This window comes from Muscardinus avellanarius (assembly GCF_963383645.1).
Source record: "Muscardinus avellanarius genome assembly, chromosome: 17".
NCBI lineage: Eukaryota > Metazoa > Chordata > Mammalia > Rodentia > Gliridae > Muscardinus > Muscardinus avellanarius.
This window is the reverse complement of record NC_137803.1, coordinates 5,955,215-6,099,393: the sequence shown is the minus strand read 5'-3', so window position 1 is coordinate 6,099,393 and position 144,179 is coordinate 5,955,215.

Sequence of the window (144,179 nt, the reverse complement as noted above, 5' to 3'; positions counted from 1 at the left end):
TCCAAATGCTATATCTGAAGGTGTATTAATATTCCAACTAGGAATCCTAAAAATTAACAACAATAAAGGCAAACAATACCCTTTAGAGATAGGTAAAAGACTAACATAAATAATGAATCTCCACAAATAACCAATCTTAGTTGTTTGTTGGATGGAAAATCTTCTTTCTCTAGTTCTGGAGTGTGTTACCTATTTCTTCTTTGTAGTTAATCTCTTTGAGTATTTTCTCTAGTGCTGGTTTTGAAGACATAAATTCCTTCAGTTTCTGTTTGTCATGGAAGCTTCTTATTTCTCCTTCTAATTTGATAGAAAGTTTTGCTGGGTAGGAAATTTTTGGCTGGAAGTTGTTTTCTTTCAGAGTTTGGAATATGTTACTCCAAGCCCTTCTGGCTCTCATAACTTGGTTTGGGAAGTCTGGAGTGATTCTAATTGGTTTGTCTCTGAATGTCACTTGGCCCTTTGCTTTTGTTGCCTTTAAGATTCTCTGCTTGGCTTCCACAGTGGTCATTTTGACAATTATGTGGCGTGGGGATCCTCTTCTCCGATCCTGTCTAAAGGGAGTTCTATACGTTTCCTGGACCTGCATATCGACCTCTTGCTCTATGTCTGGAAAATTTTCTGCTATTACTTCCTTGAAGAGATTGTTGATCCCTTTGGTTTCACTTTCTTTTCCCTCCTCTATTCCAATTATTCTTAGGTTAGCTCTCTTAAAATGGGCCCATATTTCTTCAATATCAGATTCCTGCTGTCGGATATTTTTTTCTAGATTAGAAACTATGCGTTCATTTTTGGATTGCTCATCTTCTAAGAGCAAGATTCTGTTCTCCATGTGTTCTAATCGGTTGTTTGTGCTTTGAATTGAGGCCTTTACTTCATTAATTGCATCCTTTATCTCTTTTTGGCTCTCTCTGAGTTCTTTTCGAAGCACCTCTATTATTTCTACAGTTATTTTCCTGATTTGATCTTCTAGAAATCTCTGATTTTCAGTTTTATCGGGTTCTGATGTTGTGGGGTTGTGGGCATTTATTGCTCCAGTATTATTCCTCTTTCCCATGATTTCGGATGTTTGTGCCTTCTCTGGGTTCTTCCCTTGGGTCACTATGACTTCACTTAAGGTGCTCTGGATCTCAAGTCAGTAGTATCTCAGACCCCACTACACCTTTACTGGGTTGTATCACAGATTCTCCGACCCAGAGAGTCGATAGAGGCTGCTTTAGACTGTGGGGGGTGCCAGGTTGCACGTTCTCCTATGGTGTGATATCTCTGCCACCGCCCCTCCCCCACTGGGTCAAGTCCCAGGGAGTACAGTACTGGGATTTCTCCTCTGTGGCCCGCAATTTGACTCACTGTTCTTGAGTACGCAGATGTAGCTGTACTGAACTCGTTGAATTCTCTGCTGCTGCTGCCGTTGGCAATATGGCGCCGCTGCTACGCCCTCGGCTGTGGGGCTGGTGTTTTTCTTCTTGGTTTTGGTTTCCACTCTGAATCTCTGCAGCGTGTGCTGAGCTCGGCCACTGGGAACTTTAGATGCTCTCTGCGCGGAGAAATCCCGCCTGGCTGTTCCGCAGTGGCTCACCTCGGCTTGCTGTAGCCGTCCTGTGAATTCGCCGGCAGTATGGCGCTGCTGCCGCCGCGTCTGCCGCGTCCTCGGGCGATAGGCCAGTTATCTCCTCTGTGGCTCTGTTCTCAGTCCGCTTTCTCTCTGGAGCCTGGTGATTTTTTGTTTCACTGGTGATGGTGTTTTCTGGCTATGAAAGGCGCTGATTTTGTGGTAATGGAGGTTTGTTGTTAGCGGGGCTCTTAAGCCCCACTTTTCTCGGTCGCCATCTTCCCGGAAGTCAAGGAACAATTAACATTTATCCTTTCCAAGTGGTTTCTTCACATATGATATTTGGGAAGAAAAATATTGAACAAATAAGCATATGTTATACAATTGAGAGCATTGTTAGGTATAAACTGTTATGTCAGTCTACATTTTAGGAATTCAGTGATATTGCATTTAACAGTACACCACAATTTGATTTTCCATTCATCTCTTAACAGGCATAAAATCTCTGCCCTAAACACTAATGACCAAGGTAACCTTGGCCTACAACTAGGTTAGCTTTCTATGTTATAAATGAGGGGTCACAAGGAAATGGGCTGTTATTTGCCCATCACCAGAATGGAGCTTTTCTACCAGGGAATGGGAGATGAGCAGTGCTCATGGCCTGGCCTTCTCTCCACTGGGTAAGCAAGAGCCCTGTGACATGCTGAGCCAGGGGAGGAAGCGAGGGACCCTCAACTCCTACAGACTTTCCTTTTCCTCTTGCCAGGACTATTATCATTTTATGTGGTACTGAGGATGGAACCCAGAAGGGGCATTCTACTTCTGAACTGCAACCCCAGCCCTATGTTTTTTGAAAAAGGGTCTCGCTGTGTTGCAGAGGACCTCACTAAGTAGATGAGGCTGTTTGCAAACCAGGATCACCCTTGCTCAGCCTCCCAAGAACTGGGATTACAAGCGTGCACCACCAAGTCTGGGAGATTTATTGTTTTAAATTAATGTTGGTACATTTCTGCATGCCTTGGAACAAGTTCTAGACTCTTAAGGTTATTATTATAGCTAACATTTATTTTAGTGAAACTATTGTTCAGGAGATAGTCTGTCATTCCTCCATACTCTTTTTTAAAAGTCATCTCAAATTCTAAGTCAGTTTGAGTTTTGAATCAGTATTTGCTGATAGTATATTAATATTCTTCAATTTAAATATATCCAACTCCTTTGAATGGGTAAAGATTTGATTAATTAGCTGACTGCTGGATTCATATTCAAATCATAACCCTGAATTATTGTGATAATTAACTTGTGATACAAAGCAAAATTTAATCACATATTATTGAAGTAGAACTGGTCACTGCCATTTATTTTTCCAACACAACTGTTAATACTAGTTCATCTCCAAATTTCCAAAATAACACATATGTGTATTAAAAAACAACTGTGAGCCGGGCATGGTGGCGCACACTTGTCATACCAACACTCAGGAGGCTGAAACTAGAGGATCGCAGTGTGCGGACAGCCTCAGCTACTTAGTAAGGCCCTCCACAACTTAGTGAGACCCTGTTTCAAAATAAAGAATAAAAAATAGGGCAGGGGGTATATCTCGCAGGTCAAATGCCCCTGGGTTCCATCCCCAGACCCGCAAAAAAAAAAAAAAAAATCAACAAAAAACAACTGTAACTAGATAAATGAAAAGAAGACTTATTGTTGCCTTTTGATGAAAAGTGAAATGCAAAGAGTGCCTCAAAAGTCTCTCCATGCCCCCATGTGGGCTGGAGAACCCTCTCTATGCCAGAGCATAGCACTGAGTACACACTACGCAAGCTAAAACCACTTGCTGAATTTAATTATCAAGGCACATTTTAGACATTTGCTGCTGGAAGCACACTGACTAAAATTTGGCCCTGGAGGGTGGGCAGCTGAAATGAATAGCTAATAGAAAATTTCTGCTGACGTTTCAGCCCTATGATTAAAATTCATCCCATGACCACTATCAACACTGCTGTTTTGGTTAATAAAGGAAACAAGGCAATGAGATATGAATTAATCTCGGGGTACTTGACTACCCTGCTAGCAATACCAATGTGTGTTGAGAACTAACCTAGTGCCATACTTAATTTTCACAACGTCCTTATGAGTTTAGTCATATTGCCCTTGACACTTTGTAGAAGCGGAAATTAAGCCAGTGTTCACCATCTTCAGCTTGCAAACATTAGACCCAAGAGCTGAAGACGGAGTATCTGACATGCATTTCATGATAAATCATGCACTCACTCAGTCCCAAGACAGTGTTTCTAACCAGGTAAATGCACAACTTTCCATTCTTCTGGAACAAGAATCCCAGTTGTTTCTTAGACTTTTATTAGAACTAATGTAAATTATACAGGGCATGGTGGAACATCCCCATAATCCTAGGACTTGGGAGGCTGAGCAAGATCAGACTACGGTATAGCTCAAAGGTAGAGTGCTCATGGGTTCAATTCCCAGTAGCAAAAAATCAAGAACAAAAACAAAAGCAAAACAGAAATTATATAAATTGTATTAGATTATTTAAATATTTTGATGTGAGTAAATATGCATTGAAGTAAAGGAGTTACTAAAATATGATTAAGGAGTTACGAAAATATTATTGACCCACTTAAAATGAAGGTCAGTGTTTATATTGTAAAGAAAATCTATTACATTAAGCATTATATTAAATTTCACATAAGAAGTTTGTGTGTTTTGACATATCTGTGGGTATGGAGTTTTGTGTGGTCACCTATAACTTTTATGGAGGCCTATTTTATTTGCTTTACCAAGAGTAATCTAACTTTCACACCGAGGATACCATGACAAATGTTTACTAATACATGGAAACATGTAACAGTGAAAGCATATTAGCCTTCTTTATAATTATACTTTATAACGAATATCATAAACTGAAGAATCAACTTCTAGTTTTTTACCTTCAAATGATTATATGATATGCCTAATTTTTCTTCTAGTAAGACCATTTGTGAGACCATTTGTGGCTAAATTATTCTTGAGTTCCCTGTGGGCATATCAATTTTGTGTTCCTGTCATCTATAATTTGAAATTAATGGAGTTGTTGAAATGTTTGTTGACTGGATTGTATGTCCCTACTCATAACAGGAGTACCTTATTACCTTCTACTAAGATATTAGACCATGAAGAACATTTGCATCTGTAGCGTAAGACCTGAGTGAATCAAATACTGATTGTGTTTAAGAATTCTAACCTTCTTCATTCAACTTACCAACTACCTTTCTTATCTTTGTCCATAATTTCTTCGAAGTAGTTATCAAACAGCTAGACTCAATTCGTTATTGATATTTCTCTGCATCAGCTTATTCCAATTTCATGTTTTCCTTTCTGGTGCTCTTTGTTTGGTTGTTTGCTTTACTTTCTAGAAAGTTCCACTGATGTTGAGATAGTTAACATTCAGAACTATTTGGGCATTCACTGAAATCAAAATATTTGGAGAACTTCAAGAGTCATTAATCAACCAGAAACAAAAAACTGTCTAGAAATGTTGAATATGAAATAGAAGAGTAGCGGTCCTTAAAAAGAAGATTTAGAGCATCCAGAGTCAGGCAACTTCGCCTCTTTATACATCTGTGACCTTCAGGCTGAGATGTTTTAGAATGGTGCTGAGCCACATTTTTCAACTGGTCCTTACTCTCATATAGAATAATACAGTGATTAATGGCATCCTTTAACCTCTATGATGGGGAAGCCATAAGTCTTATCAGATCAAGGCAAAGATATGCAGACAAAAGAATTCACAGAAAGATCAGATGATGCCCTTATCATTCAGTTAAATATGAACACACGATAATACAGAAGGACAAAGATTCTCATCAGATGGGTCGCAGACAGGGAAATTCTCAACGGAACACTGTTTTGGAGAATTATATGTCATCTGTATCAAAACTTATACTTAACACAACTAAAAAAAAGTTACTATGTGAGAAAGAAAAGTTAAATTGCTCAGCAGTAGTTGGTCTGCCAAAAATTAGATTAAAACAGCGTTTTAGTATAGATCTGTCCAAAAATAAGATAGAAGAAACAAAAAATGTTTCACTAAATTCTATAAAAACTTCAGTTAAACTGTAAATTTAATCAGTATTGATTAAATGAGCATTTAGAATTTATATGTGTTCTAAAATATCTATTTTCTATTTTAAAATAGGTATTATGGCTTTGTGAGAGTAAAAAAGATAAAATCAACATTGATTATTTTACATGAGAAAACTCAGTCCCTTAAATGTATTTGCTAAAATATGACTTTTTTCTTCTTTATACTCCAATAATTCTTATAAAAAATCTATGTAATTTTTAGTAGACACTACGTCTTTATCTTTTAAGTTTCTCAGCACTTTTGTAATTAAAAGGCATTTTAGAACATAAAATATATTCTAATTTCTCTCTCTCTCTCTCTCTCTATATATATATATATATATATTTGACATGCAGTTTTCAAATATCAAAAATAAATATTAATAAGCTTTAGACAAAAGGTTACTTAAGATTAATAAAATTGTTTTGCTATCATGTATTACTTTAGCCATATAATTTAAAATTTATTACTAGAGATATATCTAAAGCACATCTTTTTTACTTTTATTGGTGTATTATAGTCACATCATAATATAATTCATAATGATAATGGCATCCATTCACACAGCACATAGTGAGTTAAACTTAATAAAGTATCAGAGGTGATAAGATTTTCTATTAGAGTTGAGAAAACCATTTCTATAGATGAATTATGTGTAGATTCAACAATGGAATTATTTTATCCAAACATTTTAATTGCAATCTACATGACATATATATATATATATATATATATATATATATATATATATGGTTTAAGGGACAAGAAACAAATATACTAGTAAATACTTTTTTGGACCTATTAAATTAGTTAATGTTTTTAATAGAATTCATGATGCATGTGAGGGCATCTTAATATACTTTTGTATTAAGTGACAGAAATAGAAAGCTATTTTAGAAGATATTTTTATGTGTGCAACTTATGTTCAGGTTTGAGGAACACATCAACAGGATGTGCAAGCAGTAGAGAATATCCTTCTGCTTTCCAGGTATTCAGTTGCTTTCCTCTGAGTGTTTTGGCTGAAACACACTTACTATTATTATTATTGTTAATAATAATATTATTGTTATAATAATATTATATAATATTATTATAATATTATATATTATAATATTATTATATTATAATAATGATATAATAATGACATATAATAATATATTATAATATATTGACATATAATAATATTATATTTACATCGTGACATATAATAATATTATTATAACCATATTATTATAATATTATTATAATATTATAATAATCATAATATAATAATATTATTAAATATAATAATAATATTATATATTATTGTTAATATTATTAACAATAATAGTATTGTTAATATTCTTATTTTTGTGTAAAATTAATGTAAATATAGAGGCAAATTAGATTCAAATCTAATTTTTAAAACTTTGAAAATTAAACTTTTTTAAACTTTGGAAATTTTCACTTACGAAGAACTCATTCAAAGAGAATTTAAATGATATCTGAACTGAGTCAAACACTTTCATAAATTTGAATTTTATAGAAAAGGGTAAGTTTAGGTACAATGAAATAAAAGTGTTATCTATTACATATATATGTTATATATGACATATAATATATCATATATTAGATATGTTATATATACTATAATGTTTTATATATATGTGTGTGTTTGTGTGTTTGGAGTGTTTAGCGTGGCTACTAGCATATTAAAAGTTGTCTAGAAAAGCTAAGTTGAGGTGGATTTAGTTTGAGTTTATTAGAATATCTCTCGGTAGGTTTTCAGTAATGTCAGAGCTTAGTGTCATTGTTGCTACTGGTCCTGCTGTCATAGCGTTTGCTAGGAACATTGCTGACAAGCACTAGTTGGAAGTATATTCTGACATATTTCACATCTTGCAGCTCCATGCATGAGCAGTATAGAGTTAGAAGAGGAGAAAATAATATTTGAAACATATAGCCAAAAGCTAGTGTGAAATATTTGACTTAATTTTAATATATATTCATGTATAAAATTTGATAGTGTCTGACAAAAGTTCAGAAATTTTTATAAGGCATTGACAACAAAATTGTCAAGAAGAAACTGCTACTTTATTTTCTAAACCATCAATTATAGTAATATTTTAATAATAACTAATAAAAATGTTAGAAAATAGAACTGAGCATTGTCATATTCCTATTAAGAGTATATTATAAAACTAATTTCTATCATATGAAGAAGAAATAAATAATTCAGTCAAAAAAGAAGTAAACAAACCATCTCAAGAACTGTATAAATAGTTAAGTAATGCAGCATACAACTATTTCTTGATTTTTCATATATCTTAAATGTGATTTTCATAAATTTCTTCCAGATGCCAGGATACTGTTTTATAAAGTTTAGACTTTTTTCTTTGCCTCAGAATATGTAGGTTCATGTATACATCAATTTTTTTTTATACACTTCACTTGTTGGAAGATTGTTAAAATAGTTGAAGACAAAAAAACATTTTAAAATATAAAAAAATAAATGAACAAACAACCAAAGTATTTAATTTTATTCTCACTGTAAAAAAAAAACTGATATTTTAGAGTTTGTTTCCCCCCAACAGGAATTTTTTTTTCAAAGTGAAAATATCGTTAGTCTTTATTCTGTGATGATAACAAACATGGTTAATATAAACATTTTACAAATATAGGCACATACCAAGAAGGGAGTAAAAATCACTTCAAATTTCATTACACAGAGACAGTCACCTCAATTAAGACTTTTTATTGTATTGGTGCTTTTGTATCCATACAGCATTTAGAAGTTCGGGGTGGTAGAGACACTCATTTAGCCCTCCCCCAGTTCCTGCCTCATTCCCTTCTTTCTCCTCCTTCTAGTGCTCAGCACTGTGATTTACTTTGGTAAGGTTGTATATGTGCACCGTGTCCATTGAGAAGTTTGCCTCTTCCCCTCTTCCATATTCCCCAGTTAGGCTGCCTTCTTCATTTGTTCAAAGTTTCTCCACTTTTCTCTGGAGTTCTTCCTCTGCACCATTTTCTTCCTAGCTTCCACCATATTAGGGAGATCATCTGGTGTGCTACGTTTTATAACTGGCTAATTGCACTTAGCATAATGTTGTCCAGTTCCATCCATAATGACATAGATTTTTTTGGCTGAGTAAAATTCCATTGTGTACCTATCCCATATAGTTTTCGAATCCATTTATCTGTTGATGGACATTTCAGCTGGTTCCATCGTTAGGCAACTGTGAATTGTGGGGCTGTAAACAGATATGCATGCGTTATTCTGATAGTTTGGTTTCCATTCTTTTGGCTAGATACCCAGGAGTAGTATTGCTGGGTCAAATAGTAGATCCATTCCCACTGAGGATTCTTCACACTATTTATCAAATTGGTTGTATTAACTTGCATTCCCATTAACAATATTAGAATTTCTACTTAACCACAACCTCACCGGCATTTGTTGTTGTTTGTGCGTGCGTGCATGCATGTGTGTGTTTTGTGTTACTGGGAATTGAACCCAGAGTCATTATACGTCTGAGCTACATCCCCAAACTGACTTTATTTCTTATTTGGAAACAGGGTCTGACTGGGTTGCTGAGAATCTGATTACTTGCTGAGGCTGTGCTTGAACCTCTCATCTTCCTATCTCAGTCTCCAAAGCACTAGGATTACAGGTATGTTGCGCCATACTCAGCTTGTTGTTTGCTTTTTTAATGGTTACCATTCTAATTAGAATTTGGTAAAATTTCAAGGTAGTTTTGGTTTGCATCTCTCATTGCTAATGGTGCTGAACATTTTTCATACATGTATCTGCCATTTGTATTTCTTCTCTTGTGAAGTGCCTATTTAGTTCACTTGCCCATCTTTTACTGGTTTGTCTTTTTGTCAGTGAGTTTCTTGTATATTAAAAATGAAGTTGGAGAAGATCTTAGAAGATGAGAGGACCCCCCCCCATGCTTTTTGACAGGCAGAATAAATAATATAGAAATGACCATTCTTCCAAACATGATCTACAGATTCAATGTAATACCCATTAAATTACCAAGGTCATTCTTAATAGACACAGAAAAATCAGTTTTTAAATTCTTTTGGAACAACAAAAAGCCCACAATAGATAAAGTAGTTCTAAGCAATAAGAACTATGGGGGATGTATCACAAAATCTAACTTCAAAATATACACCAGAGCTATGATACTAAAAACATCATTGCACTGGCACAAAAACACACACATTGATGAGTTGGGCAGAATAAAAGATTCAGAAACAAATTTGCATGCTTACAGCCAATTGATTTTTGACAAAGGGCCAAAAACATTCACTGAAAAAACGATAGCCTCTTCAACAAATGGTGTTGGCAAACTGGTTAACCATATGATAAAAATGGAAAAAAGCCCCACTTATTTCACACTGTACAAAAGTCAATTCAAGATGGACTACAAACCTGGAAATTAGGCCAGAGGCCTTGCATCTCCCTGAAGAGGGCACAGGACCAACACTCTACCACATAGGCAACAAGACCCCAAATGCACAAAAAATTAAAATGTGCGTCAATATTTGAGATTGAATTAAACTGCAGAACTCCTGCACAGCAAAGGAAGCGATCAGGAACCTATACAAATAGTTGACAAAATGGGAAAAGATTTTACCTACTTACATCTCTGATAACAAACTGAGAACAAGGCTGGTTTTGAGAGAAAAAAAATGGTTTTAGGGAAAGATGTAAGCTTTATATAAACAGTATGATTCAAACTTAAGATTTTTAGATTTCTATTTGTAAATATTAGGCCTTTTACATAAGAAGGCATAAATTTGATTCAATACAGTTAATTGTGAAAGGCTGAGGCAGTGTTTATTTTCCAACCTTAGCATTCTCAGAACAAGGACATATGTGAATCATATATGCGCAACACTGCTTGACAATGATCTCTGATAGTTAAGAGTCAAAGATTATCACAGGGAATGTAAAATTTTACTCTGGATATAATCATTTCATCATATATAAGGTTCTCAAATCCCATTGTACATCATGGATATATACAAATTTTTTTTTTTTTGGTGGTACTGGGGTTCCTGGAAGCCCTTCTACCTCTGGGCTACACTCCCAGACCTATTTTATATACTTTTTATTTGGAAACAGGGTCTCTTAAGCCAGTGAGGCTGACTTCGAACCTGCGCGATCCTCCTGTCTCCGCCTCCCAAGTGCGGGGATTACAAGCATGCGCCACCATGCCCGGTTCAAATTTTATTTTATTTTTTATTTTTATTTTTTTGCGGGTCTGGAGATGGAACCCAAGGGCATTCGACCTCCCAGCTACAGCCCCTGCCCTATTTTTATTCTTTATTTTGAAACCGGGTCTCACTGAGTCACAGAGGGCCTCACTAAATAGCTGAGGCTGTCCATGAACCGGTCTCAGCCTCTCGAATGCTGGGATTACAAGCATGCGCCACCACGCCCGGCTCAAATTTTACTTTTATACCTGAATAAAGCTGGAATTTTTTTTAAAGAACAAAAAGACAAACGTAAGTATAAGGAGCATAATTATGGAATTTGTGTAGGAAGGCTCAAGATCCTTATCTGAACAGGTGTTTTCTCCAGCTAGAATACAAGTGCTGAGTGTCCAGGGAGGCAGAGGAGAAACACGAGGTAAAAGTTGGATTCACCTTGCAGTTGGCCGTGAAGGTGGAAGAAGGGCATTCCAGGACAAGGGAGACAGTTGGAATTGAGGATACTTCCTCACTGAAATTCATCAAGAAATGCAGATTTCAGGACTGAAGTAGAATACTACCACTAATTTAGCACATCGTACTGAATTATATATGAAAGATAGACTTAGGAGTGTGGCTATTTACTCCTGCTGACGGTATGGAGTTTTCTATCCTAAGTATTATTAAAGTTTGGGTTTCAAAGGTCCCCAGCTTTCATACACTGACAATAGCCATGTTGGAGGTGTGCTTGGATGCTAGGAAGGGGGCCCTCGAGTTATAACTGGGAGTTGTGACCATCTCCCCAGGGTCATGCTCAGGGACACGCTATGTGTGTCATAGCCTTTCTGCAACGTTTCTCTCTGGCCCTTTTGCTTTGTGCTCCCTGCCATGATGCCTTGAGCGTCTCCTGCTTGGTGGACACCATAACTTGGACTATATACTGGGACTGAAATGTCCCAAACTGTGAACAGATAACCCTCTTCTTACTCTACATTTTAGGTATCAAGGGTTTGCGTCACAGTGATGCCAATTCTGAAAATAATCTTAATTTTCACCCATTGTCATTTTAAGTCAACAGCAAAGATTTCCATTTATAATCTTTATTTTTATATTTCCATTGGTACATTAGAGTCTCGCACCATAATGTAGTTCACACTAATAGTGGATCAAAGGAAACATTTGAAAGCAAAAGAAGCAAGCATTTCAAATGCTGAATTAAAAGTAATGATGCCTGAATATTTTAGAGAGTTTTTTTTTTAAATCTGTATATCACATGCTGCTGAATTGGGTTATTTGGATAAAATCAGCTTCTTTAGCTGGCATGGTGGCGCACGCTTGTAATCCCCACACTTGGGAGGCAGAGACAGGAGGATTACGCAGGTTCGAAGTCAGCCGCGTTGGCTTAAGAGATCCTGTTTCCAAATAAAAATATAAAATAGGTCTAGGAGTATAACCCAGAGAAGGGGTCCATCCCCAGAGCCACCAAAAATAAAAATAAAAATCACCTTCTTTGTGATCAGTATGGAACTTGAAAAATACATCAGTCAGAGGTAGTTTCAGCTAACTTGTATTTTGAGTTTGGAACACCCTGAACACTTATTCTAAAAGTGTGTTCAACCTGGAGATCATAAATCAAAATTGACCCAGGCTTTTTTTTTATTTTCAGCTTTCCAATATACCCAAAATACATGATAATTGCTTTATAAGTCCTTTTCAGTTATAGTCTTATCAGAAATAAAATAAATTTCATCTAGTTGTCTTTTAAATATAATTTGAATGGCTTCATTATCTTATATGTACAACTTTTCCAATCTGTCTTGCAAATCAATGTACACTCATCAACACCAGTAAAGCTTACATAAACAAGAGCCTTATGAGTCTTAAATGATAATTACCACAAACTAATGAATTACATAAATCACTTATAATGAAAGGAAATAAACAAGTACTGAGATGAGCATATTAATAACTTTTTAAAGCAATGAGTAATTTAATTTATGTAGTATGTCCACAGACAGTAACAATTTGAATTTTACTTCTGAAATAATTAGCAGTTAATCTAAAGGGATATAACTTATTTAGTAGCAATAGGTTAAACTGAAAAATGAAGATAAATTTTATATTTGATGGAAATTATTATAATATCCCATAATTTTAAAGTCACTAAAAACAAGAAAAATTAAGATTGATTTAAGTTCAGTCTGACAAACTGAGAATTTATTCCAAATATTAATTGCATGCTTTACAATTCCAAGTAATTTTGTGATGTGCTATATTTTCCAGTGATATGCTCAGTCAAATACTAATTGAACTTATATGTGAAAAGCTAGTGAGTTCATAAAATTCTTCCTTTAACATTATAAATTAGATCATGAAAATACATTATTTTGTCTCATGGTTCACTTGCATTACTTAAAAGACATTCAACCAGGTAACAAAATCTCATATATATAATTGGGCAAACTGCCTTTTCCCCCAAGTAGCAAGCATGAACTAAGCTGATATATTTTATATAAACATATTTGTTCTCTTGACTGTACCTGTCATTCATCTTCTTGTCCACAATTAAGTTTGCAAGCACTATTTTCCGTAATCACTAAGTTTCCAATTCATCCTTCCACTGAAGGAAAAATAATACATCATAATAGTACAATTCCAATTAGAAAGCTGGCTCACATGTGAAATCTATATGTGAATTTCCTTGTAGGTTCATTCAAAAACCATGCAGCTATTCAGTGCTAAAATGGCAGATTCAAAATGACAAATGTAGGAGTTTGGTAGGGTATCCCTATAATCCCAGTACTTAGGAGGCTAAGACGGGAGGATCACAGATTCATAGCCAGCCTCAGCAACTTAGCAAGGCTTTCAGGAACTTAGCAAGATACTGCTCCAAAAAATAATAATAATAAAAATAAAATAAAAATGGCTAGGGGTGTACCTCAAAGGCATAATGGTCTTTGATTCTATCCACAGTACCTGAAAACAAGCAAACAAAAATGATAAAGTTATAAATCTAATTTTAAGAAGCTAATTATTGATAATGAGAAAATAGTATAGTAATAAAAAGTATGATCCATTGAAATTGTTCTTTGTACAATTTATACCTAAAAGCTAGTATCAAAGCTCATTCCCTTACCAGGCCATTGGAAGTTTATTCACTGTGTATTGTTCCAAGAAAATGAACTGGAAAGGCAGGCGTGGTGGTTTATGCTTATAATCCCGGCATTTGGGAGGCGAAGACAGGAGGATCCAAGTTCGCAAATAGCCTCAGCTACTTAGCGAGGCCCTTTGCAACTCAATGAGACCCTTTTTCAAAATAAAGAATACAAAATAGGGCTGGGTGTAGCTTGGAAGTAGAATGCCCCTGGGTTCCACCCCAAGTACCGCAAAAAAAAAAAAAAATAAAAAAGAATAAAAAGAAAATGAATTGGAAATTGGCCAAACCAAAGCTGTGCATGGAACCAATAATGAATTTTAAAATGGGAAATATCATATCTCATCACTGCAAATTCTCATAGACAAAAACCCAGAAGCAGAACAACAAAATTAAGAATTATACAGCTTTCAGAAAGGAGGCCCAATAGAACTTCAGTGCAATAGGAAGGTGATGCCCAAGGAGGAGCAGCTCATGTACCCCTGGCCTCAGTGCCAAGCAATGGCCAGAAATCTCCATTCGAACTTTCTGCTGTTCATGAATTGCTGTGAGAATCCAACCTACTTAGAGAGATAAACCAGGAAATCTAAGCACCTAGGGCAGTGTAGGCATTTTTTAATGTTTGGAATTCTGTGAAGACACTTCTTGTTACAGTTCTGATTCCAAGAAGTCCTTGCAGCAATGGCACCATTATTGACTTTCATTTTACTCAAACTGAAAGGTAGAAAAAAAAACACATTCATTTTACTTAATATTTTTTATGTTTTCCCATAAAGTCATTTCTCAATTTAATGGTATGATTGTTTCTGTGGATGAGTTTTAGGTGAGCAGGATTGTTTTATTTTAATCTTTTCATGGGGAAAGCTGTATCGCCACTCTTCTATGACCACTTTTTCCCCAGATGTGTCAATATCAATGTACATTGCAGTAAGTTTATGAAAGTATATTTCAATAAGTAGATAGAAAAATCCTCTAAAGAATTTTGGAATGTGTCCATATATGATTTTTGTCACCAATTTCTGATACAGAGCTCCTAAAATCTTTTAAATTTCCAAACAGGCATGTTATTTTTTATTCACAGTGGACCCATTTGACCATATCTTAGTTTATACTGATGAGTTGACTCCTGATTTCTTATATATTTTCAGAATAGTATCTGAAGGCCAGAGAAACCCACTTTATTAGAGGGTAGAAATTGTCAACTTCAACTTGACATCTCCAACTTTCCAAAACTCTCCCTCTAGGGAGGACAGAGAGGATGGAGATTGTTTTTTTTTATCCCCAATGGCCAATGCTCTCATTAATCATGCCCACATGAAGAAATGTCAATGAAAACATGTCAGTGATTTGTTAAGGAAAGTTTGAAGTTGATAGCCATATCAGTAAGCTGGGATGTGGTCACATCCAAAATGCACAGGACCAGAAGGACCCTCCCCTCCCAGACTATGTTCCTCTTCATCTGTTTGATCTTCGCCTCCTTTCTAATAGACTGCAATAGTAACCACCACATTTTCCTGAGTTCTGTAAGCCATTGTGGATCAAGTTACAATGTGGAAAGAGTTATTTTCCCAGAATCAGAAATATTGACTTTGTATAGGTTTTTGTGGAGTTTAACTGACCTCAATTTGAAAGGGTATGAGAGAAATAAAATGAAAATAAATGAAAGCAAATATGACAGTTATATCCCTCTATGTGGCAGAGAGAAAAAAAAAAGGTAAATCATCTAGTGAGCAGTTCAAGGTTTACAGAATTCAGAAGCATCCACTTTAAGGGATCTTGGAATGGAAATAGTATCGTAAAAAATAAAAAAAAGCAGATTCAGGATCGACTGAATTGGAATGCAGATGGGAAAGGATTTCTCCTGCAATTGAAGTGCTATTGAAACTCCAAACAGGAAAAGTTTCAGGAAACACAGAACTCTAGACATGGAAGCTTTTAAGGTCATATGATTTGTTGGAAGTTTTAGCAACAGCCATCAATTTAAAAAAAAAAAAACATATCTTAATGTGACTTTCAGCTGAGATAAATGTGGAATGAAGGAAAAATTCCACCTTTAGAGAAAAAAAACTTACAGATCCTTGAAATTTTTTCATATCTAAAGAGATGTTTAAGTCATTATATTGAAATGTTAAATACTCTTTGGTAATATGGGACCAATCTAGATCAGCATCAACAGATGAATGGATTGCAAAATTATGAAAAATACACACACTGGAATTCTATTCAGCCATAAAGAAGAACAAAATCATGGTATTCTCAAAAAGATAGAAAGATATGGAGAACATTATGTTAAGTGAGATTAGCTAAGCACAGAAAGAGAAGGGACATATGTTTTTGCTAATATGTCCGAACTAGGGAGCATTGGGGTTACCAGAGGGACTCCAGATAATGGAGGGGAACCTCAGAAAAGCTAGAATAGAAGGATAGGATAGGAAGAAGGCCGAGGTTGATTAATAGAGAAGCTATATCCAAATATGTGTAAAAGTATGAATATTACATGGTTAACCTGGACACTCATTATTGGGACCGGGTGAAAGGGAAGCAGAAGGGGGGAGAGGGCACCAAGCACACTCTAAATGTATAGCATTTTCAATATGCTCCACATATAAATAAAATAAAAGATTTACTGTAGAAATCACTGTTGTTAAACTGACAGCATAATTGTAAATGAGATGATAAACAAATAGAGGTAATGCTATATAAATATTGAATGAAAAAGTTTAATTAAACAAGCAACAAATTTAAAAATAATACTCTTTGGTTTCTTTATGAGGTTGGATCATTACAGAGTTAAAATTACATTCTCAGCATTAGAATAATTCCAGAACCAAACATAAAGTTCTGATATTGAGAGACATAGAGACTCTTGTTTTATGGTGCAAGAAATGATGAAGCCTTTAGTAACTGACTTAGAAATTAATTTAATACTTACATGAGTATGGGAATAAAATAACAAGTGAAGGAATGAAGTTGATAGAAGAAAGGAAACTAATATGAAAGGATTGCAAGATAAATCTTTAGCCCCTATACCTACTTTTGATACTGTGATTAGCTTTGTACTTACGCAAAAGTAGAAATACATCATCAAAGGGTTCATGCCAAATTATGTTGATATTAGAGAAGGAGAAACAGGGTTTTTTTAAATCAAATATTTGAAAATTAGTATTTTGCCTCTTTATTATGTGAGTGTTATAACAGAGACGAGTATAATTTTTTTCTAAAGTATTGATAAATTATTTGCAAAACTACCTAACATGGCCATAATGGATCTATTACTAATTTTTCTTTGTATGTTTTTATTGGTGCATTATAATCACATATTATAATGCTGCTCCTACTGATAGTAACATACATGCCCACCACACTGGTGGGCTTTCACCAGAATCCTTCCTCATCATCCCCTTCCCCATAGAAGAAAGTTAGATAGACATTGATATTCTTACATCTGTACATGATGATGTTAATTTCTTGATGTAAATTTCCATTCTACTAGTAAGATTTTGTTTGGCTTTTTTCCTTCTCATATTTCTATTCTTCTCTAGGAATAAAATAGATAAAATAGACTGGAAGCAAAGAGAAAAACTGTAGAAAAAGTGAAAGTCTCTCTCTCCTCTCTCTCTCTCTCTCTCTCTCTCTCTCTCTCTCTCTCTCTCTCTATCTCTCTCTCTGTCTGTCTCTCTCTCTCTCTCTCTCACACACACACACACAAACACACACACACACACACACACACACACGGTGAGGTCCTTTCATTTTTAAAATCTCATTATAAAACTAAAATAAAATGAAACTTCTCTTCTGGGTGGGCTATATGATAGAAGTTTTACAAAGAAAATTTCCATGAGATATTTTTTTTTACAATTGGTCTATTGGAAATTGTTATCAAAATGTTTTTATAGCAAAATAAAATGTAATCTTGAGTTAAATTAATTGTGGAAAGCTTTAACATGTAGGACAGTCTTATAGAATTCTTTAACTAAATTCAAGCTAACCTAATACAATTTAATAGAAGAAAATACAATTTTATTAGAATTTTGAGAGAAATAACAATCTTTTTATGTTATGTGTAGCTTTCCATCACCATCAATTATCCTACTAACTGGTGTACTTTTACATGGTAGGGTTTCAAACATATCCTATTAGAAGAATATTGTTTGTGTTTCTCTTCTCATGCATGACTAGCAAGAGAAAAAGTTCTCTCTGCATTCAACAAAGATGAGCATATGGCACCCTGTCAGTTTCAGATCTCTTCCCCTTGAATTTTTCACAAAAAAACAATTAGGAAAAAAAATCAACCATATTCATGAACTTTTTTTTTTCTTTCATAACCTCTTTCAAATACTCAATGGATGTTCTTAGGGAATTCATTCAGTCAAATTTTATACACATTTCATTTACATATTCAAGATTAAAAAGAATTTTTCAGCAGAAAATAAGTTAGAAACATTATACAGAATATTTATGAACCATGAAAAAGTGAAGTGCCACATTTACCTAGGAAGAAAGTACTTTATACAGCCAGATTAATTGGTTCATTAAACCAAATATTTAATGCCTATTATGTGACCAAACTATAAATATGACTAGTACATACCATATTCTACAGAAGTATACAATATAAACAAATTGGATACAATGGATTTTCAAGTATTCATTAAAAATTAAAGAGTGGAATCTACAATATCTATTATGTATTTTTATTACTTATTACTTATTTCTAAAATACTTTATTATGGTAAAAATGTAAGTATTAAATTAATTTCTAAGTCAGTTACTAAAAACTACTAAGTAAATAATATGCAAAGATTACAAAATATAGAAGACAACCAACAGTGTGGAAAAATAAAAAAAAATTGTTACATTTAACAAATTAAAAATAATCTAATTTTTGGATATAAGATAATAAGATGAATCAACTAGTAGCATTTAGGAATGATTAAAACAATAATGGCCTTGTAAGACAGAATTACACATTTTTATTTTGCTTCTAGTATCATTAGAGATGTGGGTTGGCGTATATCCTGCACTATATATTATAGTAAGTTCAATTTGGATGGATTGTATAATGGTGTTATATCCATGTGTTAAAAGACCCTGAAGTAAGAAACTGAAATTTCAGCTTCACATTGTTGATGTTGTAGAGATTGGCCTGAGCAGCACTCCAACTCTGAGCCGCACTTCTACCTCCACTTTATTTATTTTGAAACAAGATCTTACTAAGTTGTGGAGGGACTCATTTAGTTGTTGATGCTGGTCTCAAACCCGCACTCCTCTTATCTCAGCTTCTCAAGTACTGGGGTTATAGGTGTTTGCCACCATGCCTGGCATCCAAATTATTACCGATAATCTAAAACAAACAAACAAACAAAAATAGGTGCAAATTAGAAATAAAAACAAGCGAGCAATTGTTATCGAAGTCAAACAGAGATTTTAATAAAGCATGACAGTTATTTCATAACAAGTAACCAACAGGAGTTTAAGCTGAATTGCCTTTCTGCTTACTATCAGGTTTACTAGAGAGACATGTGGCTATGTCCATCCCTGACTCCATGTGTATTCATGTGTTCACGCTAAGATGCTATAATTGCCTTCAGCTGATAGCACATCAGGCTATCGAATATTAAAACAGAAGGACTGTATTGCTCCTCATGCTTTGCAATGTGGAACACTATTTATTTATTTATTTATTTATTTTTATTGGTGCATTGTAGTCATGCATCTTAATGGGGGTACAAGATGGTAGAGTCATACGTGCACACATCACATATTTAGCCCTTCCCCAATTCCTTCCCCCTCCTCCTCATGTTTGGCTTAGTTACCGATTGATATGTCTATGAATGCACATCATGTACGTCAGGGAATTTTTCTCTCCCCTCTCCCATTCCCCTCAGTTAGGCCGCCATATTTGCTCATCTATGGTTTTCCTTTTCTTTCCTAGAATTCCTCCTATGACTCTTTTCCTCCCTTGCTTCCTCTTATTGAGGAGAGCATCCAGTTTCTTATTTTTTGTGACTGGCTAATCTCACTTAGTATAATGTTCTCCAATTCCATCCATTTTTCTGCAAATTATATAATTTTGTTCTTTTTTTTACAGCTGAGTAAAATTTCATTGCATACCTATCTCATAGTTTTGTAATCCATTCATCTGTTGGTGACATCTTGGCTGGTTCCATGGTTTGCCAGTTGTGAATTGTGCAAACTTTAAAGTGCAGCTCATCTTCAGATTCTTTCTGTAGGATCGGCACACTGCTCTTCTGGAGGTGAGGGCACATTCTGTCTCAGCTTTATTTTCTGTGCACTATCTTATTTAAATGCTGCACACATTTCTGATCAATCCTCAAGCAAACAAACAAACAAAAAAAAAACAAAAAAATACCTAACAAGCACTTTTATCTCAATATCCTCTTTCTGTGATCTCAAAAAAGGCGGATGATTTTAGAACTTCTCAGGCCATTTCAAGCATCCTTTTGATAACTTATTAATAATAATAAGGTTTTCTGATTGTCTTCACTTGCAGAAGTTGTTTTCATTGCTTCAACAAAGAAGCGTGCAATGATTGCTGATTAAAAGCAACATGTGATTTTTAAAATCCACTTTTAGAATGATGGAGGTATACATACAAATGTACCCCAGAAGGAAATGCATGCCTGTGGCCAGTTTCCTGGAGAGCCAAAGCACAGCTCCTGCTCACTCATGTCAAGTGTCAGGTCCTGGGCCATGATTGTCATCTTCTCAAGTTTTACCACAGCTTCCAACTTAGGACCAAATGGATGAGGACAAAGATTTTCCTCAAGTCACTCATTTAAGATCCCTTACTTCTAGTGATTCTCTTATAACTTCCTCATGACAACAATCTTCAATAAGAGCAAATATTAAAAGGATTGTTAAGAGAAGGTGGATTGATATTATAAAAGAGAAAGACAATGGAAATCTCCAGTGATTGTCTTCCCACACACACTGACTTGGTCAACTACCTATACATGCAAATGCCTTTATAAAAGCTACAAAAACCAGGTGAGATGTTACTGTACTTGATTTCATCACAAAACTAAGAAAATCTACCCTGAGAAGGGTAGGAAAAACAATTAAACATTAACACTTCCTCAGCCCAAGAGTCAGAGCATCAGGAGAGCTACAGCATACTTGGTAGAAATAAAGGAACGAGAGGATAGGTGTTTTCCTTAGCCTCCAAGAGCAAATTTGCTTTTGGTAAAATCCAGGCTGAGGAAGACTCCCACATTCACCTGTGTGTTGAGCCTCCAGAGTTTCCTGGTGTCAAAAGGGAATCCATAGCCCCTGTAGACAAATCAGTCTCTAGTCCACATCACTGCCAGCCAATTGCAATAGCGGTGAGTTCTTGGCAGCTGTCAGTGGCTGAGCTTTGCGTACACCCTAGCTTCTAACCCATACATCTTTCAGAAGACTTCATCTCTGCAATGATCTTATATTTATGGAAACTCAGAGCTATAGTAGACACAAATGATCAGACACAGGAACTATATCAGACAGACTGCCCACAACCTTTGGACAGGATGATTACTTAAGTCTTTAATAGATAAAGCCAGTCTTAAAAGACTGAGGTAACTTCCAATTCTGTTTCTTTTTTTCCTCCTCCTCCTTATTTTTAAATGTTTTTTGAAGCAAATTCTCACTGAATTGCTGAGAGTCTCACTACATTGCTAAGGTTTATCTCAAACCTGTGGTCCTCCAGTTTCAGCCTCCTAAGTGCTGGGATTATAGGTGTGTGTCACAACTCCAGGCAGACAACTACTTCTTTAAATGGGCAGGCATAAACACACAGTAATACAGATCAAATAATCTAGGAAATATGATGTCAATCAGAAAAGGTAAGGTGCCAGTGATTGATCCTCAAAACACAAATATGTAACGTAAGAACAGCCTGAAAGAGAGTTCAAAACATTTTTATGGCGGCTCATCATGCATCAAAAAATTAAGGAAATAATGCAACAAAAATAACAAGAATTAAAAAATTAATAGAGCAGGGTAAATATGGTGGTGCACACTTGTAATCTCAGTACTTGAGAAGCTGAGACTGAAGGATTGCAGGTTCAAGTCCAGCCTCAGCAACTAAGGGTCAGACTCTTTTAAAATTAAAAAAGAGCTAAGGATATAGCTTAAAGTTATAATAATTCTAGGTTCAATTCCCAGTTCTATGTTTGGGGGAAAAATAAAAAGGAAAATAAAAGAAATTTAAGAGAGTTACTGAACAAATTTTAAAATCAAATAAAAATTATGGAACTTAAAATGTAAAAATAAATTCAAAATACAATAGAAGCATTAACCACAAAATTTGTTTAGCAGAAGAAACAACTTGTGAATTTAAAGGTGGATTATTTGAAAACACATAGAGAAAAGAAAAAAATATAAAAAAGAAAAAAGCTTACAAAAGTTATAGGATCAAAAGAGTGAATATTTAATTCATAAAGGTCAATAAGGAGGAGAGCAAATAAGGGAATAGAAAACATATTGACAAAATTTTTTCAAACTACAGAAAGACATAAACATCCAGGTATATGGAGGTTAAAGATCTCTAGTCAGAGTCAATTTAAATAAATATATTTTCAGACATATTATAAAACTGTCAAAATTATAATCAAATAAATAATTTTAAAATTAGCTAGAGAACAAATCAAATGCAAGGTAAGGGATTTTTAATACATGAAGCAGCAGACATATCAGCAGAAACTCTACAGGTCATGGTAGAATGGGATCATATGTTTAAAAAGATGGACAAGAAAAAAGAAATGAAACCACTGAATATAATAATGTTCTCTGCAAAGCTGTCCTTCAAAAATAAAGGAGAGATGAAGACCTTTCCAGGAAAATAAGAGCTGAGGGACTTCAACACCATCAGACCTACTTATATGAAATGCAAAAAGAAATTCTTCAGGCTGGAAGCAGAAGATGCTAATGAGGAGCATGAACCTATCTAAAAAAATAAATGTCACTAGTAATAATAAATACACAGTCAAATGCAGGATACTAGCATGTTATAATGGTGATAAGCAAATCACTTGTATATGAAACTGGAAAATTAAAAGATAAAACTATTTTTAAACAATAACAATAAATTTGATAAGGTACATACAATATAAAAGGATGCCAATTTTTATCTCAGAAATTAAAAATGTATGGGGAGAAAAAGAGTAAAAGTTCAAAGGCTTAAAAATAATGTGTGTGTAAGCCAGGCATGGTGGCACACGTTTGTAATCCCAGCATTCGGGAGGCTGAGACTGGAGGATCCGCAACTCAGTGAGACCCGGTTTCAAAATAAAGAATAAAAAATTGGGCAGAGGGTCTAGCTCGGAGGTCGAATGCCCCTGGGTTCCATCTGCAGACCCCCCCCCCCAAAAAAAAAGTGTGTGTGATCAAAGTTATAGCATGAAATAGCATGCTTTTTTTTTTTTTTTTTTTTTTTGGCGGTGGTGGTACTGGGGTTCCTGGAATTCCTTCTATGTCCGGGCTACACTCCCAGACCTATTTTTATATTTTTATTTGGAAACAGTGTCTCTTAAACCAGCGAGGCTGGCTCTGAACCAGCGTGATCCTCCTGTCTCCACCTCCCAAGTGCTGGGATTATAAGCGTGCCCCACCACACCCGGCTAAAATTTTTTTTTTTTTTTTTTTAATTTGGAAACAGGGTCTCTTAAGCCAGTGTGGCTGGCTTCAAACCTGCGCAATCCTCCTATCTCCACCTCCCAAGCATGGGGATTACAAGTGTGCACCACCACGCCCGGCTACATAGCATGCTTTAAATAAATATTTTTTATGACTTTAATGGTATAATGACAAGGTTAAAAACTTTATCAGAAACAATCCTTCACACACACACACACACACACACACACACACACACACACACGATCACTGCAGAAAAATCACTTAACAAAGAAAAACTAATAGAGAAAGAAAAAGGGATTTACACAACAATACAAAAACAATAATAAAATAGCATAAAATAGCAGTGGTAAGTCTGTATCTGTCATGTACCTTAAATATATATAGATTAAATTTTCCAACTGAAAGGCACAAAGTGGCTGAATGGATAAAAGCACAATATCCATCCATATGCTGCCTACAAAATTCACTTAGCCTATAAGGACACACAGAAACTGAAAGCAAAAGAAATGATAGAAAAAGATATTCCATATAAATGGAAACCAAAAGAGAGTAGGCATAGCTGTCCTGAGATAAAGCAAGTTTAAGTAAAATAAAAAAAAAAAAAACTGTAGAAAGAAACAGAGTAGATCACTGCATCAGGATAAAGGTGTCAGTCTGGAACAAGCCTTCCCTTTCTCTCTCTGTGGAACTTCTCCACTACCTTTTCTGCCTACGATTTTCTGTCAAGCACAGTAATGGTTGTGAATCTCACCTTAGCAAGCTCAAGATAAAGAATTTCTGCTTCTACTCATTGGAGTGTTTTTTTTGTTTCCACAACAGAAGTGGATAAATAAAGTGCTTGAAAGGACTATGTCAAATCCTACATGAAGGATGTAGCACTTATTTATATGACAGTTCTGGGGAAAAAAAGGGTGGAAATGAGCATAATACATGAATAATTGGATGGTATTCTTACCAGCTTTGGACATGGAGTTTTCCTCTAGGTATTTTTAATATATGTATAGTCCCGCATGATAGAGTTCAGAATGATGTGAACATACATGCACAGGGGACTTGGTGAACTGCGTTCCGTCCCCACTCCCTCCCCATATGCCATATTAAGATTGGCATTAGTGATTTTACTTATATATTAATATTTGCTGCACAAAGTTTTAATGGTTCAAATATAACTATTGGAATGTGTGGTTGTTATTTTTCCTAATTCATATACCTTAATATTTATTTTAAAATGTAGTCAACATACAACATGTACTTTGTTTTTAATTTTTATTTTTTATTGTGCAATGTAGTCATACATCTTAATGGGGTATAAAATGGTAATCAACAAACACATTATATACTTTGGTCTTTTCTAATTGTCCGAATTCGGAAAGATTTTAGTGAAAACTGCTAAGGATGAAACCTCTCTCACTCTATTATACCTTTCTCCTAAGGAGTCATTATATATAAAAAGCATATTGGCTGACACCTCACTATCGCTTTGTTTCAATATAGGCACCATCATTTTATACCAGTATTTACTGTAGTGAGCATCAATTTAAATATTAGGATTTTTATTTGTACCCTTTTAACAAAACTGTTTTAAAAATGAGTCATTGGCAAAAATTTTTTTTGCGTTTCAGAAAAAGTTAATGATGATGATACAAAGCAGCTGGTACCACACGTGGAGACAGACTTGGTCAGCACGTTCATGCTACTGAAGCTCTCTAAGGCTGCACTAACATGACCAGTTTAGGGAAGAGATGCTCAGAACGTCCAGCTGTGATGCTGATCAAGTTCTCTTTTGAGCCCTCACATCCCATCTCCCTGACCATGGGGAGGGACCGCATGGGGGTGTCCTGCTTGCTCTCCTCAGCTCGTCTTGCTGCTTCATGTGACTATTTTTCTCTTTAATCAGGCACCTGACTTACACTCTAATGCACAGATAAAGTATCCACAGTGTAACTCTATCCTCATTTAGGACCCTTTATGGGCAATCTGGTAAAAATTCAAAAGCACTGGGGCATCTTTTAGGAAATATTTCCTCACAGTTGGGTCATCTTTTGGGTATTTATGAAGGCTAAGAAATACTAAATGACATGATAGAGTTAGCATAAATTTAAGGGCAATTTATATTACATTCTCTCCCTGAGTATTTCCACCTAATATACATATATTCATCTATATATATATATACATATATACATATATACATGTATATATACATATATACATATATACATACACACACTTTTCTTTAAAAAATAACAATGTGTTGTTGTTGTTGTTGTTGTTGTTGTTATTTTGCACCATTAGGGACAGAACCCAGGGGCATTCTACCTCTGAGTCACCCCCAGCCCTATTTTTAAGTCTTTTTATTTTTGAAATAGGGTGTCACTGAGTTGCAAAGGGCATCACTAAGTAGCTGAGGCTGTGGGTGAACTGCAATACTCTGGTCTCTGCCTCCTGAATTCTGGGATTACAAGCTGCGCCACCATGCCTGGATTAGAACAACATATTTTTTGAAAATAATTTTCACGTTAAAAATTTTTCCTAAATATACATTTTTCTTTATAAGCAAATTTACTTATTTGTTTATTTATTTTATTGGTGCATTGTAATTATACATTGGAGTGAGGTTCAGAGTGACCGATACAGACATACGAGCAGTAGTACTTGTGTGTTTCTCTCCCGTCCCACCCACTCCCCTTCCTCAGAGATAGTTTTACATCCATATAAAATTTATTCCAAGAGTTTCTTAATATTCCAATGGTCTCTAAAATTATAATTATATGGAGATAAACCATAACTAATGTAAATACTATTGAGCAATCCATGTGTATTGCTTTGTAAAATAAGTGTTTGAGTTTGATATTTGTGGCAAACAACAACAAAAAAAATGTGTAATCTAGTCACTGTTATCAATCCTCACATATTACTTAGGAAAATTTACCAGAGATTTGGAGAAGTGTACGTCTCAGGATGATTTTCTTGTCACTTAAAAACTATTAAAATTACAGTTATTCAAATGTCATTCTGAATCTCATTCATTTAAATGGTTCTTTGTACCACAAATAAATTGTTTTGTGCAGTGAACCAACACCCTCAATGGTAATTTGCCTGTGCTCTGTTGACTCAGAATCAAGTTGGTAACTAAATTGTGCTGGCAAAACACTGACTAAAAATATTGCAATAAATAAGTCCTATTTTCATTTTCAAAAAGCCTTAGAAATGAGTTCATTGAATAGTAAACCTATGAGTATTTATTGGGAAACAACTCTCACCTAGTAAATTTTATCCGGAAATAAATATACAAACAATTTGGGCCAAGTATCTGTTTGAAATAAAATTCAGATTCCCTGAGTCTGTGTACTCCACAGTCGATGATTATTTGGTGGCAATTTTGCAGCCTTTAAATTTGCTCAATCGCATGGCCTGAGAATGTATGATATTCAAGATGGCAATGACAAAGCCCAGCATAGAGGCCACATTACCTATGTCAAACATTAACCTGATTTTATCCCAATACATACTGTGGTTTCCACTGAAAAGGAAATAGAATTACAACTTTCATATTTATTGCTTACTAGCTGCATTATTTAATACAGTCTTGATACTACCAATACTTTTGGTGAAGACATTTTAGGTTGAGAAAAACAATTTGTTTTCAGTGTGTGTTTCATGTAATATATCGACCATATATATAGTATATGTATCATTTTCCCAGCAGTTCTCATTTAAATGGTCTTTTTACATTTTATATGTAGATTATTCACCTGATGACCCTATGGTAGGAATTAGTAACAAAAGCAAGGTTGGAGAAAGACAATAAACTATGTACTTAATCATAATTACCATAATTTAATTTTGTGGACAGGCTTATTGCTGTGGCAAGAGTCTCAAGGACTATATTGAACAGGAGTGGTGACAATGGGCATCCTTGTCTTGTTTCTGATTTTAGAGGAAATGCTTGCAGTTTTTATATATCGCCTTAATGATGTTGAAATACATTCCTTCTATTCCAGTTTTCTGCAGTGTTTTTAACATGAATGGGTGTTAGATTTTTTCAAATACTTTTTAGCATCTATTGATATGATCATGTGGGTTTTGTTTTCAGTTCTATTTATGTGGTGAATAACATGTATTGAGTTGCTTATGTTTGAATCAGCCTTGCTTTTCTGGGATGAAACCAAGTTGGTCATGGTATATAATTCTCTTGATATGGTTTTGAATTCATATAGCTAGTATTTTGTCTAGAATTTTTGCATCTATGTTCATCAAGAATATTGGCCTCTAATTTTCTTTTATTGGGGAATCTTCATTTGGTTTTGATATTAATGTGATACCGGCCTCATAGAAGGAGTTTGGGAGAATCCCATCTCATTCCATTTCCCGGAAAATGTTGTAAGGTACTGAGATTAGTTCTTCTCTGAAGGATTTGTAGATTTCAGCTAAAAAATCATTTAGGCCTGGGCTTTTTTTTTGATGGCAGAATTTTTATTGCTGTTTCTATTTATTTGCTTGCCATTGGTTGGTTTAGGCTTGCTATGTCTGTTTGGTTCAATTTAGGTAAGCTATATGTGCTAGAAATGTATTGATTTATTTTATGTTTTCCAGCCTATTGAAGTATAAATTTTCAATATAGTTTCTGACAATCATTTGAATTTCCATACTGTCTGTGCTGTGGTAATGTCTCCTTTTTCATATTTAATTTTAATGATTTGAGTTGAATCTCTCATTTTTTTTGGTTATTTTGGCCAGGCATTTGTCAAGCTTATTAAACTCTTCAAAGAACCAGATTTTTGTTTTGTTGAATCTTTGAATTGTTTTTTATTTGCGGGTCTGGGGATGGAACCCAGGGGCATTTGACTTCTGAGCTACAACTCCTGCCCTGTTGTTAATTCTTTATTTTTGAAACAGGGTCTCACTAAGTTGCAGAGGGCTTAAGTAGCTGAGGCTTTCCTGAAACCGCGATCCTCCCAAATGCTGGGATTACAAATGTGCGCCACCACGCCCAGCTTTTTTTTTTTTTATTCTCTATTTAATTTATTTCTGGTTTTATTTCAATTATTTTTTACCTTCTGCTAGCTTTGAGATTAGACTGTCATTAGGTTGTTCACTTGGCGAATATCTGTTATTCTTATGTGGGCACTCAATGCTATAAACTGTTCTATTAACATAACCTTCAAAGTATCTCATAGATTTTAGTATGTTTTGTCTCTATTTTCATTTAATTCCAGGAATTTATTTCTCCTCTTATTTCTGATTGTACCCACTCATCATTCAATAGTGTATCATTCAATCCCCATGTATTTAAATATTTTCTTTGGTCTTCTTGTTGTTTATTTCTACTTTCCTTCCATTGTTGTCTGAAAAGATACAGGGAATTATATTGTATCTTTTGAATTTGCTGGTGCATGCTTTGTGGCCCAGGATGTGATCTGTTTTGGAGAAGCCTCCATGGGCAGCTGAGAAGAATGTGTATTCTGCTGTTCCTGGTTGAAATATTATGTATATGTCAATTAAGTCTACTTGGATTACATCATACTAGTCTCTCTTGGCATTCATTACTTGGATTATAAAGTCTGGGGTGATTTTTTTGTTTTGCCTTTGTATGTCACCTGTTCTTTTGTTCTCACTGCTTTTAAGATTCTTTCCTTAGCCTCTAGGTTGGTCATTTTGATTATGACCTGACAAGTGGAGGTCCTTCTTTGATCATGTCTTAAGGGTGTTCTTCTGTATATCTCCTGAACATGTATGTGCAAGTCTTTCCATATTTCTCTCAAGAGATTATGAATACCCTTGGCCTGCACTTCTGTTCCATCTTCAATGCCTTTTATCTGTAAGTTAGGATGTTTCATATTTTCCCATAGTTTCAGATGTTTATGTTCTGTTGTTGTAATGTCTTCTGTATACTGTTGACTGTGCTTTCAGTTTTGAATGAACCATCTTCTAACAGTGATATTTTGTTTTCCAATGATCTCATCTTCCAGAATTTATTTCTATTTCTGTCTCCATTTCATTTATTGACTCTTTCACTTCATTCCAGGCCTTTTTCTGATTCTTTCTTAATGTCTCCATTTTCTGTTTCATTTTCTGTATACTTACTATGAAGCCTTTCATCATACTAAAGATCAGGATTTGAAATTCTCCTTCTTGCATTTCCAGTAGGTCAGCATTCATGATTTTCCTTATTTCCTCACTATGCCTAGTTCTCATATTTTTTGGGTTCCTGGGTTTGCTTTTCTTTTTTTTTTTTTTTTTTTTTTTTGGTGGTACTGGGGTTCCTGGAAGCCCTTCTTCCTCCGGGCTACACTCCCAGACCTATTTTATATTTTTGAAACAGGGTCTCTTACGCCAGCGCCGCTGGCTTCGAACCTGCGCGATCCTCCTGTCTCCGCCTCCCAAGCGTGGGGATTACAAGCGTGTGCCACCACGCCCGGCTGCTTTTCTGATACCTTGGCATCTTCTTGGTTTTTTGTGTAACTCTATGGGAAATTTGCCTGATCCAGTCTTAGCAGTAGGAACTTAGAGGTATCAGCAGGTTTGTGCTTAGGTAAGCAGTGCTCTGTTCAATGGTGAGCATTGGGTAAGATGAAGGAAGCTGGGGTGATGGGTACAGGAGTCAGGTAAATTAGAAGATATGATTAAGTTGAGTAAGAATTTAAGTATAATAGGTAGTATCTGGTTGAGAATGAGAGAAGGTTAGATAGTAGGATTCTTGTAGTTAGTAGAGTATTTAGGTATGGAGATATAAAATAGCCTGAATATAAACCATGGAGATACAGTGAGGGGAAAAAAAGTTTTGAAAGAAGAGAGTTGATAGACTAGAGGGAGGAAGTTTGTAAAAGGAATAGGGGATGGAGCAAACAAAAACACATAAAGTAACAAAACAAGAAACAAAAACTAACAATTATAAATCAAAGACAAAAAACAAAATGAAAAGAGAAATAACAAAAAGAAAGAAAATGAACAAAAAGAACTAGCGACAGTGTGGAAAAAAAACACAGTAGTCCTGCTAATTTACATATATAGGGCTCCTGCTCTTAAAATATCTGTATGTCTGTTCACTGTGGTAGATTCTGGAGTATATTCCAGTGTCTCTAATTTGCTCAGTAACTTATTGTCAGCTTTTGGGCCTATGTTATAAGTGTTTGTGCCCCTCTCTCACCTCTGACAGCTTTGTGCTCAGGTGTCAGGGCATCAGGTATCACTGTGAGTGAGTCCCATGTAAGCTCAGGGTCCTGAGTTTTACCACCCTGGTCTTTGTGCTTTTCAGCCTTGGTTCTGCACTCTTCTGTAGGCTCTATGTCTCTGGCCCTGCTTTCTGCACCCTCTGTCCTTTGGCTCTGCACCCTTTGTTCTTTGCTGTGTGCTCTCCTCCTTGGGCTCTGAGATCTCAGAACCTGTGCTTTGAGCTTTCAGGCGCTCAACCTTGTGCTTTCTGGGCATGGGCTCTGTGCCTTCTATGCCTATGTTTGAACTTTGGCCTCTGCTTTCCCACCCTGGGCTCTTCATATTCCTCCTCTGGGCCCACACCTCCCTACTCACGCTAGTGGAGGGCATCCAATGTTGTCTTAGATCACCCCCCCCCCCCGCCATGATCTTCAGCAGGAATCAAGCCCTGATCACTATGGGTCTTTCCTGTGTCTCTGGAGGTTCCAACTGAACTACCTCCAGGGTGGGCTGCCAGGTTTTTGTCCACCTGTGTCCCCATGGCTGCTCAGGTTGGTAGTAATGCAATGTCGTTACCTGTGGGCCAGGTCTCCAGAGTGCACAGCACACTGCTGTGGGTGCCTGCCTCTAGTGAGGGCACAGGCTTTGGGATCTTTTTCTGTGTCCCTAAATTGTGGTGCTGGTTACTTAAGATGTTGGAGCTCTACCATCGCTTTCTGCACTTCAATTTTGTATATTAGTTGTCAGAACTTCCTTGGGCTATGGAACCAAAGTGGGCAATCACAGCATGGGCTCATGGACTGAGATGTCACCAGTCATCACACCAGCTCAGCTGCATACTCAGACTCTTTGCAGTGGATTTTGCGCTCAGATTATTGGATTTCCTTCTGCTGCTATTTCCTTCTGTGTCTTTGTTCCTTGAGGCTGCTGTTGCTGTGCATAGATCTGGATCTCTGGAGGGTGTGGTGAGCTTGGTGCCACTTCTACAAGTTGTAGCCAGTGTTTGCACAGGAAGAACAGACTTTTCTTTTTACTCTCATTATCTCTTTCCTTTGGATTCACACTTTTCTCAAATCACAATTCCAATAATTTGCAGTTGCTTACTACAAGTACTTGGTTGTTTTACTGATCATCTCTGGAGTCCTGTATACTATGGCTCCACCTTCATGTTCACCTTCCCAAGGTTAGTGCTTACTGGGCCCTGTCTTTGGAATGCAGTGCTGCCAGGTGGACCTTCATTTATTTTTAATAAAGCTTATTTCAGAAGAATTTTACATGGACAAGAAAAATTTTAGAAATTGGGTATTACATTCCTATTGACTTCATAACCATCTTCTCCTATGCTTAAATGCTATATTTGTATATGTTTTGTAAAATCAATTAAATGATACTAATAAATTATTATAAACTAAAAAGCATACTTAATTAAGATTTTCTTACTTTTTCTAAATGTTCTTTCTTTGAGAACCCCTCTGAAGATACTGATTTATATTTAGTTAATAGGGATTTTTTGGTTGTGACAATTTCTCAAATATTACTTTTATCTTTTTCTTTTTTTATAACCTTGAGTACTGATTAAGTACTCTTTATAACATTTATAAGTTTGTATTATTCTGATAGTTCTCTCCTATTAGATTTGGGGTTTTGATAGAAAGTTCACTGAGGTAAAGTGTCATGTTTCCGATGTTAAATCAAGGGTAAAGAGTATTCATATTGTATGTCACTGTTGAACTTGATGTTGATTGCCAGGCTGCAATAGCTCCACAGCAAATTTATTCTAGTTTTTATTTTTATACTTTATGGAAAGGGTTTACTGTGTATTCCTCATCCTTGTTTAAGTTATTGTATACAGTATTTTGTATTTGGCCATTGGGATTACTGATTTGGTGCCTATTCCCCTTTGGCACACTCCCATCAGTGTGTGTGTGTGTGTGTGTGTGTGTGTGTGTGTATGTGTGTGTGTGTGTTATTTTCTTTCTGCAACTACAAAGTTCCCAGGCTCATGTTGGATATAAACTACTCAAGTTGTATAATCTTCATATTTTTATATTGTCATTTATCCAATACCTAATGACATCAGTTCCATGACTAATTTTCCTGAGATATCCCGAGAAAGTCTCCCCCACTTGATAAAACCATTTGTATTTCTGGTGTGTGGCCTTCTTTATATTTTTAAGCCAAACCATACATGTGTTGCTTCTATAATAATAGAAAAGTTATCCATAAGTAGAGAAATGTAGCTTCTTCAGGAGCTCCATGTTGTGACTGGTGAACAGACTTTTATTTTTATTCTCATTATCCCTTTCCTTTGGATTTACACTTTTTTCAAATCACTTTCAAGTTAAAATGATCAATAGTGGCGCTATATTGTGTCTTTACATATATTTACATATTTCCCTGAGAGAATATTTGAGATTTATATTTGTCCTCTCAAGAGTTTTGAATTTATTTAATTGAGTAATATGTTGAAAGCAATATTTTCTTTTGTGTTTTTTCTTATTGACTAATTATATATAGATTCCAGTCACATACTATTCATTATTATGCCTACTGTATTAGCACCGATAATATGGATAACAGACTCAAGAGTATCCATTCATTTTATGCTTCATTTAGTAGGTAATAGATGTGTTGGTAGATTTGTACTGATTAAAATTATTCTCATGTTTTGTAAGCTTGTATCATACAAGAGGGTACCATGAGAAATGTCTGGTTGAAAGAATAGTAATCGAGTTTTTATATAATAACCTTTCTTGGGAAATGGGTAAGTTGAAAAGAAAATATTCACAACTATATGAATGTTGAAGACACAATTTTAAACACATTTTTGAATGCTAAAAAGCAATTAAAGGAAATAAAATTGTGTATTATGCATGGAGAAAAATAACTATCACGTGTGTGGTTTGATTAAATTGCAGATGCTTCTTAGTATAGTATTCTGATTGGGGGAAAACATTTTAAATAGAATTCCTCCATTTGATATAGATGCAGGATTCAAAATGGTTCTTAATGGTATCCTCATAAATATGACCCTGGCTTATACTTCCCTGATCAAAATAATCTATAGTCTCATCTAAATTCAGGAATGAAGGGCAATGGAATGTTTTTAGGTATCTAAACAATGAACGCTGAAGTATTTGTGGAAAGCTTAATAATAACTACACATGGGTAAATTAAAAAAAAAACTAACACAGGCTACTTATTTTCTTAATTTTTATCACTTCCCCAATAAACACAACTCAAAAGAAAGAATTGTGCTTCTTCCGCAGATACCACCCCTACCCTAAAATACCCCTGGAGCCATCTCAAGACTTCAGGGCAGAGCTGTGTGTGTTTACTGAACTTGTGAGCATTGGGGAAATGGCCCAGAAACTGATGAGACACATTTAACATACATGTTCTGTAGCCCAGCATGAACAACAGACATCAACTCTCCACACCCTCACTGACAGGTGCAGGGCTACCCCATAACAGTGTCACCTGAGGAAGGACCTTTTCTTATACTGCAATTTTTACTCCATGTGTGCCCAAAATCTGAGCCATGGCTTCCGATGATCTGAGTTCATTTACAACCACTCTGATGTTTTGTCCCATAGAGTCTGTTGGTACAATTACCTTTCAAAATTTGGTCATAATTAAGATTTTTTTGAATTATATTATGACATACCCTTTGTATGTTTTTCCTTATTTGTGGTAGCTGACTACTTTATCCAGTAACTAAACACCAAAATAATATTAAATATTTCAACTTATCTATTATGATGATCTAAAATTTTGAATTCCCTTGTATTTATTGAGTAACTCATTTCTAAAACAAAGTATTCAAATTTCTGGTTCTAGTTATCTTATGATTGAAATAAATTAAATCCTCTATTAAATTTATTATTTTATTTAGTTTTGTGCTAATTTAAAGTTTATGATACCATTTAATTTTACTCAGTAAAGATGACCAGAAGCAGGATGTGCATTTCACTAGAAATAATGTTTTATTATTTTAAAAACACAACATGTATTTATACTTCCTATGGCAAATACTTACTGTCATTAATGAATTAACTCTCTGTGACCCTAAGGAAATTGTATAACCTTTCTGAATTTCTATTTTCTTATATGAAGTTAAAGCCATGAAGGCAAAGAGTCTATGAAGATACTCAAAGAAATGCTACATGGAAATAAAAAAACTAATTTCTGAAACATACCTAGATGGTCAATAAACCTTAATCTTATTCCCAGTACTATATTTCTTTTTTAACTTTTTATTGGTACATTATATTCATACATCATATTGGGGTCAAAAACTTGTGTGGACATACATGTACACATCACCTATTTAGCCCTACCCAATTCTCACCCCATTCCCTCCCCATCCCTCCTTCCCATGCTTGGCCTAGTAATTGATTTCAACATGTTTAAGTACATTGTGTGTTTTAGAGAATTTCCTTCTGGAAATTTGATTTAAAAATATCTTGTTTTGCATTGATTGTTTTGAGGGAAGTCCTTGAGATTAAACTCAGAAATGCTCTACTTCTGACCTATACTTTCAGCCTTTCTTATATATTTTTTTGAAACAGGCATCACTAAGTTACTTTGTACTAGCCTCAAGCCTGCAACTCTCTTGTCTTAACCTCCCATATCATGGAATTACAGCCTTCTGTCACTAGTGCCTGGTTAATAGCTTGCTATTAATTGCAAAGATGATTTTTGGTTACTCATTAAGGGGTGTAAAGCAGGGCACTTTTTTTAAATTTTGCAGTAGTAGGGATGGAACCTAGAGGCATTCTACCTCCACCTCCAGCCACCCTCCTCCTCCTCCTCCTCCTCCTCCCCCTCCTCCTCCTCCTCCTCCTCCCCCTCCTCCTCCTTCTTCTGTGTGTGTGTGTGTGTGTGTGTGTGTGTGTGTGTGTGTGTGTATGTGTAGATGGAAGCCAGGGGCATTCTACCTCCGAGCTGCACCTACAGCCCTATTTTTATTCTTTATTTTGAAACAGGGTTTCACTGGGTTGCTAAGGGCCTAAGTCACTGAGGCTGACTGCAAACTGTGATCCTTTTGTCTCAGCTTCCCAAATGCTGGGCCAACTAATTCCTTTTAATATACAAAAAATAAAATTACAAACTAAAAGAATAAAACATAAAATATCTAAATTTAAGTGGTGTCTTGTTCCATTCTGGTTGGGAGAAGGATTTAGAAGCCTGAGAGATGGTTTTTATTTTTCTATAATTACATGTTTTAGTTTACTTTAGGTTCCAAAAAAGGCAGAACAAACCAAAATTAATTTCTCTGATTTATCCCCGCATGATTTTTGTTGAATTCTGAAGGCAAGAAACACCAGCTGCAGTTTTCCTTAATGCTTGAGACAGAGTTGGAATTATGTGAAGTCAGATCAACAGTGGGAGAAAATAAATCCAGTTGTTCCACCGCGTCTTAGGGTAACTCGATCAAATTGAAATTAACTCTATTGCAGACAGGGCGTCCAAATGAATCTGAGCTCTCAGTTTACACTGATCGCAAGTCACTGTTCTGTAGAGAGCATTGTGAGGAAAGTTTTGTGTTCTTGTTAGAACTTCTGTCTATGCACGACAGTCATGGGTCAAGAAGCAGATATTTCTATTGTGAAGTGAATTACTTGGCATAGTTTTCCCTATTTTGTAATCAGACATTTATCCTACATCTTCTGATGATTTTGTTCAATCCCTGAATTCACTTTAGCTTACAAACTGTCCACTTCCAAGGTGCCTAGCACATATTTATGTAATATTTAAAAGTTTCAAGATTTCTAATAGAAATTCCTTTAAAAACCTCTAAAATATTAGCAGAAATACTATGCACACAATAATATGAGAAACGTTAGAAATTTACCATTTAAGTAACTTGTCCAAGGATTCACATCTACCAGTGGATTAAACTAAGTTGTGTTGTTGTTGTTGTTGTTGTTGTTGTTGTTGTTGTTGTTGTTTTGGTGGTACTGGGGTTCCTGGAAGCCCTTCTACTTCTGGGCTACACTCCCAGACCTATTTTATACTTTTTATTTTAAAACAGGGCCTCTTAAACCAGCACGGCTGGCTTCGAAGCTGGGCAATCCTCCTGTCTCCGCCTCCCAAGTGCGGGGATTACAATCGTGTGACACCATGCCCAGCTTAAACTAAATTTTAATGATTTCTTTGTAGCCTGCTGTTCTATATACCAGCAATTTTATTTGAAGGAACTTTATTTGAAGGAATTTAGGAATAATAGTGGAAAAGCATCATCCATTATTTGTGTAACACAATGGGTCTTTAATGTTACAAGTTAATTTAAATCTAATGACTATAAAATATACTTTGGAAAAAAGGTCAGGAAACAAATAGGTTAGATTTTTTTTCTTGTTTTCTAACTACTCATTTATAATTATGTGGACAATATTGGAATTGATAAAAAATGAATATTGAGAATTTGAAAAATACAGGGCTAGAAATATATTGAGCACCTATTACATATTGGGCACTCTGCAAAGCACTCACGAATAAAGAAAAAGACAAGACAATTGCAACTCAAATTCTATATAATATATATTCTAAGATAAAATATAAGTTATGTTATTTATTTAATTAAGACAAAAATTTAAAATAGAATTTTACCTGAGAATTTAGCTTGACTGACACCATATGCCACAGTCTATACATGTTTTCTAACAGTGAACAGTTAGTTACCTGTGTTTGGGCAACATTGGTTTAAACAAACATATGCTGTTGCCCCAAATGTCTAACAATTTATTCCACTAATATTAATTATGAATAGCCCTCAAGAGTGAGGGTTTGCTCAGGCTTAGTTTTCTACTTAATTCATAATTTTCCATTCCTAAAAATGGTTTTCTAATAAATAAATTTGGAGAAAGTCTTCTCTATATCAGTTGTTTTACCAAAATTGTTTGCTGTGAGATTATTCAGTCTGGATCCTTTGTTCTTGTACCCGTCCTACTGGAATCTTACAACTATAATCTTACAACTGTCAAATATTTATGTTACCTGAGGCTCATGTAATGTTCTAGGTACCTGGCTAGAAATCATTCTTTCAGATTGCAAACAATGGTCACTTTGCTTATAAATTCCTTATAAGTAGATGTATATTTATAATAGTATGCCAATATTTGTGTCAATTTCATTGAATTTTGCAGTTGTGTTTCAAATCTAGAAATTTTCTTCTAAATGATAAAATATAAATTTCTTATCTTTGATGGTTAAATATATAGAAAATAAAATATGTAACCGATTTTGAAGGCATCAAAAATGTTTAGAATTTAAAAAATCGTATTTCTTCAAATAATTGAAACACACCATTGCTCAATCCCTGAATTTACTTGAGCATTCAACATTGGGTATATAAATGATTGTGATAGTTAACAAGGATATTATAATACCTCATTTAATACCGCATCTGTATAACAATATATTGACTTGCATTCAACAGATACAACTGGTATTTTGTCAAAACTTAAGGGTTGTTTATATTTTCATTTTAAAACATGACCATAATTTATTTTTATTAAGCATCTAACCAACCTGTGCAGGTTTTTAGATTGTGCGTATATATACAAATATATATTTGTATGTATGCATACCTCTCACCTCTCATGCACAAGAGACCCTCACACATCACTTTCAACTCTGGTAACCTGAAAATAATGTCTTATTTTCTCCTGGTCAGGGACAACAGAGTAGACAGAAAACACTATAGGTACTGTAATTAGTGAGATACTTCAGTTAGGGGTCTCAGATCTTACAGAATCACCATCATACTGAAAACATGAAACAGTAGGGCAGCTACTTTGCCTGTGAGGAGTATCTCTGCATTATCCATGTTAAACAGCTGAGGACAGGAACAGGAACCTGAAGCCTGGGGATTGTGGTGGCATAGAAAGAGGTCACAGAGGACAAAGATTTATTTCTCCTCCTCTTCTCTTTTTTTCTCTTCTCTTCCCTCTTCTCTTCCTTTTATCTATCTCTATTGTCTTTGCTCTTCTTTTATTTTCTCTTATTTTCTTTTCTTCACCAGAAGTTGGAAGACATCATATGGAATGGTGGTACTGGGGTTCCTGGAAGCCCTTCTACCTCTGGGATACACTCCCAGACCTATTTTATACTTTTTTATTTTTGGAAACAGGGTCTCTTAAGCCAGCATGGCTAGCTTTGAACCTGTGCCATCCTCGTCTCCACCTCCCAAGTGTGGGGATTACAAGCATGCCCACCACGCCCAGCGTTGTTTTATTTTTCATATGCCCTGTCTAAAAGGGTATCTGACATCTGCTCAGTATTCCTGCTAAAGACAGAAAAACATGTTTCAGACATCAAGAAGTCTATATATTTTTTTTCACTGAAAGATCCATGGAGAGTTAACAGTTATCTTTAATTCAGTTAATTCCTTTGGAGCCAATGGAACCAGGCTTTTGATTGGCGCCACCTTTAAATTGACGTTGTTGAGTTCTCTTAGAATGGTGAAGTGCGCATCTTTAGTCATCAGCCCACCAGATGTCTCAGCGGGACTGAACATTGTCAGTTTTTCTTCTCACAGATAAAAGCAAAGAACAAACTCCCTTTTTTATTATTAACTTAACCTCAGGAACACCTCTCTTACAAAGTTTGCCTTTTAGTCTTTACTTACATAGTAGCTTTTTCTCTGTTCTCTTTCTTCAATTATCCCTACAATGTTTGACTCTTAGATGGTGAAATTCTTCAAGGCATAGCACTTTGTCTTCTCCTTTTTACACACACACACACACACACACACACACACACACACACACACACACACACACACTGAGTGAACATCCTGTCTCACAATTTTAATAGCCTTCTTCCAAATTTAAACTTGTCAACAGTTATTCTCCCTTGGTTTCTAGGCCTGTGCATTCTAATTACCTGCAGGACATCCTCAATAAGATGTCTAATACTCACCACAGGCTTGATGATATTGTCTCCATCAACTCCAGATCAAAAGAGAATGTAAAGAACTGTCCTCGCATCCACAAACAACCCTCTAGAAATTTTCATAAATCAAAATTTCTCATCATTTTTCTTTGCCTCCCTGGTTTTCAGAACCTTCATCTTTTGTCTGAATTTGGCTGATAACTGGTTAATCAGTGCTGCAGGCATAAAATAACACTTCTCTAGTCACATTTTCTGAGTAAGAATCTTTCATTATGCTCCTAATTTGGCTGAGGAAATTATCTAGAACCATTTGAAATAAATTGTTAACAAGGTGGCTAGAATGAGGCAGAGGGATGGGGATAGATTCCCCCAAAGGTTTCTGCAATTGCTCCTCTCCCCTCTGCTCTCCACTCAACCATCTTGTCCCCTTCTATCATTCTAATGGTGTCATGTTTTCAAAGACCAAAAACCTGTCCACAAAATAGTAATTTTTTTGAATCCTTGTTTTGGATAATATGGGGTTAAAAGCAACAGCAACAACAACAATAATGGTTCATAGGTTACAAAAGTGAGAGAAAAGGTGAAGAGAAATCCAAGATGATACTTTAAAGCACTAATCATCACTTGTGGATTACACCAGTCACCTTTAACTACCATCATTTCTTCTAGTCTTGATCCTATTCAGTAGAATTTTACACAGCAAAAAGTTCAAGGTAAAGTCACTCCCATTCCATCACTTTTCTTCCTCAAAGCTTTTTGGTGGCCTCCCTTCTGAGTCAGCTGAACTAAATTGTGTGTCAAGTTTGCTTATGACATGATCTCATCTCTACAGCTCTGATATCGTCTATTGCCATTTCCCTCATCTCTCTACAACCTCTTTGTGGTTTAAACAAACACACTGCTAGTTACAGAATTTGAATCTGTTATTCCCTTTATGTAAAAAATGTATCTTTATATAGACATATGGCTTTTCTTTTCATCATCTCTGGTCTATATAAAAATGCCAATATTGCATAAGACTCCTACAATAATACCCCGATAACATCATAAAATTATTATTTAATTTAATATAAATTTATACTTTTTGGTGGTATTGTGTGTGGAACCCAGGGGCATTCTACATCTGAACTACACCCCTAGTCCTATTTTTTTTTCTTTAATTTGAAACAGGGTCTCACTGAGTTGTAAAGAACTTCACTAAGTAGCTGAGGCTGTCCCACTAACTGTGATACCCCTGTCTCAGCCTCCTGAATGCTGGGATTACAAGTGTGCATCACCACGCCTGGCACAAATTTATATTTTTCCTCATAGTGTTTGCTACTTTGTTTCTTTCAAATTTTTGTTTTTATAGTTTGTGTAATGGAAATTATTAAGCCTTTGACTTAAAGGAGTTATTATAAAAACTAAATAAATTCATTCATCTGTGGATGGAGACCTAGGTTGGTTCCATGTTTTGGCTATTGCAAATTGTGCTAATATGAACATGGGTATGCATATGATACTGTAGTTCTCTGATTTCAACCACTTTTGAAAGATACCCAGGAGGGGTAGAGCTGGATCATATGGTGGATCCATTTCTAGTTTTCTAAGGAATCTCCACACTGATCTCCATAGTGGGTGAACTAGTTTACACTCCCACCAACAATGTAAAAGAGTTTCTATTTCCCCACATTCTTGTCAGTATTTGTTATTTGACTTCCTTATGCTTGCCACTCTGGTTGGGATTAGATGGAATCTCGGTGTAGTTTTGATAGTCTGGTAGATAATAATGTTGAACATGTTTTAATATAACTTTTGGCCATTTGTATATTATTTTGTGTGTGAAGTGTCTATTCAATTCAGTTGCTCATTTCTTAATTGGGTTGAATGTTTTGCTAGTGAAGTGTCTTTTGACCTCTTTGTATATTCTCAATATTATCCCTCTATCATTAATGGTAGCTGGTAAAGATCTTTTACCATTCTGTAGCCTTTTTTTTAGGTTCTTGTTGGTTTTCTTTTATGAGCAGAAACTTTTTAGTTTCATGACATCCCACTCGTTAATTCTTCTTTTAATTTTCTGCACTTTGGAAGTCTTGTTGAAGAAATTACTACCTTTGCCTATAGGTTGGAGTGTTAAACTTATGCCCTCCTCTAAAAGCTTCAGAGTTTTTGGTCTGATTTTCAGGTCTTTGATCCATCTCGAGTTGATTCCTATGCATGGTGGGACATAAGGATTTATTTTCCTCTTTCTACAAATGGATAGCCAGTTCTCCCAGCACCATTTGTTGTAAAGGTGTCTTCTTGTTCCAGTGTATAAATTTGGCCCTTTTATCAAAGATCAATTGACTAAAGTGTGTGGGTTTGTTTCTGCATCTTCTATTCTTATACATTAGTCTGTGTTCCTATTATTGTGCCAGTACCATGCTGCTTTAACTACTATTGCTCTGCAGTAAAATTTGAAGTCAGGGATTGTGATGTCAACAGAAGAATGGGTTGAAAAATTGTGGGAAATACAATGGAATTCTACTCATCAATAAAGAAGAACAAAATCATGTCATTCACAGGAAGATGGAAAGACCTGGAGAACATCATGTTAATTGAGATTACCCAAGTAGAGAAAGAGAAAGGACATATGTTTTCCCTAATATTCTCAAGCTAGGGAGTATTAGGGATACCAGAGGGATGCAAGATAATGAAGGGGAAACCTCAGCAAAGCCAAAAAGGAGGGTTATGGAAGGAAGAAGGCTGAGGTTATTTAATGGAAAATCTACATTCAAATATGTGTACACATGTAAATATAACATAGCTAACCTGTACACTCAGTATTTGGAAAAAGGGAAAAGGAAGAAGTGAGGGGAAGGGCACCATGTAAGATGTGAATATATGCCATTGTCAACATGATCCACATTATTATGTGAGATGATAGGGCACCAACAAAATAAAATTTAAAAATAAAAATAAAAATAAAAACTTAATAAATATTAGTGTAAACAAAGTCAGTACAGTGTCTTACCCATTGCACATACTCAATGCATGTCAGTTTACATTACATGTACCTATGTCTCTGCTCTGTGTCCCATTAGAATCTAAGCTCCTGCAGGCAGGGACTTCCTATGGTTTCTGCATTGCTGCTTACATGACTCATGTGAAATGATGGCTGTTGTACAGCAAGCATTCAGCAAATATTTAATAATTGAACTGAATAAATGAAAACAACCAGTAATTGAATCCTATTGCAAGAGTGGGACCACATCTTAAAGCCAAATGCAAATTTATCTATCTGTAAATGGAAGGGCCTTTTAACTATTCAACAAAATTAAATAACCTCCAATTCATGAACTTCTGTCACTTTTCCCAAAGATATTGTCAAAAAGGCAGGGCCATTTTTCCATTAATAGTGGGGTAATAGGAATTGACCATTATTGGGAGGGAAACTGTAGACCATGCAGCTAGACATCCTGTTTCAATAAAAGATAAGTATACTGATGTGGGCAAGCTGCCTAGTTGAACAATAATCTCACTTGCTGATGTGTTTCTTCTCTTTGATCCCAAAGTCAAGGACAAAATTGAAAACCACACAGCACAAACGAATATATGAGCTAAATAAAATATATATATATGAAGCCTCCTGTGTTATTTTATTTGGACCCTGAGAAAGTTCTGTCTATGAGAGTTAGTAATGAATAGGCCAATGCTTACTAAAAATGAAACTCAGAACATCCCAATACAAACCAACATCGTAGTCAGCATGCTGCCTATGAAATATCACTTTGATTGTCGGCAAACACTGGCATCTGCAGAAATCAAACCACACTGAAAGAATTTTGTCAGGTGAAGATCAAAACCACCAGTTTTGACCCAAGAAATTCACATGTTTTGTAGATGGTTTGGGTTTTAGAAATTCAGTGGTGATGATATCATTTGAATCTAATTCCAAATAATATTATAAAAATTACCATGAATGTCAACTTTAGGGAGGACATATTTGACTTTTGGTTCTTTTGTAAAGTTTTGCTTATGAGAATGAAATTTCATAATGAAAGAAATGTCTGTGATTTATTCTATAATGAGTCTGATAACGTTCTTCAGACTTTGTGCTAAAGTAAACAAGAAAGGTGAGCTTTGATAATAAAGCTTTTGTTATAATCTAGTTTATTCCATTTTTTCCTCACTAGAAGACCCTTTTCCACTGAATTTGGGTGAGGAATGCCCTTCAGCACATGCTTAAAACCATAATTACTTTTGAAATTAAACGTTTTTATTTATTGACTTTTAATTTCATTTATTAATTTTCAATAAGATATATATATATATATATATATATATATATATATATATATATACACTCAGGCTATGAATATATACATACAGCTATAATAGCCTTTGATTATCATTATCAATACTAATTCTTTTTTACAGATATTTTTATTGAAAATAATTGGTATACATTTAAACTGTACTTGGTGCCCCCCCCAGTGTCTTCCCTTCCCCCCACCAATGATTGTCCAGGTTAACCATGCTATATTCATAATTTTACACATATTTGGATGTAGACCCTCATTAATCAAGTACAGCCTTCTTCCTCTCCTAGCTTTCCATTCAGAATTTGCTGAGATTTCCCTTCCATTATCTTGAGTCCCTCTGGTATCCCCTATGCTCCCTAGTTTGGGCATATTAGTGGAAAGATATGTCCATTCTCTTTCTGTGCTTGGCTGATCTCAATTAATGCTCTCCAGGGATTTCCATCTTCTTGCAAATGACATGATTTTGTTCTTCTTTATAGCTGAATAGAATTCCATTGTGTGTATTTCCCATAATTTTGCAATCCATTCATGTGATGATGGGGACCTGGCTTGGTTCCATATTTTGGCTATTACAAATTGTGCTGCTATGAACATAGGTATGCATATGTTGCTGTAGTTCTCTGATTTCAACCCCTTTGGAAAAATACCCAGGAGTGGTAGAGCTGGATCGTATGGTGGATCTATTCCCAGTTTTCTAAGGAATCTCCATACAGATCTCCATAGTGGCTGAACTAGTTTGTACTTGCACCAACAGTGGAAAAGAGTTCCTCTTTCCCCACATCCTTGCCAGTATTGTTGTTATTTGATTTCTTTATGGTTGCCACTGTGACTGGGGTTAGATGGAATCTCAGTGTAATTTTGATTTGCATCTCCCTGATGGATAATGATGTAGAACATCTTTTCATGTATCTCTTGGCCCTTTGTATCTCTTCTTTTTTGAAGTGTCTATTCAGTTCAATTGTCCCTTTCTTGATTGGATTGTTTGTTTTGCTAGTGTAGAGTCTTTTGAGCTCTTTGTATATTCTGGATATTAGCCCCCTATCAGAGTGGTGTCTGGTGAAGATCTTCTCCCATTCTGTAGGCTTCCTCTTTAGGTTATTGATGGTTTCCTTTGATGAGAAGAAAATTTTAGTTTGATGCTGTCCCACTTGTTAATTCTTGCTTTAATTTTCTTTGGAGGTCTTGTTAAGAAAGTTACTTCCTATCCTTATATGTTGGAGTGTTGAGCCTATGCTTTCAAATAATAACTTCACAGTCTCTGGTCTAATTTCTAAGTCTTTGATCCATCTAGAGTTGATTCCTGTGCATGGTGAGAGGTAAGGATTTAATTCCATCTTTCTACAAATGGTTAGCCAGTTCTCCCAGCACCATTTGTTGAAAAGGCTGTCTTTTCTCCAGTGTAGTAGTTTGGCCCCTTTGTCAAAGATTAAATGACTATAGGTGTGTGGATTTTTTCTATATCTTCTATTATGTTCCACTGGTCAGTATACATGTTATTATGCCAGTACCATGCTGTTTTTACTATTATTGCTCTATAGTATAATTTGACGTCTGGAATTGTGATGCCTCCTGCATGATTCTTATTGCTGAGAATTGCCTTGACTATTTTGGGTCTTTTCTTTCTCCATATAAAGTTCATGATTGATTTTTCTAGGTCTATGAAGAATGTTGCTTTTATTTTAATGGGAATTGCATTGAATCTCTAGATCACTTTTGGCAGAATGGTCATTTTGATGATATTTATTCTGCCTATCCAAGAGCACAGGATATCTTTCCATATTCCAAGGTCATCTTCAATTTCTTTCTTTAATGTTTTATAGTTTTTGTTGTAGGGTATTTTACGTCTTTGATTAGGTTTATTCCTAGGTATTTTATTGGTTTTAAACTTATAGTGAATGGAATTATTTTCTTTATTTCTTTCATTGTGGATTCATTGTTGGTGGAAAGAAAAGCCACTGATTTCTTTAGGTTGATTTTGTATACTGCAACTTTGCTGAATTTATTAATCAGCTCCAGAAGTCTTTTGGTGAGTTTTTTGGGTCTTCCAGATAAAGGATCATGTCATCTGCAAATAAGGATAATTTTAATTCCCCTCTTCCTATGTGAATTCCTTTGATTTTCTTCTCTTGTCTTATTGCTGTGGCAAGAGTCTCAAGGACTATATTTAAAAGGAGTGGTGAAAGTGGGCATCCTTGTCTTGTTCCCGATTTTAGAGAAAATCCTTGCAGTTTTTCCCCATTCAATATAATGTTGGCTTTGGGTTTACAGTATATTGCCTTAATGATATTGAAGTATGTTCCACCTATTCCAATTTTCTTCAGTGTTTTTAACATGAATGGGTGTTGGATTTTGTCAAATGCTTTTTCAGCATCTACTGTTATGATGATGTGGTTTTTCTTCTTGGTTCTATTTATGTGGTGAATAACATGTATTGATTTGCATATGTTGAACCAGCCTTGTTTTTCTGGGATGAAACCAAATTGGTCATGGTGTATTATTCTCTTGATATGGTTTTGAATGCGTATAGCTAGTGTTTTGTTTATAATTTTTGCATCTCTGTTCATTAAGAATATTGGTCTGTAGTTTTCCTTTCTTGAGGTATCTTTATTTGGTTTGGGGATTAATGTGATACTGGTTTCATAGAAGGAATTTGGAAGAGTTCCATCTCTTTCAATTTCCCGGAACAAGTTATGAAATATTGGTATTAGTTCTTCACTGAAGGTTTTGTAGAACTCAGCTGAAAACCCATCTAGGCCTGGGATTTTCTGTGATGGAGGAATTTTTATTTCTATTTCTATTCCTTTGTTTGCTATTAGTTGGTTTAGGCTTGCTAAGTCCTTTTGGTTCAGTTTAGGTAGGTTAACTGTGCTTAGAAATCTTTCAATTTTTTTCATGTTTTCTAGTCTATTGGAGTATAAATTTTTTAAGTACTTTCTGATAATCCTTTGAATTTCTCCACTATCTGTGGGGATGTCTCCTTTTTCATTTCTAATTTTAATAGTTTGAATTTATTTTCTTTTTATTTTGGTTAGGTTGGCCAGGGGTTTATAAATATTATTAATCTTTTCAAAGAACCAGCTTTATGTTCTGTTGATTCTTTAAATTGTTTTTTTTTTGTTTGTTTGTTTGTTTCTGCTCTAATTTTAATGATTTCTTGCCTTCTGCTGGCTTTGGGAATAGACTATTGCAGTCTTTCTAGGTCCTTGAGTTGTGTCATTAGGTTCTTGGTGATTCTCTGTCCTTCTTATGTGGGCACTCAGTGCAATAAACTTTCCTCTTAATACTGCCTTCATGGTGTCCCATAGATTATGGTAGGTTGTGTCTCTGTTTTCATTTGTTTCCATAAATTTCTTTATTTCTCCCCTAATTTCTGCTCTTACCCATTCATCATTCAATAGTGTATCATTCAATCTCCATGTCCTACAATTTTACTAATATACAGTACATATGGCAATGTCTTGTATTTGCTTGGAGCGACCCCATGTGGCCCTGTGCAGATATCATGCCATAAGTGCCCTTTCTGTGTCAATTGGATTGAATGTGCCCCCCTGGCACCCCTGGCACCCTCAGTTATCCCGTGTCTGGTGGCACTCACTGTGTGTCCACTGGCTCCCGTGGCTCATCTGAGCTCACGCTGTTACCTGGCAGCCCAGTCTGGGACTCTGAAGGGCTGGCAGCTCTTCCATATCACGCTGATTCTCTGGAGGCATGGCAGGTGCGGGTCCAGGTCCCTGGAGGTCTCCAATGCGTTTGCGGGTGCCTCTTCTGGCGCGCAAACGGTGCCGTCAATCGCTGGGTGAACTCGAACCTTAAGATGTTAGAGCTCTATGGCCACTTTCAGACTCTGACAGTTCTCGGATTGCCAGGACTGCAAACTTTTTGGGCTGGCAGCTGGATATGGCACTGGCAGCCTCTGCGTCTGCAGCTCGCTTGTGCTTCTTTTGTGTGTGTTGCGGTGAATCTTGCAGTTTACAGTTACTGCATTTCTTCAGCTGTAGTCCTGAAGTCTGTTTTGGGTCATAAGCTGGGCCGTGGCGCTCTCTCTTGGCCGGGCCTCGGGCTGCCTGGGTGGGACTGCACGGGCTCGGGCTCGGGCTCGGGATCAGGCCGGAGTTGTCATTAAACTTTTACATAAAGATATGAAAAGATTTGGAATTCAAAGTATGTTTACCATTTTCCTACAAATAAAAATTATAAACTCATCAGCCTTGTCAGGGTTTGCCATTCAAAATTATGATCATTGCAAAAGAATTGTCCGGAGGCTGGGGAAAATGAGGCCAGGTTTGGTGTTCTGTCTGCTTCTGATAGTGAAGGGTAAACAAAAACAAAGTCATGCATAGCCACAACATCTGAAACCCCAAGTAGTAATGAAGAGAAACAAGAACTTCCTTCACTCCCTCAGAAAAGTTGGGAGCTGAATTGCTATTTTGGAAGGTGTATATTATAAAAATATTCACTCTTAATACAAAACAGTGAAGACAAGAATAACAGAACTTGCCACCAGGGATAGGTAAAGTCTCCCCATCCACAGTACCACTCAAATCAAAGAAATACGATCCACCTATGAAGACCTATAGTACAGTGTGTGCATTCTTGCAAATTCTTAAGTAGAAGCATCAGGATGCAGAGAGTTTTTTTTTTTTTTAAGACATGGACAACTGTGAAATCTGTCTACATGGACCAAGTGTGATATACATGTTGGATCCAACTGTATTGGAGATGAGACTAGATGTTAGAACCTTAAGCACCATCCATCTATGATACAGGACGATACAGTTGTATAGATTAACCAGTAAAGTAATTTTAAAAGTACAAATAAAGGCTTATAATTAAGCATATCATGTGAAGGAATGGATAGAGTAAATAGGGAAGAGAAATAACATATTCAATGTCTTGTAAAAGCATGAACAATAACAATTCCTTTTTGGGTATGGGTGAAACTCATGTAAAAGAAACAAATTCTGGACATATTTTGCAAATATATTGTCTCTCTCTCTTCCTGTCTCCTAATTGTTTTTATCAGTTTCATGTATAAAGGCTTCTGGTTATGTGCCTTGGCATTTAAATAATTTTCCAGAAAAAGGACAATGAAACAATGGCCTATTCTGCATAATCCATTAGCTAAAATGAGATAAATTTAATTGCCATACTCCTTACTGTACCTCATAACAAACAAGTAAAAAATTCAAATCCCCACTTCAAAGGCAAATTTGCACAAGTAACAATGCCATTGGTTGGAATAAAATAAAATGAGATTTAGTAAGGGATTTGGGGGAGTACTGGGAATTAAACTGAGGGGCATTCTATCTCTGAGCTCCACCCCAGCCCTATTTTATTTTTCTTTTGAAACAAGGTTTCCCTGTTTCTGAGAGTCTCACTATATTGCTGAGGCTATCACTGCACTTGAACCATTAATCCTTCTATATCAGCTCCCCAAGTATGGGGACTGTAGGCATGTGCCACCACCCCCAACTAGAGATTTATTTTACTGTAGGAAAATATCTTTAGTGAATAAATTCTAAATATCTCATCTATTCCATGACCAAAATGTTACAAAATATATATTTAAAGAACCTGTTTTTCATTTACTGATTTAAATTTCATTTAAAATACCAGTTTTTGTTTCACTTCTTTCCAAAATATGATTTGTTTATATCAGTAATTCTCTAATTTTTGTAAACAAAATAGTTTTTATTCATTGAGACAAAGTTGATATTATGAAAAAACAGCTTGTAAGAAGATAAAAGAATGACTCTTTTTTGTACATTTTTATTCTGGAAATTGATATATCAGAAAGAGGAAATACAGTGTGAGAAACTAGAATTTATGAACTCTTTTTGAGCGTAGGGTCCAGGAGTATGTGTGAGTCACTCACTCATTATTTGTCCACAGTTCTAAAGCAAGAATCAAACACACCAGATACTCTCTCCATCTGTACTCCTAGTAAAGATAATTCAACTTGACATGCAGGAAAATTCTTAAGTAGATTAAAACAATGGGCATCTTCTCTGGAGAATCCCCTATTTGCTTCATGTTCTAACTCATATAGAGATAAGTCAATTTTTTTCTTATTTTGAGAGAACAACTGCACCTGTTTCACATTTTGTTGTGAAAAAAAATGATGAGCAAAAAATAAAATAACACATGGATTTTTGAAATCGGAATTCTGAAGTCAGCATTGAAGATCATTACTCTTACTCATAGATCAAACTAAGGTAAAATAAGATATTCATTACTTATTGAATTCTTAAGAAATCTTGAGAGAAAAAAAGGCCAGTTTTCCCTATGAAAGTCAAAATAATAAGTATTCAATATCTGAGGAAAGGCCGCATGTGGAAAAAATAGACAAAGTAGAACAAAATGTAAATGACATGATGTTGAGCTTTTTCTTGTTATCTAAGACTCCCCTGCCTCATCCATAGAATGGAACAAATAATATTAGTTTTGATAAATTAATTTAAACCTTAAAATGTGAAATTAAATTATGCTTATGCATACACAGTATTGGTTTCTTTTATACTTTTGTGGTACTGGGAACTGAAACTAGGTAGCTCTGAGCGATACTCCAGCCCTATTTTATTTTTTATTCTGCAAAACAGGGACTCACTAATTTGCTGGAGGCCTTGATAAGTAAGATGCTGAGGCTAGCCCTGAACTCGTAACCCTCCCATCTCAGCCCAAATACTGGGATTACAGATGTGCATCATGATGCTCAATTTGCGGTATTGATTAAATAATCTGCTCTAAATTTTAGTCACAGAGTAGACTCTCGTGGGAAGGTTTCTGAGGACACTAGCAATCAGTAATTAGTGGCATATCAAATGTGTATTCCAAGTACCATATATAGGTGTGTTATTTGAGAACCAATGATTCAAGACAACAGTTTACCTAGGTAACAATTTTTGTCTCAGAATGATTCAAAGGATGAAACGGGTAATCATGACAAAAATATAAATTAGCATATTTATTTATTTTTATTGGGACATTAAAATAATGCACATCAATGGGGTAAGATTTAGCCCTTTCCCGATTCCCACCCCATTCCCTCTTCCTTCCTTCTCATGTTTGGCTTAGTGATCGAATTTGAAATGTTTGTGAATGTACATCATGTACATTAGGAAGTTTCTTTCTGCTCCTTCCCATCCCCCTCAGTATATCTTAATTTCAAATATTTTCTTTATCTTACATTCTTCTGCAGACCGCACTACTTGCTGTATAGGTATCTAGTTAAACAGAGAGCAACAAGTTCAAGGTATTTTCTAGTATTCATCTTTAAGTTCAATCATTTAGATTACAAATTAATACAGGTTATATTCCCCAAACAATAGCTATTTAGAATGTCAGGTAAACACAGATGCACACAACACACACACTTATCTGCTTATTATATTCTGTGGAATGTGAAATGCAGTCTACTTCAGGTGATCAGATCTCAATGTGGATGCCCCCTGTTTCTCTTCTCAGATTTCTTCCCTCATTAGTATTTGAAATTGTGTGTGGTATCGACTTGCTTAGGAACAATAGACTAAACATGTTAAGGAGAGAGCCTGAAGAGGGTACACTTTCTCTTCCTTGAAAGACAATCAAATTATATACAGAAGAGGGATAATTATTTTTAAGTATGAGGACTCTATTTTCAAAGAGATTCCATCGTTAGAAATAATTATGCTAGCCATGCTTTTTTTTTTTTTTTTTTTTTTTTGCGGGTTTGGGGATGGAATCAGGGGCATTTGAGCTCTGAGCTACACCCCCTGCCCCATTTTTTTTATTGTTTTCTTATTATTTTGAAACAGGGTCTCACTAAGTTGCAGAGGGCCTCCCTCACTAAGTAGGTGAGGCTGTCCGCAAACCGGGATCCTCAGGTCTCAGCCTCCCAAATGCTGGGATTACATGCGTGCACCACCACGCCCGGTTTAGCCATGCATTTTAAAAAAATACTAAAAGTAAGCCAGGTGTGGTGGCGCACACTTGTAATCCCAGCATTCTGGAGGCTGAGACCTGGAGGACTGAGTTTCCTGGACAGCCTCAGCTACTTAGTGAGGCCCTCTGCAACTCAGTGAGACCCGGTTTCAAAATAAAGAATAAAAAATAGGGCAGGGGGTGTAGCTTGGAGATCAAATGCCCCTGGATTCCATCCCCAGACCTGAAAAAAAAATAATAAATACTAAAAGTAAATTTTAAAAATTACTGAAAGTAATTTTTAAAAATGCATCTTTTGGGTGCAATATATTTCATGTTGAAGTAAAAATAAGTAAGAAGACATTTTTACGATCGTGTGAGTTCCCTCAGCTCAGCAAACACATGTGAACATAGGCTATGTCACCATATCTGTCATCCTATGATTGCTCTGTTATAATTTAGCATTTTTGACTTTTGCAGTTATTCTATAACGGTGTTCCCTGCCTCTGCAATCCATGCAACTCATTCTGAACCTCCATCAGGCCTGGTTCTTACCTCTGGTGAATTCACTGCTGAAATTTTCTTTCCAAGTTACATGCTAAATAATTTGAAGGAAGGGGTTCTGTCTTGATTATGACCTTATTTTCAGAATTCAGTATAAAGCCAAAAGTAATTTATACTCAGAATTCACCTTTGTCAGACATAAATTTGGGGGGTTAGTGGTGGAAGGGAATGCTGTGGGTTCAACTTAGGGGCAGTCTACCTCCTAGCTACACCCCAACCCTTTTAATTTAATTTAATTTATTTTGAAATAGAGTATTGCTAGGTTCAGCCTCACTGAATTGCTAAGGCTGGCTTCAAACCTGCAACCCTCCTGTTTCAGTCACTTAAGTACTGGGATAAAGGCATGTGCCACCACACCCGGTTTATACATCAATTTTAAATCTGGTCTAAAAGAAAATATGTCATAGAAGTCAGACTATATGAAATTAAAGTTGCCATATGATGTATACAATGTACCAGTTAAATTCACAGTTGACTTTCAGTAATATCACACAACCAATAATCAGAGAGTTTTGTTATATAAAAATGCAACTCCACATAAAGCCTTAATACAAATATCAAACAAAGGGAATTGCTATTCTCCTGAATAAGTTGATTCCTAGAAACTGTTAGAGAATGTCTCATACCTTTGAATTTTTCCTATCTAATGTATCATAAACCGTATTCATTCCAGTCTCTGTTGTTTATTTAATTGGCAGATTTCATAGAAAAGTTGCCCTAGTCTCCATAAACTTTCAATTCTACCTCGTAAATGAAGACAGGAGGATTTTGCAAAATGTCAAACCAAGAAAATGCAACAGAGCTGAGATTCTTAGATAACAATGTTACAGAATATCCAATTATTCACAGTATTCTCTTTCTGGAAAGTGTCAATCAAAGTCTCCATTGTGACTGGGGCAGGAGATAGACTCACAGAATTGATGATAAAAAGTAGCATTTTAGAATGTGTATGTGAATGATGTTTTATAACACTAATTTATAATCATTTAATAAAAAGTAAAAATATCAAAACCTTTATATGGTCATCATATATTAGATATTTGAAGCTAAAATTTAGGTTAACCATATCTAAGTTTTCACCCACAAATCAGATTGTGTGAATCCATGGGAAGCCCTAAGGAAATGACTGTCACTTTTCCAAAATCTATTTTTATTTAATCATTTGCATAAAATAACACAAAAAATAGTTAAAGAATGATTAGTGTTGGAGATTTAGCTCAGTGGTAGACACTTTCTAGCAGTACAACACTCTGAGTTCAACCCCAAGCATAAAAAATTAATAATAATAATAATAATAATAATAATAATTGCATACAAGTATTAAATTATTTATCTTGGCTCTATAACACCAATTTGTCTAAAAATAAAAATTGAGTGATAGCTATGATATCCTATACTTAAGATCTAACATGGATGTAGTAAAGTGCTTTTGGAGTCCAATATAATTCTCTGATAAAGATACTCTAATTGAATGAGATTGAATTCTATTTTCAATAACCAATAACTTTCATGTGACAGAACAAGTCTTTTTAAATATTTTAATTATCATCAGGATCCATACCTTAGGTTTTACATGCTTGTCTTAGATTACTATACTATCTATAATCCTATAGATAGTATAGTGTGACTGCTCAGTATGTGGCCAATAAATAAATAAATTAAAATTTTTAGAAAATTAAAAGTCATTTTTATGAGGAAGACATCTTGGGAAGTTCTGACATATACTGCATATGATCAGGAACCCAGAAATTATGTACAGTGAATGTAGTTCTCAGGACATAAAAATATTTTTACCAAAATAATTTAGCTAAAAACATACTATACTTTCAACTAATGTTTACAAATCACATTTTAGTGATAATACAATTTTTAATACCTTAAACTAAAAGTCTTATTAAAATTGTACTTTTTATCCACTTATAAAAACCCCTTTGTTCACACATTTTTTATTTATGTAAAGCCCAAAGGCAAAATGCCAAAGATTATTTTAAGCATGTCTATTGACAAGTACATTAATAATTACATGATTTCTTACTGGTAAATAGGTCACAGATCAAGATTTTTATTTGGGAATTGAAAACTACAGCTTCAGGGATCCTTGGACAGATAACCTTACCTCTGGCTAAATATTAAAACCAAGTTATAACTTCTCTGTAGAGGAGCTAATGGGCAACAGTGTAACGAATATGTCAAAATTAATTTTCAAATTCATAACTCTCAAATAACAAATTCAAGTTAAAAAGAACAAAAACAAATACTGTTTTTCAAACTCTTTCCCAAGAATTGAGTTCTTGCTTTCAAAACTAGGTATTTAAAAAATACATTTCCTCAAAATCATGAAGGCAAACAGATCAAGAGCAGCCCTATGCACATTAAAATTATTTTCTTCCATTAAAAATTATTAGAATTAATTTAATTAACCTGAATTCCAAATTCTAACCATAGCATTTAATCATTAAAACTATTCAGTAATATTTACAATGTTTTAAAATTAAAACTAAAGCAGTCAAGCATGGTGGTGCACGCTTGAAATCCCAGCATTTGGGAGAAAAAACTAGAGGAGTGCAGTTTGCGGACAGCCTCAGCTAATTAGAGAGGCCCCTTGCAACTCATTGAGACCCTGTTTCAAAAATAAAGAATAAAATATTAGGGCTGGGGTGTTGCTCAGAGGTAGAATGACCCTGCATTCCATCTTCAGTACTGCAAACAAAACAAAACAAAACAAAACAACAACAACAGCAAAAAAAGAAAACTAGAGTGTTTAATATTTAAAATAGTTACAAGTTTATAATGTCTTTTAATGGAAGGAATCACATAAATTAATATGAATCGTAATTAATATACATAATTATAAAATTGTCTCCTTGCTATAAAATAAATAAGCAATAATATCTCAATATTTTAAAAAATTTTGGTGCATTGTAGTCATACATCTTAATGAGATAAAAGACTTGTGTAGACATCCATGCACACATCACCCAGTTAGCCCTTACCCGATCCCCACCCCATTCCCTCCCCGTCCCTCCTTCCCATTTTTGGCTTTGTGATTGACTTTGATATGTTTGTTTAAGTACATCATGTGCTTTAGAGAGTTTCCCTCTTCCCCCTCCCATCCCCTCAGTTAGGTCATCTTATTTGCTCCTCAGTAGGTTCTCCTTCTTCATCTAGAGTTCCTCCTGTTACCCATTCCTCCCCAGCTTTCGCAAATTAGGGAAAGCATCAATTTCTTATTTTTTGTGACCAACTAATCTCACTTAGCATAATATCCTTCACTACTTCAATATTTTGAAAAGTTGTTCTTCGGGTTTTTGATCATAACTTATAATTTTAAAAGGATTTTTTAATTCTTTACTTTTGTATCCCAAGCTAATATTATGTTTTAATCATCATATATAAGAATGAAGACTTCACCTTTCAATATCAGTGTGGCTATAAAAGATTTCTTCACTCTAATTTCTAGGCAGGTTTCACAAGAATTTAGGAAGCAAAGAGAATCGCATGTTCTTAAACTATTTTAAGCTCAGATTTATTCCTATTGAACTTGCACATTTCCTGGACAGAATTCACTACAGAAAAGGTGATGCAGTTTTTCCTTATTTTTCTCAATGCCATTTTAATTTACTCTGAATCGCAATATATACTAATCTCCTAATTAGAATGAAAATGCCTCTAGCTCTTTTACTTTTATTAGGGCACTGTAATTTTACATCATAATGAGGTTCAGAAGCATGCTTGCACGCAGCTGGAATCCTAGCGCTTGGGGATCTGAGACAGGAGCATCACAGGTTTTAGACTAACACGGACCATTGAACTCAATACATACTTCTCAAAAGAAAATAAAACACAAATGACCAATAAGTATAGGAAAAATGTTCAAAATCAATAGCAGTCAGGGAAATGCAAATTAAAATGACACTGAGATTGTATCCAACTCTGTCTGCAAGCAGCCTCCGACAGGGCGATGCTCCTGTAGAGCAGTGAGAAGAAAGGCAGCTTGAAAACCCAGGCAGATCGAGGTGGAAGCCTTATAATGCCCACAGAGAGAAGGTGCAGGCAAGCAAGGTGTAAAACCAGCCCCAAGGAGCTACCAGAAGGCAGGTATAAGGGAGTGTTCCTCCAAAGTTCATGGAATCGCATGTCTGCGGTATGTTACAGATACCAGATGTGGAGATTTAGGATTTAGTAACTTCCCTGATGGCTTTTGATCTTTCTTTGGGCCAATACCCACTTACTTATTTCCTAGTCTCCAATTCAGGACAAGGAATTCTTCTGTCTCGTGACTGTCCTATCATTATTTCTTGGAAGTTTGTAACTTGTTTTGAATGTCTTAAACAGGCACACTGTTGAGTTACGGTTCTTGAAATTGGACTTTCCAGCAATGCTGACACAGTTAAGTCTTTTGGGAATCTTATGGGTATAATAACTGCGTTTTGCATTGTGAGAAGGACCAGAACCTTTTGAGGCAAGAGATGATTGGTAGAGGTTGGATGGTGAATACATCCTAAAAGACCTTGTGTTAAGGGCTTGGTCCTCAGAGCATGCACTGAGACATGTCTTACAGGATTTGAGACATAATGCTTATTGAGAGGTCCTTAGGTCAGTGGGACATGCTTGTGAGGGGACTGTCGGGCCCCAGTCTCTTTTCCCTCCTTTTTGTCTTGTCTTATTATCTGAGAAACTTTGTTCTCCCATGTTCTCCTTCCATGATGTATGCTCTCACTAACAATTCAAAGCCAAGGTTAAATGATCATGCTGTGGTATTTTCAAAAGTGTCAGCCAAAATAAAACTTAACTATTATCAGTTCACCACCACAGCCATTTCGTTATAATAATGAAAAGCTAATATGTTGAATTCTGTCTGCCCCCATTTTTTAAAGTCCAACTAAATCCTCAAGGCATGATTTTATTTGGGAAGAAAATCTTGAAATATATAATTTTTAAAGGTAAAGTCATTCTGGTTAGAATGAACCTAACCCTGCAATTGCTGTCCTCTAAGAAGTGAAGAGAGAGACAGAGAGTGAAAGAATCAAGGGAAGACAGAGGGAGAAACCGAAATTATGTTTCTCCAAGCCAAAGAATAACAACCACTGATAGTAACCATCAGAAGTTGGGAGGGGCCACCAAGGAAGCATCATCTAGTAGAGAGCATGGCCCTGATGACTCCTTGGTGTTTTCCTCCTTTACTCCTCCCTCCATAACTGTGAAGGAGTACATGTTTGCTGGCATAATTTACCCAGTTTTTGGTACATCATTATCATCATCATCATCATCACCATCATCATCATCATCATCATTGTTGTTATTATTATTATTATTATTATTATTATTATTATTATTATTGTGGTACTGGGGATGTAACCCAGGGGCATTCTACCTCTGAGCTACACCTCCAGCCCTATTTTTTTATTCTTTATTTTGAAACAGGGTCTCACTGAGTTGCAAAGGGCCTCATTAAGTAGCTGAGGCTGTCTGTGAACCACAATCCTCCTGTCTCAGCCTCCCGAATGCTGGGATTGCTAGTATGAGCCACTAAGCCTGACACATTCTTAAGAGAGTCCTAGGGAATTAGTATATGGCCCTACTCTGTTTTTATATCAGTTTTATCATTTATACCTATAGTTTAAGTTTTCTTTCTAAAATCATACAGTCTTTCCAGGATGAAATGACTGGGTTTTGTTTTCTTAATTTTATAAACTATTATTCATAGTTTATTAACTAAATATAGATTGGACTAGGTAATGCAAATCTTAAAAAGTTAGAAAATTAAGAGCAATACCATTAAGGTATGGCTTAGAAAAATTTATCTTTTCCTTCTGTAAGAAGCTAAACATTACAGAGAATACATATACAAACATTTATATATGATATAATCGTTTTTCCACATATTTGTAATTACAACAATAATTGTATCTCAAGTAGTTAATCTCTTGCATATTTTAGGTGAGAAGTTAGAACTATTAAAATAATTATTAAGACATTAGTTGACTCCAAGTTTTACATTTTGGTTTTAATTTCTTAAGAAGTTTATTTTAAAACTTACTTTTTCATGAGGAAAAATTAGAAAAGGCCTTTTTAAACTAATAAGACTAATATTCATTTGTACACTTTAAACATTGAGTTTTTGGAACTTTAAAACATTTAATATTTTGATCATGAAAGTAGAAAATGAAGCATTTTACAGCTTAGAAGTTTATTAAAAATACAGTTACGGTAATATCTATAAGTAGAATGCAGTAGCTGTTGTTTAGCAAAGCGTGTGCCCTTCTAACTAACATTCATGACCACAAAGATTTAGAAATAGGAATAAATACTTTTATTACCCAATAAAAAATGTCTGTCTATGGTAAAAATCTGACAAACTTTTTAAAGGGCTTTTGTCTTTGACTTAATATCATAATATTTCTACATGCACTAATTTGCTTAATAAGAAAAAAATTATGTTATTATTCAATAAATCATTTGACCTTCTCATAGTCTATTATGATATTTCAAAACCTGTGCTAGGAATCAACTGTGTATAAACTAATGTGATATGAGATGAGGCATGTTAACACCTAGTACAATGAGCAGAGTCAATAAGGAGGTGAGGTCAACACTAATAATGGGTGATAGGTTAATTAATTCTTCTGGTATGTTAGATTAACAATAGACATCAGCAGTACCCTCCCCATAGCCAAGCCTCATTTCACAATAAATTTTCAGTTATTTGTACCAAAGTTTGGAGTCTTTCCAACCTGAACTGAGACTTCTTTAGACTGATAGAATGTAGATTTGATGCTGAGCCAGGTCTGCACCTGCACCTTCAGCACATCAGTACTACAGAAGCAAGGTTAGGTACCTAAGTAGCTGTCAAAAGAAATATTAATGGAAATAATGTATATAAAATCCATGGATTGGGGATTGTTCTAAAAAGTGAAATACGATATAATAAAAGAAAAGTTGAAGTCAGAAATTTAAATTTCAGCCGGGCGTGGTGGTACACACTTATAATCTCGCGCTTGGGAGGCGGAGACAGGAGGATCATGCAGGTTCAAAGCCAGCCTTGCTGGCTTAAGAGACCCTGTTTCCAAGTAAAACATAATATAAAATAGTAAAATAGGTCTGGGAGAGTAGCCCAGAGGCAGAGGTAGAAGTGTTTCCAGGAACCCCAGTACCACCAAAAAAAAAAAAAAAAAGACAGAAATTTAAATTTCAAAAGGAACATTTGAATAAGATACTATAAAATTTCTACAGGCCAAAGAGAAACAATATAATTACACCGTCATTCTTAAGAACAAACTCAGGTCTCGTTATGTGGCCTAATGAGTTATATTCAAATTTAACACATAATATTTGAGCATTTCTTAAGCTAAATTTCTGATATTGAATACTACAGAAATGTAGTATTGAAGATGGCAGTGAGGTCATATAGACTTATCCTGATGATGCTAAGAGCCTTAACTCCTCTGTCACACCTCTTTGCCAGAAGCAGCAGCTATTTCTTCTTTAGTAGGGTAGATTGGTCTTTCCTTAACAAACCTGTGATGATTTCTCCTGGGTGGATACTTTGCAGAACCTCAATGAACTCTCAATGTTTATTAACCTACCACTCTACTCAGGGTACAGACACATGGGGTATAGGGTACAGAAGATGACTTAGAGGGAAAGGAACAACTTATCACAACACTTTAAGTTTTGCCAATTTACAGAAATCTGGAGATATATATATATATGGAATTGGATCTTATGGGGGTTTGATCAGGATGGACCAGGTATAGGATTGTACTCAACTGCAACAATTAAGAAAGCCTCAGATATGCTTGCTGAGATGAAAATTGGTTAAAAAAATGTCCTCAACTGGTTTCTGTAAGCCTGTGCTCAAAAGTGTTCTACTCACAGTCTGGTGTGATGATTCATGCCTTAATCCCAGTACTTGGGAGGCTTAAACAGGAGGATTGTAGGCTAAAGACCTGCTTTCACAATTTAGCAAGACTACCAGTATCCTAGTGAAAGCCTGTTTAAGAGGTCTCAGGAAGATAACTCAGAGGTAGAATGTGTTTGGGTTCAATCCCCAATATTACACATACACACACAGAAATCTTCTATTTAGAAAAACATTGAGATGATAATCAGGATGCTTGGGTATACTTACTATAAAGATACTTAAAAGTATAAGAACATTGAATGTTAAGGTGAATTCATTACTTAATTTTTGTCTGCTTTCTCACCATCTTTCTAAACATATCCAGAAGACTCTTTACTACAGCTTTGAGAAAACTATTGGGGAGGGGAATGCTGGTGTTCTTAAAGCAATCTTTCTAGATAATTCTCTGTTAGGTCAGAGGTCAGTAGCAGTGTGAAATACTGTGGCAAAAAAAAAGGTGTGCTGAATTCAATGGGGGAAGTTGAGAACTGACATACAAGAGACAGATGATACAGCTGATCTACAAAAGTCACAGCCCTCATTATGAATATTAGTGCCAAGAAAGCAATCAGCATGGCCTGACACACATATGTCTTTAATGTTAACTGCCGGGGTCCAGCCCTAGCAAGAGTCGGGGGTCCGCGAGTGGTGGAGTGAGGAGTCGGCGAAGTTCGGCGGAGAAACAGCACACAGACGCAATGGAGAGTGAAGCTGCTCTATTTATTTTCGGTTTTGGCAAGCGTTTTATACTTTCTTTTTTGGCTACATTCTACTCTTACAATTTTTTCTAGAAATAATCCATCAGTAAGTATACAAAGAACTAATACATCAAGGCAAGGTGACAGACAGCCAGGTTTCTTTTTAAGGGAATATTTCGTCTTACAAGCAACCATGAAAAAGATCAGAAGTTTATAATTAACTATTAATATAATATCAAAATAATATCCTATGCTAAGCATTATACTTTTTGATTAATATAGATCATTGTTTTTTAATCAATAGGCACTACTAAGGAGAGGAACATTTCATACTTTCCCATGTCCCAAGGCTGTGCTGTCCACGTACCCATTGTACAACCAAAAGGGGTAGGGTTACTGGGGTGTCGGTACCCACTCTACCATAGCCTACCTCTGATTAAATATGCTGGCTTTTTAGAGTTCATGACGGTGGGAACAACTTGTCTTGGCTTTCTTTTAGGTGTATTATTAATATTGTCTGGGAAAAGCCTGGGGAGGATCGGTTGCCTTTAAGGCTTGTTCTGCTTGTTATTGTCTGAGTCTTTATAGAATTTTTGTTAGATCGGTTATTTGGAAATTTAGGTGGAACTCATACATAAATGTTACAGTTTCAGGGAGTAAATCTTGAATTATTTAAAACAATTTGAAGCCATTAATAACATGAGTCTTAGGTATCTTTTGGTAACAAAGCCAATTTCAGAAAATCCCCAAATCCTCATGCCTAATACTATTCCTCAGAAGGAGATGCCGCACCCCTGTTCCAGGGAATGTCTGCCATGCAGCATTCCTGCTAAAAGGAGCCTTGCTCAGTTTTAGACTGGGGAAGAAGGCGCAGCAGTTAACTAATTGAGCATGGCAGTCAAGCTTCCAGTTAAGTCGTTTTAAATGGTTAGACATTCACTGTAAGATTGAATGTTCCAAGCAGCACTTTATTATTAAGTAAAACAGTATGACAACATTGGATTAACCATGAAAGTAGTTAAAATCACAAATATTGCTCCAGTTGTGTTGTCTATTTTTTCTATTATAACACATTTGTCTAGCCTCAAAGGAAAGTCCCTATAACCAGTTCATTAAAGAAGAAATTATTTAGATCTGTTTTTACAATATATCTGCATGCTCCCTCTCTGCCTCGTACCTGGCCAGGTTGTCACCTCTCCCCACGGCTTTGCCCAGCACACTGTGATACCATCTACTTTATGTTCTCGTGACACTTCAAACAGGGATGCCCTTGCTGTCTTGGACTTGGATTCTCCAGAACACTGAGACAAAAAAACTGGTTTTATCTATAAGAAATTCTGCCTTAGGTTTTTTGTTGTGGCAATTAAAGGCTTACCAGTACAGAGGTGTTTATGGGAAATCTTTGTCCAACTGACTTATTGTCTATAAACATAATATAAACACAAATAGCATATCTATAAAGATAATAATATACCTATCTGTAAAATAATAGTAATAATTTAAAATAAAGCCAGGCATGGTGGCACGCATTTGTAATCCCAGTAGACTGAGACAGGAGGATCATAGGTTCATGGCCAGCCTCAGCTAGTTAATGAAGCCTTCTGTGACCTAGTGACACCATGTTTAAAAATGAAGAATAAAAAAAAAATAGGTCTGGGGTATAGCACAGAGGTAGAATGCTCCTGGGTTCAATCCCTAGTACCATTAAAAACTGTAAAATTAAGTTAAATAATTTAGTAAATATACTAAATATAGTACATATAGATGAATTCACTGAGGTAAATTAGACCTTATTTATAGTTACTTACAACCTTATAATTCTCTAATTTTATGACTGGACTTGATGACATGGGATAAAATGTCATATTTCAACGCATTAACATCCTCAAAAACCGTCTGGTTCAACTTGGCATTTTTTTGTATTCATGTTTCTATAACAAGCTGGTTTCTCATTTCTTCACTCAGCAAGATCCTGCTTGTTGTGTTGAGGAGCAAAAATGATAGAATAAATGACAACAGAATAAGTGGATTTCGGGTATTTTCATCTGTGTTAAATACTTTTCATTGCTGTGACAAAGGACTCAAGAAGAATAACTACAAGGAAGAAATATTGATCTTGGCTCAGGGTTTCAGAGAGTCCCATCCATGGTCACATGGCTTCATTGCTTTGATAAGGCAGGACATCGTGGTGGGGAGGCAGTGGTGGAGCAGAGAGAAAAAGTGGTGGTCAGGAGGTAGAGAGGGGAGAGCAGATAGAGCCAGGGACAAGATAGGCCATTGCGGGGCATGACCCTTATTACCTACTTCCTCCTACTAGCCACATCTTATACAATTTCTACCTCCTCCCACTCAATTATAAACCTATCAATGGGAAATCTATTCATAAAATTAAAGTCCTTATGATCTAATGACTTTCCAACATGCCATCTTTGAGCATTGTTGTATTGGGGGAATAAGCCTTCAACACTGATAATTTGGGGGACATTCCAGAGCTAAACCATAAAGTCTATTGGGCTGCTATAACACAATATAAAAGACTATGTTGATTATTGCAGAACAGAATTTGTTCTTCACAGTTAAAGTGGTGAAATGTCCAAGATCGAGGCACTAGCAGATTCAAGTGTGAGGTGAGAGCTGCTTTCTGATTCAAGATGGCTCCTTCTTTTCTGTCTTTCTACAAGATGGAAGGAGAGAAAGAGATTTCTTGGGGCTCTTTTATAAGTAGCTAATCTAATTCGTGGATTATATTCTTATGATCTCACAAAACTCTCTCCTACTGATACCAACTCATTGGTGATTATGTTTCAACCCATGAGTTTTTAGAAGACACAGACATTGGGATAAAAGTATCAGGGAGAGATGATGTAGGGCTGTAATATTTACTCCTATTACAAAAAAAATGTTATTGAGGGGCTTTAGACAGGGCAGTAATGTAATCAGATTCATGTTGCTGAAGATTTATATTATAGCATGCTATGGGGCAAAGAGCAGAGGTAGAAAGTCAATTCCAATAGTCTATGAAAGATGGTGATAACTGAGTGGGGTGGTAGCAGTGGAGGACATAAAAGAGATAGATATGGGAAGGGAAAGTTGCTGAAAGATGGAGTGCATAGTAAAGGTAAGATTTTAAAGATTCAGAGGCTTAAAAATGGTGCCCTTTATGTGCAATAGTGCATCAGAACAAAGATAAGGTTTAAATGAAGAATAGGCCAAAGACAGATGATATATGTTGATACATGAATCTAATGTGGAAATATTCTTGAATAGTATAAATAAGCAAATAGAAAAAGAAGAAAAAGGGGACTAAAGATTCATCATTTCTGCTTTATAATTTCCCTAAGGCTATCAGTGCTTTCATTAAGTGGAATAAAAAAAATCAAAGCCAAAACCATAAACTATACTCAACATGTTATTTTTCTCTCTAAATATATGTGTAAATAAGAAATGTGTTTTACTTCCAGCAATAGAAAAGATTAATAGAAATCAAGTAAGGAAATAAGGTATTCTTGTTTTCCTATATCATTACCTCAGGTCCAGGTGGTCCTCATGTTGTTTCAGATGCTCAGTGTGACCATGAACACACTCGGCTCTTTCTTTAATTTTACTCTCTCTCACTGTGCTGGCTTCCTCCCTTATGTTTATTTTCATAGGGCTTCTCCCAGGTTGCTGCATCTCAGGCTCATCCGCACATTATTGAAAGGAAAAAGAGGAAAGACAGTAATACATATCTCTTTGCATCAGAAGAACAAAGTTTCTTAGAAATCTTTATAGAACATATTACATGCCATTGACAAAAATTAGGTGTGAAATTGCCTACTTTAATGATAATGGCATTTGTAATTCTAAAAGTTAAATTTGTGTATTCATTTGGTAATGGATAAAATCAGGGAGAAAAATATTACCTATCATTTAAGGAAACCAATCTACTATGCTTGGGTATCTGTGCCTCTATCTCACTCTCTCTCTACCACTTTCACACACACATACACACATACATTTTATTTGTACATTTTATTAAATTCTTAATTTGTTTTATTTTTGTTTTTATGGGTGCATTGTAGCTGTACATTTCAATGGGGTACAAGATGGTAGAGGCATACGTGTACACATCACTCATTAAACCCTTCCCCAAGTTCCAACCCATTCTCTCCCCCACCTTCCTTATTCTCTTGTTTGGGCAACTAATTGATATGTTTGTGAATGTACATCATGTACTTTAGAGAATTTCCGTTTTCCCCTCCCATCCCCTTCATTTAATTCTTTTATTTGCTCATCTATGGTTTCTCCTTCCTTGTATATAATTCTTTCTAAGATTCTTGTTCTTCTTAGTTTCCAAATGTTAGGGAAAGCATCCAATTTTTTGCTTTTTGTGACTGACCAATCTCACTTAGCATAATGTTCTCCAGTTCCATCCATTTCCCAGAAACTGATATAATATTGTTCCTCTTTATGGCTGAGTAAAATTTTATTGTATACATATCCCAATTTTAATTTTTGTATATATTTCTTGTTCTTTTAGTCACAGGAATAGCTATAAAACATTTTCTAAATCTTTTAATGTAACCATGAAAAATGATCTATATAAATTACACAAAATAATAAATGAAGTAAGATACTTATAATCTCATAAATATGTATGCTTCTTCCTAAACTACTGATGTTGTACTTTCTCTATCCAATTAATAAAAAAAAAGTAGTGTTCACCAGTATTTCTAGGATCTGCCTAGCTGTTCTTCATCTTAGAGATGTCTAAGACATGGAAGAGAGTCCTATTGTTACAAAGAGATATGAAACAAAAATTCAATTTATATTCCCCCCAAATACCCAAGACAGGGCTGTCTCAGTTGTACAGGGGCAGAAAATACTCCTTTTCAAAAAGTAGGCATTCCTTTCCAATAGGACATAGTGGAGACCCTTACCAGTCACTGGACCATAACAATTTTTAAATATAACTTGACACCTTGTTTCAAGAACTCTGTATTCAGCAGGCAAGTGATGGTTCTTATTAAGTGCTTGCTTTTCCTCCCAGGAGTAGTTTTAGTGTAGTGTTGCTGGATACTTTCTGGGAGTGGTGAGGTTAACAAACCTTTTCCATAAATGTCTAGATAGTAAGTGTTTTAGGTTTTGTAGAATATTTTTTGTTGCATATTTTTAGAACTTGTACAAATTTGGCTCCTGTCCTCTAATGATATTAGACCTGCTCTCTGAGATGTTGTTATAAACCTGTAAATGTCCTCTTTTTAAAAAATTCACAGTCCTATCCATGCTAGCTCTTGGCTACATCATTCATTTTGCTTGTAACAATAAAAATAATAGAAACACACTGAGTTTTTTAATGTCTTTGTTGTTGTTTTGTTGTTGTTGTAAAATATTTCAGCCTCTTTTATTTAAGTTGATGGTATGCAACAAACCTAAGACCTTTTTAAGCTTTGTATGAACCTGGAATGGAATATCACCAAACTTCAGACCTTCAAAACACATCCACAATTCTTTTCCAGGTGGGCAGACTTATAGCTCCAGCAGACATGGCCCCAGCAATTCTGAGCAACCCTTTTGCCCAGATGAGAAGGTCATTCAGACAATGCTTAAATCTTGCAGGAATCTTAAGAAAGAATTTTTGAGCTCCCTACTAAACTTTTTATTTGATCTATATACCAAGTTTATATTATACTTCGCTTTGAGGATCTTTTTATAGTAGAAAGATTGAAGATGAGAAAGAAGGTTTTTCTTTTTTTGATTTACCAACTGAAAAAAATCATAACCTTTACATTCTGTATTTGGCTGACAAATAGAGCAGTTCTTCCTCAAAGCACCTCTCTCCCCCCCCTCTATCTATCTATCTATCTATCTATCTATCTATCTATCTCTATCTTATTATGCAGATCTACACTACAAGAAGCACTTTCAAAACTTCCCCAGAAGATAACCATAGAGAAATGGAAATGTTTGTTAATTTTTCCAAGTCACTGGAGGAGACAATTGGCCCAATTACATTGCTATTAGATAATAGAGATTGGCTTCATATTCTCACCTTTGAAAACAATTTTCTTACTATTTTTCAGTCATAGAAAGCAGTTTAGTGACTGCTTTTCCAGCCTCCATTGGGAACTGCCTGGCTGATCAATAATGTCACATTTTTGTTTTCTCAGATCAGCACATACATGTGGTCATGAATAAAGAAGAGTATTTATCAGGTCACTTTGGATTGGCTGTGGCAGGCTGAGCTAGGTTCTGTATCTTCAGAGAGCTTGAGTATGGCTTTGGGCCTTCTGGTTCATGAAGCCTCTAGTTGAATCACCCAGAACATCTGGACGCTCTTTCCACCTGTTCCCCCAACCTTCAGTGGGTCATCCCCATCCCCAGCTTGTTTTTATAGCAGTTTCAGAAATCACAAAAAGAGAGCAGTAATGTGTCTGTACTTTTCAGAATAAAGCATTAAGTGTACAAGGTAAAGTTACATACAATCCGATCATCAAAGGAAGTTCAATGACCAGTTTTCATCAATAGATAAAAAAAAATTCCACATTTATTATGTGATTTTGCAACATAAAGAAAACACTTTAATTTTTCTGCCCAGAACTTTCTTGGTATAATTTATTACTATGTTAAAAACATTTTCTATATCTTAGAGTTTCCTCAGTTACTAAATTTTTTGTCTTTATATATTATAGCTAGCCTTTTTTCCTAGATCACTAGAAAAATTTTCTTTATTGCATGTTCAGGCTTCAACTACTTTTCCTAAAATATATAACTATTTTATTCTTTTCCTAAATAATATAACTATTTTATTATATTTTTAAAAATAGCTTTGTTCTCTGTACAAGATTTTGAGTCAGTTTGTTGTTTGCTTTGTTTTGTTTTATATTGGAATTGAGCCCAGGGGAATGCTACCTCCAAGTTTTGTACTGGGATTGAACTCAAGAAAATTCTATCTGCAATCTAAGTATCTCAGCTTCACAAGTACTGAAATTACATCTCCAGCATCTTTCTTCTGAATATACAACAAAATTTTGTAAAATTATGTGTCCTTAAAGAACAAAAATGCATTTAGACAAAGCTCAACAAACCTTAAATAAACTTTGCCTTTTCTCAGGAAAGTTTTAGTTTTCAACTGGACTCCATAGGTATCTATGGTCAGCCAGAGGTCAGGAATAGGTGTTTGATTTTGGACAATTACTAACTGTGTATTGGGGTGAAAGTGTGCTTGGAACAGCTGTCTTACATTGTTCATTGGATAATCAAGTCACATATCTTTTGACTGAGAAAGCACTAACAAAGATTTGAAGTAGAATGCAAAGAAAATTGTGGCCTCACTGTTGTAATCAACAGTAATAATAAAGAGAAGAACATCACAAATTTATAATAACAAATGTAATAATTTATTAATTTTTATTATTAAAACAATTGGCTATAAATGTGAGGAGAAAACATATTTCTATGGAGCCAGGTGCTCATTTGGACATAATTATAATAAAAATAAAAAGGGAGACTATAAAGTGTTCATAACAAAATACTAAGGTCTGAGATACCCAAGATTAGAAACTCTCACACATATTTTGGTGTAGGATGCAATTCAATCCACAGTAATGCACATAATAAGATTAAAGAATATTAGAGATAAACTGAGGAAACCACAAGTGTAAAGATTTTAACACTTGCCTTTTAGTAATTGATGAGATCAGAAGGAAAATCAGTAAAAAGCTTTAATACTAACAGATGAATGAACATAGCTGCCTTAGGACCCTCTTGTGGAGCAAGTAGGCATCCGCTCCACTAATCTGAGGAGCTCAATTCCTGCACTGTGGTTCTATCAGCAGGCTTGCATAAAGACTCCTGTTTCCTGTTTAATATTTAGTACTTAAGTGGACATTGGTTGTTGTGTCTTCACTCTGTGTGTGTTTGCTTGTCTCACATTTGCAAAGACCCTTTTTCTTGGAACATGGCACTTTCATTATCATGTGTTGGAGACTGGCTTTCTTTTTTTATCTTCTTTTGTGAGTCATCTCGTATCTGTCAGTTGGATGTTATCTCAGCTCCTAATGGATATCCCTTCAATACCCAAAGTCATGCACCAGTAATGGCTTTGTACTTAGCTCCTGAAAATTCTCTGCTTTAGGATATATACATATATGTATATTTATAAATATATCTATATATAAATATATGAAACATTATATATATTATAGTAAGTAGTGGACAGGGTATAAATAACTGCACTATTAACAGCCTTGAGTATAATCCTTAGCTAGAGAGGAGCAGAAGGCGAAAGAAATTGCTCAAGTTTAATACCAAGTCTTAAGTCATTAAGGTGTCTTTTACTTAGAAAGCAAGTAAATTCAGCCTACTACCTGTTTTACTTTTTTAAGTAATATTCTACTAGAAAACAGCCGTGCTTATTCATTTATGATGGCTTATGACTTTTTTGCATTACTACTATAGACAAGTGGTTCTCATGAAGATAACATGGCTCTCAAAACAATGTATTTAATTTTTAATTTCTTTTACAAAATAGTTCCTGACCCTGCCCTATACAACTTTCAAAAGGTATCCAGCAAAATGGAACTCAGGTATCAACAAGGAAAACTTGCTCCTGGAGACAGTTTATCAGGTCTCTTTGTTTTCTTTCTTGATTCCCCACTCATTTAAGAATTTCTTAGGATAAACTCAAAGCCACAAATCAAAGCAAAAGAAAGTTAATTCATGTACTTGTACTTTTCATCTAGAGACCCAACCTGAGATTTTAAAACTCAGTTCTGAAAATATTCTTAGCACTGACTTCTCATTTTCTCTCTCTGCTCTTTTATTCAAGGACTCTCAATTCATCTACATCCATCTTAACATTCCACTGTGTGAATGTGAATGTATGCTATTTTCAATATGATCCACATAAAAATAAAAAAATAAAGAATAAAATTCCACTTTTATTGAAAATATATTTTGAGCCGGACGTGGTGGCGCATGCTTGTAATCCCAGCGCTTGGGAGGCTGAGACAGGAAGATCACATGGGTTCGAAGCCAGCCTCCCCTACTTAATCTGGCTCTCGGCAACTCAGTGAGACCTTGTTTCCAAATAAAATATAAAATGGGTCTGGGAGTATAGCCTGGAGGTAGAAAGCCTCTGGGTTCCACCCCCAGTACCACCAAAAAAAAAAAAAAAAAAAAGAAAATATATTTTGTATTCCTTTTCATCTCAGGATAACACTATTTTTACTACTAATATTATAATTATTTAGGTTAATTTTCAAAAAACAATTATGTTGTCAGATGTGTAAATTCCCAAACCTGCCTCTTGATATTTTAAGTTTCAAAATATATTCATAGCTTTAAGATCTTAATTTTAAACATCTCATTATTTTTGTGTATTTATTCATTTGCTTCAGTTATTAAGATATATTAACTATATTTTTCTTCTCCTGTTCAATAATTGTGATCTACAGAAGCTTTCCATATGATTCTGAATTCTCTTGTTTCTATTTGTGCTTACATATGGTGGTTTCTTTCCTTGTATGTTCCATTTTTCAATAACAAGTCTCACATTTCTTGAAAGGGTGAAAATATTTTAATTAAAACAGATTTCACTAGAGAGAATCTATAATGGATTTTCTCAGGGATCTGAACTCAGTATGAAGTCAGAATTATCTTAAATTAAATTTCTGATGTGAGTTTAAAATTTTACTTAATAGAATTTAACTCATTCATAAAACATGTAAGAGAGTTGAATGTTCCTCAAGTGCGGTTAGTGTTAGTAATTTGTTGACTCCATCTTCATTATTACTTTTATTATCTTTCCACTCATCATCACAATGTGATGAGGGCAATTACTCGGCTCTCAGGCTGAGTGTTTAACCTCTATTAACTCTTACATGGAGGTCGTGTACATTCAGTAGGATTCTACTATTAAACCAACCATTTGGGTGTGCCTACACTTTAGAGTTTAGAAGCCCTAATATTTTGCAAGTGTCCTCCAGAAAAAAAAAAGCATACTTCAGAGCTCCACATATGTATTTGAAACCCATGGTCTTTTTGTTTTAGGCAGAGAATTTCTTTTTTAAAAAATGTTATGCCCTTGCTCCATCAAGAAAACTTGAAATTGTTATCTAGGCAGATATGTGCTGGGGTAGAGATTAGGGCTCCCTCTACTGAGGGTGACAAAAGATCACTCCTTTTTAGTTGATGGAGAAACCTGCCACCAACTGCCTTCTTCAAGCCAGATCTAATCTTTTTAAATCTGAAAGGACCCAGGTGTAAGTGGCCTAAAGGGCAGTCCAACTTTGGAGCAGGTGTAGCACACTAAGCCTATGGAATTTTCTTAGGTACCAGTGGACACGTTTCCAACATGGCAAAGACTGTGCAAATACTGTGTTTAGGCACAAAAAAAGGACAAGTGCCCTCTTCCAATGCATATTAAGAAGGTTCTAGAATGAATAAAATCGCCACATGGAGTCCTCCACTGCTTTTCCCACTTTTAAAATGCACCACTCCATAATTATCTCTCAGAGCATATTCCAACCCTTTTACCATGGCTTCCTCTTAAAACTGTATAATCACTGCACAAAATAAATATTTTATTCTGATCTGTGTCTATGAATTGATATCTTTTTTTATGGAACTGCAATCCTATAACCAAACTTTTTAGTCCGTATGCTTTATAGTCGGTATGGGAGGAATTAGACCTATACACAGCTTGTGTGTGTGTGTGTGTGTGTGTGTGTGTGTGTGTGTGTGTGTGTGTGTGAAGTTGAATCCAAGTGCATTCTTCCTTCAAACTATACCCACTGTCTTATTTTTATTGTTTATTTTGAAATAGAGTTCACGAAGTTGCTGAGGGCCTCACTTAGTAGCTGAGGCTGGCTGCAAACCCAGGACCCTGGATCCTCCTGTCTTAGCCTCCCAAGTACTGGGATTACAAGCATGTGCCACCATCCCTGGCTCTCACAATGTTTTCAATAACCTAAGATAGAGATTAAACATTAGCAACTCTGGTATTACATGAGTATCTATCATAATCAGTATGCAATATTAAAAATGACATGTTATTCTTTATAGACAAAATTGGACCATTTGTAGATATTGAATATTTTAGAAATCTTACCAATGTTAATCATTATAATTATTTGTGAAAGGGTGGTATTAGAAATCATTTGTTAACCAAATATTATTTATTAGCATGGCAATATTATTCCTTATTGGTGTGTGTGTGTGTGTGTGTGTGTGTGTGTGTGTGTGTGTGGTACTGGGGATTGTACTAAAAGGCATTGTATTTCAGAGCTACAACTTTAGCTCTTTTTATTTTTTTGGAGCAGGGTCTCATTTAGTTGATGGGGATCTCAGTAAGTTGCTGAGGTTGTCTTTGAACCTGTGATCCTTCTTTCTCAGCCTCCCAAATATTAGGATTAGAAGCATATGTCACCATGCCCAGTTTCTTATTAGTTTCTAATTTTAATACATTGTTAGACAAGATTGTATTAATTTCCCAAATTCGATGATCTGATTATCTTTAAGCAATCAAAATATATTCCCCTTCAGTCTGAGGCTAAAAGTATGAAATCAGTTTTTCAATCTGAGCATCCTGCCTCAGCAGCCTTAAGGGGAGAACCTGTCCTACACTTTTCTGATAGCTTCTTGCATCACTGAAAATCTGTGGAAGGTCTTGGCTTGGAAAACAGTACTTTGAATTTGCCTCCCAGGGCATAATGTTCTTCTCAAACGTGTTCTCCATTCGTTGTTTTTATTTTTTATTTTATTTATTTATTTATTTATTTATTTATTTATTTATTTAATTTTTGGTGGTACTGGGGTTCCTGGAAACCCTTCTCTGGGCTATACTCCCAGACCTATTTTGTGTTTTTATTTTGGAAACAGAGTCTCTTAAGCCAGAAAAGCTGGCTTCGAACCTGTGTGATCCTCCTGTCTCCACCTCCCAAGTGCAGGGATTACAAGCTTGCAGCCACCACGCCCAGCTCATTGTCTTTAAGTACACCAGTAACTGTGAAGCAGTTTATACTCCAATATAAACTCATCACAACTAATCATACCTGTAAAAACCCTAGTTCAAATAAAGTCATTTTCTCTGGTTTAGGGGTTAAGATTGCTATGTATTTTTGGTATAGATCAGGAGTCATAATTTAACCTAAAACAAATACATATTTAGAGATCTAGCATATCTAAACTTTGTAAGTTTTGTTGATATATAATTGCAAATAAGAAAATTATATATATTAAAACTATACAATAAATTGATAATATACAGTGAAATATTACACTATTACACTATCAAATTAATTAGTATACCCATTACCACATATAGTTATCATTCTAGTTGTAGTAAGGAGACCAAAGAGCTATCCTTTAAGAAAATGTCAAGTAAACAATGTAGTGTTAGGACAGAGATTTTGCATTTACTAGAAAAGGGAAAAGGACCAACTCTTCAACTTTGAGGCACTGGTAGCGAATCCCTTGGTAAAATCTCCAAAGTTCAGAAAATAAAAATCAATAATTAATAAATGGGATGACTTTAAATTAAAGATGCTTCTGTATGCAAAAATAAAAAATCAAGAACCTGAAGACAGAGCCTACAAAATGGAAGAAAAGCTTTTCTATCTATTCCTCTAATAGAGGACTAATATAAAAATAAAAATAACACTAAAAACAAATAATCCCAATTAAAAATGAAAAATTGAACTAGACACTTCTTAAAAGGATAAATACAACTGACCAATAAATATATTAAAATGTTCATTATCATTAGCAATTAGAAAGATGCAAAGCAAAACTACACTAAATTGTATCTAATTCCAGATAGAATGGCAGTCATCAACAACATGAACAAGCTGGGTGTGGTGGTGCATGCTTGTAATCCCAGCATTCCGGAGGCTGAGACCTGAGGATCATGGTTCACAGAAAGCCTCAGCTGGCTAGTAAGGCCCTCTGTAACTTAGTGAGACCCTGTTTCAAAATAAAGAATAAAAAAATAGGTCAGGTGGTGTAGCTCAAAGGTTGAATGCGCCTCGGTTCCACAAAAAAAATAATAATCTGAACAATAATAAATGCTGTGAGAAAATGACAAATCATCATAAATAATCAATATAAATAATAAAAATAAATGTGGAATAATAAAAATGCTGTGGGAAATAGAAACCATTATACACTGTTGTTGGAATTGCACATTAGCACAGCCACTATGAAAATTATCATGGAGGCTCCTCAGAAAATTGGGAATGAAACTACCATATGACTCAGCTATACCATTTCTGGGTATCTTTTAAAGTAAATTGAAGTCAGAATATTATATTTACGCCTGCACAACCATGTGTATGGTAATGCAATTCACAATAGACAAATTAAGGAATCTGTATATATGTCAACAGATGAATAGATTATGAAATTATAGTATAAACACAAAATGGAATTTTACTTGTACATAAAAAAGATAAACATTATGTTATTTGCGGTAAAAGAAATGGAACTAGAGAATTTACTGTACTAAGTGATATTAGCCGGTCACTGGAGCTGAGGTGTACTATTTGTTCTTTCATACATGAAAGACACAGAAAAATCAGGAAGCAAAAGAAAGTTTAGTCAAATGAGGAGAGATTATCAGTGGAATAGGTAGGGGGAGGAAAAAAAGACTTTGTAAAGGAAACAGTTGAAATAATGCTTTGCACACACATAAAGTTATCAATTCCAAAGTCAAAGCTATGTATGAGGAGCGGGAGGGAGAGGGATGTGATTTGAATAGAAGCACAGTAACTGCTGCCGTGCACACGTGTGTTTCTTTTGCTCTGAACCTCTTTATGTTGTATGATTTCAATATGCCAATTAAAGTATATAACAACCGACAATACAGAAGTATTATTTAATATAATTTAATTACTTAATTATGCAGAACATTAGACTTCAGAACCTCTTATATAATATTAAAGCTCATACCATCTTATAACTGAATGTTTGTACCCTATGACCAAGGTCTCCACCCTCCAGCCCAGGGAAAACAAGTTCTACTCCCTCTTTTGAGATCATTGGGCAGGGTTTGCTATGTTTTAGTCATGTGACTTTAAGGACATAACTCCCCTAAGTGTGTGTTCATATACATAATATGATAGAATAGGAGCAGTGTCTCCCTAAGAAATCTGCTGAAATGATCAAATAAGTTAATTTGAGTGAAATACTCAGGACTGTGGAATCACGGGAAGTTTTCTACAATTATTAATGATGATGATTAGTCAAGATCACGACCATGGAGCCAACTTCTTATAGTGTCCTTTAAAAGCACCTTTCCATACAGATTGAACTTCAAAAGGTTTTAAACAGATGCTTGTTCCTTCCTAAAGAATATAATTTATTAAGCTTTACTTATATTTGTAGGTAGAAACCTTTACTTTTAGAATTACTCTAGTTGCACCATCATGATTTTAGAAAATAATTAGTACCTCCTAATTTTGTACTTCTCTTAAAGTAAGACGTTTTAAAATCAATCATAATTTGATTACAATATTGACAAGGAAAGAAGATAAAAATGTTGATATAATAGATTCAAATACAGTCAAATAATTTTTAGTAAATTAAATGTGTTACTTCTGACATTATTAAAGACATTTTAACAGCTACTTTGTTATTTTGATAATTAATGAAAGCAAATACAGTATTTAAAATCACAGATTTATGGAAAATATATTAGAACATGATATGGCACAGTGTTCTATTTGGATCATCAATGAAATTTTTGAGAGCACTTTTGTATTTTAATCAAGTAAACATATTTAGATATAAAAAGGGCTTACAGAAATTATGGAAAATTAATGTGTATTTTTCTATTGTTTAACATTTAAAAACAAATGTAAAAGGAAATGGAGTGAGGTTGCTTTATGAGGAAAAAGTATATACATGACTCTAAAGTGTTTAAAATTCTGCTGGGTACCTTAATAAATGATAAACTTAATATAGAGATGTCTAGTCATCAGTCATATATAAGTCAATGTCTATATCTCAAACCCTAACTAATAAATTATAATACATAAGTACACAATAAAAACAATAATACTTTTGAACAATTTCTTATTCCACCAAATTATTATATATTGCATTCCTGACAAAAGGAATACAATTTCAAGGCACCTTGATTAGTTCACAAATGCTTTTAAAATAATGTACCAGCATTCAAGCTGGTGCTTTCATCTCATTCATAAACTGAAACCTCCATGTATAGAAGGTAAAAAGTATTTCATAATTTTGTCCTCTTCACCCATTCTGTTTTTGAATTTGTCTTTGTTGTTGTTTTTCAATTTCTCTTGAAAGGGAAATATACTTTCCTGTTTCTTCCTATGTTGAGGGGTTTGAGTTGTGTATCTTGTATGACGTGAATGCTCTCTTCAGGAGCTAGGGATAATGCAGACATGAGTGGAAATTGGATTTTTTCCTGAGAAGGAAGTTTCCCAACATACTATCAATAATCAAGATTGATTTTTGTTTTAATTTATTTTATCAGTACATTGTAATCATACATCTTGATAAAGCTCAGAGTGGTACAGGCAAACATGCCCACAGCACTTGTTGAACCATCTTCCCATCCCCCCCCTGATTCCCTGCCTCTCCCCACATCCCATGCACAACATTGTGATTGGCACTGATAAATTAGTGTACGTAAGTTATGCACACTCAAGTGTTTACCTCTTTGAGTCTTCCTCCTGTAATATTCCCACCCTCATTTTACTAAGGTTTCTCCTCTTTTATCTGGAGTCCTTCCTGTAATCCAATTTTCTTCTATCTTTCACATAAGAGGTAAACATAAAACATTTCTCTTTTTTTGTGATTGACTAGTCTCACTTAGCATAATATTCTCGTTTAACTTTCATTTTTCACTTCCCTACCAATGACATGGTTTTGTTCTTTTTGGGTGGGTAGAATTGTGAGTATATCTCATAATTCTGTTCACTTAATGTAAATGTATTCACTAAAAGCACAGGGAAACAAATAATCAAATCAGCTAAGATGAAGCAGTGATTATCTCTCCATATAACCATTCTTGATTAATTCATTTTAAAATAACACATACATCTTTTTTATGATAAATAGTCTTTCTCATTGTTATGTTTATATTTTTCTCCAGAGCTATACTTAAGTTTTAAAAAGGGTCAGAATGTGTGATAATGCAGTTGCATTAGCCATAGAGGTGAATAAAATCATAAAAGGTCTGATGAATCTCTCTAGTACCTTTACAAAGTGGAAGATTTGGTAAACTGCCTGTGATGAAGGCTAAAGAAGGGAATGTTTTTGGAGGAAGGTATACAGTCCTGTTGTGGTCAATGTAGAGCCTGAATTTTCTGTGGACTCTCTCAGAATATTGTACAGGCATGATAATTCAAATTTGAGTAGTGTATGACTAAAAACAAAAGTCATTCCTTGGAGAAGATAAGACTAACATGTTAACAGAAGGATAAATATGGATTTTGGAGTAAAGAAAAGAAAGACATGCAATGCAGGGGGAGGGGGTATGTCACATGATTCTATAAAACAGGATGAGATAAATATAAGGAATTCTTGAGAAAGATGGCAGAAAGGCAGAAGAGGATATTTTTTAAAGGCTGTATTATTTTTGACGATCAAACATGTATTACTGGAATACAATGCTCGTGGGTAAACAAATTTGGAGTTGAAGTCAAATTAAAAATTTTTTTTAGTTGAAGCCAACTTTATGTTCAAAGCACTTTTATGTAGGGAATATAAGATAAAAAGAACTTGTTTACCTCATTACTAAACTTATATATTTAGATGTTGATTGGAATTTCAAGTAAGTACTTAGCTTTTTCTAGAGTAATATATAATGTTCTCTGTGTCTCTCTGGGAGCGTTATTAAAAGTTGCTTCTCCCTTCTATTTTACTTTGTTCTGGAGGGAAGCCACAACAGTGAGTAAACTATCAGCAAAAGGATCAAATGAGGCATCTGAGAACTTTCTTCCGAGATGCCATTCCCAGAATGTTTCCCTGTATAGTGAAAGCCCGTCCTGACCCTGTGTTTTTCTGTTGTTACTGCTCCATTTGTTCTACATTTTTTTTGTTGTTGTTTGTTTTTATTTTTTTTAATGTTTTCAGATTAATGCATTGTAGTCATACAGCTTAATGGAATAAAAGACTTATGTAGACATACATCATCCTATTCACCCTTACCCAATCCCCTCTCCATTCCCTCCCCACCCCTCCTTCTCATGCTTGGCTTAGTGATTAACTTTGATATATTTGTTTAAGTACAATATGTGCTTTAAAGCATTTCCTCTTCCTCCCTTCAATCCCCTCAGTTAGGTCTCCTTATCTGCTCCTCTATAGCATCTCCGATGTCCACCATGAATACCCTGTGCGGACGTACACCCACGTCTGCCCACTTTATCAATTGTGAGTTCACAAACAACTTTGTGCATGCTATACCCCTTATAAAAGCTTCATTATTTCTTCATATCCATCCATAATTCATGTTTACCACCTTTAGCCTATTATTTGCAAAAAGGGATGCTGAACAGAAGGAAATACTAGGTGAGTTATTCACTGGGTGTTCAAAAGATTTGAAGCAATACAAAATACATAGGCATGTGTATATTTATTTATGATAGTTAAATGATGTAATTCTTTATTTTAGTTGCCCAAATTAACATAAAATCCATTTGAAAATACTGCTATATTTACTGAAGAATTAGAAAAATTCGAATTGAAGAATATTTTTCTGTTGTATAAAATATATAGTCCTTCAAAATTATGGCATATTTTCATATAGCTCAAAACACTCCCTAGTACTTATTTAAAATATTGAAAATAACATTACTTAATTTATGATTTCAACATTAAGAAATAAATAAATTATTATAAAAACATCAACAAGGGGAATAATAGATTAACTATGCCTTTATTTTTTAACTCAACAGAATATATTCAATGCTTTCTCAAAGTAAACAAAATTTTCCTGGAAGAAAAACTATCACCAAACCGTATTAGAGTTTATTTAGTAGATTATATGCTTGGGTTTATGCACACATTATTCACATCTGAAAGTTAGCAACACCAGTTGCAAGTTTTTGAAATATCATTAAGTCTCTCACCAATGGACAATGATATTGTGATTTTTTTTATGCTCCAGAATAATGTATGAGTAGGCAAAATCAAATGATGACTTTGCTAAATGGGGATTTCTGTGAATAATGTCAAAGATAAAGGAATTCAGAAATGCATTCTGGCTCACTGAAATTCACAGTGAAGATAAAGCAACAGAGAATGTATACAAAATGACACTTTAATAACTCAAAGAAGCAAACGGGTTGATGTCAGTAAAAGTGGCAGGGCAAGCACCCCTGAAAAGTTACCCCTGTTTTAAAGCAACTCAATATGGCCAACGTTGTTAGAATCTATTTCTTCAGACCTCTGGAAATTCACTAATGGTGAATTTCAACCTGGAAACACTTATTCAAGAAAATAGCTTGATTTTTAATTAAAAATAGTGGACTTTATGCCATTTTAACTTGTCTTAGTCCCATCCCCAATTTACCAAGATCTTTGAAGTAATAACATTTCATCTCCTGATTCCTGGTTCCTGGGGTACAAAAAGGAGCCAGAGCTCTTTAAAAGAGTATTTTAAAACAATTGTTATAATCTGGTGTGTGGTTCACAAGAGGACCCCACTTTAATAGCTTGTGTCTATTTGACCTAACTCAGAGATTCTCTCCTTGATATACTTTTGCTAAAAATATGTAAAATACATGTTTAATATTTTAATATAAATACATGTTTAATATTTTGGCAGCTGAACTAGTTTGCACTCCCACCAACAGTGTAAAAGAGTTCCTCTTTCCCTGCATCCTTACCAGCACTTTTTGTTGTTTGATTTCTTTATGTTTGCCGCTCTGATTAGTGTTAGATGGAATCTCAGTGTAGTTTTAATTTGTATTTCCCTGATGGCTAGTGATGTTGAACATCTTTTCATGTGTCTATTGACCATTTGTATCTCTTCTATTGTGAAGTGTCTATTTAGTTCAGTTGCCCGTTTCAGATTCAGAAGTCTTTTGGTTGAGTTAATTGGATCTTCTACATAAAGAGTCATATCGTCTGCAAAAAACGGTAGTTTTAAATCCTCTCTTCCTATTTGAATTCATTTGATTTTCTCTCTTGTATTATTGCTGTGGCAAGAGTCTCAAGGACCATATTGAAAAGGAGTGGTGAAAGTAGGAATCCTTGTCTTGTTCCTGACTTTAAAGGGAATTCTTGCAGTTTTCCCCATTCAATATTATGTTGGCTTTGGGTTTATTGTATATTACCTTAATGATGTTGAAACATGTTCCTTCTATTCCAATTTTCTGCATTGTCTTCAACAGAAATGGGTGCTGGATTTTGTCGAATGCTTTTTCAGCATCTATTTATATGATCATGTGGTTTTTGTTCTTAATTCAACTTATGTGGTGAATAACATGCATGGAATTGCTTATATTAACCCAGTCTTACTTTTCTGGGATGAAACCAACTTGGTCATGGTGTATAATTCTCTTGATATGGTTTTGAATGTGTATAGCTAGTATTTTGTTTAGAATTTTGGTATCTATGTTCATTAAGGATATTGGTCTGTAATTATCCTTTCTTGAGGTATCTTTATTTGGTTTGGGGATTAATGTGATACTGGCCTCATAGAAGGAATTAGGGAGAATTCCATCTCTTTCAATCTCCTGGAACAAGTTGTGAAGTATTGGTATTAGATCTTTACTGTAAAGTTTTGTAGAATTCAGCTGGAAACCCATCAGGGCCTGGGCTTTTCTTTGATGGAAGAATTTTGATTGCTGTTTCTATTTCTGTTTGCTATTGGTTGGTTTAGGCTTCCTATGTCTTCTTGGTTCAGTTTATGTAGGTTATTTGTGCTTAGAAATCTCCCAATTTCTTCCATGTTTTCCAGTCTGTTGGAATATAAAATTTCCAAAAAGTTTCTGATAATCCTTTGAATCAACATCTGTGTTGATGTCTCCTTTTTCATTTCTGATTTTAATAATTTGAGGTGATTCTCTGTTTCTTTTGGTTTGGTTGGCCAGGGGTTTGTGAATCCTATTAATCTCAAAGAACCAGCTTTTTCTTTTGTTGATTCTTTGAACTGTTTTTTGTTCTCTATTTCATTTATTTCGGCTCTGATTTTAATGGTTTTCTGCCTTCTGCTGGCTTTGGAATTAATTGCAGTCATTCTAGGTCCTTGAGTTGTGTCATTAGGTTGTTTGCTTGGAGACACCTTTTTTATTTTTATTTGGGCACTAAATACTAGGAACTTTCCTCTCAACACTGCCTTCAAAGTGTCCCATAGATTTTGGTGAGTTGTTTCTCTATTTTCATTTAATTCCATAAATTTCTTTATTTCTCCCCTAATTTCCAATTTTACCTGCTCATCATTCAATAGTGTATCATTCAATCTAAATGTATTTAAATAGTTTCTTTTGGGTTTCCTGTTGTTGATTTCTACTTTCATTCTTTTATGGTCTGAAAAGATGCAGAGAATTATATTACATCTTTTGAATTTGCTGGTGCTTGCTTTGTGTCCCAGGATGTGATCTATTTTGGAGAAGGTGCCATGGGCTGCTGAGAAGAATGTGTGTTCTGTTGTTCTTGGTTGAAATATTCTGGATATGTCTATAAAGTCCATTTGGTTTATATTTTTCATCAGTTCTACAGGGTCTTTACTTGTGTTTTGCCTTGAAGGTCTATCCAATGGGGTGAGAGGTATATTGCTGTCTCCCACTATTATTGTATTTGAGTCTATTTGAGGTCTGATGTCCTGGAGGGTTTTGTTTTACAAATGTGGCTACACCCACATTTGTAGCATAAACATTTACTATCATTATATCTTCTTGGTGTATTGTTCCTTTTAATAAAAGGAAGTGCTCTTCTTTGTCTCTTCTGATGTGTTTTAGCTTAAAGTCTCTTTTGTTGGATATAAGTGTTGCTACTCCTGCCTGGTTTCATCTCTATTGGCTTGATATATCTTTTTCCATCCTTTCACTTTCAGTCTGTGAATGTCTTTAGCTGTAAGGTGAGTTTCTTGCAAACAACATATATATAGATTATGTTTTTAATCCACATTGCCAGTTTGTGTCTTTTGATTGGAGAGTTAAGTCCTTTAAAGTTCAGCATTATTATTATTGAAATATGGTGGGTTTTTTCCTGTCATTTTGTGTTCTATCTTCTATTCAATACAATATTATTTCTTCTTTACTTAGATGCCCTGCTGATCAACTTCATCTCTTCTTTGGTTCTAAAGTCTGATTCTTTTTTTTTTTTCTTTATGGTTTTATTCTTTAAGTATTTTCTCTAGTGTTGGCTTAAAATTCATGGATTTTTTGAAGTTCTACTTATCTTGAAACACTTTTGTTTCTCTATCAATTTTGAATAATATTTTTGCTGAATATAGCAGTTTTGTTTGAAAGTTGTTTTCTTCCAGTGTCTGGATCACATCATGCCAGTCTCTCCTGGCATCTCTTGGAATGTATAGTCTGGGGTGAATTTTATTGTTCTGCCTCTATATGCCATTCATCCTTTTGTTCTTACTGCTTTTAAGATTCTTTCCTTGACATCTATGTTGATCATTTTGATTTTTATATGGTGTGGGGATGTTCTTCTTTGATCTTGTCTTAATGGTGTTCTGTATGTTTCCTGAACATGAAGACCCAAGTCTCTTTCCATGTTTGGAAAATTCTCCTATGTTTAGGTTAAGTAAGAATTTAAGTATAAGGTAATATCTTGTTGAGAATGAGAGAGAGTTAGATAGTAGGACTCTTGTAGTTAGTAGAGTATTTAAGTACGGAGATATGAAATGCTTTGAATATTAAACAAGAAGATACAATCTGGGAAAATGTTTTTAGGGAAGAGAGTTGATAGGATAGAGTGGGGAAGTTTGTAAGAGGAATGGTGGAAGGAGCAAACAAACACAAATAAAGTATTAACACAAGATACAAAAAGCTAACAATTATATAATCAAAGATCAAAAGAAAAAACCAAAAGAGGAAAAAGAAAAAAAGAAAAAAGTATAAGAAAGTAAGAAATAGGAAAAAAGGACAAAAATAAAATAAAAAGAACTAAAGACTGTGTGAGATTAGAAAACAAAGCAAACTATCAACATTAAAAAAAACAAATAAAAGGAAAAGAAAGAAGAAAAAAAACTATAAACAAAAAAAACTAGTCCTAATAATTTATGAATATGGGGTCAGGTTCATATAATATCTGAATGTATAATTGCTGTGGTAGCTTCCAGAGTATAATCCAATGTCTCTTAATTTGCTCTGTGCCCTGTTGTCTAATTCTTAACCCACTCTCTGGGTGTTTGGACCCCTCTCTTGCCTTTGACAGCTTTGGGTTTCAGTGTCAGGGTGTCTGGTGTCACCGTTAATAAATTCTGTACAAGTCCTGGGTTCTGTGTATTTCCACCCTGTAGTCCATGCCTCTACTCTCTGTACCCTGGACTCAGGCCTTCACTTCTCTACCACAGGATTGGAGGGTGTCCAAAGTAGTCTTGGAACCTCCCCCTGAGGACCTGAACAGGTATTGTGCATTGAGGATTTTTCCTGTGTCTCTGGAAATTCTAACTGGGCTAGCCTGTGAGGTCCAAAGGTGCACACTGGGCACAAAGGGTTGCTGTAGGGTCCTGGGGTGCACACAATTACCACCAAAGCACTGCTGGTCCCAGGTCATAGACTGGGTGCACACCCAGGGTGTGGGTGGGCGCAGATACCTAGTGCCTGGTCCTGGACTCATGCAGGGTGCTGTGTATGCCCCACCCACACCCTGAGAGTGGGCCCTAACTTTGGGCGCCCAGCCCATGCCCCGGGTGCAGCACTAGCTGTGTATATCTTGTAATGTTTATAAAAGTTACTGTTTACTCTATTTCCCCAGCTATGGAATAGATCTCACAATTTAGTCAATTAGTTTCTATGAATATCTATTAGCTTTAAAATAATTCTTAAAACTGCAAATCAATTTTAGAAACGAAGTCAACAATTTCTAATTTATTTTCCTTCACTTATACTTTGAATTCTGAAGATTGATAAAATTTATAATATTTTTTACATAAAGAGAACCTCCATTTCTCATCCTTGTATATTTTCCCAGATTTCAAGTATTATTTTGTCCACTTAATATTTGCTGATGAGATGTGAAAATATACTAGAAGAATAGCATGCAGCTTGTTCTAGATTTCATCTGCAAATTAGGAAAATAAATACTGAATTATTCATCAGTCATTATTATAATGAAGCCAATAATGAGGCAACTACTTTTGGAGAAAAGAGTCTTCTTTAGCTCGCAGTTCTGCTGAAGGTTCAGGAGGTCTCTGCTGGTGACAGGCTTGCTGCTGGCAATGCCAGGAAGCTGCACATGTATGTCACATAGCAAGGGACAGAGCAGAGTGTGTATGAGTATCTCTGGTCACTCCACGTTTAAAGAAGGAGTATCAATCAGCATTCTTATTAATCTAACCCAAAATACCTGCCCACCACAACTTAGAGTAAGGTAGATTTACTCACAGTTCTGGTAATTTCAGTGGTTTAGACCATGCCAGGCCAGGTAAAGTCAAGGGAGCTCTGGGCACAGAACTTGGAGCAGAGAGAGAAAGCACAAGTACTCTGCTCTCACATAGTGGAAACTGGAAGAAGAGATATAAAGAACATAAAGAAGGAAGGACTATATATGTAGTCCCCAAGATCACACTCCCAGCAGGAACCCTCCTCAGTAACTTCTGCCTTGTTTTCTTGATGGCTAGGGGGACATGCTAAATTCAGTTGTGAGCCTTCAGTCTAATGCACTTATCTAATTACAATCACATTCCAAAGCCCCATCCTGAAACATCATATATGCATTGAATTTTCACACTCTTAATATCTTACTTAAGAAATTAAATTTCAAAATATTGAGTCCTGAGATGCACTAAAACTATGTCCTGACCATGGCAAATACTTTAATCATTTTTGGGTCACTAGAAGTTCAAAGTTTTTTGTGATCTCTCCCCAAAATAAATAAATAAATAAATAGTAAAGAATTGGGGGAGAGAAAGAAAAGTAAAAATGTATTGAAAAAATTGTTGAAGGAAGGGGGAAGAGAGAAGAGAAAATAAAGAATAGGAAAGAATTAAAAATAATCATAATCTAATTTTATGAAGCTAAATTAGCTGTTTTGGTTAACTGTTTTTCAAAAATGAAATGATAATTCTACTACTCAATGGTTATTGCATACTACTGGGCTTGCTAAAAATAACAAATATTGGTTACCAAAATCAACCTAACAGCTATTACCTTATGGAAAGCTTTGGTATACACATTAATGTGCATACACACACACACACACACACACACACACACACACACAGATTGTAAGTGCAGTGTTTTAATTATTAATACTATCTTGTATTTAGTAACTAATATCCTTGGAAAACAAGATGCTTTATATCTCTGTTGGAAACCAATAATTTTGCTGAAAATAAAACAAGTATTTTTCTCCAATATTTTGTAAAGATTTTTATACTCTCAGGTTAGCATTGAAACTCTGAGATTCTTTATATTTTTAAACCAATATTTATTTCAACCAAATAATGTGCACTTGGTATTAAAAATAGAACTTATGGATTAATCTAATTGTTTAGTAATCAAACATACTGGAAATGTTTGAAAATAGTTACAATTTGACATTGATATAACATTTGTGGATTTTTGCTAGAAATAGCTCTTCTTCCAAGAAAATTATTAATTTTTTCATTGTATGATTGCACATCTAAAAAAATATGCAAATCAAAATTTGTATGTATTTATGTGGAATTCACCTAAAAATAAGTCATAATTAGACCAAATAACGTATAAATTTCTAACTACATACTCTTTTATTTTTTATTTTGAAACAGCGTCTCACTAGGTAGCTGAGGCCAGTTGAAAACCTTAGATCCTCCTATGTCAGCCTTTGAAGTACGCGGATTACAAGCATGTAACAACACACTAAGTTTACACATCCTTTTGATAAAAGATAATAATTAACATAAGATAAAAAACAAGATTTGGAACTTATATTTTATAACAAAATGATTAAATGAAATGTTACATTGTAAATTTAATGTAGTCTCTTTATTATTTATAATTAAAATAATGTAAACTGGAGTAGCCAATTTTCTTCTCAATACTATTTCATTTCATGTCCAAATAACAAAGTTCAAACCATGCCTTTATAAATTTTATTTCATATCAAATTTTTCAGGATTTGAGAATTTCTGAAGATACCAAAGAATACTTCATAAATGTATCTTTATTGTCATTTGTCACCTTGAATTTGTAGTAATGTTTCAGTGATTTCTGCCTAGACTTTCTGTATGTCTCCTTGAGGATGATATAGTTTTGCCTCCAGATACTTTTTCTAAGTGTGGATGAAAGCTGTCATCATTGATTCTCTAAAGCAGAGCCAACATAAGGCTGAGTTAAGAAAATTTGAAGGTGAGAGAATAATAACACAGGATCAGTGTAGAGATATAATTTTATTTATTGATTTTTAACTATTACTTTTTTATTGGTGCATTGCATTTATACATCATAATGGGATTAAAAAAAAAAACTTGTGTATACATACATGCACACATCACCCAGTTAGCCCCTACCCAATCCCCATCCTGTTCCCTCCCCAACCATCCTTCTCATGCTTGGCTTACTTTTCGACTTCAATATGTTTGTTTAAGTACATTCTGTGATTTAGTTTCCTTCTTCCCCCCTCCCATCCCCTCAGTTAGATTGTCTTATTTGCTTTTCTATAGGATCTCCTTTTCCACCTAGAGTTCCTCCTATGACCCATTTCTGCTTAGCTTTTACATATTAGGGAAAGCATCCGATTTCTTATTTTTTGTGACTGACTAATCTTTCTTAACATAATGTCTTCCAGTTCCATCCATTTCCCTGAGATGATGTAATTGTGTTTTTTTTTTTAATGGCTGAGTAAAATTCCATTGTGTACATATCCCACAGTTTTGTAATCCATTCATCTGTTGATGGACATGTTGACTGGTTCCATAGTTTGGCTGTTGTGAATTGTGCAGCTATGAACATAGATATGCATGTATTCATTTGGTAGTTTGGTTTCCTTTCTTTTGAGTAGATACCCAGAAGTGGTATTGCTGGATCAAATGGAAGATTTGTTCTCATTCTTCTGAGGATCCTCCATACTGTTTTCCAAAGTGGTTGCACTAATTTGCGATCCCACCAACAATGTTTTAGAGTTCCCACTTCTCCACATCCTCACCAGCATATGTTGTTGTTTGCATTTTGAATGATTGCCATTCTAGTTGGAGTTAGGTGAAATCTCAGGGTAGTTTTGATTTGCATCTTTCTGATTGCCAGTGATGTTGAACATTTTTAATGCATTTATTGGTCAATAGCTCCAGTGGCACAATCAGAGCATGCTACTTATAAGACAGTGCAGGCAGAGATATAATTTTTAAATGCACATTATTTGCTTTTGTATATAGATTGAGAAAACAAATGTATTGATTTGCCTTAAGAAAATAGAAACCTGACAAAAATAAAAAAATGACCATATCCAGATGTTGGGCCACATAATACTCAGGATTATAATTTCTAGTAAAAGATAACAAGATAAATAAATAGAATTATATGATAGTTCAAGGTCATAATTTTGAGAGAATATCCACAATCAGTTACTATGAGAGTCCACTCTTAGAGTATCACTGTGACGACTCAGAGACAGAGTGAGAGTTGATAGTGGCCACAGAATTTGTGGAAAATAATGAGAAAGAGAAAGATATATCTTAATTTTTTGAATGCTAATGATTTTGAACATGAGTTTATTTAAAGTAAAAAATCTGAATCGAAACAAACAAAACTAATAAATATTTTTAGAAATAAAATTCCAGAACCAAATATAAATGTTGGCATTAATTTTGTAAAGGAAAATATACTAACACTAAACAAAATATTTAAAAAATATTTTAAATATTAAACTATGCAGGGTCCTGTCAATTTTTTCTACTGCAATTGAAAAATTTTAAATATATTTGTAAGAAAGATCTTAGCAAGCCACACATGGTGGCCCACACTTATAATTCTGGTGTTTGAGAAGCTGAATGAGGAGGATTGCAGGTTCACAGCTAGCCTCAGAAACTTAGTGAAGGCCAGGTGTGGTGGTGCCACAAGCTTGTAATCCCAGCATTTGGGAGGCTGAGACCGGAGGATCACAGTTCGGGGACAGCCTCAGCTACTTAGTGAGGCCCTCTGCAACTCAATGAGACCCGGTTTCAAAATAAAGAATAGAAATAGGGCAAGGGGTGTAGCTGGGAGGTAGAATGCCCCTGGGTTCCATCCTCAGTCCCTAAAAAAAAAAAAAAAAAAGTTAGTGAAGCTTTCAGCAACTTTGTGAGAACCCTTTTCAAAACAAAATAAGGCTGATGATATAGCTAAGAAGTAGAATTTTCAGTATTTAATTCCCAGTATCAAAAAAAAAAAAGAAACAAAGATAGATGTTACAGTTTGGGGGAACTTATCACTCCAGGAAAGTACATACCTTTTGGGTGCAGTGGTACTAAGACCACTAATGGCTTGAACCGCCTTTGGTTCCTAAGATTTCCCCATGTTGGGTTTCAAACTATACAGTTTTGGGGAAATGTTCCCAGGAACCTTTGTTAGGCTCCCAGAAACTTCCTGTAGCTGCGGGTCCTTGTCCAGAAGTAGGATACATATACACTAGTCCAAAGTCTTGCTAAAAATTAAACAAGTTTATTATTACAAAGATAGAAATACAGAAGATAATTACAGCCCTATACTATCTCAGGATAGGATAGGAGTATGGCCCAAAATGAAGCCACTAACAATTCTGTTATGGTTGTAACTGTTACAGTGCCATTAGAAAGAGGGAAATTAGAGCTTAGAGTAAAGCACTACTCCAGAAAATAACAGAGTGGGATGATCTGAAACGAAGTCACTGATGATTCCAGAACAAAGAGTATTTTTATTTTCTTATTTTTTATTTAATTAATTTTTTGTGGCACTTGGGGTGGAACTCAGAGGCTTTCTACCTGTGGGCTATACTCCCAGACCTATTTTATACTTTATTTGGAAAGAGGGTCTCACTAAGTTTCTGAGAGCTTCACTAAGTAGTTGAGGCTGGCTTTGAACCTGTGCAATCTTCCTGTCTTAACCTCCCAAGCGTGAGGATTACAAGTGTGTGCCACCATGCCAACGCAGAGTATTTTTATAACCAGTCTTCTGGCTAGATCTGCCATTTCTTTGGGGCAAAGGGTAGGTCTTTTGATAGAACAGCTGTCTCTGGCACAGATCCCCACACTTTTTGTTATATTCCAAAATGTGTTAATTTGCTTATCAGGAGGGAGTCTGGGATTTCCCCACATCCTGGAGGAAGTTCACTTCCTGGAGAAATGTCAAAAGACCCCAGGCTTTTGGGCTCTTTCTATTCTCTTGCTAATCACTCTTGGCACCTAGAAATCTACAGCCCTTTTCTAGAAACTCCTGTTTTTTTTTTTATTTTTTTCTTTTTTACTACCAAAGATATATTTTGAAAATTGAAAATCTTTCCCAATACGGGTACATTAATACACTTTGAAGCCTCTTCCCAATACTGGTACAGAAGAAAAGAAAGAAAAATTAGCAAAAGTGGAGAAATATATTTTGTTAACATGACATAGTAGATCTACGCAAATATATTGCCAATACTGCACTTGATGAATTAATACTTTACCATACCATTAGTTACAAAGCAATAATGTACATTGCTTTTATCTATATTACATTACTTTTATCTATATTACACCACAATACAGTAATGGGTTTGGAATAAACCAAAAAGGAATGTAAATTGTGACATAGGAAGTTAAAAAAAAAGGGATTTTTGATATCTGTCTCAGTCAACATTCTCACTGCTAAAACCCCAACCTAGAAGATGGAGAATTGGCTCGCAGATTTCTGGATATTCTGGCTTCTGTAAATGTGAGGCCACGCTAGGCAGCTCAGGGCATGGTGACAGAAGAAGAGAGAGACCCTGCAAAGCTCTGCTCTCACTTTGTGCAGGCTGAAAGCAGAGAAAGGGAGTGAGCACATGGTCTCTCCTCCTCACATCACTGAAGCTGAAAATCAAAGAGTGGGGCACCATGGATTTTGCTCTCATATCATGGGATCCAAAAGCAAGAGGCAAACAAGCAAGAAAGGGAATTCAAAGTCACAAGGACAATTGCTAAGGCCACACTCCAGGGACCCACCTTCTCTAGCAACTCCCCACCAGCCTAGGTTTCCACCCAGAAAAATGTATCACAACAAAACTATCTACAGATGAGATTGCACCCCTCATGACTTAACTATATCAACACGGAGCCCTTCAATACACATTCAATATCTGACCATTGTAGAATGCAATACACATTCAATACACATTCAATACACATTCAATATCTGACCATTGTAGAATGCAATACACATTCAATACACATTCAATATTTGACCATAACAATTACATTATCACCATTGTAGAATATCACAAGAAATCTCTACCAGAAACAATAAAGGTATTTACTAACCAAGCTGGCCCTGATGTTTTTCTCAGCTTGCTTGAAGTTTAGACAGATGTCTTGCTGGCTACAGAGGACTCTTTAGAGCATTTACTTAAGAAAGCTTTCAATTGTAGATTCCTTCTCTTCACCTTTGAAATGCAGATCTTTTCCCAGCCTCTTGCCTGTTTTATAATCAAGGAGTATCTTTCCCAGAAAACCTTGAGGCCATTGCTTTGAAATGGAATCACCAAAACAGATCAAGCTCCTGTCTACCAGTTTGAGGGAAAGATAGGTGCTTCGCTGTGCTGAGTAAAGTTAGCAGGCACAGATGGACTGATCACACCGATCAAACTCTCTTCTAGGGTCTTTAGCATTTCACACCAGCTAATGCGTGGCTGAAAAATTCTCAGGCCTTGTGTTTCAGTCTGGTCCAGTCTCATCTCTCTCTCCTCTACTGCAATAGTGTTGAATAATGTCTTCCTTTCTTGTTAATCCAATTTTTTTTTGACACCAGCACAATGTAGAATACAAATTCAGCATGTAGGAGACTTAGCTCAATGGCAAGCATTTGACTAGCACACCCAAGGCACCGGGTTCAAATCTCAGTTCTAAAAAAAAAAAAAAAAGTAATTTTTCAAATGAACCTCAAATCACTAGAAATAAAAATTAACTATAACAATAGTATTATAAAATATCATTACTTAGTTATATTGCTTTACAGGACACATAAAACAATAGTACAGTAACATCTACAAATCACTACTAGAAAATTTTTTTAAAATTTAGAGAAATAATACATTTATGAATCAGATCCTTATAATTGTTAATATTTTATTTTATTTTATTTTATTGTACTGTGAGTAGAACCCAGGGGCTTTTCTACCCCAATGCTATACTCCCAGACATATTTTATACTTTATTTGAATACAGGATCTTATTAAGTTGCTCAGAGCCTCACTAAGTAGCAGAGGCTGGCTTCCACACTGTGAGATCCTATTGTCTCAGCCTCCCAAGCACTGGGAGTACAAGGGTATGCCACCACACCTGGCTATTGTAAGATTTTAATTCTCCCCAAATCCCTATGTTAAGATGCCCATACTCCCCAAATCCCAGTTAAATCCACAGGTATTTAGAACCTAGCATGCTTTATGTTTCTGATGTTTATTACTTACAGTGATAGGTAAATAGAGAAGAAATAGATGATAGAGAGAGTGGTGGTCATTCTATCATTGCTAAACATACACACACACACACACACACACACACACACACACATTTCCAGCCATCATGTCCTATCTAAAATACAGGAGAGAGAGAGTGGATAGCGGCGGAATTAGAAGCAAGATTACAAGGAGGCACACACCATGCAAGAAAAGTGATTTTTGGAAGAACTTCCCAGAAGAGATTAGAGAAAAGACTGCTTCAGCCATGTATTCTGGTGACTCTTAACAACATACCTTGTAAGAAAAATGATCCAGGCGTGTTGGAGGGAGCCTACAAGCACTGGGAGGGAAGCCTAGTCATGCATCCTGGGGAGCTCAGCGCGCCTGGCTGCCACGCTCCTCTATGCTACGCTGGGGTTCTTATTGTGCTCAGAACAGCAACACCTGCTCTACATGATTAGGCTGTGGGTCTCCACTCTTGGAAAGGAGATAAAATTCATTGGTTCTGAGTGCTCAATCCCACAACCTCTTAACAACACACATACTGTCTTCTCTTATTTAAAAAAAAATATATTGGAGAGGGGCCAAGATGGTGGTGGCAGCAACCAGTATTCAGGAGATGCAGACAAATCTATTCAATTCACCTGGAACTTTTGGGAAAAAAATCCCCGCGAAGGGGACAGCTCATGCCGCACATGCTTAAGAATTCTGGACATCATATCATGTAAGGAAGGAGCTCAATGGAGAACCAGGAGGAAGGTGGTGGCAGTGGCTGTGGAGGCTGGTACTTGGGAGAGGCAGAGATCTGATACAACCCACCCTGATCTTCTGAAGAAATTGTCCCAGAAGTAGAATGCTACCACCACACAGGCTCAGGAATTCTGGACAACATGCAGTGTGGGAAAAGTGTTTGGGAGAGAATTGAGATGGTGGAAGCAGTGGCAATCACAGCGGCCAATATTTCGGAGAGGCAGAGATCTGATTCAGTCCACCCTGACCTTTTGAAGAAATCACCCCAAAGGTAGAATGCTACCACTGCACATGCTCAGGAATTTGGGACAACATGCTGTGTGATTAAGGTGCTCAGAAGAGAACTGAGATGGCTGTGACAGCAGTAGCCATGGTCAGTATTTGATAGAGGCAAAGATTCAATCCAATCCACCTCATAATTCTAAAGAAATATCCTCAAAGGTAGACTGCTACTGCTGTACCTGTTTGGGAATTCTAGAAAACAAACTGTGTGGGAAAGGTGCTCAGGAGAGAACCGAGATGGCAGTGGTGGCAGCAGCGGTGGTAGTGACCAGAATTTGAAGGGGCAGACAGATCCAGTCCAGTCCACCTTGAACTTTAGAGGAAATCTCCCCAAAAATAGACTGCTCCAGCCACACATGCTCAGGAATTCTGGACAACATGTTAAGTGGCAAAAGGGTTTGGGGGGTTTCAGAGGGAGCCCCGCATAGCCAAGATGGGCCACCATGCTGTGTGTTCTGGGAGTCATCAGCCCTCATGGCCATTGTGCTCCTCTGTGCAAAGCAGGAGGCCAGAGTACACGTGCAGCAGCAGAGCCTGCTCTCCCAAGTGAAGCTGTTCACCTCTGCCTTTGGAGGGAAGACAAAATTAATTGCCACTAGGTATTTGGGGTCCCAGCTTTCACAAAAGACATGTACTGCTCTCTCATATTAAAAAAAAAAAAAATTGAAGAACACCGGGCATGGTGGTGCACACTTGTAATCCCTGTGCTTGGGAGGCAGAAACAGGAAGATCATGCAGGTTAGAGGCCAGCCTCACTGGCTTATGAGACCCTGTTTCCAAATAAAAATATTTTAAAAAAAGGTCTCTGGGAGTGTGGTCCGGAGGTAGAAATGTTTTCCAGGAACCCCAATACAATAAAAAAAAAGGGGGGGGAGGGAACATCTGTAGATGACCTACTCATAGTGACAGAGACCAGAGCCTGATGCACAGTAAGGTTGGTGCTGGGGCCTCTGAGGCCAGAATAGGAGGCTTCTGAGGGGTGAGGGTGGTGCCAGAGCCAATGTGGCTGGGATTGGAGCTTGACATGAGGCAAGGCCAGTGCTGGGGCTTCTGAGGCCAGGATCAGAGCCCGTGGAGGGGTGAGGATGGTGCTGGGGGCAGCAAGGACAGGATCGAAGCCTGCCATGAGCCAAGCCTAATGCTGGGGCCTCCAAGGCTGGAATTGGAGCCTGCAGAGGGATGAGACCAGTGCTGGGACCAGGGAGGCCAGGATTAAAGCCTGCTGAGGGTCAAGGCCAGTGCCGGGGCCTCCGAGGCTGGGGATGGAGCCTGCCGAGGGGTGAGGCCAGTGCCTGGGCCAGTGAGGCTGGGATCAGAGCCTGCCAAGGGGTGAGGCTGGTGCCGGGGCCAGCAAGGCTGGGAACAGGGCCTGCCATGAGGCAAGGCCAGTGCTAGAACCTTGGAGGCTGTGATTGGAGCCTGTCGAGGGGTGAGAAAGGTGCTGGGGTCAATGAGGCCTGGATTGGAGCCTGTTGTGAGGCAAGGCTGGTGCTGGGTCCTCCTAGGCTGGGATCAGAGCCTGTCATGCAGCGAGGCTGGTGCTGGGGTCATCAAGGCTGGGAGGTGTCAACTATGTGATGAGGCCGTAGCTGAAGCCAGCAAGGCCAGGATACGAGCTTGCCTTAAGGCTGATGCTGGGGCCTCCAAGGCTGGGATTAGAGCCTGCCATGAGGCAAGGCCGGTGCTGGGCCTTCAAGAGTGGGATCAAAACTTGCAATGTGGCATACACAGATTAATATCACAGAAAATAAAAAAATCAGATGCTTTTCTTAATATGCAAAAACTAGGAAGAAATGGGTAATAGGAGGAAATCTAGTTGAAGAAAGGGCCCTATGGAGGAGCAATTAAGTCAACCAATCAGAGGGGATGGTATGGGGGAAGATGAAATCTCTTTAAAACACATGATGTATGTAAAAAAAATATATCAAAGTTAATCACCAAATCAAGCATGGGATTGAGGGAGGGGGAGAGTGGGATGGGGATTGGATAAAGGCTAATTGGATGATGTGAGCTTGGATATCCTCACAAGTCTTGTATTCCATTGTGATGTTTGATTACAATGCACCAATAAAAATATATTTTAAAAAAGTATGGGTTGTCTGCTCTAGAAACTGATTGATGGGGTACTCTACTGTTCTAAACAAGAAAAATAGCATATTTCTTATATGTTTAATATAGTTCAATAAAGGTATCAGGTCTAAAATCCCCAGCAGATTTATATTTTTATAATAGCCATTATTTTTAATTCATCAAACTTTATGTTGATATGGGATATTTTGTGATATAATTTTTAGGTTTTTTTTTTTTTTTTTTTTTTTGTAAAAGGGGGATTATTTGTTGTCCCAGCTGCCACATCCACATAGCCAACTCTTCACTGAAATATCCTGGTGTAAGCTCTTCAGCCCCTGTGTTAGTGTGGGTAATTGACAGTAACATTTAAAAATCCATTAGAACAATATTTTGACTGCTCATCAAAAATGCCAATGAGCTGAGATTATGTCTTGTCATTATGAATTCAATTATTAATTGATCAATCACCGCTTGCTGGAATAACTGATGGCTTAGGATTTTCTGTTCCTCTGAGGAAATTAAATGCAAATCTGTGTCAGTTATCCTCAGTGAGCACAGGCTCCTTTAAGGAATCCTCTGGAATACAAATGGAACAGCCTGAGGCAGTACTGGCCAACTGTAGCTAACTCACTTTGTTTTATTTTTTTCCTTAATAACCCTTTATTGGGTGCCCGTTTGATTTTTCTTTGACTTTCCTACCTCGAAAAGGGTATGTGATTCAAAGATAACATATCAAAGTGCTTAACACGGATACAAATTAGAGTCCTGGCTTTTCTTTCTTTCACAAGGTTCTCCTGGATTCAGGTTTCAAGAAGCCGGAGGACAGAATAAGCACCAAAGTTCCAGCTATTTGGAACTTCAAGGGGAGAACAGTCTCTCCCCTGAAGCGGGCATAGGTACTCTCTGAGAATTTCAAATAATAAAAAAAAAAAAAAAAATTTTTTTCTTTCCTCCTAGAAATGCTGTGATTCTGAAAATTCATTTTAGGTCAACATTTTAGCAATAAATCCCTAAAACATGCTTGAATTTTTAAGGTGATTTACAGCATACTGAATGGCATGTATGCATGCCAATATTGCATCCCACATTATAAAAATCGGCATTGTTGCTTCTTTGTATCATTGCTCAAAGAGGAGGCTCAGCGAGCAGAGCAGAGCAACATGTTTCTTCATTCAAATACTTCTTCTGCACTCCCACTGTTATGGTTTGGACTGTTATAGTTTGGGAGAACTGTTCCTGGGGACCTTTGTTAGGCTCCCCAAGACTATTCCCATAAAACTGCAGGTTCTTGTCCTGAGTTAAGGATAGATATGCAATACCCTGGACTCTTGCTGAAGATTTAAAGGAGGTTATTAAAAAGATAGAAATACAGAAGACGGTCACAGCCCCGTGCCATTCAGGAGTGGCATGGGGGGTGCTAAGAATGAAATCACCAAAGATTTCTGGACACAGAGTATTCTTATAGCCAGTCTTCTACCCCACAAAGATCTGTCCCCCTTTAGGACCAGTCTTTTGATGTGAGCGATTCCTTCCGTAAGGCCTGTCCTGTTTTGCTAAGCCACAAATTGTGTTAATTGATCATTGCTTATGGCACCCTCTCATGATTATTGAACTCTGGGATCTCCTAAAGGTTCATGGCATCCTTCCACTTCCTTGGGAAATCTTATCTTTATAATGGAAAAGGCCCTGAAACTATCTCTGTTGTCTTTCTAATCTCCCTTGATGCCTGGAATCCTACAGCCCCTTTCTCTGAAGCTCCTGGTTTCTTTACTACCAAAGATATATTTGAAAAATTAAAAATCTTCCCAATACTGGTACATTAATACATTTTGAAGCTTCTTCCCAATACTGGTACACCACCTTTCCAATCAAGATGTCTATGCTTTGGGCAAAAAATGAAAAGCATCAAATAAGTGCTATTGATGAGCTGTCAGATTTTTGGGAATGAACCAATAATACCCTTTTGCATAAATATTAAGCTTGTAGTGCAAGTATATAATTCATGTGCAGTGTTTACACACAATGTGGATTAGACTATGCAATGTTTACTTATCCTCAGTGCACAATTTTGGCCATTTCTTGAGATAATGCATTTCCCACATCTGAGTTATTTTGCACACTTACACACTTACCCAACCAAGGCAATTCCTGATTCAGACAATATTTTTTATCCTGATTTTGATAGGGTCCATTTGCTATTAATACCAATGGATAAGTGAAAAAAATATGATCAAGCGCAATCATTCTGACAGAATTTCAATTCTTTTACTTCTTGAAGCATCCTTGACCCTTATTTTTCTAATGCCCTACTTATGATTACCAAATTTCATAGGTTCTGCTTTAAACATAATTAATAAATTTTGAGCTTTATGTATTTTCAGTAAAAGATAATGAATTATAGGAATTGAGTGTTTACACCTCTTTTTGGTACTTTATTTAAACCCAATGTCTACTCAGAAATTTTAGGATCAGTTTTCAAAGGCAAAGTCCCCTCATTACATTCTGTTGAAATCAATGATTATATTTTTCTCTCTATTTCAATTATTTCTTTATTCCAGAAAATTCAACATTCATGTCTATGACACACACAGATGACAGTTCCGTCAACATTGTCACACCCTCATCTCCTATGGCTAACACCTGGATTGAAACGGAGCTCCTTGGCCAGGCCTACCCTTTGGAAGGTTTGGGTCTGTGATACCTGGTTCTCCATTGTCCATTCTCTATCCTGGTCTTTATTTCTAATCTCTAATGAGAATTAGTCTCATGATAATTGTTCTGTATACTCACAGACACCTCTGGTCCAGTGGATGGTTTAATTTCTCTCCATGTTAGCCATATTTTCTTTATGCACCTAGCTACACTATTTTATTTATTTAAACCCAATACTTAGGATCTCTTAGGGTATCTCTGTGTTTCCATTCCATTAAGTCCAACCCTCTGGTTCTTCCAAGTCCTTATGATTTTAATAAATAAGCTACTGAGAAAAATGTCTTATAACTGTAGAATATGTATACCATTGTTCTACAATTCTCAGCTCCTACGCAGTCTCAGAGAATTCAGAGATGATATTACAGATCAAACATAGTATTGGTGGGTCAACCCTGGAACTTTCTATCACCAGCATGAAGTTAACCAACGTGATACCTATTTTTATTTACTGCTTTCCAGTCTTCGTGAGGGAAGATTGGGTAAGCAAATCTGATTTTTTTTTATTTTAAATTTTTTTGAATATTTAAAGAAGTTTATTAAAAAGATAGAAATACAGAAGATAATTACAGCCCCATGCCAGAATGGCATGGGGGCAGATGGTCCCAGCCAATTCACCACCCCAAGATACAGCACGTGGACCAGACATTTTATACCCATGACCTCCATCTTGTTTATGTAATTTTGACATAGTGAACATCCCTGTAAGGTACCTCCCCTTACTCTGTAAGGTACTTTCCCCAGAAAGTTGTGGCAAGGTATCTCCTTTCATGCAAGGCAAAGGCCAACCCCCTCCTACCATCCAAGCTAGCTTATCTAATCATGTAGATCTGTCTTTAGACAGAGAAAGGCCTAGCTCTCCTCTCCTATTGACTTGCTAATTACTTTTAGCTAAGTCAATCTAACTTTCAATAGCTGTTTGCTTCCTGACCAAAGCCAAGCCTCTCTCTCCAGGTCTGCCATTTTGACACAATTATTTCTGAACTATATCTATTAATAATCAGAGTTTTCACAAATCTTCCTAGGCCATTCCCAATACCGGTACATTCCCCCTCTTGTCTAGTAACTTCCTGACACCTGTCAGGCCAAAGGTATATACAGAAAATACATTTTGACTTTTACAAATTTACAAACATTTAACATGAGCTCAATTTCCATTAATTTTCTCCTCATTTTTATCACATGAATGTACCCCTTAGCAAAGGAATAAGGACATCAAGTCGGTCATAAACTGCTTCGAGCTGAACAGGGACGAAGTTGGGGGCCCCAGCTTTAGGGTAACGTTCATGCATGTAGTTGGCATGGGGGAATCGGATGGGTCCATGCCATGTGCGTCTATGACCATCCAAAGGGCTTTGATAGATGTCTGTCAGGTTCTGTCTGTCGGTAAGCTTTAACCCTATAAGACAACACTCTCAGTACAGGTTAACCATGAAAACCCAAACATAGCACTTAAATGAGAAATTAAAACCTGTTTTGCTGACTTAGGCTGAAACACACAAAAGTGGGATGTATTAAGTTTATTTTGCACCACGTGAGTCAAGAAATTAGTGCTGTGGAGACCTGAAACAGGCTTTGGAATAAAGATTTTAGATTATTTGATGAGTACCAGGTCACCTGGACAAAACAGATTTTACCCTTTTCCTCTGGCACTTTTTGAGGTTTACTTAATATCTGTTAATATGTTGCCAATTAGGTAGCTTTTCAAAGGGGGTGAGATTCAATTGGCTAGGTATATTAAGAATCCTTATTACGGCCATTGGAAGTAAGTGCCACCAGGGCCCTGTACCTCCTGGGTTAGTTTGAGAAGGTGCCACTTTAAAATCCCATCTGTCCTTTCTACTTTTCCTGAGGACTGGAGATGCCAGGCACAGTGAAAATTAAAATCTATTCCCAGAGCTTGCATGATAACTTGGGTGACTTCTAATTTAAATGCTGGTCCATTATCACTCTGTAATGGGTGGGGAACTCCAAAATGGGGAATAATTTCTTGGAGTAATACCCTTACAACCTCCTGGGCCTTTTCTGATTTACAAGCAAAAGCTTCTACCCATCCTGTAAAGGTATCGACTAAAGCCAACATCAACTGATGCCTTTTACCCCGGGCATGTGAGTGAGATCAGGCTGCCAATCCTCACCTGGATATGTGCCCCTCGATTGCTTTCCTGGAAGGCTTAACAAGTTATTTTTAGGGTTAACTCTAGGACAAATTTCACATCCCTGCACAATGTGACTCATAGTCTCCTGTAACTTTTCTCTGGTAAACAATCTTGAAGCCAGTTTTAAGGAATTATCCCTTCAAAAATGGAGCATTTGATGGAGTTTTAAGTATTTTCCATTGCATGCTCTGGGAAACCCAGAGTTTGTTTTCAGATGTAATCCACCATCCCTACTATCCATCTTACATCCTTGTAGGCAGCAGGGACCCTTCCCACAGGATGGGGCAGAGTGTCTGACATGGGCGGCTGGCAGCCTCTCGTGCTGCTCTATCGGCTAAGTTATTGCCCTGAGAAACAAGGTCTGTTCCCCTCTGATGACCCTGAAAATGTAAGATAGCCACTTGCTTAGGGTTTGGGACTGCTCCTAACAAGTCTAGAATTTGGGACTTATGTTTAATGGAGGATCCCGATGATGTAAGCAGTCCCCTTTCCTTCCAGATGACTGCATGAACATGGGTAATGAGGAAGGCATATTTTGAATTGGTATGAATATTTTGCCTCTGCCAGATTTTTCAATGTATTTTTTCTTGAAATAACTTAGTGTGTGAAGTTAAGTAGTACAAGATTATCATCAAGGCTCTGCTCCTGAGTGACTGTGTGATGTTAAGCAGTGATAAGTGTTTAGTTCCTGTCTCTTCTCTTTAATTGAGAAGAGTGACAAACACCATCAGTATTGACATAGTCACTGTTGTTGAATGCCATTAACTCCTTCCCTCAATGAAAGTAAATACATTCCAAGTACTTTTTCTTCCCTAATTCTCACTATCCTCCCTATATTTAGCTTGATTGCTGATTGCTTTTCTGTTTAGGAAAAGTTGACTCTATAGCTGAGTAAAATTCCACTGTGTGTATGTACGGCGTTTCCTGATATACCTTGCGGGAAAATGGATGGAACTGGAGAATGTAAGGTGAATTAGATTAACCAGTCTCTGAAGGTTAAGGGTTGTATATTTTCTCTCATATGTAGAAGTTATAGAGAAGAAAAAAAAAATCGGACTTCATAAAATGAATAGAGAGACCAGTAAAAGAGAGGAAGGGAGTTGGGGGGAGGGAGATGGAAGAGGGAATAATTCAAGTAATGCTATGCCTACATATGGTGTTATCAATAGTAATCTCACTGGCATGTGTAGGGAATGAGCCGGAGTGAGCTGGAAATACACTAAGTGTGTACATGTATGTTTGCATCATTTTGAACATTACCGTGGTACTAATTAAATTGCACTAATAGAAGTATTCAGTATTTTTGAAAGCTGGGTGTGATAATGGTTCATGCCTGCAGTCCCAGCGAAGAGGGAGGCTGAGACAGAAGGGTGACAGTTTCAAAGACAGCCTCTGCAAGTTGTGAGACTCTCACCAACCTAGCAAGAACTGTTTCAAAAAAATAAAAAAATAGGACTGGGATGAAGCTTGAAGGTAGAATGTCCTTGGGTTTAATCCCCAGCACCACATGCATATGTACACACATACACACACACACACACACACACACACACACACACACACACACAACTGAATTATTTTTTTGGTGGTCCTGGGATTCCTGGAAACCCTTCTACCTCTGGGCTACACTCCCAGACCTATTTTTATATTATTATTATTTGGAAACAGCGTCTCTTAAGTCAGTGAGGCTGGCTTTGAACCTGCAAGATCCTCCTGTCTCTGGCTCCCAAGCACCGGGATTACAAGTGTGAGCCACCACGCCTTGCTGACTTTTTTTTTTTTAAGAGAGAAGTTAGCACTTTCTTTTTAAGTTTTCCATATAACCTTAGTGCCAGTTTCTAGACTCTTAAGGGATACTTTTTGCTTCACCAAAAGTACTATACCTGTAGTTTGGTAACGCAGTAGAGAACATATATCTTTGTTGTTTTAACCTGCCACTATTTTACAATTAAAACAGTTTTAACATCCCATCTCTAAAGTACTGAAGAAATATTTCTCTAAGATATAACACAGCTTATAAATAATTTTCTATCTGGGACAATTTCAAATAGATATTTACTCCAATAAAATATAAATGAACTAAATCCTCTTTTAAAAAATTAAAGCTGGAGCCGGGCGTGGTGGCGCACGCTTGTAAATCCCCGCGCTTGGGAGGCAGAGACAGGAGGATCGCGCAGGTTCGAAGCCAGCCGCGCGCGCTGGCTTAGGAGACCCTGTTTCCAAATTAAAAAAATGTAAAAATAGGTCTGGGAGTGTAGCCCGGAGGTAGAAGGGCTTCCAGGAACCCCAGTACCACCAAAAAATAAATAAATAAATAAAATAAAATAAATAAAAAATAAAAAATAAAAAATTAGAGCTGGAAAAAGAAAACTGGGAAAACCACTTTATCAAATGTTTCTATGTTTGGAATTTAGTGTCTCATGACATTGAAGCTTATCTCCCCCACTTCACTATGATGGGGAAAGACTGTGAACACTGATCTCACTGTTGAACTTACAATCGTGTTTGTTTGTTTGTTTGTTTGTTTGTTTGTTTATTGTATGAGACTAGGGATTGAATATACAGGTATTCTACCTCTGGGATATACTACTTTGTTTGTTACATTTGTTGTTGTTGTTATTTTGAACTGGGTTCTCCCTATGTTTCTAAGGAGTCTCACTACATCACTGAGGCTGACCTGGAACCTCTTCTCCTCCTGTCTCAGTCTCCCAAGTACTGGAATTCAGACATAAAACACCATGCCCCGCGTGGATTGCTATTAGAAGGAAGGATAGATTTTTTTCCTACCTTTTTTTTTATAGCATCCTGTATGGTAGCACTACCATTAATTTATAAGACACATGGTTTAAATGATGAAGTTGCTGTTTAAAACAAAAAATTGTATTCCTCTTCAATACATTTCTTTTCTGTGCACGTCCTTAAGGTAACTCTAGTCATTTTAGTAGTCTTCTATTTCCATTTAAAATTACTCAAAGTATACCTCGATTTACCTAACAAGACTACTTAATTACTAATGTGCAAGTATTCTTGGGAGATAGAATGGGGCAAAAGGAAACAGTGAAATTTGATGTACAACCTTTACTCTGCTATGTCTGGCCATCCATCTTGACTCAGATAAAGGGAGGGGATATTTCTGTAAAATCTGAGCCAGCTGCTCTGTTCCAAAAATCAGTGAAGAATTTTTCCAAATATCTATTCTTTCTTTCTTTTTTTTTTTTTTTTTGGTGTTACTGGGGTTCCTGGAAACCCTTCTACCTCCGGGCTACACTCCTATTTTATATTTTTATTTGGAAACGGTCTCGTAAGCCAGCACGGCTGGCTTCGAACCTACGTGATCCCCCTGTCTCTGCCTCCCAAGTGTGGGGATTACAAGCGTGCGCCACCATGCCTGGCTATCCAAATATCTATTCTAATTGGAAAACTTTATTCAAATTTCATCCACACTTCCAGACACCATGGAGGATTTACTTTTGAATTCATCCAGTGTGTGCTACCACACACTTCTCAGTTCTTTGAAGCTCACAGATTATTATAAACAGGTTTTTGCAGCATTTGCTTTCACATTTATTCTCAGTGAGCTATTGTAACCAAAACCCTCCTTCGTGGTGTTCAGAGTAAGTTGCTTTAGGTTTTGTTATCCAAGCATTTCAAAGGTTCCTATTTGTCAAAATTCAAAAATCTATTCAAAGCCAAGAACAGTGACACATGCCTGCAATACCTCATATATTGTAGGCTGAATCAGGAAGAGCAGACCAGACATAGGTATTTAGTGAGACTCTTGGCAACCTAGAAAGACCTTGTTTCAGAATGAAAAGGCTGTGTCTATAATGTAGAGGTTGTATGTCCTGAGTTCAATCTCCATTCACACACACACACACACACACACACACTCACAACCTCAGCTGTTGTAGGGACATTCTGAACAACTCTACAAAGGACTCATGATTCTTGGATCATTCTTAGAACTGTGTATGTTCTGTCCAGAAGTTATATGTATATATTGCTAAGGAATTCTATCACTTAATGAACTATTCTGTCTGCCATATTTTTCATAGACACAACTTCCACATCCTTGATCATTAACTATCCAGACCATTTCACTGGTGACAAGCTAAATTCAATTTATCAGAGAGTCAGATTACCCCATTTATTAAATATGCACTTTTTTATTATGATGGGTTAAATTTTGTTTATAAGTACTTTATTTTTTATTTATTTATTTTTCTGTGGGTCTGGGGATGGAACCCAGGGTCATTCAACCTCCGAGCTACACTCCCTGCCCTATTTTTTTATTCTCTATTTTGAAACAGGGTCTCATTGAGTTGCAGAGGGCCTCACTAAGTAGCTGAGGCTGTCTGCGAACCACGATCCTCTGGTCTCAGCCTCCCAAATGCTGGGATTACAAGCGAGCACCACCATGCCTGGATTTATAAGTACTTTATAATTTCTCATTTATCAAGAAGAATACACGGTTTACACGCTTTGTTGCATAATGTACAGTACAGAAATAGTCAACATGTCTCTAAGGATTTTAGATTTATTAACTAAGCACCAGGTTGTATAAGAAAAATTATCTGCTTCCTATTCATGCATACAAGATTTTATCCCCAAAATGTCAATTTCTTTGTTCTGGGCCACACACAGTGAGAGTATCCCCAGCACTGATGGATGGCGCTCTTTTGTCTAGTAGAGGCAGTGAACTATGAGAGTCACCTGGAGAGACCTGGCTCCCCTCAGGTCAACAGCACTTTGTCATATGGCATTTCAAGTATAAGAGTTAATTTAAATGTTGTCATCTTTACCTAATCAGGTTGTCAGGTATGGTTCATCTGTCAGCCGTCTATACTGACCTCAAGAACACTGTGTTTAGAATTAATATTCACTAGGCATACATTCAGGTTTAATTATGGGTCTCTACAATCTGTAAATAGATAATTGTCTCCCACCCCATTTTTCAGAGGACAGAGTTTTTAATATGAGAATAATATTTCCCTCATATATACTTCTCATTGTAAGACAAATAAAGAACTATATATAACTATATAAAAACGACCACTTTTATAAATATTATAATATATGATGATATGTTCCATATAACAATAATTATATATTTTATATTATGAATATATATATTATTTTATAAACCACATATATCACACTATATATATATATATATATATATATATATATATATATATATATCACATATCTATGTGCGTATGGATGCAGGTGTATGGTTCTGGGATTACAGATGTATGTTACTGCTCCAGGCTTATAGTTTTAAAACATGTAATAAAAACATTAAAAGCATAACCATACAGTCACCTTATAAGATATTACCTTACTTGATCAATCCAGGTTGAAAACCAGATAAAGTTTAGCATTATATGGTAATCCATGTAAACACATAACTTTTTAGCAACTAAGTTAATTCATTGACTGTGAACTAAATAAAAATAAGCTATATATAGAAAGTATTTTGTATTAATTACTTATAATATCCTATAGACTAAAGTTGTGCACTATTTCTATTTCATAAACAGAATTTAAACACTCAGGGAGATTTTTTTTATTTTAGTATATATTGTATTTATCAAAGTTAATAAACAATTGCTAAGAAATTTTAGGTACTATATTCAAAACTGAATACAGGATTTTGAAACTTATACTATTATACTATTAAAGGAAAACTGTTTTATACATAAATGTAAAATTAATACTTATGTAATAATAAAGAGAATTATATAAACATGTTAATTTCTATTGGCTGTGTGGGCAAGCATCCTAGGAATCCTTCCCAGTTCAAATGTTAATGAAGAATAAGAAGGACCAAGAGTGATGAGATTTTGTTAGACTAAGAAAAAGAAGAGAAAGGCCCTGAGCCAAGGTGACAATCAAGAAATAGAAATGAAACTTTCCACTGTTTGTGCTTGTTCTGTTTTTGTTTTTGCAGTGGTGAGACTGAACCCAGAGCAAGATAAGTGCTGTGCCACTGAGCTACATCCTCAGACCCTAACATGTATATTTTTAAATGTATTGTGGAATGAACATGAAGTTAAATTTATTGACACTAAAATCTTCACAGCTTGGTACTAAATATCCTTTTAACAAATAGATACATGTTGTAGCAAATGGACATAAATGTTTAAATTGTTTATGTATAATCAGCACAGGAGATGAAATCTGTTCAAATAATCAACCAAATAGAACAGGCAAAAATAATTCCTCAGACTGTTAGAACATATTTAATGGCCAGTATTTGTTTGATATCAAAGAAACTCAATTTTCTAAAGGCAAAACAATAAAAAGATTTTTGTTCTCTTCCCCACAGACACTGTGAATTGTTTGAGAGTAAGTGTGAAAACAGTGTCCCACCCACCTGTAGACATTAATATTCTTTGTGGATCCAACCAATCTGAGAAAACACGGAGAGCAGGATTTGTGAGTCTGTTCAAGGAATGGCAAGGGTTTTATTTCACTGCCCACCCAGTAAACACTTTTTTAGCTAAAATAGAAGCATCACACAGGAGGAAGTCTCTGTGTAATTCAAGATGCTAAAACGACCTGGTCTCTACTGAATCCAAAATTGTTTGAACCCACCTCACATCCTATTGGCCAAACATGTGCCTCCAGTGTTGCCATAGTAACCACCTGTGGGCAAGACAATACAAGCAGTACCTTCCCTTAGCAACAGCAGTGTACACAGCTGCATTCTACAGAAATTTCTCTGCCTATAGGAGAAGGAGAGGATGTTGAACAGTAACAGGAGACTTCATGCATGAACACGCATTCCTTCATGTCTGCATACCAGAAGCATACCAGAAGTTCCACATCAGAAGTGGGGGTAAACAGCAGTTGTCCACACGGGTGCCCAGCTAGACAATGGGTTCTTGAATTTATTTCTGTCTTTTCATTCTATCTTTACTCCCAAGTCTTTCTTCTGGTAGCATCTCTCACAATAAAGCCCATGTACACATGTTAATAAAGCACTCAGCTGCCAGTCATGGGCATGGTGGTGCATGCTTGCAATCCCAGACATTTGAGAGGCTGAGAAGGAAGATCACTCTTTGCAAGGAGCCTCAGCTACTTAGTGAGGCCCTTTGCAACTCAGTGAGACCGTGTTTCAAAATAAAAAATAAAAAATAGGGCTGGGGATGTAGCTCAGAGGTAGAATACCCCTGGGTTCCATTTCTAGAATAATAATAATAATAATAATAATAATAATAGTAGTAATAATAATAGTAATAATAATAATAATAATACTCAGCTGCATAAAAATGATTAAGGATTAAAAATATTTCAATTGATATTATTAATATATCCTAATTCCTTCTATGTAAGAAATCTCAACAAGTTGTAATCTTAAATAGAGAAATGAATAAATATAAATAAAAGTTTTTTTAACAACTATTCATTATCATGCACTGTAATAATTCAATTATTTCAGAAACTTTAAGATCACATTACTATTACATGATACATATATAATGAATATTTTCAAGTACAATTTCATTCTTTCTTAATATGTATGAACATAATCACATAACTCATAATTTTATAGGAAACTGCAAGTTAGGATTATTAAATATGCTAAAGGACACGCAATGGAAACTAGTGGAGGTTTCTTTTTCTCAAATCTCTGCTTATTTTCCATGCAGTTTAGCTTTCTATGAGTCTTTGGATCTGATCAAGTTTTTAAATGCAAGATTCAACGTAAGTATTTGGGCCTCTCAACTTGTGAGCCTTATGTCATGAAAACTCACAGGTAGAAATGGGTAATAAAAATATGAATAATAAAAAGTGGAATAGAAGCTGAAACCTAGACAAGAATAACTTAAATACAGATGGACAAGATGAAATGTCTGACCCAAAAAGAACTCTCGTAAGTAAGTGCTGAAAATTGGTAGCATAAATCTCTCTTTTTTTTTTTTTTTTTTTTTTTGGTGGTACTGGGCCCTTCTACCTCCGGGCTCCACTCCCAGACACCTATTTTGTATTTTTATTTGGAAACAGGGGCTCTTAGGCCAGCGCATGCGCCTGGCTTCGAACCTGCGCGATCCTCCTGTCTCTGCCTCCCAAGCGCGGGGATTACAAGCCTGCGCCACCACGCCCGGCTAGCATAAATATCTCTAAAAGTAACTCATAAAAGAGTATACAAGGTGTATGATTCTCCTCTGAGTATTTACCTAGGAGAAAGTTATTACTATAAAATGATGTAGCAATTTTATGATCGCTTTTTTAATGTTAATTTCTTCAACTAGGCTGTGATTTGTGGGGTTAGAGTTCTTATCAATTTGACTCATTGCTGAATCTTTGGTACGTGGCATCCTATCCTAAACACTCAAGAAATCTAAGTGCATAAAAGAAGGTGTGCTACCCTCACCATGAATCTTGTATGTATGTTAGCAGTCATATGTTAGTAATTTTAAGCAAATCACATGTTAGTAATTTTCTCTTTTTTCTAAATCAGTATCTAAAATATCAATTTCTAGCACTGTTTAGACAAAATCACTTAAAAACAAACTTTATAAGATATTAATTTTAAAAGACATTTAAAAACCCTACATTAGTATTGTTATCAATATTTCAGAGGTAATTTTGAAATTTATTTTTCACAAATAAAAAAAACTATATATGCAGATGTATACATATTTTTGAGAGTTTAATTCAGGGGTTGTTTTATATGGATACACTAAAACAAGTTTATATTACAAAAAAACCTGAATTTGAAAGAAATGTATAAAAGTTCTCAAATGTAGACACTAATTAGATGAAGTTAAGATCTTAATTCCCAATATTTAAGTACTAACTGGCATTTTTCTATTCCAGTATTAAATACTTATATAAGAATGAGAAAAAAATGTGTATGAAAATTTAGAGATGACATGCTGACAAGATTTCCAACCCAATTTTCACTACCACTTGGATACTTATTACCTGGCAGAATTATAATATATACAGAAAAACTGTATTAAGATGCAAATTGATAAGGCCTTAAAATCTTCTACATTATCTGCCATTGGGGAAATGATTTTACCTCATGGGCCCTCAAATGGTTAAGGGTAATCATAATGTCAATATCAGAGTAGTGCTCAGTATAGATTGCCATGTACTAGTTGCTCAAAAAAATACCTTTTACCAAACTGTAGTAGTAATTGTGTCCTGTGGGGTGCCCTTGAATGGAAGTGGAATTCCATAGATAAAATGGCTTTGCATTTATGACCCGACTTGTTTGTTCTATAACAGTCTAAAAGCATTCCTCATTTGCTCTTCAGGGCATGACTGAATCCTTCCAGAAGGTCTTAGTTTATGATAATAAAATAGTGTTCCTGTTTTCAGCCCTTCAAGTTGGTATGTAAGTTACATGATAGTGAGCAAACTTTATTAATGTATGTAAACTATGTTTGGTGGCCTAATAGGGAAATCATTGCCTTACCACTTAATTCCATGTATAATTGTGGGGTAAAATGTATCTAAAGTCTGGAAGCCATCATTGACTCTTCCTTCACATGGATAACCAAGAGATCACCAAGTCTGTCTCCCCCACATCAATATTAATGGGTAACCACCACTCTTCCCCATTATGACAGCACTATCCTAGCTTTAGTATTTTGTATCAGCCACTGTTTTCTTTGAAATAGCATTAAAAATGTTGCCTCTTCATGTTCTGCCCACTCTCCTGAGTGAGCTGAGCTCTCCATGAATTCTTGATGTTGAACTCTGCTGAGGATGAGAGGTCTGTGGTCTAGAGAAGTTGTCTGATAGTGTGTGCACCATCCTAGACCTCTTCAGGCTGTGCAGTACACCGCATCTACATATGACTAGATAAACAAAACTGTCAATCCACATCAGCAAGGAAACGATACCAAGGCAAAGAGCTCAATGGGATCTATGAACAGGTAAATTCAGAGAGGAATCCAAGCAGAGCCATAGAAATGGGAAATCTTAGGGTACTCCAAATCTGAATCCTAATAAATGCAGCTAATAAGTTTCAGATAAAATACCTTGGAGCTAAAGGTATTTTTAAGATACCTTTGACTTAAAGATTTATTTAACTTGGAGCTAAACATATTTTTGCATCTTAAATATGATTGAATGTTAGATTGAATACAAGAATGCTTTAAATATTTATTAAATTTTTCTATCAGAGAGAAATGTTACTTAAATTATTTCTTATATTTTGGATAATAAATGAGTATGATTAATAGTGATATAAGAAATATATTTATATTAAGTTAGTGTGTCAATTATAGGCAGTTGTTTAGAAATGTCACTTATTTTCAATGGATACAAAATGAGAATTCTTGTGAGAGGTAAATTAGTTATTCAAGTAATCATAATGATGGTTTTTATGCATTCACTAGAAAAATTGCTTCCAGGGCATTTTATGAATTTCTTAAATGCATAAATCAAGAAAGCAAAGGTTGTATTATTCAACCAGGAAACGTTTATAAGGCATTCATTATGCACCATGTGTTGTTCATGTCAATGATGAGACATTAGACACCAGATTTTTTCTGGAAGGAGCTCACGATTCATTAGCAGAACACAGAGCAATATTCATTATTTTCTAGAAAAATGACAAAAGAAAAAGTATTCTGTTGAAATAGGCTATCTTAAATTTTTTGGGGTTCACTCTATTGTTACCAGCACTGTCTGTAAGATCTCAGTAATATGCACATGTATAGAAAGCAAAGTCACACCTCTGTCCTAATGTATAGAAAGCAAAGTCACACCTCTGTCCTAATGAATGCTAATGGATTTACACATCTGTATTCTGTCCAATACCAAGTATCCTGAGACAAATACTTCTGAAATTAAAACCTGAATGTAAAAATAAATAATTGAGAGGTTATTGTTGTAAATTTAGAATAAAATAAGTAGTTTAAGGCATGGGTTTATGTAATATTCTGCAGTATTTATTTTTAGTAAACATGCACAATTTGAGTCTATATAAAAGACTAAAATTAACAAATAGCTGTGTCAACATTCTGAAATAAATAATAAATAAATATCTAACAAAACAGCTGGTAAGGAAAAGTCTCCTCTTTTTAATTATAGATTTTTTTTATCAAAGTGCTATACTCTCCTTATTATTTAACCTGTTTCTTTTCTTTTCTTTTCTTTTCTTTTCTTTCTTTCTTTCTTCCTTCCTTTTTTTTTTTTTTTTTTGCGGGTCTGGGGATGGAACCCAGGGGCATTCGACCTCCAAGCTACACCTCATGCCCTATTTTTTATTCTTTATTTTGAAACAAGGTCTCACTAAGTTGCAGAGGGCCTCACTAAGTAGCTGAGGCTGTCCGCAAACTGCGATCCTCTGGTCTCAGCCTCTCGAATGCTGGATTACTGTATCTTTTCAATTCCAAGAAATCCTAATGTCACTTATTGGAACCTTACACTTAGGAATTTGTTAAAATTATTTTTTTTAGTAAATGAAAATCCTATGTTCTATTTGCATCAATCTGGACACAAGTGAATATAAAATAATAACAGGCTGCAAAATCGCAAAAGATCTAATAATGTTAAAATATTAATATATAGTTCAATGGCTAACTGATTCTTTAATGATGTATTTTTCCCTACTGCAATCAAGTCATCAATTATATTTATATATTAAATCCACTGATAAAATATAACAAATGTCTTACTTGACCATATCAATGCCTTATGGATTTGTAGCAATACACAATATAACATAATTTATTTAGAAAACTGTATCCTTGATGCTAATAAAAATGATTCCATTCCCAAGATCAAAGAATACTTTCCCAATAAAATATTGTTTTATAACATATTTTTGAAGATGCAGAACGCATCTATTGGGAAAAAAGTGAGAATATTATTTTAGTACAGTTAATCATCTAGGGTAAATTATATCTATTTTAAATATACTTGATATGTGAAATCTAGGGGGAAAAAGGACCAACCATAGGGAGAACTCTAGACAAAAAATGAAAAGCCATAGATGAGTAAATAAAGAGACCTAACTGGAGGGGAAGAGGGAAATCCCCTAGTGTGCATGTTGTACATTCATAAACATGTTGAAGTCAATCACTAAGCCAAACATGAGAAGGAGGGGTGGGAGGGAGTGGGGTTGGAACTGGGGAAGGGCTCAATGAGTGATGTGTGCGTGATGACTCCACCATTCTGTACTCCATTAAGATGTATGACTACCATGCACCACAAATAAATAAATAAATAAATAAATAAATAAATAAATAAACTCAAAGATATAAAGATGGGTATAAACTACAATTAACTTTATTATCATGGATCTCATGTTTTCTATTTTATCTTCTGAAATTTTTTATAATCAGTTCTCATATTCAGAGAGGGAAAGATAAAACTAATTAAAACTTAGAGTTAATGAACAAGAGAGCCAGGTGTGGCATCATACCTATAGTCTCAGTATGTGTGAAGCCGAAACAGGAGAATTACAGGTTGGAGGCCAGCCTCAGAAATTTAACTCTTAAATTGCTTTTAAAACTTGGTGAGAGCCTGTTTCAGAATACAGAATAAAAGAGTACTAAGGGTATAGCTCAGAGGTAGAAGACCCTGGGTTCAATTAGAAGTAGCTCCCTTCAAAAAAGCAAGACACCAAGGCAATTCTTATCTACTTCTATAAAATTTATGTTCCTTCTGAAATTCTATTTTTCTTTATTCTTTCTTTAGGTTTGTAGATGTTATTGTATCTTTGTTGGGTGTATATGGTAAATCTATACCTAAGTAATGATATTTTATGCTGCTATTGATATAGTTTATTTTTATTTCCAATGCGTTGAAGGATATATGTGTGTGTGTGTGTGTGTGTGTGTGTGTGTGTGTGTGTAAGTTCAGATTATTTTGTGTAGTGACTTTGTATTTTTTTCAGGGCCAAGGAAAGAACCTAATTTTATTTATTGAACTCTGTGTGTCAAGACACTTTTCTTTTACCATTATGTTTCTGTAAAGTTTATTTTTATTAGTTTTAAGAAATATCTAATTTTTTTCAGTAATATGAAACAATAACCTAAAAATATCCTCAAGGTAGAAACTGGCTCAAGAATTTATAGAATGTTCAAAAACAAATATCCCACCTGATATAGATTTAGGAACTAGTTACATGAGTATATGTTCAATTTAAGATATTTAAAATAAAAATTATGTAGTAATATTTATATCATATCCACAGTATATTTTGTATTTAAGACATAAACATGAATCTCATATTTCTAACTGTGTATGATCCTCTGGACAATCATACACTGTCTTGTATTCAGTTTTATCAAACAGGCAAAGCTCATAGCCAAGTTAACCATTGGTTTTTAATTACATGCTATAATTTTCCAAACTTGCTTAAACCATGATAAATACACATGTTTTCAATAAAGAACCTCTCTTAACACAGGGCCTTTCATACCCACTGTCAGGAATGAAGTGCTTTGATTTAAAATTATGCTTATATTGTCTAAGCAAAACAAATTTTATGCACAAGATTTGAACAAGTCTCTCAAACTAATCCCTTATGGGGTTATTAGGCAAACCTTTATCCATGGTTCATTTTTTTCTTGTAAAATGTAGTCAGTAATGTCTTAGTGAATTTAGTGAATTCAAATAAGCTAATTTAAACATAATTATCTTAAAAATTCCCACTTCAATTTTTTTGTTTTAAACAATTAAGTATGCTAATCCTAAAATGAAAAGACGGTAAGTTTGCAAAATATTGTAAAATGGCACCATTAGTTGTCAACATTGTTTTCTGTAGGCACTCCTTGCCACTCAGCATTTCTTTTATGAAGTTACCTTAGATATAGTTACCAAAAATGTAACTGTAGGCGAATACTCTTCAAGTCAAGTAGCCTTGGTTACTAATAAAGTTCTGTGTTTTTCATCCTCAGATTTATCTTAGATATCTAAAACATAACTTTGGATCAGAGCTAATCTACTGTGAGATCTAAAAGGAATTTAACCTTAATACTGCTTCCTCTCTATAAAATGTAATAACATTTGAACCAATTCCAAAAAGATTTGTGGGAATTAAATTAGTTAAATACAAACCAAAGTACTCATATTGACCAGAACACTGTTAAAATTCAATGTTAGCAATAATTGATTATTTAATAATTTTAAGATCTATCTATATTAACTTTTGAAAAAAAAAGAACCTTACCTTTTTTTCTATGGTAATTTTCTGAAGTTCAATTCAATGTCAATTATATTTCCTGAAATAAGGAACATTTTTTATATATTAAAGAATGTGTATTAACATGCAAAAAAGATAGGATGTAGGCAGCTTCCTTCAGAAAGCTGAGCAGTTTTGTTTCTCAATTAGGCCACAAAAATGACTAACATTTGAATGTATGTATAAATGCATATTTCTCTAGTTTTGATAAAGGAAACTACAATTTAAATATTTAAAATTTTTATAGGAGGGTAAATATCAAGTCAAAATTTCTCACCCTATTGCCACTGAAAAGAAAAAAAAAAACAAACTCATGCACATAACATTCAATTCAGTACAATAAATGAAAGGGAACATTTCTTCAGGACTGAGAGAAGTCAGCTCACTGGGATACCTGTAAAAGATGGAGTGCTTCCATTAAGTCTATTTGTTTCAATAAAAGAAGATTATACAGTGACCTTTTCTTCGGCTGCCTTGATTTCTCCATTTTTAATCATTATGCAAGATTTGGTGGAAATGCTTGCCGACACTTAGATCCTCCTTCAGGGGCGATTAAAAAACCAGTGAGTTCACTGCAAACTGGAAATCCTCTCACTTTCCACCTGAGAGAAAATGAGCAACCTCACAAATCTGGACTGGCAGAACTCCTTCCCAGCACCGAATAACACAGGATTCATAAAACCGTGTTTAAGGGCAACTGCAAATCCCACAGAAAATGATAAAATGTGCATCACAGCCGGGCGAACTTGCTGTAACTGATGCTACATCACGCAAAACACAGAGCTGTGGTTTTATATTTATAATTGTACATATTTTGATGAATTAATGCTGAAAAATATATCTTGTTTTTCTGCCTTTTTCATTTTATATTTGAAATATAACTTACATACAACCTACATCCTCTCTGGTCTCAGCCTCCCAACCAAGTACTAGAGAGAGAGAGAGAGAGAGAGAGAGAGAGAGAGAGAGAGAGAGAAGAGAAGAGAAGAGAAGAGAAGAGAAGAGAAGAGAAGAGAAGAGAAGAGAAGAGAAGAGAAGAGAGGAGAGAGAAGAGGGAGAGAGAGAGAAAGAAAAAGAAGGAGGAGGAGGAGGAGGAGGAGGAGGAGGAGGAGGAGGAGAAGAAGAAGAAGAAGAAGAAGAAGAAGAAGAAGAAGAAGAAGAAGAAGAAGAAGAAGAAGAAGAAGGAGAAGAAGAAGAGGAGGAGGAAGGAGAAAAGAGGGAGGAGAGGGGAGAGGGGAGAAAGGAGCGAGGAGAGAGAGGAGGAAAAGGAAGAGGACTGTAAAATGTGCATCACAGCCGGGCGAACTCGCTGTAACTGATGCTACATCATGCAAAACACAGAGCTGTGGTTTTATATTTATAATTGTACATATTTTGATGAATTAATGCTGAAAAATATATCTTGTTTTTCTGCCTTTTTCATTTTATATTTGAAATATAACTTACATACAACCTACATCCTCTCTGGTCTCAGCCTCCCAACCAAGTACTGGAAAGAGAGAGAGAGAGAGAGGAGAGAGAGAGAGAGAGAGAGAGAGAGAGAGAGAGAGAGAGAGAGAGAGAGAGAGAGAGAGAAAAGAAGAAGAAGAAGAAGAAGAAGAAGAAGAAGAAGAAGAAGAAGAAGAAGAAGAAGAAGAAGAGGAGGAGAGGGGGAGAGGGGAGAGGGGAGAGGGGAGAAAGGAGAGAGGAGAGAGAGGAGGAAAAGGAAGAGGACTGCACAATGGCATGTGAGTATTTTAGAAGCAAGGCCTATGGGTTGGACATCTCTTCTGTCCCTCTACTCCACTATCCCCAAATTATATACTTAGTTCCACTTGTTAGGGGTAAGATATGAAGCTTTCATATTTTACCCAGGAAGAAAATAAAGATCACTGTTTTAGTGAATATTACTATTTAAATAATAAGTTTTTCTTGAATATTGTCTCAGTAGGAGTGAATATTATTTAAAGAATAAGTTTTGCTTGAATATTGTCTCAGTAGATTTTATTGTGTGTTAGTCTATCTTTATTTTTATCAGTATGGCCACAACTTTCATATCTAAAGTATTAAGAAAGGGTCCGCACACACACACACACACACACACACACACACACACACACACACACATCCCAATTCTACACAGGCATGTCTTTATCTTAGATCCTCCATTTGAACTCCCAACGTCTACGTACAAACATAGTCACTGGCACGCCTAAGCTGACTTAAGGGCATTTCATTCTTTTGGAAGTGAGACTCTTCTTCCTCAACCATCTACTTCTGCCATCAAAACCTGTCTGCATTACCTGAAAATAAAAGCAGTGCCTGGACTCTGTCACTGGGCTCTTTCTGAGTCCACTCTCATCTCTTTACGAGCTGGCAAAACTAACCTTCCAACTGCCCCTCTTCATACCTGCCAGTCTCAGTGTCTTCACAAGGCGTCCAGAGCATCCCCGTGAGCGCTGGGCTCCTCCTGTCACTTCTCTGATCAAAACCTGCAGAGACTTTTCATCTCACCCAGAGTGGAAGTCAAATCCTTGCCTTGATCTGCAGGAGCCGCCTCTGACAGCTCTGCTCTGCCCCTGACTGCACCGTCTCCTCCCTCCCTTTCTCTCTGCTTTGCCCACTGGGTCCTTCCTGCTGTGGCTTCTATCCCAAGGTCTCCTTCTGAAAAAGTGCCTTTGAGATCCACTCCCGCTGTCGCTCAAGCCCCTACGTACTCTCAGTTGCTTCCCTGACTCACTTAGTTAATATTTGATAACCCCCAGTCCATCCCCAGGTTCTACATGCCTCACCTTCTGTTTTATTTTTTCTGCAGTACTTTTAGTACCAAACTTAACACCACTAGTTTTTTTTTTTTTGTGGGGGGCGCTGAATCTAGGACATTCTACATCCAAGCTACATCACAGATTTTTAAAATAGGGCATTGCTAGGTTGCTGAAAGTGTTGCTATGTTACAGAGACTGGCCTCAAACTTGCAATGCTCCTGTTTCAGCCTCCCAGGCACTGAGAGGACAGATGTGTGCTATTACACCTGGCTTTTATCACTACTAGTTTCAAGTATTGTTTGTATGACTTTCAGTCTTCCTAAAAGGATTATTTACTCCTGCCTGTTTTCAAGTATGCTCCACAATCTCCCCCTGCACAGGAGGATGCTTGTCTGCACCTCTCATGTACTCCTATGGTCTTCTTTTTTATTTTATTTCCAGTGGCCTTTAAGGAGAGGCTATAAGCATCGTATATAGGTAGAAATAATGAGACCAGCAGAATAATGGAAGAAGATTGAAGGAAGGAGGGGAACAAGAGGGGAGGTTTGAGGAAAGAAACAGACCAAATAATGTTTTGTGTATATATGAAAATAACACTATGACTCTCGATATCATTACAGTGTAGGGGAAGGGCACCGGAGACAAATGCACCAAGGGGTCCCCTGTGCACGTATGAACACCTGGCTATAAACCTCACTCTGATATACAACTACAGAGCACCAGTAAAAGAGTAATGCAAGAAGGCAAGCAGGTGGCTTCTATTTTAATTTTTCTGTGTTATGGGAATCCTTCCCCACTCAGCCTAAAGCCCATGCAAACAGTTAGCATGTAATTACAGGTGAGCAAACAAGACATTTTCTGTTAGCCACCCATTGGGGTTTCTTCTTCTTTACTTTTTTTTCTTTTCTTTTGCATGCCTGTTATTTTTGACCCATAACCTGCCAAAGAAGGTTATAACAACCCCTGTTTTAATTGCTTTATTATTTTTACACTTTTTTGGTGCATTGTAGGCTCACATCATAATGTAGTTCAGAATGATAGTAACCTATCTGCACACAGCACATTATAAATCCCTGCCTCTGCACTGGAATGTATGCTTTGTGACTGTGATAAATTTGTGGATTCTGTACCTTGATTGGCCTCAGCGTCTAGTGATAGGCTATTAAGGAGTACACCCCACTGGATAAAGGAAGGTTTACCGAATACAGCTCCAAGCTATGGCTTCCCAACCTTTACATTAAAGAGACTTTCACTAGAAACACTGAATCTGACCCAAGTGCACTCAAGTTCACAATAATATAATTGAATTTTACGTATTGTTTCTTCAAAGCTTGAGTCTTGAATATCTGTTATACATTCATAGTTATATTAGGCTTTCATTGTCTTTTACTAGAACATCTGTCAGACATTCAAAATTATATTAGTTGGCTTATTATATTTTATTTTCTTATTATTTTCATGTTGAGCAATAACAGCTAAAACTCCAATGGATTTTAACCTTCAGTGGAATTAATTTCTAGAGAAAAGTACAGTTAATAATATCTTGTTTTCTAGCTCACTTTCTGATTCCAAAATTTTTATTATGATTCACAAGTTAGTGGTAGCCCACTGCTCTATGAAATTAGTGCCCCTTCTATATCAGTATGTTTAAAACTTGTCTTAAACCAGCAGAATATTTTATTCCAAATAAATCATTGATAAATGGGGAATTTATAGAGTAGAGAGAGGGGAGAGAGACAGGCAGACAGACAGACAGACAGACAGACAGACAGACATAAACCTTTCCACTAATCAACCCACAGTTCCCTTGGGAGGAAACTGTTATTTATGATTATTGGAAACTAAGATAGATGATTTCTGAGATTTCCTCATGTTCTGACCTTGTGTGATCCCATGAGGTTATGAATCTTTAAAAAACTTATTTTTTATTGCTAAGGAGTGCTATGAAAATCTGAATATTATTTTAAAATTGCTGAAATGAAAAACAATGCTTTCAGGAAACTGACTCTTCCATGAGAAGGATTACCCTTCTGTAACTGTAGGAAAGTTATTGACACTCACAAATATTCTCTGTGAAAATCTAGAGTTCTAGGAACTCACCTTTTAAATTATAAATATACATCTTATAAAGATATCTCTGTAGCGTATGGAATGAAAACATCAACATCTTATTAGTTCTACTACAGAAGTTGCATAAAGATGGGAGAGATTTTAATGCATTTTTAAAAATATAAAGAATCGAGATCTAGCTCTTTAAGGATTCTAGAATAGAGTGCCAGGCTGAACCACGGGGCCTCTCTTTTGTTATAAATCGTTTTCTTAGAAGGAAGACCATATTTTACCTCCCTGGTTGTGTGTGTGTGTGTGTGTGTGTGTGTGTGTGTGTGTGTGTAAGAGATTGATTGATTAAATTAGAAAACACATTTGTCGCAGATAAATTATTTAAATAATGATGTTCCAAGTAGAAAGTCACTCAGACTCCTCTGTATTTAGATCAGTAAATTTAATATCTCCAAAACACTGGTGAGACCAGAAAGAGCCACAGAGAAACATGCTCATCACAGCCTAAGTTGTTTTCACAAGCGAGCACGAGGCCCAGATCAAGAGGAAGGGAGTTCTGTAGAAGACGCAGGGGAGTGCTAACCAGACACCTAGTCCTGTGAAATGAAAATTTTCACGTCTAATTAGTTTACTTTCGTGTCATTCACGTAAATCTGAGCTCATTGAGATTCGACACCATCCCTGTGAGTACAGTATACTCATTTTGTAAAATAATATTTGAATATACAAATTATTCAATAAGCTCTTAGTAAGGGGTGCATGATGTGATCAGTTTCCCCCTTGGAAGATGTGATTTGCAGAGAATAAACTAGCGATCGATGTCTCAGGCGTCTATGTTGATCCTTTAAACAATGAAGATCACCAGGGAAGAATGGTGCTAAATTACAGTAATATAACAGAATCCTTGGTCAACAATTTCTAATTGTTTTGTAAAGCCCGGATACTTTGTTTCTCTTAAAGGAAAACTAAGAATATTAAATAAATGCACATAATGTGGTTCGGTTTGTTGGTACAGGTAGGAAAATTTTCTAAAATTTGTTTAAATAAGAAGTGAAAACTGATTATCTGATAATTAAAGAGAGAGGATATTAAACTGTAGGTAACCAGCTGAAGCTTGAAAATATACCAAAGTCAATATAAAGATAGACAAGAAGATTAAAGAGGCAATTAATTCTATTTTAAAAATAGGTCGAATACCGAAGGTAATTTTTATTACTGTGAACTTTATTAAACAGTATTTTGCGCTCTCTAGGGGATGCATGTAGATTTTTTTGTTCTCAATCATTTAGTAACTGAGTAAATTGTACTCTGAAGAATTCACTGGAGGAAACATTACTTTATTAGAATCAGCATTTAATAGAAGAGCTAATATGGTTTCCTTTCATATTTCTTATGCTATCTATGTTCAACTAAAGAAATTATGTGAATTTAATAATGTCTTAATAGTGACATCAGTCCATAGGTTAAATGGAAAAATTGGTGTTTCAATTAAAGTTTAGATTAAATATTATATTTTTTGTTGGTTGAAAGGTGTTAATTGTATGTATACTGAAATTTATCTTTATGGTCAGAAATTTATATTTCTTTAAAGATATTTTATTAAATCACTGTGTTTTAGCTTAATTAATGATATGAAATGAGTTATAATTAGAAGAAAAATAATTTTCAAATTAAAAAATATGTTTATACTTAAAATTACAAACACACCCCAAACATTATGCATATCCATTTTCTGTATTTTAACCCAAAATACTTTCATTTTTTGCTTAACACAAAGCTAATATATTGCTTCTTTATCACAATTTAGAGATTTTTGTGAAATAAAATTTTAATAAAAGTGTTATTTTTCTGGAAATGGTTCAAAAGATAAAGTTCAAAAATTTTGGTTTATATAATACCTCACATGATTGCTTTCTCATGTAATTTTTTTTGTTTTCTTTTATAAAAAATGACAAAATATTTTTAGGTACGATCTGAGAATCAAAGCAAAGGTAAGTAAAAGGAAGAAAATAGCAAAAATAATAAAAGTTAGGAAATGCCTTGAAAACAATGTTGGGTAATTGATAAAATAACATTAAATATATTTGTAGCCTAAAACATTCATTGAAAAAATACACAGCCAATAATACTAATATATAACTTCTCATTAAAATGGATTAATTTCTATTTGATACATAGTAATGCATGAAATTAGCATTTGATAAACATGAAGGCAGAGAATTTATTGATTCTACCTTTACACAGTTTTTGCACTGCTGTTTAGCATGATTTTAGTTTAGAGTTCATATGTATACATACACATATATACACATATATGTAATTAAATGTACCTATATATTTGATTTGTAATATATGTATATATAAAATAAACATATAGATATATATTTGTTTGTATAAATATATAAATATGTATATTTACATACACATATAGACAATATATAGATATATAATCATGTACATATATACATATGCATTCTTATATATTTATATACACATACATATGCATATATTTATGTACATATATGTACATATATATATATGTTTGTATTAATATATTATACATATTATGGAATATATATGTTGAAATAGAATATATATATATATTTCATTTTGTGTGTGTGGTACTGGGGATTGAACCCAGGGATGTTCTATTTTTGAGCTACACCTCCAACCCTTTTTATTTTTTGTTTGGAAACAGGGACTTTCTAGGTTTCTGAAGGCCTCCCTGTGTTGTTGAGGCTGCTCTCAAAACTGGGATCCTCCTGTCTAAACTTCCCAAGTACTGGTATTACAGGAGTGTCCACCACACCTGTTGGTATGTTTTGAACCTCTAGAAATTACGCCACCTCTCCAAAGCCTTTAGCATCCTGGATCTTGAGGGATATTGGCATTAAAATTCCAGCACATTTTTACATCTTCAAGTTGGTCCATAATGGGTTTTTTGTTTTGGTTTGTTTTGTTTTGGTGGTACTGGGGGGTGGAACCCAGAGGCTTTCTACCTCCAGGCTACACTCCCAGACTTATTCTATATTTTATTTGGAAACAGGGTCTCACTAAGTAGCTGAGGCTGGCTTCGAACCTGTGCGATCCTCCTGTCTCAGCCTCCCAAGCATGGGGATTACAAGCGTGCGCCACCACACTCGGCTCATAATGGTTTAATATTACATTGTACAGTATAAAGCAGACTTGATACGAACATCTAATAAAGATTATATATATATAAATATAAATATATGTATATATAATATATAGAGATTGATAGAGATACAGTTATCTATCTATCCATGTATTTATCTATCTAATCCATATATATAATGTTTGAAACAGGGTCTTGCTAAGTGGCTTAGACTATCCTCAAACTTGTGGTCCTCTGGTCTCAGCCACCCAAACTAGAATTACAGGAATGTGCTACCAAGTCAGGTTCTTGTTCTCCTGACCACCACCACTTTTTGGAAACAGACAGGAGAAAATCTCATCAATCCTCAATATTCCAAAATGTATAGAAAAAAGTGTTTTCCAAACAAACACATTATTCTACTAAAGAAGAAGTCTATCAAATTAAGTTCATATTAACTTGCATATCATTTGGGAAAGCTGACAAAATGACCTTAAATATATGTGTTGAATCAATGCCCTTCTATAGTATGTGATGTGGTGAGCAGTTTTAAATATATTATAAATAAAATGTAGATTATACTTCCTTAATCTTTTTTTATCTTCTTGAATGCAAATGACAGTAACTTGCCCTACGGGCTGTAAATGGTCAGAAATTCAACATTTAGAAACTTGCGTCTGCTGTTTTGTAGTGGAAATGGTGAAGAATAAACATTCTAAGCAATTTTAAGATGAATAACCCTATTTCCCTTCAATAAGATTTCAATTGATGTTTTATCAATTAAATATAGAATTAAAAGAAAACACTAGGCAATGAAAAAATATATAATATCTATAGCTTTTTTCAGCAACAAGAACTTATATTTTCATACAAGTTTCAAGACAACCTATATATAAAATCACTTCCCAGAGGGTATTCTTAAATTTATGTCCTTAAATTAGAATTTACATTTTTTCTGATGAATAAAATTTTTAAATAAATTCTAAATGTATAATTGCTATAACCAGAAGAAGTACATAGTTTAATTTTTCTGCTGAAAAAAATTAAATTTTAATTGCAGGGGCCCACCTTTCTCCTAAGAGATGCCCATTGTCTAATTTTTTATCCAGGAAAGAAAGAGAAAAAGGAGAATAGGAGACGGGGGAAAAAGGAGAGAAAAACTGGAATAAGGGAGGGGTGAGGTATGAAAGCTATTTTCTTACTAACCCACTTCTGAAAAACCTATCCCAATTCATAGTATTAGAGTTGCCCAGCTGAGAAATCAAAAAAAGGCAGAGACTAAAATGATAACATGAGACATTTAAGTGCCATCTTGCTATATTGGTCTGATTATATAATGGCAAAAATTGAAAGAAATATTTTAAATCATCCATTATTATTTTCTTCTTCCTAAATTAACAGAAAAAAACTGTTCTTGTTAGTTTACTTGATTTACACATAAAAGTAGACATTGGTTTTAATAAGAACAATTAATTCAGTCTATTAAGATAAAGAATACTCTTCGTGTGCAAGTACTCCCTTGAGGCTACAGAGTTACCTAAGCTAAACCTAGATATTTGCCTCCTGTACATTTCTGTGTGACCTTCTTCCTTCAGTTAACCCACCAGAATTCCTTGCAAATTGGTTTTCATTCATTTTAAGTATTTTTAACAGTTCTCAATCCCCCAAAAATGTTCAGGAGTAATTCTATTACTGTATAATTTTTCCACAAGTAAAATAATTCATAGGACCTAACTTTCAGTTCTAATTTCTGAACAGGTATATATCTCACTAGATCAATTGATTAATATTGATATTATCTATATAGATATATATTTACAGATATATACAAAGGGATACAAATATATATTGATATCTACTAAATTACATTAAGAATAGTAGATAAGAAATAAATCTAATTAATATAGCTTCTAAATAAGATGGTGCTCTTAAAATTCATGGTGCTGCTCAAATTCAAGAAATTTCAGTAAACAGTGAATAGGAAGAAAGATTATTTGAATTAATGGTGCAGTTAGAGGTGAGCTATGAAAACTACACAGCACAAGACGTGTTTTTATAAATGTGAGGTTAACTTACAGTTGTAGGCATGAATAAAAATAGAATTAAAGGATATGAAAGCAAATACAAAAAACAGGGACAAATTAGAAAAATGCGGATATAAAAGTACAACCTTGATAATGAGGATGCGTTCTCACCCAAAGCCAGGCTCCAGGGATATAAGAGCAGAAAGGAGTTATTTGTAAGTAACCTTTTTCAGAAGTGCAAATTTAAACTTAAAGTAATTTTTGAGAATAGTGTAGAATTATGTATAAAATTTTAAAAATGCACACATTTATATATTTAAACAAAGTTTGTGCCCAATAGATAAAAGAATAAAAATAAATGCATAGAATTAAACGTCACTGAGATATATTCAATAGAATATTCTGGAAACATTTATTTGTCAATATTCTGATGGCTTTTTTCCCCTTAGCTTTGTTTTTGCCACAATCCTGACCTTGGATCTCCTCCATCTTTTTTTTTTTTTAATTGATCATTATACTGCCTTTTGTTATCTTTTCTACTGATAAACAAAAGATTGCATGCTGTACTTGTAACTTTCATGATTTACTCTTTTGCTAGGATACTGGCTCTTGACCAATCTCTGGTTTGATTTTGCCATGGTTTGTCTATGATTGTCATATGCTAATAATCCTTACAATGATGCCTTCACTATTAATAGAGATGAGCTGCAGTTTTATAGTGCAGTTGAGAATGATGTGTTATATGATTCCTAAGAACTAGTTTTGAGTGATGGTTCTTCCATTAACAAGCTAGAAATTTCATTTATAAAACCACTGTAATAAGAAAACCTATTATGTCTGTGATAATTAGAGAATACCTTTTCTCAGTTCCTCATGAAAAACAGAAAATTTTAGTTTCTGTTTACCAGTTAACCCTGTGGAGAGAAACTCACACCCAAATCTTGATGGCATATGCAATTAATAGAGTGGGATGGTAGAGAGATAGCACTTTGCAGTAGAAAACAATGTGATACAATTAATGCATGCTTCAGTGTTGAATGGATATAATACCAATTTAAATTTAAATGTGAGGCTAAAAATAAATATAAGATAGCAGTAGTATTACCATTAGCATTATCACAGGAAATGATGATAGTTAGTAAAAGAAAATTAAGTCCCTTCCCTTTCTTTTCCCTATCTTCTTTCCTTCCTTCCTTTTTTCTCTTTCCTTCCTTTCCCTCTCTCTTTTTCTTTGAGAAGCACTTTGTGTAGTAAAAGTTTTACAGATTCCTTCTTTTATATATTGATAGTAGGGATTGAACCCAGGAACATGCTACTTCCAACCCCTATTTTATTTTGAAACAGGGTCTTGCTAAATTTCTGAGGTCTCCACTAAGTTGCCGAAGCTGGTCTTGAACCTATGATTCTCTTGTCTCCATCTTCCAAGTACTGGGATTATTGTCATGTATCAACACATTGGCCTCACAGATTTCTTTAAGTATCAATTTTGGGCCTTAGAGGGTCATAAGTGGTGATCCTGTATATCGTCCTCATTTATAGAGGAACAATTGTCATAAACAAGGTCAATGCTTCTTTTATCCACAAACCTCATGCACACTTGGATGCAACCAGTTGAATGTCGTGCCCCAGAGAAAATGTTTTAATGCTTTATGTCAATATATAGATGGGGCTGTTTTCCATGCTCTGCACTTTTATTTTATGTATCCCTCAGCACAAAAGGAAACTTATGATGTTTTCTGCATTAATGTGTTTGTTTTAGGAAAGCTGGGGTTCAACAATCATTTTTTTTCTTCTTTGATTCATAGGTTCTCCTAGGCCCTTGCTTCCTAATGCAGGTGTATTGATATACTGATTTAATATAGCAACAGCCCTTGTTGAGATATACCTCACTAATGCCATCGGGAGCAATGGGCCAGCCAAAATGCTTTCAATATTGAAATCAATTAAAATACAAGGAATGTTAAATTGTATTGTAATGATGGGATCAATTTGTTAAATTGGCTACTGAGAAATTAAGGGAGAAAATGAGACTGGGGCTGGCTGCTTCTCTTGCCTTTGAGCCAGGAGATGATTGCGATAAGTTAAGTAAGACCAATGACTTCTACTTACAGTCGAAACTTTTCTCCAGAAGTGATGGCTTAGCCTTCCATATCTGTTTTGATATGCTTTTTAACATTCTTCAGTGTTAGTCGCCTAAGTCAGTCTCTGTTGCTAATTTAGTATCTTAAAAAGTCACGTTGACATTCCAGGACACTCACGTAGAACATAATGCATTAGTATAAGAGGAAAGGACAATGCTGTCCTCTACATTATTGACAGATATTTCAAAGGTGAAAGAGCCGGCACAGTGCAGGACAAACTCCCATTTCTTTCTCTGTTCCATTAAGGACATCAAGTACATTTTGAAGCATTAAGATTTCTCTCTCAAATCTGCAAAGTACTATTTATTGTGTGAGTTGTAGAGATCCAGAAATCATAGAATAGGACATTAAGTAAAATTTTTAGGTGCCTAGATTTGCACTGGGATGAAAAGTGTATGTAAATATATACGTGTTGCTTAAGGAAGGAATACTAAAAAACATGAAAAACCTAAGAGGATCTGAGAATATAGACACACACAGATTTTATACTATGTGCATATGTGAATGTGTCACTATAAATTTCACTATTATTATGATTATATTGACCACTATTATTTTGATTATATTGACATTTTTAAATGAACTGCATAGACATCTATACAAATTAGAAAAGAAGAATTGATTATGTCTGTGGGTTGTGGTTATTTGTAACATTATAGTCAAAAAGTTTAGACCTCACGTTGTATTCCTGGATGCTGTGATTTAATACTGACAAGAGGACACTTGTGAAGAGTTTTTCTCAATTCTCTAACACTATTAAGAACTTAGAATGTGGGTTACTTGGAAATTGTTCGCATTCCATGAAGGATGTGTCATGTATGAGAATGGCTACTGTTAGTAAACTCCAGACATTGTTGTCTCTATTGCTCCCAACATCCAAAGTGGTTTCTTTCCCTTAAACTTTAAATGTCTATGTGATTTTTGACCTGACAGTGCAAGGTTCATTGCTATAAAACCACATACCAATAATACAGGGTGTTCCTGCATTTCTGTCTTTGCCAGGTGAAAAAGAATCGTTTCAGAATAGTAACCTTGCAGATGAGAATAGGCAGTGTGACAGGTGGGGTAGTTGAAAGCAGCTTAGCTAGGAGGATGGAGAGGTGGGAATGCAGAAAAACTGAAAAAAATAATGGGCAGTTAAAAAATAAAAGCCGATTCTAATTAATTACTGGTAGATCTGTTAAATGTAGAGATAAATGTGTATTAAAGATAGAGTAATTTTAGATATGAAAGGAATGAGGTACAATGTTATCATGGCCATAGAGTGCTGTATATGTATTGTCTTGCTAAGAAAATATGTTTCTGTTCTAAGGATTACAGGTAAAAAAATAAATATTAGGTCATATTCTGAAAAGAACTTAAAACATAGGAATATATATAAAAAACACAAAGAGGAGAGGGATCGTGGTATAATCAACATTTAAAAGTTACAGTAAGGACTTCTGGGAAGATGGCGACCGAGAAAAGTGAGGCTTAAGAGCCCTGCTAACAACCAATCTCCATTACCACAAAATCAGCACCTTTCATAGCCAGAAACACCATCACCAGAGAAACAAAAAAATCACCAGGCTCCAGAGAGAAAGCAGAATGAGAACAGAGCTCAGAGCCACAGAGGAGATACAGCGGCCTCATGCTCGAGAACGTGGCAGCAGCGCCATACTGCCGGCAGCAGCAGCAAGTTCACCGGACGGCTACAGCAAGCCGAGGTGAGCCGCTGCGGAACAGCAAGGCGGGATTTCTCGGCGCAGGGAGCATTTAAAGATCCCAGTGGCTGAGCTCAGCACCCGCTGCAGGGATTCAGAGTGGAACTCAAAAGCAAGAAGAAATAAGCCAGCCTCACGGCCGACGGCATAGCAGCAGCGCCATATTGCCACCGGCGGCAGCAGCAGCGAATTCAACGAGTCCAGTACAGCTACATCTGGAAACTCAAGTACAGTGAGTCAAATTGCGGGCCACAGAGGAGAAATCCCAGTACTGTACTCCCTAAGACTTGACCCAGTGGGGGAGTGGCGGTGACAGAGATATCACACCATAGGAGAACATGCAACCTGGCACCCCCCACAGTCTAAAGCAGCCTCTATCGACTCTCTGGGTCGGAGACTCTGAGATACAACCCAGTAAAGGAGTAGTGGGGTCTGAGATACTACTGACTCGAGATCCAGAACACCTTAAGTGAAGTCATAGTGACCCAAGGGAAGAACCCAGAGAAGGCACAAACTTCCAAAATCATGGGAAAGAGGAATAATACTGGAGCAATGAATGCCCACAACCCCACAACATCAGAACCCGATAAAACAGAAAATCAGAGATTTCTAGAAGATCAAATCAGGAAAATAACTGTAGAAATAATAGAGGTGCTTCGAAAAGAACTCAGAGAGAGCCAAAAAGAGATAAAGGATGCAATTAATGAAGTAAAGGCCTCAATTCAAAGCACAAACAACCGATTAGACCACATGGAGAACAGAATCTCTCTCTTAGAAGATGATCATTCCAAAAATGAACGCATAGTTTCTAATCTAGAAAAAAATATCCGACAGCAAGAATCTGATATTGAAGAAATATGGGCCCATTTTAAGAGAGCTAACCTAAGAATAATTGGAATAGAGGAGGGAAAATAAAGTGAAACCAAAGGGATCAACAATCTCTTTCAGGAAGTAATAGCAGAAAGTTTTCCAAACATAGAGCAAGAGGTAGATACACAGGTCCAGGAAACTTATAGAACTCCCTTTAGACAGGATGGAGAAGAGGATTCCCACACCACATAATTGTCAAAATGACCAATGTGGAAGCCAAGCAAAGAATCTTAAAGGCAACAAAAACAAAGGGCCAAGTGACATTCAGCGGCAAACCAATTAGAATCACTCCAGACTTCCCAAACCAAGTCATGAGAGCCAGAACGACTTGGAGTAACATATTCCAAACTCTGAAAAAAAAAAAAAAAAAACAACTTCCAGCCAAAAATTTCCTACCCAGCAAAACTTTCTATCAAATTAGATGGAGAAATAAGAAGCTTCCATGACAAACAGAAACTGAAGGAATTTGTCTTCAAAACCAGCAATAGAGAAAATACTCAAAGAGTTTAACTACAAAGAAGAAATAGGTAACACACACCAGAATCAGAGAAACAAGAGTTTCCATCCAACAGACAACTAAGATTGGTTATCTGTCAAGATTCATTATTTGTTAGTCTTTTACCTATCTCTAAATGGTATTGTTTGCCTTTATTGTTGTTAATTTTTAGGATTTCTAGTTGGAATATTAATATACCTTCAGATATAGCATTTGGAAATATTTTATCCCATTCTATTAGTAACTTTTAACTCTGTTTACATTGTCTTTGGATATACAATATTTTTTTTTATTTTTTAGGGAGTTTGTATATTCTTCTCTTGCCTGTGCCATTGAAATCATATCCAAGAAATCACTGCCAATTTCAATGTTGTGAGGTTTTATGACCCAGATTTTCTCCTAAAAGTTTATAGTCTTAAGATTTATATTTAGGTCTTTTATCTATTTTGAGTTAATATTTGTATATGGGATTAGGTAGGGGTCCAATTTTATTCTTTTCCATGTAGTTATTATTTTTCAACAATATTTAGTTAAAAGATTAATATTTCCACCACCAAATGTTCGTGGAAACCTTGTCAAAAATAACTTGACAATATAGGGAAGAATTTAGCTCTAGGCCTTTATTTAACTCCAATGGTTTATATATCTGCCTTTAGAATAGTACTACACTGTTTCAATTATTGTAGCTTTATATGGTTTCAAATCAGAAAATATATATCTTCTAGCTTTGTTCTTCTTCAAGATCGTTTTGGGTATCTAGAGTCCACATTCCATATTAGGATAGATTTTTTTCTGAAAAATACATATATAAATATATGATAGTTTCACCTAAAAAAATAGAAAAAAATATTCTCTGGTAAGAAAGAAAGTAAAAAGAAATATTGAAATGTTATCTTTAAGTCATCAAAAGCTTGGTATCAGACAAATGAAACTGTTATGTGAGATTATCATTTTTAATTTTGGATAAATTGCTATAATACCAGATGTCAACCACTAAGCCAAGCATGGGAGGGAGGGATGGGGAGAGAATGGGGTGGGGATTGGGTGGGGGCTGACTGGGCGATGTGTGCATGTATGTCTAAAAAAGTTTGTATCCCACTATGATGTATGAATACAGTGCACCAATAAAAAAAAATTTAAAAAAAAATTAAAAAGTTACAGTAAAATAGGAAATGTTTTATCTGTATATGATAAGGACATAACTCAAAAGTTAAGGACTATGTTTGGATATTTAAAAAGAATCAGATATTGGAAAATAGGGCATTAAAAGCAAGATGGATTAATATAAGTGATTCCAGAATAAACAGAAGTATGAAAAAATTGAATTATTTAAAAGGTGAGGTGTTGAGAGGAAGAAAATAAGCCATCTCTGTACATCATGCAGGTGAAAATTTAGATTTAGAAAAAGAAATAATACTACTTTTAAAAAGAATGGAACTGGGAATGTTTTCCAGGATGGTGACAACTACTTATGTACCAGGTAAATACTTCAATACTTATATATTTCAGGAGAAACAGCTTTGTTCATGTTTATTGTATATTTCTAATCTGCCACTCCCATTAAAAACATGGATATAAGTCTTTGTATGCAGAATTTAAGACTCAAAAAAGAACTAAAATCTGATTATGTAAAACTAGAGTTAAAATTTAGCATGCAGAGATTCACAACAGCATTTAAAAGCCAGCTTGTTTCATGGGGGTACAGATTAATGATATTAATGTCTTTCACTTTTGCAATGATAAGCAAGTCTATATTTTAATTTTTAGACTAGTCATTTTGAATGGAATTTCAGTGCAAAAAATCTTCTCATGCTTCTCTATATTAAATTCAGACTGTGCCTTGCTAAGGAAATTCACTTTTATAGAAAAAAGTAAATTATAAAGGGGCCTTATATTATTTTATATCCTCAGGAAACAGAATTACTTGTCTTTGTTCATTTTGAATTTATTTCAGTGTTAACATCCTGGCTTGTTTCTGTTGTTACATACTTATGAAATATTCTAGAATCTTTTAAGAGCAACAAAACTGATTTTAAATATATTCAGTGGTACATATAATGTATATTTTACAATTACTTTAGTTGAACTAATTTTTAAAGACAGCATTTCTCCTGAAAACATTAAATCAGAAATAATTTTTCCATTATTAAGCATTCTTATACTAGAATGATATCTGAAGTGAATTTTAAAAGTGTATCTAAATACCAGTACATTTAAAAGCAATGACAAAATCACTTTGTGTGGGAAATCATTAAGTCATGTGTTTGTTTCCAAATGAGAAGGACCAAATTTATGAACTGAAGAGGAAAAAAATAAGCCTAGTGTCACAAAAAGTTGTTCTTTATTTATCTTGTGACTCAGTACATAACTTTCTATCTGTACTTATAGCAGTATCCTCCATGTATGTATACATATAGTGATGTCTATGCATATAGAGAAATAGGATAAACATGTCTATTTATATTTATATCATGATATATATTACTATTGATAAAGTTCACTATTATCCAATTTGGGGGATTTTGTATTTCTATTGGTGCATTATAATCTCACATCATAATGCATTACAGTGAGTGACATACATGGGAACAGTTCACCAGTATAACATTTAGAAATAGGATCGCTCTGATCTATCCACAGTCTTTGGAAAACCATACGTAAAATAAGCCAACCATCAGTTCTAGAATCCTTGAACATTTGAGCCAGTTTCATCTATCAGACAATAAATCCGTTTTAGGCATCTGATAAAATTAGATGGCTTTTGTAAGGGCCAAATCACATACATTCAGATAGATTTTCCTTATTATTTATTTGGTGCAGAAAGTATTTTAAGATATATAAGCCCATCTGAACTATCGGTTCTGACATAGTGCATGAAGACTTAAACAAACTTGGTATGATACACATACTTTTACTCTCTTTTAATTAAAGCTTAATAACTATTCTGAATTCTTTCAGATAATTTCATACCTAATACAATATCACACGGTATGAAATTCTCACTTTTAAGAGTAGTCTGGAGTTAATTTCACTGCTGCAATGACCTGAGAAGGAAGATCGGGGACAAGTGATGAACACTCTTTTTACAATGCTTCAACATCAAATTCAATATACAGCTTCAACTTCAATTGAGATTTAGTTTAAAAAAAAGAAAAAAAAATGACAGCAGGCAATTTACTGCCAAGGTACTCAGACATCAAATAGAAGAAGAGGAAAAAAATAAAAGACACCTACAGACATTTATATCCATAGCAGCTGGATTGGCGGTGTTGGATCCTGGCACACACTCATCACTAACAGACATAAAAGATAAAATTGGAAACACAATTGATATTGATAGGTGCTGGCCACGAAGGGGGATTGTGCTGCTTGCAACAAATGATGAAGAAATTAAGGGCAGTGCTCTGAAAGGATTACCTCATCACATTGGAGTACTGTGTGCAGTTTCTCACAAGAGTAGCCCTTTGATTCCTCAGTACAGTATGACTGCATAAAAATCATAGATGCCATTTTCTTTTTCCTTTTTTATTTTTATGTGAAACATATTGAAAATAGCATACATTCAGACTGTGCTTGGTGCCCTCTTACTCTTCACCCTCTCCCAACATTTAATGCCCAGGGTAACCATGCTATATTCATACTTTTACACATATTTGAATGTAGCTCCTCTATTAATCAACCTCAGCAGCCCTCCTCTCCATTCTAGCTTTGCTGAGGTTTCCCCTCCATTATCTGGAGTCCCTCTGGTATCCCCAATACTCCCTAGTTTGGACATATTAGAGAAAACATATGTCCCTTCTCCTTCTGTGCCTGGCTGATCTCACTTAACATAATGTTGTCCAGATCTTTCCATCTTCTTGCAAATGACATGATGATTTTCTTCTTTATAGCTGAATAGAATTCCATTGTATGTATTTCCCATAATTTTGCTACCCATTCATCTCTTGATGGAGACCTAGGTTTGTTCCATATTTTGGCTATTATGAATTGTGCTGCTATGAAGATAGGTATGCATATGTTACTGTAGTTCTTTGATTTGGACAACCCCTTTGAACAAATACCCAGGAGAGGTAGAGCCGGATCATATGGTGGATCTATTCCCAGTTTTCTCAGGAATTTCCAAACTGATCTCCATAACAGCTGAACTATTTTGCACTCCCACCAATAGTATAAAAGAGTTCCTCTTTCCCCACATTCTTGCCAGCATTTGTTATTATTTGATATCTTTATGCTTGCCACTCTGGTTGGGGTTAGATGGAATCTAAATGGGCAACTGAATTGAATAGACACTTCACCAAAGAAGAGATACAAATGGACAAATGGACAATAGATATATGAAAAGATGTTCAACACCATTAGGTATCAGGGAGATGTTATTTTCTTTCTTTCTTTCTTTCTTTCTTTCTTTCTTTCTTTCTTTTTTTTTTTTTTTTTTTTTTTGGATGGTACTGGGGTTTCTGGAAGCGCTTCTACTTCCGGGCTACACTTCCAGACCTATTTTTACATTTTTTTAAAATTTGGAAACAGGGTCTCCTAAGCCAGCACACGTGGCTGGCTTCGAACCTGCGCGATCCTCCTGTCTCTGCCTCCCAAGTGCCAGGATTACAAGTGTGAGCCACCTTGCCCAGCAAGGGAGATGTTATTTTCATTTAGCTAGTGTCATGATGTATATTCATTTCAAAGGTAAATATATAGACATTCTCAAATGATGTCCTTGTTTTAAGCCAAAAAAGAAGAAAAAAGTGAAATATATGATAAGAAAATAATGTAGCCTTATTGAATGGTATGTTTACACAACACCCATTCTTAAAGTCATTCAGAGGGAAGATTTTAACTCGGATGACAAAGTTAGTTGTTACAAGAATCAGAAGCCAGATATTTGGACATGTTAAAGATACACAGTAGTGAGTTAAAAAAAAAAGATAAAGAACCCTTATAAGGTAAGAGAAGACAAAAATTAGGAACATATTAAAATAGAGAAGATGCCTTATATTCTAAGTAGTATAAAATTAGATGTCATGTTGAGGGTAGAAATGAGGGTTCAGATGGTAGAGTTTCTAAAAGGCAGTCAGGAATGACCTCATTAAAAATAGACCAAATAGCACTAATTTCATATTTATTCCCTGCATACATGTCTTAAAATTGTATATACCATCTCATATATTGATGTAATTAAAATAACAGTTTAAAATATTAAAGTTTAAAGCAATCAGACAATGGATTATAAAAATAAAAACTTACCATAGTGGGGAGTGTACTGGGGCAGAAGGGGTGGGTAAAAGTTTGCTCATGGATAATAAGTTACATTTAGATAAGAAAAATAAATTCTGGTATACTGTTGATCAATGGACAGTAAGTTATAGTTAGTATAAACAATTTGTGGTGTGATACTGTACAGTATAATGACTATATATGATAATTATGTACTACATAATAAAAATCTATAAGAGCCAGGCGTGGTAGCGCACACTTGTAATCCCTGTGCTTGGGAGGCAGAGACAGGAGGATTCCGCAGGTTCAAAGTTTCCAAATTTAAAAAATATAAAATAGGTCTGAGAGTGAAGCCCAGAGGTAGAAGAGCTTCCAAGAACCCCAGTACCACCAAAAAAAAAAAAAATCTACAAGAAAGGATATTGAATCTTCTTGCCACAAAAAAAATTATGAATGTTTGAGGAGACAGATGTGTTTTCCTTGATTTTCATACTAAACAAAACACACATGTAATGAAACATTTTATAAAGTGTTCAGTAAATATATATTTTTGTATGTCAATCATAAAACAAAATCCTCAAATAAAGATGCATTAAAATGAGCCAGGCAAGAAGTTAAGAAAGAGATTTTTAGCCAAAGGAATGTATAAATTAAAAAATCCATGTGGCAGGTGTAAGCATATAGGTACAATAAGAAAACCAACTGTTGAGCCTAGAAGGAAGAAGTAAGGGAGACAGAGGAAATTCTCCATGACGTCCTCAAATGATTTTAGGAAATCGACCAGACATTACCTGGTAGAATCCTAAGCAGAGTCCTTACAGGAAATAGCATGCAATGTAATCCAAAATCTCTTTTGGTAATTGGTTGAAAATTAAACATATATTCCTGAAATAATAAAAGCCATAAATCATTAGAATGCTATTGTTATTGAACAGAAACTAAAAAAATATTTGGTACTAAATTTTCTTTTTACACAAAGCTTATGATGTAAAATCATTTTTAATCTTCATTTATCAATTTTTAATTTTTTGTTTTTATTTATTTTTATTGGTGTATTGTATTCATACATCTTAAAGGGATACAAGATGGTAGAGCATACACACACACACACACACACACACACACACACACACACCACTTATTTATAGCCCTTTCCCAATTCCGACTCTATTCCCTCCCCCATCTTTTCTTCTCATGTTTGACTTTGTTATGTTTGTGAATGTACATCATGATTAGGACATGTCTCTCTACCCCACTCCCATTACTTTTAGTTATGTCATATTATTTACTTATCTAATTTCTCCTTCTTCATCTAGATTTCCTCCTATGATTCATTTTCTCCCTAGCTTCTACATATTAGGGAGAGCATCCGATTTCTTACTTTGTTACTGACTAATCTCAGCATAATGTTCTCCAGTTCCATCCATTTCCCTGCAAGTGATATAATTTAGTTCTCTTTATGGCTGAGTAAAATCTTGTTATGTACATATCTCATAGTTTTTTAACCAATAATATGTTGATGGGCATCTTGATTGGTTCCATAGTTTGGCAATAGTGAAATTTGTGGCTATGAACATAGACACACATGCATTAGTTTGGTGGTTACGTTTTGATTATTTTGTGTAGATACCCAGAAGTGGTATTGCTGGATCATATGATAAGTTCGTTCCCATTCTTCTGAGGATCTTCCATACTGTTTCCCCAAGTGGTGGCACTAATTTGCAATCCCACCAAAAATGTATTAAGAGTTCCCACTTCTCTACATTCTCACTAGCACTTATTGTTGTTTGTGTTTTGAATGATTCCCAGTCTAGTTGGAATTAGCTAAAATTTCAGTATAGTTTTGATTTGCATTTCTCTGATTGCTAATGATGTTGAACATATGTTTTATATATTTATTGGCCATTTGTATAACTTCTTTTGCCAAGTGTCCATTTAGTTCACTTGCCTATTATTTTATTGGGTTATTTCTTTTTATTTTATTTTATTATTATTATTATTATCATTTTTTGGGGGTGGTACTGGGATTCTTGGAAGCCCTTCTACCTCCAGACTACACTCCCAGACCTATTTTATAATTTTTTTTAAATTTGGAAATAGGGTCTCTTAAGCCAGCGTGGCTGGCTTTGAACCTGTGCGATCCTCCTGTCTCTGCCTCCCAAGCACAGGGATTGTTTTTTGGTGGTGGATTTCTTGACTACTCCGTATATTCTACATACTTGTCCTCGACTATCTGTTGAGGTTTTTAATAGTTTGCTATACAGAAGCTCTTTAGTTTAATGCAATCTCACATATCGGTCCTTCTTTTAATGTTTTTGTGCCTTTGAGGTCTATTAAGAAAGTTTTTACCTGTTCCTATCTGTTGAAATGTTTGACCTATGCCCTCTTCAAGGAGCTTCAAGGTCTCTTATCTAATTTCCAAGTCTGTGATGCATCTTTAATTGACTCTTGTGCAGGATAAGTAAATGGGTTTTAGTTCTTTTTTTTTTTTTCATATGGTTAAGCAATTTTGCCAACACAATTTATTGAACAAGCTATCTTTTTTTCCAGTGTATAATTTTACAACTTTGTCAAAAATCAATTGGCTGTGTGTGGATTTGATTCTGAGACTTCTAATCTGCTCCATTGGTCTATGTGTCAGTTTTTGTGCCGATACCATCCTGTTTTTATCACTATTACTTTGTAGTATAGTTTGAAGTCAGGTATTGCGATGCCTTCTGTATGGTTCTTGTTGCTGAGAACTACTTTGGCTATTCTGGGTTTTATTGTTGTTCCGAATGATTTTTTTTTTACATTTAGTCTAATTTTATTCTTGCTTGCCTCAGGATGGGGAATAGATGATTTGGTAAAATACATACAGTAAAAACAAAAATTGTCTTATCATGTACAACTTTTAAACTACAGTAATGATGTATCCTTAGTTACTCTCACCCACACATATCTAACATTACAGTTCTTTTTTAAATAAACACAATTAAGATTTCTAGGATAATTTTATAATAATTTCTATTATTTTCTTTGTAGATATATCAAGTACCTCCAAAATACAAATACCTATACAAAGTGAAAACTTTACTTAAAATGGACATGCAAGTAAAGGATGGATGTTGGCAGCCTCAGGATGAGGTGACATTATATATTCAGCTAGGTAGGCAATAAACCACAGTGTCAAATGGAAATGTGTAAATGCAAATACATTTGAATATAACTTAATTTTTATAACAAAATATGAACAGATATTTCTTTGTCAGTGAGGAATGATCTTGGTAATTTAAGGGATATTGCATAGAATCTGTAGGTCACTTTTGGAAGAATGGCCATTTTGATGACATTTATTATGCCTTTCCAAGAGCAGGGAAGATCTTCCCATCTCCTACGGTCTTCTTCAATCTATTTCTTCAATATTTTATAATTTTCCTTGTAGAGTTCTTTTACCTCCTTGGCTAGGTTTATTCTTTAACACTGTTATTTTATTTTTGCCAACTTATCCCTGGAATATTTGCATCCCTGTTCACTAATGTGACAGTGTAATATCCATTATATCTGTATCCTTATTTTCCTGGGTTTACATTCTTCACCAGCCATACAAAATCGCTGTCTGTATTTGTTTTCTTCCTTTTGGAAATATTTTAATATTTTAAGAAGATCCAATTTCCTATTTCATCTTCATCCAGTTTGGTGGGTTATAAGTTTATAAGATATTAAGTATTTAGCCTTTAAATTTTACTTCTATATTTAATCACATTCCTTGTTTATATTTTATCATCTACTTTATCTCCAATCTCCTTTTCTAATATTTTCTATATATTAAAATTATCTCTCAATTTCTACTTGTCAGCTTTATTAGTTTTAGTTTTAATGATGTTAATTATATGAACTTTATAGTTTTCATATGTACTAATGTGTTCTTTATTAGTTCTTTGTTATTAATTTTAGTAAAAATCAGCAAATATCATGTTTCTTATTTTTTAATTTCCTTTCATTGAGATTTTTAAAAATTTTATTTGGACTTAAGAAACATTGAATACTTACTAAGAAAAAAGCCTGCTGAACTTTTATGGCATTGAAATGTCAGATCATGGTGGGAGTAATTGGTAGTAAGTCTTTTGAACCACAATATATGATAATCCGTTTATTCTTTCTTAATTTCTCCCAAGGGCCACACAGTTTCTAAAGTGAATAGTGAGATTTATTTCTTTGTTCATATTTGATGTTATGATTAATTATAATGTTGTATTACAATTGAATATTATTTGTAGCTAATATATAAGTATATTTATTGCCTGTATTGACTGTAATTTTTCCACATTTGATCATTAGTTATAGTCAATATTATTATACATTATAACACACACACACACACACACACACACACACATATATATATATATATATATATATATATATATATATATATGAGCAGGTTGTCAGTGAATACAAAGTTCTCTTTTTTTTTGCAGGTCTGGGGATGGAACCCAGGGGCATTTGACCTCTGGGCTACACTCCCTGCCCTATTTTTTATTCTTTATTTTGAAACCGGGTCTCACTGAGTTGCAGAGGGCCTCACTAAGTAGCTGAGGCTGTCCGCGAACTGCAATCCTCCAGGTCTCAGCCTCCAAAATGCTGGTATTACAAGCGTGTGCCACCACGCCCAGCTAAAAGTTCTTCTAAAAACAGGCATGGTGGCATATGCATGCCTATAACCCCAATACTTGAGAGGCTGAGATAGGGGAATTGAGAATCACAGATTTGAGGCCAGCCTCAATACTTAGTGAGACTTTCTGCAACTTACTGAGATCCTGTTTAAAAAGAAAAAACAGAATAGGACTGGGGGTGTATCCCAGAGATAAGAATCCCCCTTACATTCAATCCCCAGGATCCCCCCCCACACAAGTTCTTTTTATGTAGACGTGTTTTATTCTAATTATTTATTTGCTAGTTGTTTGATACACATGGAGTGGGAGTATGACTGCGGATATCCATATGTTCTTCTTGATTTCAGGTAACTCTTGTTCAATTCTTAATCATTAGGTATGATTTTCTTGTAGGGTTATTGAAAATGCCCTATATTTTTATTTATTTTTGTTTCATTTATTTATTGATTTTGCTGTACTGGGAATGAAATGCAGGAGCATTCTACATCAGAGTTGCACCCTCAGCCCTATTTTTATTTTATTGTGAAAAAAGGTCTCACTGAGTTGCAAAGAGCCTCACTACGTAGCTGAGGCAGGTTGTGAACCCGCATCCTCCAGTCTCAGCCTCCCAAATGCTGGGATTACAAGCATGCATCACTACGCCCAACTGAAGATGCCCTATATTTTTAGGAAAATCTCTTTTATTTCTAATTTTTTGAAGATCAGCCAAACCACTATGAAAATTAGTATGAAGGTTTCTCAAAAGACTAAGTATGGAAGCATCATTTGCTTCAGCAATACTACTGTTCATTGTCTTTCTAAAATAATTAGAATAATATAGTGATACATACATTTTAATGTTTATAGCAACATAATTTGCAATAGGCAAATTTAGAACCCATCTAGGTATTAATCAACAGATGAACATTGATTCAAATACACACACACACACACACACACACACACACACACAGTGGGATTTTACTCAGCCATTAAAAAGAACAAATTTATGTCATTTGCAATAAAATGGAACTGAAGATTATTGTGCTCAGTGAGATCAGACATACTCAGAAAGTCAAGGGTTGTAGATTTCTTTCTCACGTAGAATCTTGAATGAAAATTGGAAACATAAGGAACTTCAGATAAATGAGGAATGAGACCAGGAGAATAGTGAAATGGGATGGAAAATAGTTATGGGGAGGGAAAAAAAGATTGAAGAAGAGAAAAGTTTATATTAATATATGTCAATACAAAAAGGTATTGCTACCAATCGCACCAACCTGTACAGGGAGGGAAGATGCTGAGCAAGGAGTGATGAGGAAGGAGATATACCAAGGGTCATGGCGTCCAAATTTGTATCACCTTGAATGTTGCCGCATTATAAAACTATATTGGATAATACAATCTAACACTTTATATTGGATTTATTAAATTGTTTTGCATTGATTGCTAACATATAAATGGCATAGTTTCTATTTTAGATCACTAAAATTTTAGAGTTATATATTATATCAGCATCATCTGCCCTATTTTGACTAATATAACGTGTCTTCTGTTTATTTCTTCTTTGTAAAAATATTACTTGTAAAAAGTTTTTCTGTAATATATCTTCTTCGATACCATATGGATTTAAATGTATTAGTGCCAACTGTGTATATTGTTTATTTAAGAAAATATTACATTTTTAAACAAGTTTTTAAAGTATGATCTTTCTACTTAACCAATTATATTTAAAACATTTACGCTTTAATGGAAATTAAATTTTAATAGAAAACTTAAGTTTTAATAAAAACAAGTTTTTAAGAGTTATATTTCAGGTTTGAAGAAATTAAGAAAAAATTAAAATAACAATATTTTGCAATGATTATAATAAAAATAGAAATTATAACTAACCTGAAATGTGCTAATTCGAACATATGGTCTGTCTCTAGGGATAAAGTCTCCTGATAATTCTCAAAGGAGATTAAAAACATAGTTATGTGTTTCTTCTTTACTGTTACATTTTAATTATATATCTTGATGATGTTCGGGTGGGTAGAAACACATGGCACTCATTGAGCCCTTTCCCAGGTCCCATCCCACCCTTCTCCCTCCCCACATTCCCATGCTCAACACAGTGACTGGCTCTGATAAATGTGGGTATGCACGTCATGTCTGTTGAGGTGTTTCCCTCCTTCAGTCAATCTCCCATCTTCTGTCTCCCTCAGTTAAGTCCCCTCCTTCACTCCACTAAGGTTTTCTATGCATGGAAGGTATTTTAGTAATCTCTAAGGTACTATTCTCCAGTCGATCACTATAATATAATTAATGCACCAATTAGATTATAAGAAAAAAACAACTTTAAATATGCAGAATTCATCAAGCATTTGATAATTGAAGGTAGAAAAAATTAACTATATTGAACCTGTCAGTTTCCAGTATTATGGATTATACATTCCTAGGAGCAAGCAATGCCATTTTAAAGATACTCTTGTTCCTGTTATAAAAAGAAACTGCTTATATTTTTCTGATGCTCTATGGGTGCCAGTTTACCATTTACCAAGGCCCCTGATTTTCCTGCAAAAAAAGATGATATAAAAAGATGGTTAGTTTTAGACCTCCTGAAAATTGCAGATAAGGGTTAGTGGGTTCACTGTACCACCAAGTCAAATCCATCTTCCACACATGCAGATTGGGTGAGTAGACCACACACATTTCTGCTGTGTTTTCCTCGTAGCTCCTTTTATCACAAGCAAACAGACCCAGAGAAAAGCACCCATGTCTATTATATGTCTATGAACAACCAATCAAATCTTGTTAACATAATATAAAATATTGAGTCTTTTAGTTAGAAGTGACACTATTTTAATAGCATGCCGATTTGCTCCAAACACCTTGGTCTTTGGTAATAAGACGTTGCAAGGGGCGTACGTAAGTTACCTCTCTGTTTGGGGGAAATTGAGTGAAAAGGAGTTCTCAGCAGCAATTCTCTGCATAAAGTCTCAGGGAAAGCAAAAGAGTTCCCATATAACCTCATTAAATAAGACAGCAAGTCTAAGTGGCAGACAAAGCTATTAAACAAACTCGATTGTTCCATAATAATAAGAAACATATTTCACATCTGTTGCACAGCGCAGAGCTTTTAACAAGCAATGGGCATAATGAGCTGCAAAGGAGCTGCCGTTCCCCGTCCGTATATCATTGTCAATGGGAGTGCTGTCTCAGAAGAAACACTTATCTCATACACTTTATTGCTTGATAGCTTGCTGATTGCTTTTACAAAGCAATAAATTGATGGCCTGATTCAGCCCTGACATTAGGTTATGTTCATTTTCAGTGATTGATGCTTGGAATTAGAAGTCTTGTATTCTTCTCTGCTTTGGAATATGAAATTCTAAACAGGCTTGTTGATATCATGGATATGGCCTCAGAGCTGATGCCAGATGAGCTGTATTTAATCACTTAAATAACAAACAGACTTTCTCCTTTAATAAAATTTTTATAATTTTTGTTTTTATATCTCCATTTCCAATTAAATGGTCTATGCAAATTAAAATGAAATATTTAAAAAGATATGGTACATTTTCAAGTTTACGTTATCAAAACAGAATCAGGAAAGTGTAGAAAATCAAAGCATACAGAATATTAACAAATTAATAAGGTAGATTGAAAAATTGAACCATTCCAAGTTAAAAAGTCAAAATCCACTTATATTCTAGTAAAATATGTAATTATTTTATTCATTTTATAATAGTAACAACACTGTAAAGATTAAAAAAAATAAGTAAAATAATAGAAAAGACAGCGGTCCTTTCTCTGTTTTACAGGGTTTTTACTCGTTATCAGAAAATTTCACATGGCAACCTTGATTAAAATACATTAGCATTAAGTGAATTTCCATAGAAGCAAGCAAATTGAGTACTAATGTTTTAATACCATGAGAACATCAGAGAGCAAATACATTTTTGATTCAGTCTACCATGTGACAAGGAATGTACTATACTATTAAGCAGCCTCTCATCTGGGCACGACTTAAGCTCAGGGAACATTTAGCGGTGCGTGGACACATCTTGGTTGTCACTGGAACACTGGGTTTAATTAGCTGCAGCCAGGGATGGTGCTAAACACCTAAAATAAAAATTAACAGGTTCAAAATTTCCAAGGTGCTGAGGTTGAGGAAATTTGCTATCGATGTATAAGTTTTACACACTGAACTCCCGGCTTCGAAATCCTCTCATCCTGTGAACAGAAAACATCTTAACAAGACAGACATAGGTTGTCAGGTTGGCTGCGTCCTGTGTCTCTACATCTTTTCCTTCTGTCCTCATTAATGAATGAAAACCGCCTCTGAACAGGACCAGGGGCATTTGGCAGGCAGCTGGAATAGTGAATGGGATAATTAAGTGGTCTCAATCAGGTGGAATCTGGCTGATTGATTATTATTGGACAATAAAATAGCCTCAGATAAATGTTTTAAAAAGTGAGTCGACTATGACCAGATGAAGGGACTGTTGACACAAAACAATGTTGACCTGCTTGCTGTGTTGCACTCTGAGGAGGAAAGAAAATATGTTTCAGCTGATATTTACTTATTTGTTTGTCTATTTTGGCCCTGGAGATAAAACCCAGGGAAACTTTGCCACTAAACCACTCCCCTAGTCCTTTTTTTTTTAATTTTGAAATATGGTCTTGCTAAATTACAGACCTCTGGCCTCTAACCTATCATCCTCCTATCTCAGCCCTCCAAGTACTGGGATTATATGCATGAGCCACTGCACCAGGTTGGATTTTTAAACCAACATAAAAAAAAAAATTGTATGCTAACCTTCTGTTATGTACTGACTATTTTTTTATTTTCTTTTACTCTAGTAGGGGAATAAAATGAGTAACTCTGTATGTGTGTCTGTGTTGTGTGTATATAAAAGAAAAAATTCATTCAATATCAAGGTTCTTAAATCTGATTTATTTATGAATGTATAAAGTTGAAACCAATGAAATTAGAATAAACAATATTTCTTAAGCAATGGGGTCAAATGACATTCTGTTTCAAATAAAGAATTCAAACAACAACAGGCGATTGAGATAAGGTCTTCACTATATACTAATGCCTGAAAATTTCAATTATATATCAGATGCAGTAAAATGATTAAAAAGAATGCTCAGATAGGTATATTTGACATAATCAAAGCTACCTTTGAAACATCTTAGTTTTTTTTACAGTACTGGAGAATGAACCCAGGGACATTCTACTACCAAGCTACGACACCTCCAGCCCTGTTTATTTATTATTTATTTTGAAACAAGGTCTCATTAGGCTGCAGAGGG